At 40.7% G+C, this 144179-nt stretch overlaps 6 protein-coding genes across 10 annotated transcripts in view; 5 read left to right on the forward strand and 1 right to left on the reverse strand.

Moving 5' to 3' along the window:
* nmnat1 (nicotinamide nucleotide adenylyltransferase 1) overlaps positions 1–861 on the forward strand; it is a 4132-nt gene extending 3271 nt beyond the window's left edge. Inside the window, exon 5 of the mRNA XM_072450158.1 lies at positions 1–861. This exon is cut by the window's left edge and continues 1157 nt beyond it. The gene's annotated coding sequence lies outside the window, so the exon portion shown is untranslated.
* A 1255-nt stretch (positions 862–2116) lies between these two features.
* Positions 2117–13839, forward strand: ube4b (ubiquitination factor E4B, UFD2 homolog (S. cerevisiae)). 3 transcript variants are annotated; one of them, XM_072450162.1, is made up of 29 exons: positions 2117–2440; positions 3271–3487; positions 3972–4107; positions 4206–4293; positions 4470–4614; positions 4698–4923; positions 5012–5485; positions 6037–6144; positions 6916–7057; positions 7254–7354; positions 7533–7647; positions 7964–8047; positions 8281–8337; positions 8426–8542; positions 8630–8728; positions 8798–8911; positions 9029–9227; positions 9321–9459; positions 9557–9656; positions 9731–9858; positions 9942–10040; positions 10119–10354; positions 10429–10555; positions 10644–10788; positions 11630–11764; positions 11849–12040; positions 12186–12360; positions 13180–13326; positions 13413–13839. In XM_072450162.1, the coding sequence occupies exons 1-29, from the start codon at positions 2417–2419 to the stop codon at positions 13472–13474; spliced, it is 4131 nt and encodes a 1376-aa protein (XP_072306263.1). In that variant the 5' UTR covers positions 2117–2416; the 3' UTR covers positions 13475–13839. The 3 variants fall into 3 exon arrangements, with proteins under 3 accessions (XP_072306263.1, XP_072306260.1, XP_072306262.1); XM_072450159.1 differs by lacking the exons at positions 5012–5485; positions 6037–6144 and having other exon boundaries at positions 2118–2440; XM_072450161.1 differs by lacking the exons at positions 2117–2440; positions 3271–3487; positions 3972–4107; ... (2 more) ...; positions 4698–4923; positions 6037–6144 and having other exon boundaries at positions 4990–5485.
* A 3013-nt stretch (positions 13840–16852) lies between these two features.
* Positions 16853–80126, forward strand: kif1b (kinesin family member 1B). Of its 3 annotated transcripts, XM_072450163.1 has the most exons (50): positions 16853–17006; positions 38712–38788; positions 38867–39040; positions 39231–39302; positions 39421–39599; positions 41420–41531; positions 41899–41976; positions 42080–42145; positions 42547–42622; positions 43018–43096; positions 43935–44077; positions 45020–45061; positions 46843–47051; positions 48423–48502; positions 49445–49520; positions 50322–50401; positions 50834–50940; positions 51030–51113; positions 51236–51416; positions 51499–51571; positions 58090–58195; positions 58290–58307; positions 58830–58978; positions 59737–59915; positions 60554–60691; positions 61983–62237; positions 64601–64719; positions 65384–65469; positions 66083–66212; positions 66509–66656; positions 66733–66823; positions 67098–67216; positions 67292–67347; positions 67585–67779; positions 69057–69165; positions 69241–69307; positions 70384–70468; positions 71749–71854; positions 72056–72082; positions 73727–73841; positions 73926–74059; positions 74142–74203; positions 74282–74427; positions 74903–75160; positions 75251–75322; positions 75952–76073; positions 76160–76312; positions 76429–76621; positions 77210–77328; positions 77405–80126. In XM_072450163.1, the coding sequence occupies exons 1-50, from the start codon at positions 16901–16903 to the stop codon at positions 77445–77447; spliced, it is 5694 nt and encodes a 1897-aa protein (XP_072306264.1). In that variant the 5' UTR covers positions 16853–16900; the 3' UTR covers positions 77448–80126. The 3 variants fall into 3 exon arrangements, with proteins under 3 accessions (XP_072306264.1, XP_072306265.1, XP_072306266.1); XM_072450164.1 differs by lacking the exons at positions 45020–45061; positions 58290–58307; positions 67585–67779; positions 72056–72082 and having other exon boundaries at positions 46921–47051; positions 61986–62237; XM_072450165.1 differs by lacking the exons at positions 45020–45061; positions 58090–58195; positions 58290–58307; ... (26 more) ...; positions 77210–77328; positions 77405–80126 and adding an exon at positions 53439–57004 and having other exon boundaries at positions 46921–47051.
* Positions 80127–81816: 1690 nt separating this feature from the next.
* Positions 81817–92198, forward strand: pgd (phosphogluconate dehydrogenase). The gene is made up of 12 exons (XM_072450166.1): positions 81817–81899; positions 81974–82153; positions 82305–82370; positions 82451–82569; positions 82652–82721; positions 82882–83016; positions 83101–83290; positions 87639–87769; positions 87902–88035; positions 90728–90827; positions 91217–91339; positions 91767–92198. Exons 1-12 carry the CDS (start codon positions 81855–81857, stop codon positions 91884–91886), a joined length of 1413 nt encoding a protein of 470 aa, XP_072306267.1. The 5' UTR covers positions 81817–81854; the 3' UTR covers positions 91887–92198.
* A 1190-nt stretch (positions 92199–93388) lies between these two features.
* Positions 93389–97459, reverse strand: tardbpa (TAR DNA binding protein a). Its single transcript, XM_072450167.1, has 5 exons — positions 96776–97459; positions 95434–95597; positions 95215–95355; positions 94967–95137; positions 93389–94889 (listed from the first exon to the last, which is right to left on the reverse strand). Exons 1-5 carry the CDS (start codon positions 97014–97016, stop codon positions 94383–94385), a joined length of 1224 nt encoding a protein of 407 aa, XP_072306268.1. The 5' UTR covers positions 97017–97459; the 3' UTR covers positions 93389–94382.
* Positions 97460–98578: 1119 nt separating this feature from the next.
* On the forward strand, positions 98579–105701 carry ciroz (ciliated left-right organizer protein containing ZP-N domains). Its single transcript, XM_072448588.1, has 8 exons — positions 98579–98802; positions 98874–99014; positions 99698–99736; positions 99862–99999; positions 100455–100539; positions 103797–103990; positions 104688–104805; positions 105593–105701. The coding sequence occupies exons 1-8, from the start codon at positions 98605–98607 to the stop codon at positions 105655–105657; spliced, it is 978 nt and encodes a 325-aa protein (XP_072304689.1). The 5' UTR covers positions 98579–98604; the 3' UTR covers positions 105658–105701.
* Positions 105702–144179: the final 38478 nt, after the last annotated feature.

Genomic DNA, 144179 nt, shown 5'->3' on the forward strand with positions numbered 1-144179 from the left:
CGGTTTGAAGTACATATTGGTGCCCTTTAGTAGTAACTGTCTTTGTATTTGGCTTTGGCTTGGCATTTGTTATCTGCTCAAAATAGTGCTATATACAACATTTTGGAGTTTCTATTACACCCCCCCTTCACTGTCACAGACTCCCCCATCACCACCGTAGACTCCTTCCGCTTCCCACCATCACCCAGGACCTCAAGTGGGAGCCCACCATCAGCTCCCTCATCGATGAGGCCCAGCAGAGGATGTACTTCCTGTGGCAGCTGAGGAAACCCAAGCTGCCGGAGCAGATGATGGTGCAGTTCTACACGGCCATCATTGAGTCCACCCTCACCTCCTCCATCACCGTGTGGTACGCTGGAGCCACAGCCAGGGACAGAGACTACAGTGCATTGTGCGCTCTGCTGACAAGGTGATCGGCTGCAGACTTCATCTCTGCAGGACCTGTACGTCTCCAGGAATCTGGGGAGGTCGAATCCGGACGGATCACAGCCGACCCTTTCTCACCCTGGACACGACAGGAGGCCACCCCCCTCAGGCAGGAGGCCACCCCCCTCAGGCAGGAGGCCACCCCCCTCAGGCAGGAGGCCACTCCCCTCAGGCAGGAGGCCACTCCCCTTAGGCAGGAGGCCACTCCCCTCAGGCAGGAGGCTACGGTCCATCCGGACCAGAACCTCCCTCCACAAGAACAGTTTCTTTAACCTGTCACTTTAACTACAATTTAATTAATCATTGCTCTGTTCACTTTCTGCACTACATCTGTAACTTCAACTGTACAATTTGTGTACATAGTAAGCCTATTTTTATCCTATAGTAAATTTGAACTGTTTTTCTTTAATGCATGGCCTTTTTGACTTTATATATGTTGTTTTATTATTGCTGATCGTTGTATGTTTCACCGAATCACCAAAGCAAGTTCCTATGATTGTGAATTTTGCTCATTGGCAATGGCAATAAACCTTTTCTGATAACTATGGCTGAAACTATTAATGAAATAATTTGATTGCAAAAAATATTTGATTATCATTTTATTGCCTCAATGCTTAATTTAGTTTACATATTTAATTAAAAACAGTGCTAGGAGCTCAGGAGCTTAGGATCGTGCGAAGCCCTAACATCTAACCCTTGTTTCCGCGCCAGTCAGCAACTATGACTTTCTACTGCTACTTCTACTACAAGAAATACCATTTCAAATACTTATTCTACCCCTATCAATACTACAACAAATACAAGTACTACAACTGCAAATACTGCTACTACTGCAACAAATACTAACACTATAAAACTACAGCAAATACATCTGCTATACATCTACAAAAAATACTATTACTATTACTTCTACTGCTACTATAATGAAGTTTACAGCTTAAATTACATTCTAAATAAGTCTGTAGAATCTCCCATTCGTCCAGGAGTGCTCCATGTAGACAAACATTTTTCAAAACCACGTCCAGATGACTACATTTTAACCTTTTTCTTCAATATACTCTAAATAGCAAATGTAAATAACCAAATAAAAAATAAACGCCACTTTAGTTATATAACTTAAATGGTATTAAAGGTATCCACAGCAATACAAATTAAAGTAAGAAATCACACACATTTGTATTTGTGAATGTGAAATGCTGGGTCTTTTGAATTCGTATTCTCTTGATGAAAAATTCACAAAATTCATATTATTCATGAATACAGGTATATATGCATGCATTATCATTTGGCATTTGTATTAACAGCCATCACACCACATACAAAAGGCAATTGTGAAATGTGTGCATTACCGCTAGATGGCAGTAATGCCCTACAAGGTGATTTCAACTTGGTGAAATAAAATGTTTTTATGCATAATTTCATAAAGTTTACATTGTCTTACTTCTTTATATATAAATTATATGAAACATAATAATGATAAATAAATAATGAAACAAGACGCAAACATGTAAGTTGTGTTTGTTGGCATGGCAGTTCCGACAATAAAATGAAACCCTCTCCAGGTCTAAATTAATTCAAATTGTGAAAGATTTTAAATACACCCAAGCGACATAAAACATATCTCAGTGAAGTTTGCATTTTTTTGAAAAAGAAAAAAATCCCGTCAAAGCTCTTGCGTCACGTGACACGTCACAGTGTAGATCCAAAATGGCCGCTGTTGTATTTTGACGTACGCTAAACTAGAGCCGCTTTCTTTTTGTTTCATTCCTTATAGAGCGAACAAAATCCTATTTCGGGGAGCGGTGTGTTGCCATCCTCTATATATTAGCGTGGTGGTTACTGACTTGAAGACAATCACTGCTGACACCGATTTAAAAGGGGAGCTTGACTATGCATTTTTAGTTCTGAAGACGCTAGCTAGCTGGCTCTGGCTGGCATACATTAGGAGGCTGTTGAAAGTGAAACGGGGAGCTAAGCTAACTTGGCTGCAATGGAGGAGTTGAGCGCAGATGAGGTAAGACGACAAAGTAGAATAACGTCATTATAACGCGTTACTCATCAATTCTACCCTCTTCTGTCATTAGACTATGATATGCAGATATTCTAAGTGCTATTATTTTTAGAAACTCCGTGTTTCCTAATTACTACCTGAGCTAGCGTTACCAGTGCTTTTTAGTCAACACAAGCTAGCCTTAAGTTATGAAAAATAAGACAATTAGAGACTTGAATGAACTATTGGACAGCGTTATAAGAGACTCCCTTACGATAGATTTAACAATTATTAATAATTTATTGGACATTTCTGGTCATTTTGACAGATTACAGGTTGTCTTTTGTTAAACCTCCCTGTCACTGTTCATTATTTTCACCGGAGTAAGATGCTTACGCCTGCTAAATTTATCCCAATTAGAGATCGGGTTGAAATGGATCATGTACATGTTGTTTTCCTTCACGATCAATATGTTTGCCATCGTCAGATTGGGCCCGGGACTTGATTGACGTGTTGTTTGGAAAAGGCTAGCTGTCATTTGCTAACGTTGTTTTGCTAACATTCGAAAATTAGCCTGCGAGGCGACTCGGCACTAAAACAAACTGGGCCACCATTGTGCAATCCCCGTTTCCCAGTGAGCCCCAGTGTTTGGCCATAGATCTGGTGCTTCATTTCATACGCACCATCATCAGACAGGCTTCTACACATTTTCACAGATAAATGTATAAGTATTTAGTTTTTAACGTGCAATAACATGCAATGCATGTATCACCTTTCTATTAATATGTTTTCTGTATAGTATGAAGTGATTTTTTTGTTTTTGTAATTAAATTGATTATAACATTTCATTCAAGATTCGTAGAAGGAGACTGGCCCGACTGGCAGGGGCGCCCACGTCACAGCCTAGTACCCCCCTCAGCACACCTTTGACCTCCCCACAGAGAGAGACCCCGCCTGGACCCCTTCCTGGACCCTCAGGTGCAAACCAGCCCATGCCACCAGCTGCCTCTCAGTCTTTGGGGCTTAATGTCCACAGTGGTACCCCTGCCACATCCCCCATGGGCACAACTGGTAAGAATGATGCTTTGGGCCGTAGCATCTATTGTTAGTTAGTTATTGTGGTGTAAAAGGGATTTTAACACTCTGAGGCTCATATAAAAAACCTTGGTCAGAGGTCTCTGAAAGAGACCTTTATACTTGTGACTTTTATATTTGAACTGCAAAACCAGCTGAGACAAATTGCATTGTTTAAGCTGTGAGTTTGATTTTTAGTGTCCTAGTTTGAAGTATGAAAATGCAAACTGATAATTCACTGGCTCTAGAAAAAGCAGCTCATGTGGGTGCAACAGCACCCTTTGTTTCCTTTTGTTGGTGGAATACCAGTGAGGTGTTTTAACAGCATCTGTTGTGGACCATTTACACACATAATTACTTTTGAATGCACCATTGTGTAGGAAGGTGTTAGCTGATATATTTTTTTTATATAAACATTATCGGATTTAACACTTATCAAGATATTGTCTTCAAATTGCATGTTTTTGACATTTGTTTGTAGGAGTGGCTTTTGGGAGTCAGAGTAGTGAGGGTGTGAGTTCCCTCTCCAGTTCTCCCTCCAACAGCCTTGAGACCCAGTCCCAGAGTTTGTCACGGTCGCAGAGCATGGACATAGACACAGCCTCCTGTGAAAAGAGGTAAAATATGACTTGTAGTTTCATTAAAGAAAATGTGTCTTCTCAGTTTGACAAGATTCAGTTCTTTGCACCACAGTTCATAATATTTTTCATTGCAGCATGTCCCAGGTGGACGTGGACTCAGGAATAGAGAACATGGAGGTGGATGACAGTGATCGCAGAGAAAAAAGAAACTTGACTGAAAAGGTAAATGACAATTGTACGTTTATGTGGTCATTTTGTCACTGTAGGGACTTCAGATGGAAATAAGCTACTTAGCTAGATTCTGGAACATCTTTGTTTGTTACAAGCTTAATGGCTATGGCTTTGTCCCTTCAAAAAAGAATAAACTAAACTTCTGACTGCTCTATTTATTGCTTCAGGAAGCAGCTTCAAACTCTGATGTGTCCGAGGAGCAGGCTTTGCAGCTCATGGGTAAGATCCTGCGTGTGTCGTGGAAGGAGCAGGACCGAGATGTCATCTTTCTCCCGTCCCTTGCCTCAGAGTTTCAGCGGAACCCTAAAGATGGTAGGTGTTATCAACAAAGGTGACCATTTAAAAACATCATGCACTTGCATATTTGTTAAGAAATATGTTCTGTTTTGGTGTAGTCTATGCTGACTTCAAAGACCTGATCAGTCAGATCCTGATGGAGGTTTTGACGATGTCTACAAAGTCTCCTGTCCATAACCCTTTTGCGAGCTTAACTGCCACCTCTCAGCCAATAGCAGCAGCCAAATCTCCTGACCACCGGCTGACCCTAGTACAGCCCTCCAGCCAAGGCAGCAGTCCCATTGGCCCCAGTACGGCCTCCTTTGGAGCTAGCTCTTTGTCCAGGCAAGTGTTACCATTTTTATAATTCAATACACAAGACTCTAGGACGCGCTAGAGCTGTTTATCATTAATTGATCAATGTTATTTTCAGTCTTTATGGGTGTGGTAGTCCTCATCCGATGGCTTTGGAAGCAGCCACGTGGACCTCTCCACCCCCTTGTACCTCCTCTTTACCATCCACACCATCCACACCATCCACCCCTCAGTTCATTGTTCCCCCCAGCCCGCCTACTACAGCTGGTCCCAGACATACGTTAAACCCTCCTTCTGCCCCTCTGCCCATCTCCCAGCGTTATCGGCCCTATGCTGTTTCTACTCCCTGGGTGCCACCTTCTCCATCTAGCTCTGGCTACAGAGCATTTAGTTTCTCTGGTCCATCTCCCAGCTCAGTGGGACCTGTTGTCCCCCCAAATACCCCTGTCCCTGTGCCCCCACCCAGCCCACAGTTACTGAACTCCCCCAGGGTCTCTACCAATTCATCCACAGCACCTCTGCCTATGGTGCCTCCTTCACCCCGAACGAGGGCTAGACATGCTGCATTTGCTACCAGGATTCCACCATCTAGGTACCGGTATCTTAACAGAATTACTCAAACATTTAGTACGCCACGGTCTGCAATAATTGAAAAAGTTTATTCACAAAGTTGTTGTTTAACCGTGGAATATGTCCAATTCCTATTAGCATTTTAATTATATTAACATTGCATGGTTTGCTGCTGTATTATTCACTGTTTTGATTAGACTTAGTGATTCAACTAGATTAGAGTTGAAGTTGTTAGACGATTAGACTTAGTCAAGCCTGAGACTCAGGCTAGAATTGTCCCATCTTGTGACTGATTAATAACATTTTATTATGATATTCCAATTAATTGGAGGCTTAAAGATTAAAGGAGGCAAATGGAAATTCAGAATAATATTTGCAGCCTATGGTGGAATTGTGTAGCAGTAATACGTTTTTCTAAAACAATCTACTGTATACAAAATATCTATCTATACAAGCTTTCATTTATAGTTCAGTTTTTCTACATTTATCTTCCATCTTTTCTTCCTTTTCTTTCGTTCCTTCACTGTTTTTGTTTTCCTCCCGCACTTCCTTGTCTGGTTGGCTTTGTGTTAGCCCCTTGTCGGCCCTGTTCTTTGCGCTGTCTGACGTGAATCAGGACAGCAGTGATGAGGAGTCTGAGGAGGAGGAGGAGGATTATTCTCTGGTTCAATTTGGGTTCAGGTACACGCTGCTGCACGGTGTGTGCTTTCTGCTTGTAAAGTGTGTGGTTCCACTAACAGCACACACCAAGGTGAAGAGGGTAAACAATCAACGTAGACTCTATATTTAAACACGACTAAGTCCCTGCACCTTTGGAGATTTAGGAAAGCATTTGAACCTTTGATCAACAACAAGGGCTTCACAATGAAATCAAATTGCAATACAACAGCTATGTTAAACATTACTAGAACAACATTTTGATAAACTTAACAATGATTATACTCAGGATTTATATAGCGCCTTTCAAAACACTCAAGGCATTTAAAATGTTCATTCTTATAGACATGGTAAGTTCAAATTATTATAGACTGAAATATTTGTCTAAATGGTAACATAGATGTGCGGAATCACAAATGAAATCAGTGGTTTCAAATGACTTCAAATTATGTTGCCTCTGTATGAATTATTCAACGGCTCTGTATGTAGGAAACCATGAGTTATTTGAAGGGTTTGTTTAGAGGTGGCATCTTTTTCAATGTTGATGTTAACATGCTACTTCTGAACATTATTTAGTGTGTTAAGGCTGTTTTTTCAGGTATCGATCAAAGAAATCTTGTGTGATTATTTTTGGAAATGGCTGGATTATCTTCACTTGCTGCTTGACTTGCATATCTTGTTATTTAATGCTCCGGATGCTGATTTTGACTAACCTTTTGTACAGTACAGGAACACTCCTTTTCCACCCCACTGCCATTTCACATGTCTAAATGAGCTTATCTTTTATTTTTTTAGTCTTGGTGCATGTGGAGTGAGCTCGTCCTGCAACTCTGCGGGTGACCGCTTCACCATCGAAACCTGTAAAGAGACGGAGATGCTGAACTACCTCATCGAGCGCTTTGACAGTGTTGGTATGGAGGAAAGAAAAGCTCCCAAGGTACCATTTTTTTGTTAGAATGCGTGTAGTGTCCTCCTTTTGCAAGTTTGACTCTTTCCCTGTCAATTGAAATGTATAATGTCTTTCAAAACTAGAACATTGTGTCTACATCGCATTCAGTCAAGGAAAGACCTTCTGTGAAATATGCAGCACCATTTCTGAACACCTCTGAAAGTGTCTTCTGTGTTTCCCTTAGATCTGTTGCCAACCAAATGTCAGCCTTCTCCTCAGCAACATTCGCTCTCAATGTATCTCCCATGTTGCCCTGGTTCTTCAAGGTGCCCTGACCCATCCCCGGTAAGAAACTCATTACAAACGTAGGTAATCGGCATCTTTGCTTTGTCTGTCATTTGTCACTGGTACACTCTGCCCTATTCCTTTGCATTGCACCCCAGTCTCCATGGAAACTCGCTCAGCGCACTCACGGCCTACATGTGATGTTGCTGACTGTTTCGCCTTTCTTTTGCTTATGTAGGAGTCCTCTGCAGCCTTCTCTGCTGGTCCCGTACATGCTGTGTCGCAACCTTCCCTATGGCTTTATACAAGAACTGGTCCGCATTACTCACCAGGAGGAAGAAGTGTTCAGACAGGTGAATGTGGACCCTAGCGTTGTATATCGTCACCTAAACATGGCTCATGATAGTCTTTTATTATACAGTAGAGTCAGTGTTATTATTCACAAGCAAACATTATTTCTTACAGGATACTTTAGAATGATGTTGTCTTTATCCTTTCATTCCAGTTACCATAGCATTACTGTGCTGTACATAAAGAATACAACCTCATCATTGTTTAATAGATTTTGGGTTTAGGGCTTGCAGATTATATTGCAGAAATATATTGCTGTTGTTTCATTTATAGTTCGACTTTATTTGCTTGGATGTAACTTTTGTTTTACGCGTTCAGATCTTCATTCCAATCCTCCATGGCCTGGCGTTGGCAGTGAAAGAATGTTCCTTCGACAGCGACAACTTTAAATACCCACTAATGGTAAGAAGATTCTGTGCGTTGTCCTGACATTACATTCTGCAGCAGGAAGGAAAGTCACCCACCTCAGGATGTTGACTCCGAGGATTGACGCGGCCTGTGAATGTCTCCTGTGAGAAGAATGAGAATAGTTTCTGCTTATGGATGAAGATGATTTGATAAAACATCTGCTTCATTAGGTTCGCTCTGCTCAACTCCTTTCTTGGTAGCTGAAATTATTTGTTTTTAATCGTCAGGCTTTAGCTGAGTTATGTGACATCAAATTTGGAAAGACCCATCCTGTTTGCAATTTGGTGAGTGCAGTTGATCTAATTTAACCTTTTAAAAACCCTTTCCATATTCCAACACATATGTTTATAAATGTTTACGTTTTTCCCCCAGGTGACTTCATTGCCTCTATGGTCACCCAAGACTGTGAGCCCGGGTTGTGGGCGAGAGATCCAGAGACTCTCGTATATTGGAGCATTCTTCAGCCTCTCGGTTTTTGCTGAAGACAATGTAAGTTTACCAATTAATGAAGGATACCTTTTTATATTCAATGAACAGATGCATGGACGTCACCTTCTTGTCCTCGTCTTTATTTAGACTAAAGTTGGGGACAAGTATTTCTCTGGCCCTGCAATCACCATGGAGAACACACGAGTCGTCAGCCAATCTTTACAGCACTACTTGGAATCGGCACGAGTACGTCTACATATTAGTTTAGGCATATTTTTTTGTTTCCAACTGTAAAATAACCTTCACTTTTATCAGGGGGATCTCTTCAAAATACTCCATAACATTTTACTTAATGGAGAAACCCGTGACATGGCCCTCAGCTACATGGCAGCTCTTGTCAACTACAATGTGAAAAAAGCCCAGATGCAGGTGAGACATTTAAAAACAATTAGCCCAGATATTATTTTATTCTTTGAAAATATGTATTCCATTGTACATTTTATTGTTTGTTGTATTGTAACTACATCTTTTCTTATTTTGTCTCAGACCAATGACAATCTTGTCTCGACTGATGGCTTCATGCTGAACTTCTTGTGGGTGCTGCAGCAGCTGAGCATGAAGATCAAGCTGGAGACTGTGGATCCATTTTATATTTTTCACCCACAATGTCGCCTTGCTGTTAGTCCAGAGGAGACGCGCCTCAAAGCTACTATGGAGGAGCTTAAGAGTTGGCTTTCAGAACTACGTAAGCTCGCCAAATTTAGACTAATCATTGCTAGTGTGAGATTAAAAACGCAAATGTTGTACCCAGGTTTTGTTTTTCCTCTGCGTTTAACAGATGTGGACCCCTCAAAGTTCCCAGACCCAAAGTTCCCCACTGAGTGTTTCTTTTTGACTTTACACACTCATCATTTGTCCATCCTGCCAAGCTGTAGGCGCTACATTCGGCGGTTGCGGGCGATTCGCGAGCTCAACAGGTAAAAAACACTGACCAAACATTCACACTCACTTTCATTATATCAGTAACATCTGTGTACAGCATGTCTAATTTGTCATCTGTTTTGTGATTTGCAGGACTGTAGAAGAACTAAAGAACAGTGAAAGTCAATGGAAAGACTCTCCTTTAGCCAGTCGACACAGAGAGATGCTCAAAAGATGCAAAACGCAGCTTAAGGTGGATGTTTGTGGCCAACTAAATATTCTGGATTATATGACGGTGTATTTACATGTGTGCTACTCGCTTCTCAGAAATTAGTGCGCGCCAAAGCCTGTGCTGACGTGGGTCTTTTAGATGAGAACCTGCTCCGGAGATGTCTGCAGTTTTACAGTACTGTCATTCAGCTCATCCTCCGTATGGTTGACCCTGCCTACCCCCAGTGAGTTCTGAAGATGCCTTTTTAGACATGTTTTCTTTCATATTCAAACTGCTAGAGCATTAACTGTGTTTACCTCCACATAGCATGACGCTGCCACTGAACCCTGAGGTGCCCAAAAGCTTTGCTGCTCTGCCAGAGTTCTACATCGAAGACGTGGCTGAATTTCTTCTTTTCGTTGTGCAGTGAGTTTTGTTTCTAGCTCTAAAACATTGCCTCCTTCGACCTCAGCGGACTGATCTGTGTCTTTGTTTCTTCTGCAGGTATTCCCCCCAGGTTTTATATGAGCCCTGTGTACAAGACATAGTGACCTTCCTGGTGGTGTTCATCTGCAGTCAGAACTACATCAGAAACCCCTACCTAATCGCCAAGTTGGTGGAGGTGCTGTTTGTCACTAACCCTGCCGTGCAGCCTCGAACTCAGCGATTCTTTGAAATGATGGAAAACCACCCTTTAGCGATCAAACAGCTGGTCCCGGCCCTCATGAAGTTTTATACAGGTAATTTTACCAGATCACATTTTAACTAGGCCCATTCTGTGTGCAGATTGTTAATTGTTTTATTGGTTGTCCAGATGTCGAGCATACTGGTGCGACCAGCGAGTTTTATGACAAGTTCACCATACGGTACCACATCAGCACTATCTTCAAGAGTCTGTGGCAAAACATGGGTCATCATGGCACCTTTATGGAGGAGTTTAAGTGAGTTGTACTACCCAACACCATATCTGCATGTCTGTGGTTGTCTAAGTTGACATAACATGACTGCATATCCTGTCGTCTCCTTCAGCTCTGGTAAGCAGTTTGTGCGCTACATCAACATGCTCATCAATGACACCACCTTCTTGTTGGATGAGAGCCTCGAATCTTTGAAGAGGATCCATGAAGTGCAAGAGGAGATGAAGAACAAAGAGCAATGGGATCAACTACCAAGAGTTTGTCTACTTTATTTTTTAATGTGCACAATTATGATTGTTTGAGAGTTGTGGTCATACCACTTTGAGAAGCGAAGCAATACCAGGTGACACTGTGGGGCAGCAGTGGCTGTAAGGTATAGTAAAGGTATGTAAGGTAGTTGTGTCCTTGGGCAAGACGCTTAACCAATCTTGCCTCCAGTGCCCATGTGTGCTGGTGTATGAATTAGAGGTCGACCGGTATGGGTTTTTCTATGGGCGATGGCAATTTTTTTCATAGTTTGGTCAGCCGATTTACATTGAAATGTCTTATTCCTATTATATAACTTATTCTTATAATATTAATTAAAAGTATACAACACTGAGAAAGACTGCTTTACAATTACATAAGCGAAACATCTTTTTTACTAGTTAATCTCAGGAGAATATAATAGTCAGTTTCCTCTCTATGAAATTAACACGGAACATAACGCGAAACTGGCACGTGCATGCACTGTGCGAAGGCCGCATGGATCTGAAGGAAGGGTCCTTTCATTAGTCCAGCTACGGTACTTGATGTTTTTTTCCATCAAGTAGTGCCTGATGAAAAACAACCCGATATCGGTGGGCCGATTTATCGATAGAGCTCTAGAATGAATGAGTGTGATGTGAATGAGATGGAAATGCACAATAGGTAATGGGTAACCAAGCCTAGCTCAATACCTGGAGATGGGTCCATTTCTCCTGGTGGGTTGCCCCAGCCACATGAAAGGATGGGTCAAATGCAGAGAAGAATGAATTTCACCCATGGGATTAATAAAGTCTTCCTTTAATGTTAATGTGGTAGTTGTTCAGTGTATTTTGACACATGTGTATTTTGCAGGAGCAGCAGCAGAGCCGTCAGTCCCAGTTGACTCAGGACGAGCGTGTTTCGCGATCTTATCTGGCCCTCGCCACTGAAACGGTTGAAATGTTTCACATTCTCACCAAGCAGGTTCAGAAGCCTTTCCTCAGACCTGTGAGTGCTGTGTTTATTATTCCAAAGCAATAAAACAAAATTTGCTTAAAAATAAACTGAGTCTAATCTTGCATCTTTTTACAGGAGCTTGGACCTCGCTTAGCTGCAATGCTGAACTATAACCTCCAGCAGCTTTGTGGTCCCAAATGTCGAGACCTTAAGGTGGAGAACCCTGAAAAATATGGCTTTGAGCCCAAGAAGCTGCTCGACCAGTTGACTGATATCTACCTGCAACTAGACTGTGCCCGCTTTGCTAAAGCTATTGCAGATGACCAGGTTAGCATTTACTCAGAGGATTTATTGTGGAAAAAATAATTCAAAAATAATCTAGTTCTTTTGATGTCTTAACACTTAACACAAGAGAAGCACGAAAGCGTAAACATCTTATAGACATTTTTCTGACTTGATTTGTTTTTTTCAGAGGTCATACAGCAGAGAGCTGTTTGAAGAGGTAATCTCAAAGATGAGAAAAGCTGGTATAAAGTCCTCCATAGCCATTGAAAAATTCAAGCTGCTGTCAGACAAAGTGGAAGAAATAGTCGCCAAGAACTCCCAGTCTGAAATGGACTACAGCGACGCACCAGACGAGTTCAAAGGTGTGTGCCTCGGCCTTGCCCGTCGTTTTATTGGGAACCTGATTCATGTGGTTTTGATGAGGCTAAATAAATATCTGACATGTTTGCCGTTGGCTTTTGTAAGGACAGTCCAGTTGTAGTACCGTGATGTTTACACAACCTCCATGACCCGGTGGAGACGGCTAGTATAGACAGCTTGTGTGAATTCCAAACATTTGCAGAAGATTTTTGTGGCTCACGGAGATCATATAGTCGGCTTAGAGCTATTCCACGCTCCAACCACAGACTTAATATAATCTAGACAGAGAATGTGTTCTGCATACCTCCTTTGATTTTCATTCACCCACAAACCCACCGCCATGGGCTAAAGTGTGTCGGACAGGAGGTCTATGGCTCAGCTTTCAATGTGGCTGGGAGCACCAGTTTTATTTTTGTGGCGTTCAAGTTCAACTGTAACAGCCTTGTGACATTTCAATCTAGTCTACTCTTAGTTTTGATAGGTCTACCATGTGGCTTTCATAATGCATGCATTGTTTATTATTTCATAGTTGGTCAGTAAAATGACTAAACTAAAACTCTTTTCATACTCTTAAGGGGATTTTATGATTTCATTGTCGAAAATATTAGGGCGGAGCAATTGCTTAAATTTAAATTGTGATTACCATTATAGCTTTAATCAATTACAAAAGTAGTAGTATAATTGTCATAAAATAAAACACAAATCGGTTCTGAATGATTTGGCCATCCCATAGTGCACAAATAATCCATATTTTTTATTACTTGTGCAAATATACTTATCATTTGTGCATCTTATTACCCATGTGTCTTTTGTTATAACAGACCCCCTGATGGACACTCTTATGACTGACCCCGTGATTCTGCCTTCCGGGAACGTTATGGACCGATCTATCATCCTGCGCCACCTGCTCAACTCGCCCACTGATCCATTCAACAGACAGCCTTTGACCGAGAGCATGCTGGAGTCAGGTAACCACAAGCACTGTTCTACCGAAGACATTTGAGCAAATCCAGCCCAGTCACGTGATGTTGATTGAAATGTTGTTGCCTTGTAGTTCCTGAGCTGAAGGAGAGGATCCATGCTTGGATGAGAGGGAAGCAGAGCGGCCGGCAATGACCTCAAGCTGAAACGTGACTAGACTTCTGTAAGGGATCGCTCCAAAAACACTTAAAACATTTTTAAATAAAGACTGAGACCTGATTTGTTTCCCCCCATGCATTTACCCTCTTAGTCACAAACCAGTATCATGGTTAAAATATATTAAAGCTGAAACGTTTGTTTTTTTTTCCTCCATGAGTTTTATGTAAAATTATAGTATAAATATTTACAAATATTGAACAAGGCCTAATGACATTGTTATATGCTGCAAGAAGACTTTTCCTACAACAGGTTTACCGGTCAGGCTAGTTTTATGAGTTTTCCTTTTTGCTTCCCTTTGATTGTAATAATGTGTTTTGGAGCCATTAAAACTTATTATTTGCGCAAGGTTTCTGTTTATGAGAGCATGGTTGCAGCTTAATAGAGTTGCTAACCTTACTTGTGACAAAATCAAGACCGTGTTTCCATTTCAAATGACTAGAGATATTGAATATTTTTAACCCAATGTGAACTAACCTATAACTAGAGACTTCAGGTTGTACTCTTTCTAGCAACTGCAGTATTGATGATTTGACGGTCCCAGACTGGGAAACTTCTGCCCGAGCTAAATTTACCTGTGAATGTAGCATGTACACCAGGAACATACTATAACCGATTCTGTTCATATGAGCCCTGGATGTCCCTCCTCAGAAGTGGCCTCTTGAATCACATGGTACCTAACGTGATCTTACTGACCTTAACTGTACAGGAAGTCATTTCATATAGCATACTGGTTTTGGAAACTAAAGTTTTGATTGAAATAAATGATGCACACACATGTACACAGCTTGTCAACTATTTGTTACCCGTAAAGGACAATGCATCATGTAATCACTTAAAAATCAAACTGCGAGGGACGAGCTGGACTGAGTTAAATTCTAAGTCGAAGGTCTTGCTGTTAAATAATATAAGACTCAGGACGATAGACCTTTAACCAGTTTGGCTGTACATAAACTTGAATAGTGCCACTTGGAGTTGCTGATAGTATTTATGTGGCCATGTATTTGTGGATTCTATATATCCTAAATTTGTACCAGAGTATGAGCAACATCAAAATATGACTCAAGCTGATTTAAATAGTAGTGACCCAAACACTTACGTTACGAGACACTTCTACCTGACAGTTTGAACGTAAACTATATTTAAAACATGATTTATAAGTTCATGTAATCAGACAGACAAAACATTAACTAGTGCACCAAGTCTAATCTTTTCAAATATTCAAATCCATTAATCACTATAGATTCACAGTGGGACGAGTAACAAAGTAAAGACTCATGTGTAAAACTATTACTCGAGTAGAGGTAAAGCATTGGCTTTAGAAAGTAAATGTAACGGTACAACCCACACATCTTTCTTATCTATGACAATTGCCAAAACGTTGCCTATTAAAGGAAGCTGAAACCCATATTAATAAAGCCATGTTCTTGAAAGTTGAAACAAGCCATATGGCACAGAAGTTCAGGTAAAGCTCTTTACATCCGCTGGGTGGCGCTGTTCCTGGCCGCGGTGCTGCTGCCATGACCGCGCTGGGAGCGGTGGGAGAAATCCTGCAGTGTGGCGTCACGACAGGGGGAAAACTAACCCCGCCCAAGGTCTTTGATTTTCGGCCTTGCCATTGGCTGCGTGAAAAACGTGTCACTTTACGTCTTGCCTCTGATTGGCCTGCCGGGCTGCCACTTACCACGCTCAGGGAGGGAGTTGACGTAATCCTTCGGTAAAAATCGAGCGATACATCAATTCTTCTCTCCGCTCGGGCGCAGAAAGACGTCCTCTGCATCCAACTGGAACATACCGAGGATTTAAAAACAACATTTCACGGTGGAGGATATCTTTATAATGGGTGCTTTGCATGTGCGTGGACGTATTAGTGGATTTCACGAGACCGGATTGTGATAAAAACAACACATTTGACGCCTGCTCGCTCACGATAACCGCTCCGTCGATATCCCATGGTTTTGGTGTCGGCTCGGTGACATTATTTAAGGGTAAGTCACGTCATTTGATCTACAGTTTGGCCTAACGACGCGCTACAAATGTATTAAAGATGATTAAAGTGCTAGCTGTGGCTCTACTGGGTTTAGCTGTAGCTCGCCACACACTGTCTGGAGTCTGAGGGTGCGTTCACTTTTGCACAAACACCACATTAATATTGGGGATAAACTAGGACTAAACCCGGAACTAAACGTGGACAAGGCCAGGACTAAATCAAGGCTACACCAGAGATAAACTAGGCTCAAACCGGGTGTGAACGCACCCAGATACTTTGCTCCGTTATACTCCTTAATTAGTAATTGGCAGCCATTTTTATTTACTATTAAAATTTAAAGAAAAAATAAGAAATACAGTATAATACATAATATTAGTACATCATATACGGGATTGGTTACTAAATTCCGTTAGACAAGATGGAAATTCCAGTTGTCATCACGCATTTTTGTTTTTGATGCATCATACGCAATAATGTGTTTTTAAATTGAGTTTATGAATGACATTTGTCCAAGAGCGACTATTTTAGAGGTAAATAAACATGCATTTGCTGCAGCAGCAGCAGCAGCAACAGCAGCAGCAGCAGCAGCAAAGGGCATGAGACAAGCCCATTTCCTGTGTAATGAGTGAATTTACATTTTGGGACAGAGAAAGCTCGCCAGCTGTTCCCTCTGTGCAATATCAACATTAGATGAGGCGGATGGGCCCTGCTTTCTGTCCCACTGTGGCCCACTGCAAATGGAGCAGATAGGATTTCATGGGCGTGTGCTTTTAGCAAGAATGGCTGACTGACTGGAGGGGAAAACACAATGTATATTAATGTTGATTGGGTTGAGTGCATTAGAAAGACATCAAGGATCAGGGCAGTAATAATGGACACAGAGGCTGATGTTGATAACTTGCACACCGAATAACGGATCATTGTCTGATTTCTGGAGTGGTGAGATGATTGAAATGTCATGTAAACTGTTCATTGCACTCAGTTTGTGTTCCAAATTCAACAGTCAAAATTCCACTTATGTCACTCAGATGTCTCTTGTGCATGTAAAAACACACCCAAATCACATCTAATTATTGGGTTATCAGATTAATATAGGTATGTATTTTTGTTGTTTTTAAAGTTACATGCTTTTGTGACTTTCCTATGTTGTTTTAGTCCAATGCTATTCCACTGACTTTATAATGCGCAAACTGGTACTCAAACCAATTCTTGTAGCCTACTTAAATATTTGAGAAATGTCAATGTTCAAAACCTGTTTGAACTAGGAAATGTAATATTAGGACAATGCTTAGTTGTTTTAAATTGTTTTCTTGTTCTTCTAAATGTTTCTATTGCATATTGACATTAATATTCTGCTTTTCTTACAGGAAGGACACACATTATTGCAAAGAAAGGGTCATCCCAGAGCTGCCAACATGTCCGGGGCGTCTGTAAAGGTCGCTGTCCGGGTTCGCCCCTTCAACACGAGGGAGACGAGCAAGGACTCAAAATGTATCATCCAAATGCAAGGCAACACCACAAGTAAGTATCTGACCACCGTCTTAAAAGTGTACGCAGAGTGAGGAGTTGTGCTAAATACATTTATGCCTGTGTTGAGTTTCACATGCCACCACATGCTTTTGGGCTCAAAGCGAGGAACAGCACAATGAGCAAACTGAATGGCTAACGGTTGGGGCACAAACACGCTTGAATGAGAATAAAAGGCTTCACAGAGGAAGGGGGCTGCCTGCCTGAGGATTCTGTGTGAGAAATGTGGGTTTGGGTCGTGCTGTGGGACGCGGGGGTGAAACCTCAACGCCAGCGCTCTCAGTTCAATCACGGCTTTATTATGAAGTTGTTATTGAGAAAGTGAAACTGCTACACATTTTATAGTCGTGTGTTATCTCTTTGTAAAAACGGCCAACCTTTTAGAATGGGTTGTAAAGGCATATTAGTAGCAAATCGTTGACTAGATAAGACGGTTATAAGAATTGTATGTAATGTATTAGAAGTGTAGACTTTATTTACCCAATCATTCCAATTTATCCAGGCTTGGGATGATAACAAAGAGTTATGGGTTGGCAATATTGACAAATTAGTATTTCGATATAATTTGGGCATCTTTATGACAATATTTTCAATTCACAATTTGCTCAAATGTGCTAGCAGCAGTAAATGTCTTTGTTTAGGTTAAAGGGGAAATTGTTAGGTTAAATGTACTTTAAAATGAACCACAAAAGGCCATAATCACATCTTTATACCTTTTTTGTTTACTATAGGTAACAGTTTTAATTAAAGGTTATGTACTCAATGTTAATAATATTACATACCCCCAAAACGACAACAACATTTAATCATCTTTTTAAATGTCATGTTTGTTTTCGTGTGTATTGCTGGTTGTTGTAGCAGACGGTCGCGCTAACGCTATGTGTTTGCTTGCCGACATCCATGTTATTATACATTATGAAGGGACTAAAGTCATGACATTCGCCCTGTGTTGTTGTGCGTGACTCTGACTCATTGTGTGCTGCGCTAACGGCCGCCTTAGCTAACGCCACGCTTCGAGTTTGTTCAGCACATCCCTGTCATTAGCTTGATCCTCGTAATGCTCTCTCAATATGACAGAAAGCTGTTTCGCCAACAACCACTGCTCGTTCGCCCACATATTTCCCCCGTCAGTCTGTGTCAGAACCAGTGGAGTAAAGCCCTTCTGAATCTCCCATAACATCGTCTGTCCTCCCTGTTACGCTCACTTGCCCTTTATCCTCTCCACCAGCTTTGTTTCAAATCCCCACCACTCCCAGTATATCTTTTTAGGGGTTTTCATCATGCCGGAGGGTGACTGGCAGTAGCTTGTAGCAGAGATGCGGATAAATATTCTGTAGTTTTAAAAGGAGTGTGCGTGTGTGTGTGTTGGTGAAGCTGCAGTGTTGCCTACTCTACCTTTTGTCACATGGGCACATTGCAGAGCCGGGAGCAGAGAGCGAGGCTGGCACGCGGCCACGCTCTCCTTCATTGCAGATGGTGGTATGCTGAGAATGTTACTGTCTTTAGTAGGACGCGGCCAAACTGTACCTCTGACGATGCGGTCTTCCTGTTTTTGTGTACGGCGGCCTAGTTATTCATTCTCATATGTCCACGGGGGATTTTTTTTAGATTTCCATGACTTTTTATGTTTGTTTATTGCTGCAAATATCCCCAAACAAATCTAAAATACATGAGACTTAATGTGTGGAGGTTATGTAAGGACAGAACTTGTAGCAATGGGGATAAAGGGTAGAGTTACTCGAGTTGTCGATATTATGCTAAGTTCTTTGGTAGTTGTTTTGCATATCTTTGTAATATCAGTAAATCTTAGTGTATTGCATCCTAAATGTACCCGTTGCATTGAGATTAGGATGGACCGTATTAGAATTTACTGACTTTAAGGTGACAAATGTATTGCTGGTGTTGCTGGTATTTCTGACCCGCTACTACTCATACCCTGTTGGAAAAGTGTGGCGTGGTCAGCTGTAGCGTCCAGCAGATGTGCGGATGAAGGCCTGACACTCCCCTTATTGTTATGGGTGGCTCAAGGGCAAAGTACTTCTGTCGCGGTGCACATGTCATCACCACGGGCAGGGATCAGGGGCCCTCTGCTCGCCTCTGCTCCTCCTGTTGGACATGCGCAGGAGCCGGGCGTCAACATTGGGGAAGTTTGTATCGTGAAATGTGTCCAAAGCCAGTGTTAGAACCAGTAAAAGACCTCTTTAGTGAAAACCTTTTTTTTTTTTTTTTTTTTTTTTTAAAGATGCTTATGTAATTGCAAAGAGGTGACGTGGGCCTATTGTTTTTACACTGCACCGCTCCGAATGTTGGATAAGACTGCCTTCATTACAGGCTTCAGATCTCTGCTGGAGTTATGTAACACGTGTGCTATGTTCTACTTCTGCCACTGAGCACCTACTCATGGATGTACGACCAAGCATGTTTCAGAGCGCTGGCCTGCATACAGATCAACCGGTGCTGCTGGTAAACTATGAAGATCTGAAATGGACAGCGTCACATGGATAATCTTTGGTCTTTCTTTTGTAACGTAGATAAGAACAAACACAAAACCATATCCCATTGGTATTCCAGCCCAACTGTCAATTATTACGTGATGATGAACATGCCATAAATCACTGTTTGAAGTTCAAGTCAATCCTGTTTTTTAACATAAAAAACAATTCTTCTTTGATTTTACAGTTTCTTTTTTGAGTTAATCAGATAAGGACTTCTCCTTTTGGCTCTTGTCTTGTTGGAACACTGAACTGATAAAGAGGCTCAATACTGTGATTTAAGGCTCGGACACATCGCTCTCACATGTGACTCTTAGTTATTGTTATTAAAATGCTCTGACTCATGTCCGGGTCATGGCTGTTCTGAAAACCAGCAACACCAAACAATATTTATGTCTGAACAACCCAATACATGTTTTTGATGAAAAGAAGCAAGTGTAGGTGCTTATTGGATCAGCTGCTTTGGTACAATAGCTACAGGGTTTGGCCCCAAGGTAAAAGGTAAACAAATTGACAAATTGATAGAACAAAGCGAAGGTCAGACCTCTGCTAAACAGTCACCTTTCAAACACGATGTTACTGAATGTCTTTTGAGATCTGTGTAAGTGGACATTGACCTTAGAAATCCCTGGAAATGGCAGACGGGTGAATGCACCTAAGAAGAGGATTGCATTATTCCCAAATGTCAATAAAACCCTCTTTGATATGCTTCAGCTGAGTGGGCCAGGGTAGTAATCGCTGGTTTAGATTTTAGATATGGCACACAGTAGTCATCCGGATGTTTGGTCCTCTCCAGACAGATCGCTGACCCGATTAGGAGTAGTAATCCTGACGGCCTACTGCACTAATCCTCTGGCCCTCAAGGTGCGCAGGCCACACTTGCAGCGTTACATTCTTCAACGCGCCGTGCCCACTCTGCCCCATTCACAAACATCAGTACATGACATTATCCAAAGCTTGGACACTTCAACAATCAGAATGAAAAATGGTTTATTGCCATTGTCATTGAGCAGAATTCACAAACATAGGAACTTGTTTTGGTGATTCGGTGCAATAATACATATGTGGCCCTGTTTGTATCACTGTTTAAATTGTTTCTCTTTTGACTTATTCATTGTTCATTGTTTTATGTTGCACCGATATCACCAAGACAAGTTCTTATGTTTGTGAATTCTGTTATTTGGCAATGGCAAACTTCTGATTCTTGATTTTCTTCTTTGCTTTTTTGTGTGTTAAACTGTTGTGTTTTTTTGCTCATTGCTGCTGCACCTTCTACACTTCTCACACCTTTTCTGTACATGTGAGAGTAGCCGATGTTATTACCTGAAAGTGCACTCTGGGGATGAACAGTATTGTAACGATTATATGATGACATAATAACATTGTTGGTTTGGCAGAAAATGTCTCCCTTTTAATGGTAGAAGAAGAACGGCGTATATCATGTGAATCTTTGCCTTGGTCTAAGGGTGACCACATTAACCAGCAACTGTGTTCAGAGCTCTATGTGAATAGTGTCATTGAGTTGGATTTAAACGTTGCTTGTTGTTATGAAATCAACTTTTTTAAGCAAAGACAAATTTAAAGTTAAAGCTACGGTAGCGGCGATGATGGATCTCGCCACCCGCGCGACCGTGTTTTGATCGCGACTTTATTCTTTTAGACTTTATTCTTTAAACCCCCTCCTCCCTGTACCTCCGTCTCCTAGCAACAGAGACCCGCCGCTAATGCTGATGCTAACGCTAATGCTAAGACCACGACACGAAAAGAAATGTTCCATCAAAATAAAGAAGGCAGAGGAAGTGAAGGCATTAATTGCGCCCCTGCTGGCCAATTGTGAAAATACACAATCTTTCAAACAAATCAGACAATGTTGAGTTTTTCACACAATGGGTAGGGGGCGCTATAGAGTAAATTTATTACATGGTATTAATTATTTCCAATCAGACCATAAAAACGCATTTAGTGAGTGAAATATGAGCTCCGTAGATCAATTCCATTAAGCGTGACTTGTCCTTGAAAAAACAGGAAATTAAACGTTTTTTGAGGGCGTGTTACGCGGAGTCCGTAAGGAATATACTTTTTTTTTTAATATTAATTAAATTTCAAAGTCTTAAGATGCAAAAAGTGTTGTTTTGAGCTCGATTGGACAAAAAACCTAGGACAAGTAGAGTACGATTTTGAAAGAAAAAAAAACATGCCACTTTGATTCAACATGGCTGACTTCCTGTTTATCATAGAGCTATGCTGCCAGGTGTGTTTTACTCAAGCCCCCGGAAGCCAAGATGGCCGCCATTGAAACCTATGGAGCTGCTCATTGGCGCATGGTTCCAAAAAAGTTTTTTAGTTCTGCATTACTTCCTGAATACTGGTATATCTCCTCCCACTTTTGTGACGTCATCGCCGTGACTGAGAAGAGTCAACACGGACTTTTGGAATAATTCGGCTTGAAATAGTCTGTTTACGTAACGTATAATGATGGATTGTTATATCCATCTATAAATATACATGTATCATGTTGTAAAGCTCTGATATTTAGGAGAATTATAAAGAAGTGTTAAGATAAAAAGCCTGGTTTAATGACAATGAATTACATTTAGAGGTTTAATAACGTCCTCATCATTTTCTGTAGTTTTTGGTTTGGGTATTTATTTTGTTATTAACTTTTCAGTTATTAATTTACATAATATAATTTGGCCAATATGCTTTTTTTTAATCAGATGAAAGAAATATAAAATATAATCATCGATTCTGTTACATAATTGAGTTCAGCAGTATTTAATTATATTCAGTTTCCTATTGTGTCGTTTTTGTATCATGTCAATCTTTAATAAATACAAAACACATTTGTTAATGTATTTAATAAGAATAATGAACATGAATGAACGTGTTCAATAAATGCAAATTTGATTATAACTACAAATGATAAATTGATTTTAGCCAGTTTTAGTTGAGTTTTAAAGCTACAATGTGTGAGTCCCATGTGTACTGTTCATTATTATTATCATCATTAATAGAATCAGAAAATGTATTGCCATTGTCAAAGAAAATAATTCACAAACAGTGGAACTTGCTTTGGTGATTCAGTGCAACATAAAAATATTAACAATGATAAAACATCCTGTTTAAGTCAAAAAGAACATACTGAATAAGATAAAATATTCCTTTATTGTCCACACGTGAGGAAATTTTGTTGTTGCAACACAGTAGATACAGAGGAAAAGGACAAAACTTATAGGACGTTTAAAAAACACTCTTAATAGATCGATCTTAATAGAAGAACTCTTATAAACAAAAAATCCTATAGACAGAACCTCTCATACCTAATAAGGAATGGAGGGGGAAAATAAAGATAAAATAAAAACAGCGTAAGACAAAATAATACTAATAATAATGGTAAAATAAACACTCTTTTGACATCAGTTATATGCACATCAATGTGACATTATTGCGTTAAATACTGAATATCTCAGTATTTAACAAGACTTTGTTTCCATGGCACGCAGTCTTCTGTACTTCAGTAACTGCACCGTTCAGCTCCATCGTTTGACTGAGAGACAAACAGAACATGTCACAGCTTTAGATTATACAAGTCATATAACATACACTTCATATGTTTTAGATTATACAAGTCATAGAACATACACTTCACATGTTTGTACTGAAGCTGCTTTACAGACACATGTGACAGAGCAGTGGCTCTTTTGAAGAACAATTATCATTTAGTTTTTTTGGTCATAACAAAACAGACATTTTATAAATTCAAAGTACTGATTCTACACTGTTTACTTTTAGTCGAGGCACAAGTTATTATTAAAATACCTTTTGCTTTGGAGTCGTCAGGAGTTTACTTGAGATGACTCTGTCTGCAGTGATTAGGTCTGCAGTGACCTGTAGTGACCTGCAGTGACCTGTAGAGCTCTGGTCAGCACAGACAGACTAAACTCACTGGTCAGCACTGAAGATGAGAAAGATACTCATTAGAACATTGATATATTCTGCACATTTAACAGAGAAAAGCTGGAATATGTTATTGACAGATTTACATTTCGCTCTGTAACACAAAAGTTCCTCTTTTCACCTTAATTTTTAAAGCTAGAACCAAAAGTCATTTACTTATGCATAAGTTTAAACCTTAGAAGTTAGAACATAACTCACATGTTTGCTAAATCTCTACATATTCCATGGAAGTAAATCCATGACATTCCTATAGAAAACAAGCGTGTGCTTTGCTGTTTAAACACAGCACACTTCATTATTAAATGGGTAATAAAACCTTAAATGTCGTCTCAGCCCCTGTAAGTACAGGACTGTCACTTTTACATACGTTTACATTTATATTTGTAAGATATGACCCATTTCAGCCGGTTATAATTGAATTATTGGTAGTTTTTTATAGCACATAATACAAACATCACTTTATTTCCTTCTTCGTTTTCCTTGATCTGTGCTTAACCTCTTGTCTCTTAGAACATTTAGTAAGAGAAATAATTAGTTATTTATTTGCAGAAGCACGAGCCATCATGACGTGTTGTTGCATCTTTGTGTAGCTAAACTTTAGCTTACGTTAGCTCGTGTTAGCTTGTGTTAACTCGTGTTAACTCGTGTTAACTTGTGTTAACTGTGTAATTGTTGTTTTACACTTCATATGGAACGATGTGTGAAACGTGAGGAATGACATACAAACACAACTTACGTGTATCGTGGTCTCGTCTCTTTCTTCTGTTTGTGTTTAGTTTCCGTCACATGTTCTCCTGAGGCTCGTTCATGAGGGTCACGTGCGCGCTCGGTGCGCGTACACCGTTCACCGGAAGGTTAAAAATGTATTTTTTAAGTATTTTAGAAACAGTTGAAGAGTGAAATTCCTTCTATTTTATTTTTAGACTAAAAACAATTTAGCATGTTTGGTAATTTTAGAGGCCGAACTCCTGAAATGGTCCGACCAAAAGGCTGCATTCTGCGAAGTGGCCACTACTCAATTTGGAGCCAGAGGCAGAGGGGGCGTACCCTATCCAGATATTATAATAGATCCATGGTTTTACTCATCAACGGTCAGAGGTCAAAGGTCGCTCTATCACTGTCCCAAGTCTCATGTGCCTAGGCCAAAGATTAAGAGTTTCATGTTTTTCTTTTTTAAACTAGTCGGCGCTGTTGCGATGGGCGTTCTCGCAAGCGCCATTTTATTGGAGTTCAGGCCGAGCCGATCGCGTCTATGTCCCATGTGACCTATGACCCCATGTGTGACAGGCATTTTTGACCCCCTGAACATTGATGAATGACTTGTGACAAAATGACCTTGAATAATAAGAATAAGAAAACAGGAACAAAGACTCGTCACATTCCATACCATGGAATGGCTCGAGGCAATTATTACAGGGTAAATGCTTATCCACTTGTTACTAAGTACTTCCAAACTGTTTCTTAGCACAAAATGTCACCTATATTTATAGTTTTATTAAATGAGGACCAGTTTTTGCATATTATTGTTTTGAAACTTCTCATTCAACAATTACAAATCTATTACCAATGGTTGGCCATTAGGGACATGATTTATATTTAACGATTATTCACGATTATTGAGACTAAACAACAGTGAAATCTTAAATTTTCTTTCATTCCCATTGGCTAACATTTTTAACATTTTCTGAAAGACAAAATAAAGTTAAATGTGACTATAAATTGAACAAAAAATACTTGATTTGGCTTTTAAAATTGTCACTATTATTATTTTTCTGTTACAAAATTTACATTTAAAGACGCCCAGATTAAAATTCCAACAAATTGAACATCATAACGTTCCCTGTTGTAAACTCCAGACTTGTTCATGAGCTGGGAGCGAGGACAGACACCACAACTCTTCTTATTAGGCCGGCTGCTGCTGGAATGTGCTTGATTTATCCAGGTCACGAGGGGAAAGTGATAAATGCCTTCACTTAGGAAAATGCAATTTCAGCTTTGTAGCAACCAGCCACTTGTGGTTTTCACTCTGCCACATGTGTGAGCTTTTTTTGTCGCTTTCAAACTGGAAATGTAATACTTGCTTTTCTCAACTACATCTTGCGAAATATTTTTGATTGGTTTGCAGCAATGTTTGTCATTTCCGTCAATGTAATATTTTTGTAACATGTAATCGGGCTTGACTAAAGTAAGAATATATATATATATATATATATATATATATATATATATATATATATATATATATATATATATATATATATATATATATATATATATATATATATATATATATATATATATATATATATATATATATATATATATATATTGTCTAACATGTTACTATTCCTCAAGGTTGTGATAAGTTTTATAATCGAATGACAAACTAAGTAAATGTGACAATCAACAAGTCTAAAAACTTGCTTACTTGCTTAGCTTTAGCTCTTACAATGATAGTGTCACCTGAATAATTATGGTTATTGATTAACCAAATTCTCTTACTAATTATTGACTTATTAGAATTATTTTATTGAAATTATAAGAATTTGGGAGTGAATTGTGACTCTTCACAGGATTGTTAGTTTTACCCTCAGTCGGTCCCTCATCTGCCTGAAGAGTGGGTCCAGCTCCAGTCTCCTCGTGTCCGTCTGTCCGTCTGTGAGAGTCGGATCTCTCCTTCACTGGAACTCCTCCAGGTTTCTACGCTTTTTTCCCCAAAGAGGTTTTTTTTGTAGTTTTTCCTGGCCGAGAAGGAGAGTCTAAGGACAGAGGACCCTGGGACATCGTCCCTCGCCACCACAGACATTGTCTGACTCCATCGCCACCACAGACATTGTTGATTCATTTCTCCCTGTGGCCCTCAGAGGCAACTGTTGTTGTGATTTTGGGCCTTACAAAAATAAATAGATTTGATTTGATTTGACCCTACTGATGATGTGTTGTTGCAATAGTAATCCTGCAACAACAGGATTGTGACTCCAAGTGTTTTACATGTAGCTACCAAGTTGTATTAGTACCTTTCTGTAAACATCTCTCAATTCAATTTATTTTGTAACGTCCGAAACAACTAGTTGCCTCGAGGGGCGACGGTAAAAGAGATTAAACAATGTTCATATGGACTCCCAGCGTCCCCTGTCCTTAGACAAATGTCCCAGCATCCCCTGTCCTTAGACAAATGTCCCAGCATCCCCTGTCCTTAGACAAATGTCCCAGCATCCCCTGTCCTTAGACAAATGTCCCAGCATCCCCTGTCCTTAGACAAATGTCCCAGCAGCATCCCCTGTCCTTAGACAAATGTCCCAGCAGCATCCCCTGTCCTTAGACAAATGTCCCAAGCTCCCCTGTCCTTAGAGCTTCCTTCTCGGCCAGGAAAAATGACCAAACCTCTTTGGGAAAGAGTAGAAACCTGGAGGAGTTTCACAGTGAAGATCTGACTCCCTCAGACGAACAGGCGGACGTGCTTCAATTTGCAGATCGACCGTGGAGCCAGAATCACTCAGGAGGAGAAACGGTTCTTCGAGGCAGATGAAGAACTGTTCATCTAGAGTTTCTCCAGGCAGTATTCTTGCATGAAATCCTTTTGAGGCTGTGCTCTTGTGAGTGCAGTTTGGGGCAGATATTTAGTCAGATCATAGATGCTTAGTCATGCTGACCTCTTTTTTTGCTCAATCCATTGCCTCCTTTTACTCGACTCGTTGAATGACAGAGCGAGTCTTAAGTCAATACTGGTTTGCGCTGCAGCTATTCAAAGATCGCTGGCACAACCATGACTGCCTTCGCTGATCCATTTTCCAAATATCTCTCCTCATTAAACCACTGTGTCGGTCTGATCAGGTCGGTGGGGACGCAGCACAGTGGAAAGTGTGCTAGTGTCTTTTTGCACAAGTGCCTGGCTGTGAGTGGAGACATAAGATGCAGAGCTGAGGAGGGGGAGGTGAAGCCACATCAGCAGCAGACAGAGCGAGCCGTGCCCTGGCCTCCATCACGTGTGCGTCAGCGTGAGGCGGCGCAGACATAGGCGCACAGAGGCATGATGGGAGGGCTCGAGGCTCGCAAAGGACGAGAGTTGAAAATCAATCTTGATTAAATCCATGTGAATTTAAATATCACAAATTTGACGAATATTTGATGATGCAAAAGGTGAATAAATGGATTTATTGTGTATAATGTAAACCCGATCGCAAACTGATGCAAAAATAGCTGATTGAAATGGAACAAACTTGCTTGGATTGAGCCGTCTTTGTCAATAGCGCCCACCCCCAGCCTTTATCTTGAATTATTCATCGTTTTTACCGCCTTGTCATTGTAGGTTGATATTAATTTACTTTGCCAAAAATCTCTTGGAGCCACAGCGTTTCCTGTTAGAGCTTTCTTGCCGACAAGCTAACAACTGACCAACCCTGATGAAAAGAATCAAGCCTTAAACGACTTTGTTTGGATTTGCTTGTGTAGACCAGACGAAACAATACGACTAACTTCACAATGCAGCCAGCTGAAAAGGTTAAAGCACAATGTCACGTTGTAGTGGTAATGGCAGCTGAATTAGTCACGAAAACCCGTCCCAGTTTCACATGGGGCACAATCGGATAAAAGGTTAAACACCTGTAGTAAATGTTTGGTGTATTTAATTGAATTTACAGTTTTAGAGTCAGTAGCTCTGGGTACGCTGCTCACTCAAGTTTTTAAAAAGCCTTAACATTACTCTATGCAATGCTTCTTTCTTTCTCAGTTTGAGTTTATTTATTCCATAGTTTTAAAATTGGTACGTTTGTCTCATCTGAACATTCAATACCACATCACATCAGTCCTTTTGTCTAAAATGGCAGCCCACACTTAATGCAGCATACCGTGTTTTAGCTTTGCCCCGGCTGACACTGCTCTTCTGTGAGGCAGTGTTGTTTGGTCCCTCTGTCGTCACCGTTTGAGTCCGGACTACAAACCAGGATCTTGGCAGTCCAGGCACGGGGCCGCATCGCTCTGCTTTCCAACGCTCACTTGTATAATTCATGAGAACCAAGCGGAAGGCTGGCACTGTACTATTCTTTTTTTTTTTAAACTTAAATGAATAAGTCGAGGGACATGAATCTCCCTTTGCTTGGCTGCTCTCCTGCTCCAAAATTGCTCGAGTATTGTAGGCACGCACTGTTTGCATGATTTCTATTTGCCTGAATTTATTAGTCATTAGTCTGTCTACAGCATTTTAATTTGACTTCATTCACTTGCTTACATTTCAAGTGAGAAAAACATTATCTTATGAGAAGTTGTAACCAATCAATGATAAGCGTGTCGTCATGATGCTTACGTAAAGAAAGCTTTTAACGGCGGTCTGTTTCAGCTGAGGTGAGATCAAGCGAATTCAGGTCAGTGCGCAGAGAAATGCCTCCTGATGTGACGCGAACAGCACTACGGAGCCAACAACAAAGGCTAGTTAAGAAATAATATGGTAAGTGAAGGGGAGAAAAGTCTCATTCACCCATCAATACTGGAGTGAATTTAAACAGTAATCACAGTTCACATTTCTTTTATTGAACGTCACCTAAAGCATACGTTCATGGAGACTAGGGTTGTCAAAAATATCAATCAGATTCTAAAAAGTAGGATCAAAACTAGATGCACATTCGAGCAAGTGATAGAATGAGATTGAGCTCTATTAGAACCAATGTTTAATAAAGAAAGAACTACTATTTTATATTAAATCTGACTTAAAATGGTCCTTTAAATGATCATTGTGGTATCGAGAATTGAGTATATTCCTTGGTATCAAAAAAGATAAACTGCACACACATTTTGACCATGGAAACACTTGGGGGATATAAATGTATGTGAGAAGGACCACCAGTAAGTACAACTTTTTTTCTCAGGGTCACAGAGCTCACCAAATCAAGCCTTTATTTAAATGGGGAAGTCCCCGCCTCCTCTGATCTCGACTAGAAGCATGACTACGTGTTTCCATGAGACAGGATTTGTGGAAGGCGACCTCTGCCCTTTGACGGAGCACCTGCACTGGGTGAATATCATATCCTTCCTGGAGGCGTTCCATCAGAGCCAACAGCTGTGGCTCTCCATGCAGACTCTTATATCAGAGAGTTAACGCCGAGGTGCGGACAGCTCACATGTTTAACGAATCAAATGTGGACATATATATCTATACATTTCAGCTACATTTAATTGGCTCTAAATGGATGCCATCGCTGCGCGTGTGTGTGTAGTGGCTGACATCACCAGACTTTTGTCGAGATGGGCCTACTGTTTGTTTAACGTCTGAATCGGTTCTGCTAGCCTAGCCTAGAAACGTCTCTGTGCCAACGTGGACGCTCGGATATCGATGTCCACAGCCTGGGAGTGTGGCTAAGGCTAAAGCTAAAATGTTTGGAGGCTGAAGTGTGTCCATTCCTTCCTGTCAATGCAGTCTGTTGGCGTTAGCGCTGGGAGCATCTGCTGCTGTATAAATAGAGTGAGTCGGGGCTGAACAGCTGGCACATGGACCTCTCAGATGGATCTTAAGACACTCACCTCTGGGTCTACTGTACTAGTCTTACTGGCCCTTTTGCCATTACCTTTGAACTGACTGACCTGCACCTCAAGCATGTAATGGAAATATGTTTTTCATTGCCTTGTTTTACCGAAGATTAACCAATTGAACGAGCAACTAGGTAAAACCATCTTAGTGTCATGACTGGACACAATCTTACTTTATTATTCCCGATTACTCACGCCATGACCAACCAGTGCAATCCTTTAATATTCTTTTGTTCACATTGTCTAATACATTACCATTCCTTTAGTCTGTGACCAGCTTTATGAATTTAAACTTTCTGAATGATAAAGTTAATATGGCCAACCCAACTATGCAGATTAAAAACACTTTACATTTAGAGTTACTAGGTTTCAGTTTTTCTTGAATTGACATATTTCTGCTTTGTAAATGGTTTGAATTCATACTTTTTAGTTTCATAGTTATCTTTTGACCTCAATACCTTAATCCAAATGATAAATGAGTAAAAGTTGACATCCAGGACCCTAATAAAGAAGGTAATGATAATTATAACGATCAAGTAATATGTTTATTAGTATTAGTTTAACATATTACATGAAATTTCCCCATGTGGGACAATAAAGGATTATCTTACTTATTAATATTTGCATTAATAACAATAACATTAGTGTTCTAGTAATAATAGTAGCAGCATTTGTTTTGACCACAAAGCGACCACCTAAACCTCACCTGGATTAATTGCGTACATTCCTCTTCTACTTGACTTCTCTTTGTGAGTGCTCTGTGAAGGGGTTATTGTGGCGGACCCTCTGTCTGAATACTTGTCATAATAGATTACCTAATGTGTTTAGCAGGTCCAGCTGTCGGCCGCAGTAGCCCACATTCTGTCCATTGTTCTTGGACCTTCCTGTGGTTTTCCCCCAGCTCCTCACGGCCTGTCCACGCCACAACGACCGGAGCCGCCTTCTGAGCAGAGGACTTTAGTGGCACGTTTCATCACAGTGACTCAGGAAATACTTGAAGCATTTCTCTGTGGTATAATATTAGTGAATGGTAGAGAAAAGTAACTAAACAAAATGCAATACATTAAGCTATGGCTCTCAAACGCTGGTATTCTGGCTTCTGTTGGTGGTGCTCTGAGTTTTCAGCTGTTTGTTTTTTTATTATTTAGTTCTTCTCTAAACTATGGTCTGGACCTAGTAACAACCTTGTGTTTGTTTGTTGTAGAAGTTGCCTGTGAGTTGTAAATGTTTAACAGGAGAGGTATATTCACCATTCATCAGTAGAGGACCCAGAAACATGAAAACTCAAAACACTTTGTGGGATACAGTCCATTGAAGTCTGGTTACGCTCTCGGTTTACGGAGTTATAACCCGGCCATCAACAAAGAAATGTCTGACTGAGCTGGATTTGTCCGTGGTACAGTAGCACAGTTTCCTCATCAGTATTTACCCGGGTTACATCCAGTTTAGGCATATTTTAGCCCCGTTGTAGTTCCTAATTGAGGAGATTTAGTCCAGATTGAAACCTGGCGGTACTCTGTTGATATTTTCGTGAATCGTTTGTGAACGATTAATCTACACCAGACAATTCTAGACAAACCATGCACTAAGATGGAAGAAGTAATATTAAAGTATCAAAGAAGTGAATCATTGAGACTTATCATTGTGCAGATCTGAATCACCCTTGTCTGCTGATATTTCCCTGTATGATACATGTGCAGCCCTAATCTTTTGGAGACAAACTTCTTGACAAATGCATTAAATTTCTAGTTATAACCGAGTCCAATCAAGCCCTACCCTGTTCTTGACCAGGTGTGAAAGTGTGCGAGGCCTTTCAAAATGCCACTCGCTTCTCTCTCTCTGTTTTGGAAATGTTGCTGTTGCTTGTTGTGGGTGCAACAAGTTCAGCTGTCTGTGAAAAGTCCATGCCTCGTTCAGGCTCTACTTTTAGCTCTGGGCCAGCTCTCTGGGCCGTGTCCACAGTGTCACCTGCTGCTGCCCTGACAACACGCCATCACAGCCTTCTCACAAACGCCGTAGAGCAGAATCTCTGTGGTCAAACGTGTCCGGTGGATGTGTTCTGACCAAGACGAGCTGAACCAGTGCGGTGATGCTCAGCCATAGACTCGTGTCAGCAGCCGCTCGGCTCCAGCGCTCAACCCTTGACCCAGCAGTGTGAACAGGAAGCGTGTGGTTTGCGGAGGCACAGTTTTAAACATGTGCTGCTGCTGTTGCTGCTGCTGTTGTTGATCATGACTCTATTAACTCCAGTATGACCATAAAACGGTTTACATGTTATTCATAGATCATAATTTATCCATCCATTTAAAGTTGAGTGTTACACTGCTGTATATTCAAAATGGCTAAATGCAAGTTGTTGGGTCTAATGGAAGGAAAACTATAAAGCTGAGGTCAATAATCACATTTAAATTGACTCAAAACAATGAAAAACCAACAAATCTCAACTGAATAACTAATAACTGTTGATTACATTAGATACCATTTTGCAAACAGATGGTATCTAATCTTTAAATGGCGGTTACATCACATGCCTCAGCCCTTGTGCTCTCACCCCAGGGAGTTTGTTAAAAGTCTACCTTCAGTCGTATTAAAGAAGCTTGCTTTGTACAATCCTGCAGTTTCTGAATACAGCCTTTCACTGTTTCTTCATTAGCATTATTTAACGTCTGTATCCTCTTCCCGAGTCACATTGATCCACTCAGCCCCTGGCCAGTCCACAGAGAGCCTCTGATGGGAGGCACTCCACCATTTTACAGAGGCCAATACATATCCACAGGTCTGGGGTGAGAGCCAGGTACCTGGCCCATCTAATAACCTAATTACTGGGCTTGGTTTGACTTTTCCTGCCTGTTTTATGGTCCCCATGGCTGACGACGGAGGAGCCATAGAAAATATCTGCCGGCCGTATCCAGCTGTAGATGTTTCTGAGATGGCAGGATGTGGTTAGTTAGTCAGGTCTCTGAGAGCTGTGAAACGGAGCGTCATGTGGAGAGAGGGCACCGCCCGTATGGAATGTAAAATCCATGAATGTGTAGTCAAGCGTACATGCTAGCATTATACAGCATTTCATCAGATGGGGTCATCGCCATTTTACTGTAGACGTGGTTTTGTCTTTGAATGGTGAGTTCTTTATTTTATGTCAACAAACTGTTTTGTGTGAGGTTTTCGACTGTGGAGAAAAGCCTCGCCGTGAAACAATTTTCACGGTTTACTGCCACTTTCTTATAGTGACACAGATGCTTTTAGACTACTTGAGTCATGCGTGTAGATCTTGACAAACATTACCACTTCATGTGTGTTTGTATAGTTTTGAAAGTGAGGAAGGCAGCAGGACCTGATGGCATCAGCCCCAGGCTCCTTAAGTCCTGCGCAGATGAACTGTGCGGAGTTATGGAGCATGTCTTCAACATGAGCCTGAAGCTGAGGGTGGTACCACAGGTCTGGAAGACCTCCTGTCTGGTACCTGTGCCTAAGACACCGCGCCCCAAAGACCTCAACAGCTTCAGGCCAGTGGCTCTCACGTCCCACCTGATGAAGACACTGGAGCGGCTAGTCCTGGACCAACTCCGCTCCACCGTGAGCTCAGCCATGGACCCGCTGCAGTTTGCATATCGGCCTGGCATCGGAGTGGAGGACGCCGTCATCTCCCTGCTGCACCGCTCTCTCTCTCACCTGGAAAAGCCTGGCAGCTCTGTGAGGATTCTGTTCTTCGATCTTTCCAGCGCCTTCAACACCATCCAGCCGCTGCTCCTGAGGGACAGGCTGGAGACGGCTGGTGTGGAGTATGACCTGGCAGAGTGGATCCTGGACTACCTCACAGACTGACCCCAGTTTGTGAGAGCCCGGAACTGTGTGTCTGACACTCGGACCTGCAATGTGGGAGCACTGTCCTCGCGCCCTTTCTCTTCACCCTTTACACTGCAGACTTCAGACATGACACGGACAGCTGTGTCCTGCAGAAGTTCTCTGCCGACTCTGCCATCATCGGACTCATCACGGACGGCGATGACGCGGAGTACAGAGGACTGGCGCAGGACTTTGTGGACTGATGTCAGTGGAACCACCTCCTCATCAACACGGGGAAGACCAAGGAGATGGTGGTGGATTTCCGCAGACGCCACCCCACTGCCCCCTCGCCAGTGAACATCCAGGGACGGGACATTGAGAGAGTGGACTCATACAAGTACCTGGGTGTTCATCTGAACCACAAACTGGACTGGACTCATAACACAGACGCACTGTACAGGAAGAGCCAGAGTCGGCTCTACCTCCTGAGGAGACTCAGGTCTTTTGGAGTGACAGGGCCACTCCTGAAGACCTTCTACGACTCTGTGGTGGCATCAGCCCTCCTGTACGGTGTGGCCTGCTGGAGCAGCAGCATCACAGAGAGGGAGAGGAAGAGGCTGGACAGAGTCCTCAAGAAGTCCAGCTCTGTCCTGGGCTGTGCTCTGGACTCGGTGCAGGAGGTGGGGGACAGAAGGGTCCTGGCTAGATTCACATCTATGCTGGACCATGAGTGTCACCCCCTGCAGGACACTCTCTCGGCTCTGGAGAGCAGCTTCAGTGAAGAGACTGATCCACCCACGCTGTGTGAAGGAAAGGTTCCGTAGGTCTTTCCTTCCTGCTGCTGTCAGACTTTATAACAAACTGTTAGAACTGAACACTCGCAATACTGACCTAACCATGTGCAATTCTGTCATATGTGCAATTGCTGTTGGAATTCATGTGCAATCTATGTGCTGTCGTGACACATATTCATGTGCAATTACTGTCGTGATCACATGCAATGGTATTTATGTATTTATTTGTCTATGGGAGTTTTTATTTATTTATAATAGATCTTCTACTGAAAGTTTTTTTCAGACTTCCTATAAGTGATCTGCTCTTCTGTATCTACCTCTGTATCTACCTGCGTTGCATCAATGAAATTTCCACATGTGGGACAATAAAGGAATATCTTATGAATTAGTAAAAAATAACCAACTTTTACTTGTTTTTTTTGCAATAAATCTGATCATGAGCTAAACAACCTTTTTTTTTGTCTAATTAAAACAAATAAAAATAACCTTCAATATCAATTTCCTGAACTCAAACAAGACAAACATTGCATCAACGCTTTTACAGGATTGGCCTTTGACTTGACACACGCTGACCATTGACTATTTGCTTGATTCTGACTCCCACAATTAGCTTCAATGTCCTTCCCCAGTCTCATCCCTGTTTCACGCTACTGTTCAATAAAGCACAACAAATTTGATTAATTGCACAGCTTACATGCGTGCCATCTTTTGTTATGTGCTCTGATGACCAGATGACATTGTTTTATCAGGTAATATAATCAATGCTTCAGGAAAGGGGAAGTTAAATGTGATTAAGGACTACATTAAGTAGCTTTGCTTAAACCCAAAAGCCTTTTACTTTCTGTCATTTGCCTCCCAGATTATAAAGAATGAATTCAGCTCGTCTCAGTCAGATAACTGCCTTTTTCAGTTGTATGTTTCTGGCTATAAGTTCAAATGAAGAAGCTCTCAGCCAGAACTGCGTGTGCCTCATCCCCGCATCCTTCTGTGTCACGCTCGGGTTGTTATGGAAACCGATTCTCATCTCCACCTGTTGCCATGAGAGCGGCGCATCGATGACGTGGTTTATTAGGCACCATTTTACGGCCTGGATGTGACTGGTGGGAAATTTGGCTTTCTATAAATGGCAACACTTAATAGGGTTATTTTAGCGTAATGTAAAGGTTCTGTAAGTTGTTTTCTCAAATGTAGGTGGATTGAGGTGCAGAGGAGAATGAGTCATGCTTTAAGATTTGGAGCATCTTTCTTTTGTATTGATGCTCAGTTAGGACAAAAAAGGTTCACATGTCACTGCTGAAAATAAGTAACAGGTTTGATTCAAGTGTTATGTGATAAATGTGTTCAAGAACATTGGAAGAGTTACGTCCACAGACGTGTCCACTTGAGAGCTTGTTGGTGACGCAGGCAGCGATCCTCCGAGGACAAGACGACTGTGCTGGAGGTAGTGGGCAGTGGAGTGAGACACTTCTGCCACATCAAAAATCGTGACTCACTTTTGGTGTGGCGCGCAGCAGACCCCCACTAAGTGCTGCTGGGTAGTTTATAGACGCTCCACTCTGGCACCAATAAAAGAAAAGGTGGAAAATTGAAAAAGAAACAAAAAAACAAGACAATAAAGCTATGGGAATCAAATGATGAAGGGGAAAAGTTGATTGGTGGCAATTATTTTAAAATGGAAAAAATACAATGATGCAACTGATGGTAATGCACATAAAGATGGTTATACCACAGCTATAGCTAACAATTATTTTGCTAATTGATTGATTCAGGGAAACCTGTCAATTTAATCAATTAGTTGGTACAGATTGCAAACACTGATTATGATATTGTTACTAAATTAAATTGTGTTGCCCTTTAAGGCTGGCTTCTATTGTCAGACGACATATTTCTTCATTAACCACCAATATTACATATTTCCTATGTAATTTTGATGAAATTCCTGCTTTTTCTGAGTCACAAAGTGCAAGGCATGTTTTAGTGTCTGTATTTAGACCGTATAATTGATTCAACCATTAAATTAGTTGTGATCAATCAATTAACTTGTTTCAAACCTAAGCTATTCCATCTCATATTTCCTTGTATACTTTCACAACATTAAAAATAACTGTCCGCCATTAAACCAGTAAATGATGCTTTCATCACATTTTGTATCTTCCTTGACATTGTCCAGTGCAAATCTATGTAATTAGTGTTGCTTTGGTGAGAGAGGTTTTTGTAAATAATAAATGCACTATTGATTGATACTTCTTTGGCTAATGTAAACGGATATAGAAAGTGCAAGCAATTAGGTGTTACAATTTCCATCCTTGCAAAGACATTTTGAAATATTCCACATGATGCACATTAAGATTTTGGTCTGTTCTCTATAACTGTCAGCTTGTCCTTTTGCACCTCCACCACCACCTCAGCATCTCCCCCTCTTGATGACCTTTCACTAATAGCCGCTGTGGATTGTTCCAGGAAAGGGGAGCAGGGGCATTGGTAACCCTAACCCCCTCTTGGTTACTTTCTCTGATTGGCCCCGGCTCTAGTTTCTGTTTTAGAGGCAGCGGGTCAAAGAGGATCTGAACCTAATTGAGCCAACTGTCGGGCGAGCGTCTCTTCCCAATGTGGACGCCACGCCACCACTGCTCTTTGCACCTCAACACTCCATCGTACCCCTTGTTCAGTAGTGTCTTCGTGCATATTTGGTCCATAGCAGTGTTGGCGTGTCTAGTTTCTGAGGACACACTGTGCTTTGCCACCAGCGTGTGACCTGCGGAGGGCGATATGCAATCCCTGTCTCTCCACATCTCCTGCATTATTGATTAGTGCAGCAGCGAAATCCACAGCACCAGCCACTCCGTCGAGGGCATCTTGATTCAAAAGCGTTTCTCGTCGAGCGCCCTCATGTCAAGGGGATGAGGGCTCTTTCATTTCCCCATTAGACAAATTAGCATGAAATAAAAGCTAACGGCTAATGAGAAGAGGGCTGACGGTAACAATAGCAGAAGTGCAGATGCGTTGTTGTGTTGGTGCACTGTTTGCATGGTTGCTAGGCTGAGGCCTGTAGATTACTTTCATTACATTTTTTCTTCTCTCCCTCACTGTTCCTCAATACCTTTTTTGTAAGTTGTGGTGAAGTATTTGGCTCTCTTCGATAAAGTCTTTGCGTTGGTCGTAGCATGAAATCGTGTTGGTATTTTTAAAATCTTACTTTACTGTCCCTCCCTAAGACTGTCGCCTCTGCTCATCCTCAGGGCAGTAAAAGCCTGCAGGTCCTGGGGGTCAGTGTGAGCGTGGCTGGGAGGGACGACATGCCAGGGATAACTGCAGATTCAGCTTCATTAACAAGTGCCTACGGCCTCACACAATGCAAGGACAGAGCTCTAAGCTACATCACTTTATTCCAAGAATAACTTGTTGGCAAAGCCCTGTGAAGGAACGATAATGTGATCTTTCAATACTGTGCAATTAATTATCTATATAAATCTTCATAAGAAAGGTATTTTTAAAAACTAAATAATGAGTTATTTAAAGCTTGAGTTTGTTACTTGGTGTAACGATCTGAAAAAAATAGTTGGACTGAACCTAAACGGTGATGTGGTTTGGGTTTTGTTTCATTACTTATTATCCAGAATCAGAATCAGAATCAGAAAGGATTTATTGCCAAGTCAAAAAGACAAACATTGCGGTCTTACGGAACATTTTAAAATGGCATGTTGTAGATGTTTGACACTTTTTTCTCTTCTAAAAAGACATTCATAAGCATTACCCGTTCATGTGACATTTGTCCAAATATAGCAGTGACACAGTGGTGTGTTTGAGGAACAAGACAAGGCAGTTTAACCAACAAGGATCAGGCTGAGCGTTTGTAAACCAAGCCAGACATTTATGTTTTTTGTGAGACTGTTCTTGAAAAGCATATTGCTGCTGCATTACTGAACACATTGTGGAAGATTGTTTTTAGAGTTTGACAGTTTATGTAAAGTCTTACTTTTAGATCCTTTTTCTCTCATGCAAATTTGATTTTTTTTTTCTAAAGATGGTTGGAAATCATAGAAAGATGAGCTGTGCATTTGTGGTGCTGAATAAGATTACACAAGGCTGTGTTACCACGACACCTTTTTGTTACACGACTAAATCATACTAATTTTGTTTTATTCTTTCAGCTATTCTCAACCCCAAAGCCCCGAAAGAACCAGCAAAGACATTCAGTTTTGACCATTCCTACTGGTCACACACTTCGGTAACTACAGTATAACACGTTTTTCCAATTTGAAAATCCTACCGCGTTTACTCATTTCTGTCATCTGTTTTTCCGCAGCCTGATGACCCGAGCTTTGCGGGACAAGACCAAGTATATAATGACATTGGAAAAGAAATGCTGGCTCATGCATTTGAGGGCTACAACGTCTGTATATTTGCTTATGGCCAGACAGGAGCTGGCAAATCCTACACCATGATGGGCAGAGAGGGCCAGGAAGGAATCATCCCAATGGTTTGTGATGCTAGATTTTGTCCAATCCAGTCTTTAATTTTCAAGTTACCATTCCAAGTTACTCCAATTATTCTTAAATTCTTCCTACTCCTTACTGCATATTAGTAACAAAACGATAACCTTCCATTCAGTTGATAATACGGTACAATTATACATGCAATAAATACGTTCCTTTGCTCTGTTTGTTCAGCTCTGCGAAGATCTATTTGAGAAAATCAGTTTAGACAACATCAACAAAGACGAGCTCTCCTACTCCGTCGAGGTAAATCCGTTTGCCATATTTTCTTTTCATGAACATCCCTTGACTTATGCACACTAACAGGACATCAAACACTTTCAATTTATTTCATGCGCTACAGTAACTGTGTGATGGTTTGTAGGTCAGTTACATGGAGATCTACTGTGAGCGGGTCCGGGACTTGCTCAATCCCAAAAACAAAGGGAACTTGCGAGTGCGTGAACACCCGCTCCTCGGCCCCTACGTGGAGGACTTGTCCAAACTGGCAGTCACCTCCTACACAGACATCGCAGATCTTATGGACGCAGGCAACAAAGCCAGGTATGCACTGATTACTGTGACTACAAAATACACACACAAACGTTTTATATATATATACATACCGTATTTTCCGGAGTATAAGTCGCACCGGAGTATAAGTCACACCGGAGTATAAGTCGCACCGGAGTATAAGTCGCACCGGAGTATAAGTCGCACCGGAGTATAAGTCGCACCGGAGTATAAGTCGCACCGGAGTATAAGTCGCACCGGAGTATAAGTCGCACCGGAGTATAAGTCGCACCGGAGTATAAGTCGCACCGGAGTATAAGTCGCACCGGAGTATAAGTCGCACCGGAGTATAAGTCGCACCGGAGTATAAGTCGCACCGGAGTATAAGTCGCACCGGAGTATAAGTCGCACCGGAGTATAAGTCGCACCGGAGTATAAGTCGCACCGGAGTATAAGTCGCACCGGAGTATAAGTCGCACCGGAGTATAAGTCGCACCGGGCTATAAGTCGCACCGGGCTATAAGTCGCACCGGGCTATAAGTCGCACCGGGCTATAAGTCGCACCGGGCTATAAGTCGCACCGGGCTATAAGTCGCACCGGGCTATAAGTCGCACCGGGCTATAAGTCGCACCGGGCTATGGGTCGCACCGGGCTATAAGTCGCACCGGGTCGCACCGGGCTATAAGTCGCACCGGGTCGCACCGGGCTATAAGTCGCACCGGGCTATAAGTCGCCAAAAAACAAATGTAAGTTACTTATAAGTTAGACTGGAGTATGAAATAAGGTTGCAAGTGTGAAAATAACAAATAATATCACATAAGTCGCTCCGGAGTATAAGTATAAATATAAGTATAAGTCGCACCCCGGGCAAAACTATGAAAAGAGGTGTGACCGGAAAATACCGCATATAGTATTTTATGGTATATATTTTATTTATTTTTTCACTTTGTCCACACTTTTTTTCTTTTAATCTTTTTTGAATCCTGTCCCAAAATGCAACATAATATCTACCAAATGTATGTTAATATAATATACATCATAATGTTTTTTTTTTGTTTTTTTTTTTAAAATTGATATTGGGTTGAGATTAGTCCATATCTTTAATTAATATGGCAAGATTGTCCCCCGTTGTACCTCTGAGCAGGTGATATGTGTTAATCACGAGGGGAGGAGTGAGCCCTGTCCTAATCTTCTGTGCTGACTCAGAGAGCTTATTTCGAGAACATGCCGTGTAAAGCCACTATCTCCCCTGCGGCTGCCTCCTCCACTCCCCTCTGTATTTGTGTTCAGCATTATCCTTACACTTATCCACCCCAGCCCAACAAAGCAGTCCAGAAATTCTTCCCAGTGGCCAAAAAAATCCCATGGCATCTCATATATTCAGGGTTTTATTTACTATTTTAAAGATGCCAGTACAGAATGGAAAAAGATTAAGGTCATTGTACCTAAAACGGGTGAAGTAAACATTGTTTTTCTTTTGATATCAAGTTTTTATCTCTTGTGGGCTTTGGAAGACTACTATACAACGTTACGTGGCAGTGTAACCACAAACTACTTCTGAAAACTATATTCGGTTAACTTTTTAAACATTGTAATCATTATCTATTATTCTTGATAATAATTAATACAGGAAAATATACCAAAAATCTTTTAAATCAAGTACTGGCACCCAATAATGTAAAGGTGCCGAGCCCTAAATGCTGTATAATTTCAGCCGCAACATTATATTTCCTTTATTCTCTTGAACAGAAATATTGGTCACTTCCCCTCAGATGTTACTGTGACATTGATCACAACATTCCAAAATAACCAGTGATATATGCACCAAGTCATCATCTTCTGACCATGTTGTGTATCTGTTGACTTCCAGGACTGTGGCTGCCACCAACATGAATGAAACCAGCAGCAGGTCACACGCCGTGTTCACCATTGTCTTCACACAGAAGAAACACGACTGCGAGACAGACCTCTCCACAGAAAAGGTCAGAGGGCACACTTTGACTTTCCAATCTCAATGAGGCCTTTCTCTCTAGAGCGTTTGATGTCCCGCTGGCTAATGTAATTTAGAACACTAAACCTGTGATTTATCTAGTTTTGACCTTGATGCATCCTCTGGTGACGTTACTGGTGATTTAAATTGTTGCACAAAAGTCAATTCGATGCAGAGTTGAGCGTTTCCTGTGACTTACATAAAAACAAAGAACGCACTCTTCTGAAAACACACGGCCTATTGTAGTGAACAACATCCGATTTATTGGTCTTGGGTTAACAATGAGTTTAAAGAGTTCCTATTTAAAATTAAAATTCACAATTAAACATGACGCTAACGCTACAAATGTTTGGTTCTAGGTCAGCAAAATCAGTCTAGTAGATTTGGCAGGAAGTGAACGCGCGGACTCCACTGGCGCTACAGGAACCAGGCTAAAGGTAAGACTCATTACCGCAACGTGCATTACATGTAGCAATGTCTGTTGTAGGGATTACACCAACTAATATTCTGTCTGATATATTTTTTATGTGTTTATTGCAGGAAGGCGCAAACATCAATAAGTCTCTGACCACGTTGGGAAAAGTCATATCTGCTCTCGCTGAAGTGGTGAGTGTTTTTTCCATTTGGTCTTCTTCTTATCCTGAACCACTCTGCCTCCGTCTTTGGGAGGAGATAACTTTGGGATTGAGGCATGCTGTAATATTTGCCCTTCTGTTTCTCTTGTCCTTTACCGCCTGCTATCTCAGGATAACTGCACAAGCAAGGTAAACCCTCCGACAGTCCAGCCGCTCACCTCTAATCCTTTCCATCAGCCTGATATGACGGCCCGTAGCTCTGCTCTGTCCCAGTTCATTTTCGTGAAAAGCGTTTTGCGCAGTGAAGCATTTGCACGGTAGCAACAGGGTGTGATATCTGGATTTGACTCGTATTTCACGCTTGCTGGATGTTTCTTCAACCTTTTTGTAAGTTGTGTGTCTCTTTAAAAACATCAACACTTTTGTTTCCAGAGTAAGAAAAAGAAGAAGACTGACTTCATACCGTACCGAGACTCTGTATTGACATGGCTTCTAAGGGAGAACCTGGGTAAGAAGACAATGCTTTGTCATCACCGGGTTAATTGCCTGTGAAGAACTGGGAATTTCTATATAATCCATGCCCTGGAATCCATACTGTAGACAGCTAGACACAATTGGCCACCTGCATCCTGTCAGAATAAAAAATGGGAGAGGAGCGAGGGTGTGTTACCGTCTGCCATTTTAAGAAGAACCTGTCGGCGTGCTGCATTTCAACTTAACTAGAAAAAGCACTCCGTTTCTCCTGGTCACGAATGTTTACAGTAAATTTCCCATATTTGGTGCCACATGTGGTAGTCAAAACACTGCCGGCTCATGCATTACATCAGCCTCACTTCAAACAGAACAAACCTGTGCTAGCATTACCTCAGCGTGGCCCCTGTCTGACCCTGCTATTGACTCCAGGTGGAAACTCCAGGACGGCCATGGTTGCTGCTCTGAGTCCTGCTGATATTAACTACGATGAGACCCTCAGTACTCTCCGGTAAGTTTTCAAAAGTTGACAATAAACTTTGGCTGAACCTCCAAACAAGTCTGCAGGAAATATCTTTAAAGTCCAAGCCCAGAACCTCTAAGAACTGATATATAGTCAAATTAGTGTTTTCTTGATACTACAGTGGTTCCTATTTTGAAACCAGTATTGGAAACATTATGTTAAGTTAATAATGCTTGAAATAAGTTCTGTTTATCTTGCTTTGAGTATATTTTGACTGTCTTTAAAGTAAGATTGCCGGTTGAACAAGCATAAAATGGAAATAGTTTTACTTAAAATGAGAAAAGCAAAGCACTTTCTAACTTGAAATGAGAGAATAAAAACGCTACTGAACCTGAAATAAGAATAAAAAGACTTGAAATATACTCAACTTAAGATAAATACTACTTTCAATAACTTTTTAACTCATCGTCTTACTTAAGATTGTACATTTTTCCAGTGAGAATGATGACTAAAAAGACAACTTTAGAATGTATCTTTTTACATACATTAGAAGCATCTTTAACAGTACCACATGGTCTCATTCTAGCTCTGTTCTAAAAGCCTTTTTAAAGAGCTATAACACTTGAAACAATGCATCTGGTTCATCTAATATAATTATGTCCAAATAAAACTTTACTCCTTTACTACCAGGGGAAAATCCCATTTAGATGTTTCAGTTCTATCTAGTTTCTATTGTAGTTTTATTAATTACTTGTCATTTTTATTTTTTTTTTACACAGCCTTTATACATATTAAACAGTGTTTTGACCAGTATTTTGACCAATAATGACTGATTCTACCCTTCAATCTCCTCTAATCATTATTATTTCCCATTTTTTGTTTCCAGCTATGCCGACAGGGCCAAGAATATTAAATGTAACGCTGTCATCAACGAAGATCCCAACAACAAGCTGGTGCGTGACCTCAAAGATGAAGTGGCCCGTCTCAAGGAGCTGCTGCGCGCTCAGGGCCTGGGAGACATCCTGGACAGTGAGTTCTGTACAAAGACAAACAGAAGGTCATCCATGCAGGCACAAGGCAGCACATGGCGTCCATTACTGCACTTTTCTCCATGTCTACATATAATGGGCATTTCTCTTTCTACACCACTGTCCTTTTGCGTCATACTTTCCATTTCAGTGCATGAATGTGTTCTTTGTATATTATAAAACATGACAGCACCTACAAACTATTGAATTCACTAAAGATATATCAGTGTTTCCCGTTTAATAAAGGAGACTATGGTGGCCCCCCCATAGTCTAAAACAAACTAAACATACAACTAGTAAGACAAGTTATATTTTGGCTTGTTGTATTATCTTAAAGTGTAAAAAGAAACCACTGTTCAAATAGGAACTGTTTAAACATTGAATAGAGGCAATAGGTTACATTTATAATCCAACATTTATTTGTATAAAATGCCATTACTATTTATATGGGAATCACTTTATAGATATAACCACAAATATGAGAATAATGATGGTTTTATATTAAAATTAAGATTGCAAACAGATAGTTCACTTTATCCAGTTTGGAGACGTTTAGTAGCAATAGCACAGAAATATGAAGCTTATAACAGGGCAGTTAACGTTTGTTTGATAAAATTAAAATATTATTAATGTAGTTTAATATTTGTTGATTTTATAAAAAGCCCACATTTTGTCCAGGTTAGTAATTAAATTAACTACCTCCATAAATTGTAAAATCACGACAGCTGCAGGTTTTTAGAGCTGTTGTTGGTTGTTAGATTATAAACGGTCGTAGCCGCTCCAAACTGGGAGTGTGAATTGTCTGCAGTATCTCATGTGTGTTTATCAAATGCAGGACTAATCCTTCATCACACATTTAACATCAGTTAACATCTCATCATCACCCTGTGTAACTGTTTCCTCTCATTGTGCTGGTGCTGACACGTCTCATCTTCTCCCTCAGTCGATCCTATGGGGGATGATTACCCTGGAAGTGGAATCAAATGTGTGTATTTGTGGGTTAGACGAGTAATGTTTCGCCGTTTTGGCCTAACACTGCTTTTACTGCGAGCATAAGCCTGCCACAAACTTGCATGCCTCTTAAGTGAATAATGTAAGAAATGCGAGCGGCTTGAGATCTTCCTAAGAAAAGCATGCAGCTGCTTTATGTTGCACAATGTGTGTGCTGAGGCAGTTTAACGCACATTAATTTAATTACCCTTCATTTTACAAAGAAATGCATTTTTGGAATAACTCCAGTCTCCCCAACCCCCAACTCTCCACGCTCATTCATTTGTGCGACTCACACAATTGTTGTCTGTGTGCTTTTTCTGTTTTTGTTTGACAAATAATGTCCTGAAGCTGCGGCTCAAAGCTACAGAAGAAAAGGTGCATGGGTTTGAATGGTAGCTAGCTAACGGTAGTACAGATGACTTACAATTTCTGCTTTTTAAACTGTTAGATTCCTATTAAATCCGTAGTGTTTCCCAACATTTACACCCCTGCCTAGGTTTAGTTTTAGTACCTGTAATGTTTTTGATGGATAGATCAAATCCCCGACGCAAATGTCATGGTGATAATTGCCTATCGAGTTCATCTGCGCGATTTTATAGGAATGTAATCTGACTAGCAATCGGTGAACCTACACTTTAATGGCTATTGCTGTAATTGTGGCTTGGACGAGGGCGAAGTCTCAGTTTCCAGCCGTCCTTGAGTGCTTTATGTTAGCATGAGCTGGTCGACCTTTAGGGCGGCTGCAGTGGCTCCGTTACACCGTGTTTGTGTGCGGGGGTGACTCAAAGTGCTTGACTGTGGGCTGAGTTTTGGCTGCATGAGGCAACTATCTGTCACCCCACTTGACTAGTATTGTAGGACTTCCAAGATCCTTTCATCCCGTATGTGATCGCTGATTGCAGTTTTCACCCTCTTCAGCGTTATGCAAAAGATAACGCGATGACATAGAGTGGACCCGTTTGGGATGGACACGCTGCAAATTAAGTTATCAGGGTTAATTAGAATGTCTCTGTAATTACTGGTGCACGTTTGAGCCAAGTTAAAACACAAGGTTTAATTTTGTGTTCAGCCCACTGCAACATTGTCTAGCCTTGGTTCTAATGGCGTCAATCCAGAGTATTGATCTTAATTTGCGTATTTTTGACCAGGTGAAATAATTGGTCTTGAAATAAGAAGCAATTTCACAATTCTGGCTTCACTTTCACACATGACACATAAAAACATTGTATTTTTTATATTATTAAGATATTTACGCCATTGGCAACTAATTTGCCTTAAATGGAAAGAAATATATTGACACAAGTTGGAAGCATCTTGAAACTTGTAAAAGAATCCATCAAACACATAAATCTCAACTAGTGAAAACGACTGAAATTAAGATTAATGTTTTGAATTCAAGTAACTCAATTCATATTTTTTTTTGCAGTTTATGGGCTTATCGTCATGTTCAAATTCAAGAATCTATCTATTTATTACAAGAAACAACAACATCACATTTGAGGATCAATCAGCGTGGCACTTACACTCTTGGGTGAAAACTGCTCTATAGCTGGCCACTTTACTGCTGTTGTCCTATTGTACAACGTGTGTCTTACATTGGTCTTCCCTTCCTTGTCTTCCTTGTCTTCTCTCCCTTCTTTCCTCCCTTCTCTCCTCCACTCCTTTTCACCATTTGTTTTTCATTTTGTGTGGTATATCCTTCCTTTCCTTATCCCCGGGCCTATCCGTACTCTCTCCTTTTCTCCCGTTCTCTGTTTCTCACGGTGGCCTCAGACCTCAAAGACATTCAGAACAATAAGAATAGATACTTGCTAGCCTCAGAGAATCAACGGCCTGGCCATTTCTCCACAGCGCCCATTGGTTCTCTGACGGCCTCTCCGTCCCTGGGCTCGCTCTGCACCCAGGGCCTGCAGTCAGTCTCCAGCATCCAGGAGCGCATCATGTCCACGCCCGGAGGGGAGGAGGCAATCGAGAGGCTCAAGGTGAAGTGCACACACGCAGGCTACAGAAGTTACTTTCCACTGTCTTCAGGGTCAAATTCACCTAAAATAACATGTTACTCTTGTGGTTAGGTTTGGTTCAGGGGTTCTCAAATTTTAACACCAAGTACGACCTTTCTTTGCTCCACCAGATTCAAACTTGGACTATAACTGCCATAAATTAGGGAAATTAAGTATCCAATCCAATCCACTTTATTTATATAGCACGATTTATACAACCAGAGGGTTCCAAAGTGCTTCACAGAAAGGTAAAAGACAAAAATAGGATAAAAGTAATAAAATAAGATATAAAAACAAAATCAAATAGAAAAGTACCGTATAAAGTAACTATAAATAAGGATTAACCCAAAGGAGGACATAAACATCAATAGATTTAACTCTATAAAACAAACATTCAAACTCTAGAAGGCGTACCACATTTTGAGAACTTGTGGTTTAGTGTACAGAGATGGGAACACTTAATCAAGAAAATAAATACAATAAAAGTATTTTTCTGTTTTGTTTCGAAGATTATTGTTCAATTCCTTTTGTAAAATGCAGCTACCTCGCGCCCACCCCATTCCATGTCTTACTGACCCAAAAAATAGGAATTTGGTTTCATTTAACAGAGGGAGCAGCAACATTTTTAAACCTATTAAGAACCAAAACAGGAGATCAGCTATCTGTCTGTTCTATGCAGTAAGTTAAACCCACACATGTAGAATCTGGTGCACTTTAGCCTCAACATTTACCCCGTCCTCCCTTATTTTTTATTTTTTTTACAACGCTCACGTTAGTTGATGAAGTTCAAAGACTGGGAAGCACATTGCGCCGCAGCATCCCTCAGTCGGAGCCTGCAGTTTCCATGACAACCCCAGAGAGCACTGTCTGTCGTGGAGTGACGTCAAACGCCAACGCACGCAGGGAAATTAGACCAAAATAGAACTAGACATTGTGGCCTTTTAGCTTTGACAATGAGCCATTTATCATACATTATATATGGGGTACATTTTAAGGATGTGGTGTTGTAAAACCCCAATGTTTTCTGTAGCAAATCCTTTCTAACAGATCAAGAATGTTCATCTTGTTGTCTTTAGTTGAAAAGTTTTGTTTCTGCTATATTAGACAGTAAGAGTAATTGCATCATGGTTTGATATAGAAGAAACTGCAAAACAAAACAATCCTTTGTGACGTAGTTTGTGTATTTATGAATGGTATTACTGGATTTTCTTTTAGAATAGATAACTTATAACCATAATTTTGCTTTTGTTATGAAAGTACAGCACAAAATCTGACCTTTTAACAATAGACATTTAAAACTTGTCTGTCGAAAACCTGCAATATGTAACGAGTTGTTTTACCCTTTTTACTCAGGAATCGGAAAAGATCATTGCGGAGCTTAATGAGACCTGGGAGGAGAAACTGCGTAAAACCGAGGCAATCCGCATGGAGAGGTCAGTGCCAGCAGCAGCCGCAGCAGCAGCAGTAGATGTCTCTATCCTTGTGTTTCCAGGGTGGAGTTGTGCCTCTCTCTCTCTCTCTCTCTCTCATCACTCATCTGGATCCTGTCTCTCGTGCACCTCCACCATCGCAGCTTCTACACAGCTCTAGTTTCTGCCATTTCCATCCATCCCGTCTGCTCCTGTTCTGCCTATTTACTTGTTATTCTCTATTGTCACGCCCTTCACTCCCCCCAGACACACGTCAAACATGTTGCTGTCAAACTATAGCCAGTAAAAAATGGTCTTTATTGACACATTAACATTACAGGGTTCAAAATGTCAGTGAACTTCTTTAAGTGTAGTAATTTTATCTTAACCTTATTTAGTCCAGATTACATGACATTTATTTATACTTTGCACGTTCTTACCATTTTTATTTTCATACTTATTTTCAGATAGACATACAAATAAAACATATGAATATCATTGACTTTTACCCACTTTATCAATGTTTTTTTCCGCTGCACACGAGCTGCCTCCAGATTAGATGGAAATAGCTTTAATCTGTTGCCAATTTAATATTTATCCTCAGGCAATGACGCATCAAAGCAAAATGACTAATGTCGGATATCATTTAATTTGGAGTTTTCAAATCTTTTAGCTACTGTTGTGCTTTTTATAAACACTTTATTTTTTGCAGTGGGTAAAATCACCATAGTGCGTTTAGATTCAATTAGAAATACAACTGAATCAAAGATGGAAAATGTCTGATGAAATTTGCATCATATTTTAAATGGCAATGATTTAATAAGAATGACATCCACTGAAAATGAAAGACCTGGCCAACCTGGATTCACTGTATTTCATTAAACATTGCATTTCATTGAGAGTATAACAAGTTCCCTGAGACGGTTGTACGCAATCAAGCTCACGCAAAGTATTTTTCCCTTACAGAGAGGCCTTACTCGCAGAAATGGGCGTTGCCATCCGGGAAGATGGCGGCACATTGGGCGTCTTCTCTCCTAAAAAGGTATGTCTCAAATAATAACCTAAACTCTGTAAACCGCTCCATTTGTGCTGATACTCACTTTTCCGTCACCACTTTCTCAGCCATGTCTGTGTAATCTCTTTCTCACGGGAACTTCCCTTCATTGTCCTTGTATTTTCTCACTTTTTATCATCTCTTTTCCTCTCTTTTTATTTGCTTTGGTCTTTCAGCTTAGTCAGGAATTTGAGGGTCCTTTATATTTGCCGTCCCAAAAGGTTTGTTAAATTGAGTTTGCTGTGGACAAACCTCCACTGAGTAGATCAAATTAGGCTCGTTAGTGTTGTGCAACCCTGAAGCAGAACTACAAATGACAGAATACATGTCTGTAGCTTGCTTATTTTCTCTCCCTTGTAGTGACTAGTTCTTCAGAAGATGTAACTTTCTTGTGATGTTCCACAGTTGGCACTAGCAGCCCTTAAATCAACGCTTTTTGTCTGAAATATAACACGTTCTTAGCTTTCCTCGTCCCTTCCCTTCCCTTCAACTGCATTTGCTTTGTGTTATTCTATTCACCTTTTATCTGTTTTTCATTTTCTTTTCTTTCCATCATTGCGCTTCCACGGGTTAGCGTTTTGTTGAGAAGTCTCTTGAACTCTATATAGATCACGGGTTCTTTTCCCCCATAAAGGTTGGTGTTTTGGGCTTTAATTGTTGAAGACTCATGTGAACTGTATCCAACTGGAGTGACATCGTTTGTAGGATCACTTGTTCATAAATATGTAGCATTGAATAAAATCAAACGTGCTTGTGGTAACAGTTTTGCGTCCCGTGTCCTGTGTCTAGACTCCACACCTGGTTAACCTGAACGAGGACCCGCTCATGTCAGAGTGTCTGCTCTACTACATCAAAGACGGCGTCACGAGGTAACACACACTTCAATACATACTGTGAAATAAAGACGGGGAATGTTGATTGTTTTGGGTTTTCACTATAGCCATGAATCACAAGTCAAGAGTTTGTTGTTGTCAAGTTCTACACATAAAAGAGGAACAAACAACACTTATACACAACATCACAAACAATCACTGAACCAAAGCGTATTCTATAAATGCAGCAATCAATTTAATCTGTGTTGCTGTGAAAATATGCATTTAAATGATTTGGCTGGTATTGAGAAATCTTTACAAAGAAAATCCAAGGTTTTTGGATTTACATTCATTCATTTTTAATCAGTTTTTTTGAAAGAAAAGTCCCTTGAAGTCAAACTAAGAGTAATACCACAACTAGAGGATGAATATAGCAGGTTATATTTGTGGAACTGCCAAACAATTCAGCATGATTTTCTTTTCCCCCAGAGTGGGCCAAGCAGATGCTGAAAGACGACAGGACATCGTTTTGAGTGGAGCTCATATCAAAGAAGAGCATTGCATTTTCCGCAGTGAGAGAAATGCCAATGGACATGGTAAGAAATGCATCTGGATTGCAAAAATATACACTGTCCACATGCATTTCTGGTGTTCTAACAATGTTCCCCCCCCCCCCCTGCTGTAGTGGTGGTCTTGTTGGTGCCTTGTGAGGGATCAGAAACATATGTCAATGGAAAGCGAGTTGAGGGTGCCATCCAGCTCCGCTCAGGTACAACATTTACGTGATGTAAAAATCCATGAGACAAATTTCTGATGTGTTCCTAGTATTGCTGATGCACTGGACTATTGAAGCTGACCTTCCTGCTGCTGTGTTGTTGTGTCTTTATCCAGGCAACCGCATAATCATGGGCAAGAACCATGTTTTCCGGTTCAACCACCCAGAGCAGGCGCGTGCCGAGAGGGAGAAGACGCCCACCGCCGAGACCCCCGTGGAGCCGGTGGACTGGACCTTTGCCCAGAGGGAGCTCTTGGAGAAACAGGGCATCGACATGAAGCAGGAAATGGAGAAACGGTACGTGTCCGTATTACCAGTAAGCTTGTTGTCAGAAGTATGACGAGAGTTTGAGAGATGAGATGGTTTTTGTGTCGTTTAGGCTGACTGAAATGGAAATATTATACAAAAAAGAGAAGGAGGAAGCGGATCAACTCCTGGAACAACAGAGACTGGTGAGTAGAGATGAAATTTAAAGACTTCAAATTTACTGTAGAGCCAGATTCACAAAGAAGGATCATTTGAAATTGAATATTCTGTATATGACACATGAACCAAATCTTTTACTTATGTAGAGTGTGCTTAGTGAAATGTATCAGTAAATTATGGTATACTTAAATGAACACTGCTTTCAGTTAAAAATGTTCAATTGTTTTTTCTCACATCTCTTGTGAAACTGGCTCTAGTTTGTATAGGATAGATGTAAAAAAAAAAAAAAAGTGATATTGCAAAGCTAGATTATTAAATTTGAATTGATTCTGGATTCTGCAATGATGAAAAGCTAAAGCATGGTTTCGACCGCCTTGAATACAGTAATTTTGGGCTTTTGGATCCTCCTGTAGTTCCCCCGAGTCTGTTTAATCCTGTCTAGTACTAATTCTCACTCTGAGCTCTGACTCTGAGATGTGTGTGAAGCGCATGTCTGTTCTTCTTGCATGGAAGATTTTCTGGTTTTTAGACTGAAGCGCTTTCCCTCGTCTCCTTTCATTTTTCTGTAGTGATTTGATTGAGTCAGAAATAGACTGTGAACCTTTCTATTTTCTCCCTTTTTTCTTGACTTTCCCATAGAATTTTAGGAATCCTGCAAAACAACACTCTTTTAGCTAATGCTAAATACAAAGAGACAACATATTTGTCTCATTATCTAGTTATAAAAATGAATGGTTTTCAGGCAACGCTGCTTTGCATGGTTCTTGTTAATAATAGCATGGTTTCTTAACTCCTTGAGTGCTAGTTCTGGACTGAAGTGAAGTCAACATTGAAGCGGCTGTTGGTTTGCTTGAATTAGATTTTCTGCTCTGGTTTTCTTGCTCTGTTTTGTCTTGAGTTTAATTTCTTCAATGCAGTTGCTGACAAGTTCAATGCATTGTGTTAACTAAATTCTTCTGTAGTTTTTACAGACAATGTGGTTTCTCATTGACTTCTTTGCCTACACTTTTGCTTTTGTTTAGCACAGCAACAGAGATTGCATTTGTCAAAGTTTTTAAATAATCTTGGTTTCATGTGCCATGCTATGGACACAGGAATCCCATCTCACAAAATATCTCTACTATCACGGCAATATCCTCAAAAATGGAAGGTCTTCAACCAACCAGTTGTGATCTGTAATGGACTTTTGTCAATAGAAATGAGAAACTGCATTTTTCCAACTAACATTTTCTTGTAGTGGATTAACATCTCTCACATCTGCCTCTTGTCTTTCTACTGGCTTTCTGATCAGCTGCACAACTCTGCTAACACAAAGCTAACACTCAGACCTTCTGGACTAAAGGGGAAAGCTTCTAAATCCAACTACATTGCATGCCACAATTTTGGGGATCAGAAGATGAAGACGAAAACAAGGCTCCAAGAAGTGCTTTTGCTTCATTGATTTTTCTTTATCTAATATTATAGACATGCTTTATCTTTACTTTTACTATCAGTATGCAATATTGGGAACAATCATGTCAAACATTTTTCATCATTCAATTCATAACCTTCACCAGTAAATCATTGTCACAAAGCCTGAACAAGAAAGTCAATGAAAGCCGCTTTTGGTTGGATTTTAATTCAAAACTATTTTTGGTGTTTTGCATGTTGGCATACATCTTATTCATCATTGATGTATGCAGAGAAATAATACATCTTTAATATGTGTTAATGCTCTCAAACGCTTGATCAAAATTGAAGTTATTTGATCACATGAAAGTTCACCCCCATGTTCCCATGTTGCATATTCATACTTTGAATCATTCTTTTAAAAACAAACCATCTTTTCATCTTCCTTTTGATTTCTCATTGTAATTTCTCCTTTTTGGGGTCCATTTGGTTTGTTTTCTTAAGGATGGCGACTCTGATAGTGGCGATGACTCAGATAAGAGGTCATGCGAAGAGAGCTGGAGACTGATCACATCACTGAGGGAAAAGCTGCCTCCCAGCAAACTCCAGTCTATAGTGAAAAAGTGTGGCCTGCCCAGTAGTGGCAAGAAGAGGGAGCCAGTCAAGATGTACCAGATCCCCCAGCACCGCCGCATCACCAAGGACTCCAAGTGGGTCACCATCTCAGACCTGAAGATCCAGGCCGTTAAAGAAATCTGCTACGAAGTGGCCCTCAATGACTTCCGCCACACACGGCAGGAAATCGAAGCACTGGCCATTGTCAAAATGAAGGAGCTGTGCGCTAGTTACAGCAAGAAGGATCCCAACGAGCGAGACTCGTGGAGGGCCGTGGCCCGAGACGTTTGGGACACTGTGGGTGTGGGAGATGAGCGCATTGAGGACATCATCACCAACGGGACACGACCAGGGTCTGGTGTGATGGATGAGCTAAAGGTGCACATCGATAAACTGGAAGACATTTTGCATGAGGTGAAGAAACAGAACAACATGAAGGATGAGGAGATCCGAGCTTTGAGGCACAAGATGGTCAAAATGGAAAAAGTTCTTCCCCTGATGGATGGTCAGGATAAGCCTCAGAGTGTGTGCACTGCTCTGTCCCCTGCTCTGTCCCCTGCTCTGTCCCCTGCTCTGTCCCCTGCTCTGTCCCCTGCTCTGTCCCCTGCTCTGTCCCCTGCTCCATCTCTTGCTCTCCCCCCTGCTCCGCCCTCTGCTCCGCCCTCTGCTCTGCCACCTGCTCCGCCCCCTGCTCCACCCTCAGCTCTACCCTTTATTCTTCCCTCTGCTCAGAGCTTTGTGAGAACTCCCAGTTTCCTAGAGGGGAAGCCACCTGTGCCCGAAAAGCTGTGGAGTGATGTGGAGGAAGGAGATCCACAATTGGGCCCAATCTCAGGAGAGGACCCAGCCCTAAAGCGGGGCCACGTGCGCTGGATGCGGCAGGAACAGCAGCGGCTGAAAAACATGCAGCAACAGGAGATCTCTAAACAGCTGCGCAGGAATAATGGCCCACACCGATTCATCCCTCCAGAAGACCGCAAGCTGCGCTTTCCCTTCAGAAGTAACCCCAAGCACCGAAACTCATGGAGCCCCGGCACCCACATCATCATCACGGATCAGCAGGTGATCGAGCTGAAAGTGCCCAAAGAGGCGGTAGAGGAGGAAGAGGAGGAAGAGGTCCCGGCCGCAGAGTTTCAGTGCAGAGAGAGAGTGGAAGCCGCAGTGGTTCAGGTGGGCCCCGCTCAGCCCAGCCCTGCAGCACAACGGTGGACCAGTGACTCTGATCAGATCCAGGGGCCCAGACACAACTACAGGAACCAGCAGAAGCAGCAGTATGAACGTGGGCGCAGCAACTCCTTCAACCATCGTTGGAGGCCTTCCGGGTCCATGGAGTCCCTACAGCAGCCTGATCCCCGGAGGCACATACAGCCCTTTTACCCCCCGAGAAACCACCTGCCCCCCCACCTGCCCGCACCCTTGTACCCTCCTCAGCAATACCCGCAGCCATGCCAGTACAATGGCGTCTTTTACCCTGGTGGCAGCTTCACTGGTTTCCAGGAGTATCCTCACACTGACCAATCAAACCATCCAATCAGTTTCCAGCCCCCGCCCCGAATGCGCAGACAGTTGTCTGCTCCTAATCTCAAAGCCAACAGAGAGACAGTGGTTTGAGTCATTGTTTGTCCTTAACATCAGACTAAGACATTACAGATCACAAACTGAGAACAACGCTGACTGTTGCACTTGAACAGTGTTTAACACATATTTTTGGATCAACCAATTAAACAGACATTTTATTATTGTCATAATACAAGTCGTGTTATCAGTTCTGCTGCATTGTGTATTGTCATGAGGATGAGGAACTGGGGACAACTCGAGAAGGCTCGTGATGCAACAATAAGGAGACCGTTTAGTGCCTAACCCTCTTCATTTTTACCATGTTTGACAATTCATAAATCATGATTTTAATTTGCCAATCTTGTTTTCTGTGTTTACATATTTGCCATATTAGTATTTTTATCAGCTACTGCAGCTACTTGATCCTCAATGTATCGAATCACAGCAAAACAAAGGAATGCTATAATTGTTTTTTTTTCTCAATTCATTGGATTAGATCAGGAATCTAACATCCAGTTTGTTTCTAAAGTAAGTTATTGGGTGAAGCACTTGTCAATTACATTAATTCAATCTGAAAATTATCAAAAGGATTGAATCAAGTAATTCACTTCACTAACATACACTCCTGTGGATTTTGATTTTAGAATCAAAAGAGGTTCACAAACATGGGAACTTGCTTTGGTGATTCAGTTTGTCTATTTTAATTCAACCTGCAGCTTGTGCCATCCTGGCTCTAGAAACTACAGCTATTGATAAATGCAAGTATTGTAAAGTATACAAAATATGCTTCATTCTATTACTCTTACTTGCACTCCCTCTGATATAAGCTCTAATTACTTAGAGATATATACATCTAAATATGTATATTTTGCTGGAATATCTAAAATGCAGTGGTTGTGTGCCCAATTATCAATCATGGTTCTGAATAATAGTTCTTCAAACGTAAGAATGCGTTGTAGATGTTTGTTTTTGTTCCCACACAAAATGGAGTCATTTTCCTCTTTTTTTTTTTTTTCAAAATTTAATTTACATGTGTTTTTCACTAAATAAGCCCCACCCCTTACCCCCATTACTCCCTTACCCCCCCTTACCCCCCCTTACCCCCCCTTACCCCCTTACCAATGGAGGTCTCACAGTGTTGTCATGGCTCCCAAAGACTCGCTGAACAAATGTCGGATGGAAGACAAAGACTTGAACTGCATAATGTTTTTTCAGATCGACTGTCCATGTCTAATGAGATTTTGATGACAGCCTTATAGATTTTACACTCACACAGTCTGCATAGACATGACTTCATTTAGTCTGTTATTTGTTTTGTTTTGTGTCGACAAAGTCAATCTCCAGTCGCTGCTGCTGCTGCTGTGGCTTTAACTCATGCATACATCTATCACAGACGTCCTTTCAATCGTGCAGCTTGCAGCTTGGATGTCTCATTTTAAACAATCAAACACAATCCTGTTTGAACTTATCAGTCTGTTATGCCTTATTATTCTATAGCAAAACCAAATAATCTAATGTTAATCTGCAATAATCTGCAAGTGTCTTCAACATGTGCTCTTCTTATTGCCTTGTATCTGACTATCTGTGCATGCAATTCACCATTCATTATTATCATTATATGCATCTGTACTGGTGGTGATGGCTACCAGGTAGCTGAAAGGTAAACTATCAAATAGAAAAGTGTTTTAAATATGATATACCATGCAGTACATGTGTATCCGGTTGATATGACTGTTGTGTGTCTGGTGTTTCGTCTGACTGTCTCCAAGTGCCTCTTGTGGCTGTGTAGAAGTCCATATTTGATCAATACTGTTTCAATTGTAATATATATGACTATATCTCTGTGTTACTGGAGGTTTTGAAGGTATGGCTGAAATAAAATTACATGCTCCGAGTGCTGCTCTTCTGTGTTAAACTGCTGGTGTGTCATTTAACAACTGGTTAAGGAAACTGCTCCTGTCCCAGAGAGAAAAAGTTATCAGTCTATTATTGAAAAAATAGACGTACATTTCTTCTCCATAGGTGGAAAACCAAAACATTCAAACTTGACTTGACGGTAATAATGCTTGAGTATCAGACGATTATCGGACATCCTCTTTGTATTAGTGCTACCTTTTCTCTGTGTCCACGCCACACACCCAGCTTTAGTTTAACTTTAGAGAAAATATAGATGTATTGTAACTTTTGTTGTTGTGGTGTTGGCTGGATTTCAGCAGAGAAGAGGTTAGTGAATGAAAAGCCCCCATTGTTCCTCTGAAGACACTGAATGCACCAGATGAGGTCACTGGGACCACAGCCCGTCCTGCTCAGTCCTGCTCAGTCCTGCCCCGAAGAGAATGGCGCCCCTCATTGGATTACACCACACTCAGCTCCACAGCTAATCTGCATCACCAACAGCAAAACTCTGGATTTCTTTATAGATCCACTCACTTGTATAGATTTTATTTGAAATTCCTAGATACTTATGATGGTCTGGATCAGGATTTTGCATTTTTTAATCAAACAAATTATTTTTAAACTATGAATTAAAAACACAACTTTTCCTGCGTTAGCCTTGCCTCATTTTTACTGAAGCGCTTTGCTAATAAAAGGGTTTATTGTAATATTTATTGCTTTTCTCAGATTTTACCAGGGAAAATTATAGAATATTATAAAAACAAATACCATAACACGCAATACCATATGTTGAGTGTACTTACCAATCCTGCTCTGAGGAAATGTTTCTATCAATCAAAAGTTAAAAGGAGGAAGTCAAGTGTAAATGTCTCTTACTTGTTCCTCGTTTTCATAATTTAATTTACAAAAACAACATGAGCTTCGTGTAAGATCTTTATATTTGTAAGCAGGGCCAGTCTGATATATGCAGCCCTAATGCAGGTAGACTAGACATAATGAATAGTTTAAGACATAATCTATATATTTGTTGAGCCCTTTTACCTGGGTAGCAGTAGTCCATACGATGTCGCTGTGTTTGTGTGTCCAGGCTTACGAGAGCAAACTGCAGGAGCTTCAGAAACAGGTGGAGACTCGCTCGCTGGTCGCTGAGACGCCGGACGAAGACGATCTGGAAGACGAGGAGGAAGAGGAAGGTGCGTGTTCTGTTTCTGTGACGTGGAGAGTCGGCCGGTCTTTACTGAAGTACAGCACAGTAAATGCTTTGTGTGTTCTATATTTTCTATATAGAGCCTAAACTATTTGGATGTACGTATTGCTTTCCTTTTTAAACCAATTTTAAAAACGTTCATATTAACAGTTCCATTTAAATTAAGTCTCCAATTAATGTTGATAGTGCCGTATATAACATTACCACAATTAACCAACTAAACATACACTTTTCAATTAAACAATCATTAACATCTTTTATCTATTGGGCAGCATTATAATAAGCCTTTTTTAACATTTGGACTCCAATCATTTATAAATTTCTGTGCTAATTAAAATTCAGAAGTATTGAAACTTCAAAATGAGTGGCTGACCCAAAGGTGAAAGTTATTTTCTAGAGTTTTATTGTTTCAGTGAATTGATTTTGAAGTGGATTGGATAAAGTAGATGGAAAACCATAACCATACCTTACTTTATTCGAAACAGAAATAAGATAAGATATTCCTTTATTGTCCACACACGGGGAAATATTGTCTTTTATATCTATTCATGGGGAAATATCGGCTTATATATATATATATCTTTTTATATTAACATTAATCTTCTAAACCACATCCACAGTGCCATGGACCCAGCATGAGTACGAGCTGGCTCAGTGGGCTTTCAGGAAGTGGAGGTACCACCAGTTCACTTCCGTCCGGGACCAGCTGTGGGGCAACGCCGTCTATCTCAAAGAGGCCAATGCCATCAGCGTGGAGCTCAAGAAGAAGGTTTGTCAAACGCCCATAGACAACAACAGCCTGCGTTCTGTGACATCGCACTCTCTTGACCTGGTTTATGGTTCATATCCCTGCGATTACTGGGCCCATCCACAAAAGAAACTGGCGCCAAGTTCAACGTCTTGTCTGTTTGTAAAAAGACACAAACGTAAACATTTCTCACAAGAAAGTGGTGCCTTTTATTCAAGCTCACAGATGGGATTGTTGTCTGTTAAAAGCACTATAAATCTATCTTTAAAATGGCATGTTTGTAGAACCACTCCATAACAAGCAATGATAAGACTCAACATTTGTGGATTTGGATATTTCCTATGTTATATATTTGACTTATAAATGGCTATGACAAAAAAAGCTCATTTTTCATCATTCTAAAACAATCAAGATGTTACAGTTTCCACATTATAAAACAGACATTAAATTGACTCTAAAGTCGTCTTTGCCATAAAGCACAGCAGGAGTAATAGTGTGTCAAAGTGTGGCGTTGGGAGCAGGTGGAAAATATATGGTGTGGTCACAATTTGTCAAAAGATGTATTTACTATAATTTATATTGTTGGAACACGGTGGGTTCCTGGGAATAGAAATGACCTTATGACCTCCACCTCAAAAGCTTTAAATCTTTATACGATATTTATGTCACTAGACTTATTACCACCGCTACGACTGCTGAACCCAGCTTGTATAAAACAAATGGAAAGCCATGTCTCTGCCTCATATTCACCAAAAGTGGTATTTTTCTTGTGTTTTCAGGTGCAGTTCCAGTTTGTGCTGCTGACTGACACGCTGTATTCTCCACTGCCTCCGGAGCTACAGCCTCCTGAACCAGAGAAGGACCGCGACCCCCGACCTTTCCCCCGAACTGTTGTGGCCGTGGAAGTCCAGGACCTCAAGAACGGAGCCACACACTACTGGTCCCTGGAAAAACTCAAGTAAAGACCATTTTAGATTGTCCTGGTTGGATTTAATTACCATCTACAATACTGAACTTTTTCATTATCCAGAAGTATTTTTGACAATATTACAAATGGCAAACTTCTGCAGCGAAAAAGTCAAATGTGGGTGAACAATTCATGGACAGCGACTTTTAACTTTGTTTCAGTGAAGCCAAATTATGAAAATTACTCATAATCCTGAAAATATTTGGTTTTAATAGTTTTTAAAAGGACCATAATGGTTGTACAGCTTGAGCCAGAGAAAAGTACTATGTTTACATATGGTTACCACAATATCACTGTACTAACTAACCATTGCTTTGATATTTAATTAATCTAGCCATTATTTTTTGGATCATTCGATTAGTTATAGATTGTGAAAGGCCCGTGAAAAGAGCCTTTTTTAACCCAGATTGACCCAGATAAAACTAAAATAATGCCACTTGAGGACATCTTGATCAAGTGTTCTTCGAGACAGGAGATGTTTTTGATCAAAAAGTAAATGCCAATTTTCTGGTGTAATTTTAATGGAATTTTGTCTTTATCGGATCCGTTTTAAAGCACATGGTCTGTCTTGATTATTCAATAACTCAAATGGATAAGTTTTATTAATTGATTATTCCTGAATTCTGCAGACAGCGGCTGGACCAGATGAGGGAGATGTACGATCGCGCTGGAGAAATGGCGTCCACGCACCAGGACGATGGAGACGGAGCGCTTACTGGAAACGACCCCTTCTACGACCGCTTCCACTGGTTCAAACTGGTCGGCAGGTATGTCATGCATGGTGCCTTTTTTTCCTTTTATTTCTTTTACATTTACAGTGTTACAACAATGTATAAATGTAGTTTGAATTTACCTTTCATCATGTTTCATTCCTGTTCATTATTATCATAGTGTAGAATGTGTAGAATGTGAAATAAACTACATCAAGCTTCAGTTTCCATGTTTTTACTCTTGATTTTTCTTTTTGTATGAATGTATCTGTTTATTTATTTCATATCACACACTGTATCATCATTGTGCAGTTGCATTTTATTTTATTTTTAATATTGTTTGTTGTGAACCTGACCAGCCAAATTGTACTTATTTACAGTCTCAGTTAAAAACTCATACCCGTCTAACTGAATATTGATCCAAAACATGTTTTTATTAAATCTAATGTTAAATTGATTTTTTTTACCATAGAATTCTTTGTTGTTCCCGCTAACTCATATTGGACAGTACAAAATGACTGGACAGGTTACTGTTTGTTTCATTTTTATATTATCTTGCTGTGTTTTGTCCATTCACTTTTTGTTTTTACTTTGTGTTTTTACATTTTATTTGACTTGTATTTATTACTTTTTCAATGTTAAAAAAATTCCACATCACCTTTATGTGCCTTTGGTTAACGGTCCCTTCTCTTCTAGCTTACAGATTAGAGAAAATATATTGTAATCCTCTTAAGGGAGCCTTAATTTGTAATAAATTAGCGTTTCCATCCCCGCAGCTTTTGGTAATACCTGCTCCAAATTAATAAATCAATCCCATGTTTCTTTTGGAAACACATAATAGCTGTGAAATGATTTGCAAATTGTTTAGCGTATACCGTGAGGGGCAAAACTGATTCATGTATAATCTTTATTTTTAATGTTTAATTTGAAGCTCTTAATATTTGCTAGTGCACTTTTCTAATCTTGTATTGTAGAATTAGTTTTACATTATTAAAAACAAGCAAGACCAGAGGGTGAAAAGAATCAAACGGATAAAAATAAGAGTAGCCTGACAAAATAAACTACAAAATAAAAAGGTCAAGTGTTTCTGTAAAAGTGGATTTTTGATTAGATTCCACATCTTTCCAAACCTTTTTACTAATTTGAGAGCCCATAGTTACTTAAAAATCAACTATAAATCTATATTTGTCCCTACACACCGTTTCAATAGATTTGGGAAACATTATCTTTCATAACCGACCACTATAACATTTCGTCTATAGCGATACAGTCCTCTTCATCCCTATTTACTCTTACCTTTTCTTGATTCCCGCCATCGTCCCAAAACACAACCGTTCCTCCCGCGTAGCAGCTCGCCCATTTTCAACGGCTGCGTGAACGAGCATCTGGCCGACCGCACGCCGTCGCCCACGTTCTCCACCACCGACTCTGAGATCACGGAGCTGGCGGACGAGCGGCAGAGCGAGATGTCCGACCTCATGGACGACGAAGCATTTGTGGACGACACCAGCTCCGACGCCGGGACGGAGGAGGGCTCGGACATCTTCAGCGACGGGCAGGACCCCTTCTACGACCGCTCCCCCTGGTTCATCCTGGTGGGAAGGTTGGTGACTGCCGTTTTTGCCTTTCGGGCCGAGGCAGAGGTGGAGTTTGAGGTGTTGGCTTTCTGGTCTCGAGGTGGTTTACAGGTTGACGTGTTCAAGCTAATCAGAACATTGTTGGTTTAATCGGTTATTTTTGTGTAAGGAAGCAAGCTCTGTGATTTAGAGCTGCACGAAAATGTATGAGCTAATAGCAAAGTGCAGTTTAGCCGAGATGATTTACGTTTGATTATAGTGTACAAGGAGTCAAAACAATGCCCTGCAGTTAAGTATGTAGTATTTAATGTTGCATCAATGTTATAACTTTACAACTTAAATTGATTTATATTGCATTAATGAACACTTAAGAGGCGTATAAGATAAGTCAAGTTAAAATAATTATCATTTGACTAGCATTTATCACTGGGTTATTTATGGGGTTATTGGGTTTAATAACCAGCTTTTTTAAGGCTCTTATAAAAAGAAATGTACATGATTTATTAACACACATTTGATTAATGGTTTTTTACCATTTGTAATGTATTATAAGCATCTACAAATGTGAGTAATTGTCTAAGGGCTTTAAGACTAATAGTTAGTGCTAACAATTTACTAAGGCAGTGGCTAGAACTCCCATTGGGCTCTTAACTAGATGAAAAACAAGTTTAACTATTTATAGCCAACGGATATCATTTATTCTTTGTTGAGCTTGTGCCAAATGTGTTGTAAGACATTGAGTTCAGGAACAACTATAGTAGAAAAAGTACTGAAGCATTTTCTCTGCTGTGCTACATTAGAAACCAGTCAGTAAATTAATTAATCTGGCCCTCATATGACTTCATAATTATAAGCCTTCCTTACTCTGAAATTATTCCCATAATTATAGCCTGTATTCATGGCAGCTTTGCAAAGTTAAACGAAAACCAGTTCTGAACGAATGCAATTAGTCTTAGCCTCCTGCGCTCACAGGCCTGCGCTCACAGGCCTGCACTCACAGGCCTGCTCTGTGCGGCTGCAGAATCCTTCACCAGAAAGCCACCATCACTCTCAGCCTGACGCTTCACCCCCCACCGCCATCGCCCCGCCATCGCACCGCTGACTGCATTAACTCCATCTGTGTGGCGCCGTTAAAGTTCAGCTCCGTGTCACATTTGTTTTAATGACCTGTCAAACCCGTGAACCATTTTTTAATTTTCTCATTATGTTGTGAATTTGTATTGTTTTGTTAACCTTTTATGTTTTAACACGGCATTTGTGAATGTTTTGCAATCATTAACAGGCAAAAGCTCTTGCTCATTTGCAATAGTGCTTGAAATGACATACTTAACTTTACTTTTACTGCTCTTTAAGATTTACATTGCTTGCTCTTCGGTTTAGGCTCGTTTTATGTAGATGGTTCAACAGAGATAGTCTTTCAGCCAATGCAATCCAGTATTTTCTGTTGAGGCTGATAAATTGCCGCCAATATCAATATTTTAAACTCTGTAAATGTTGTAACAAAGGTATTAGAACTGTATTTGCACAGATATAATGTTATTTCTTATACTTTTTATGATAATCACTTAAACATACAGCCGCCTCTTTAGCGTCTTTTCTCGTCTGCTTTTATTAGAAGTTAAAAAAGAATATCTGCTTTATTTCTGCAGATTCCAATATACAAAATAGTACAGGCTTTTCTTACAACTCAGAACTTTAGTCTCCATGTTCACCGCTTGGCTGCTAAATAAGTGCGCGTGTCAATCGCAGCCTAAGATGATGAGCGGGCTCCGGGCCAAACACCGTCTCAGCACCAGCCGTAGCTCAGCATCTGCGTCACTGGAACTTCAGGCTCGTCTGATTTATTCCTCTCTCCTCCTCCTTCACGGCCTTGAAGCAGTTAGACCGGACCAGCAAAACATAATCCCACAAATAATGTTACAGAGCTTGTAAACTGTAAACCAAGAGATCAGCAGACGAGACGAGCAATAAAACACGTACTAGATTATCTTTTGTATGCTGACGATCAAAAACATATGTATTTTGATGAGCTGTGAATTGGCAGTTTGCATTGAATTTAACGAAACAAAACAAACTGCTGCTACTGTTTTCAATGTATTTTTTGTTGTCTTTTTGTTCCCTATTGTTTGATGTAAGCTTCCCCACTCCCAATTCATTTTTCACGTCATTATTGTATGCAAACCATTTTCTCACTGATTTATTTCTGCTTTTGGGGGAAGAAAATGCATTTTGTGTTGCAGAACCATTAAAACAAATCCACATATCATCTTAATTAGAGAGCAGTACATGACATAAGCAGTTGTTTACGAGTCAATTATCAAGCTGAATATGTTGTAAATTCAGCTGGAGTACATTCAGGAGGATCATTTTCATCTTTCCCTCTCGTCAGGGCCTTTGTTTACCTGAGTAACCTGCTGTACCCGGTGCCGCTGGTGCACCGCGTTGCTGTAGTAACGGAGAAGGGCGAAGTGCGTGGCTTCCTGCGTGTGGGGGTCCAGGCTATAGCTGGTGAGTAATTAATGAAGCTCCCAAATGAGCCAATGTTGTGCAGACACAAGCCCTTCCACACCCGACAGTACGTCATTTTTACTGCTTAAAATAAATCAGCTGCAGTAGTGGTCAACATGAATATACGTAAAAATGTAATCTTAAAGAGGATCCAGTATGTAAAATCTATTATATTACACTGCATGTTTAAGTAATCCTGTTGTCCTGTTTTCACCTAGCCCTTTGCTCCACCCACTCTAGGGTTTAAAGTCAGCAATGTGTCCACAATAAAAACTTGAATTAAAATCCGCCGCTTTCCACATTGAAATTACACTATGAACAGGAAGTCAATGGACAAGTTTCTATTACTAAGCCATTTTAGATCAATTAAGCAATTTAACATCGATGTAAGCATGTTATAGTTGAATAATTAATACCTGAAAAAGCATAATATGTCTTAAATGCTGCAGGATGTCGTAGGAGTTTAGACTATTACATTACGCATCATCTGCAATAAATGGCTCAATGTCTTTCCTCTCCCAGTCCAGACTGTTTATACTTCAGGAAGCGAAGCTCAAGTCCTGGATGTGTTAGCTACAGTTGTGTTGTTTTGATGTACTGTCAGTTTGAGTCTGTTCTGAAAGCTGCTTTAGATCCTCAAACACAGACTTTTGTCTCTTTGTAGCTGACGAGGAGGCCCCCGACTACGGGTCCGGTGTGAGACAGTCTGGAACCGCCAAGATCTCTTTTGATGATGAGTCTTTCAAACAGGTGAGTTCCATTCTCTTAACTGTCAATTCAGTGTACATAGTAAGCCTATCTTTATCTTATAGTAAATTTAAATAGTTTTTCTTTCATGCATTTCAAATATGTTGTTGTTTTATTATTGCTCGGTGTTTTATGTTGCACCGAAGCAAGTTCCTATGTTCCATGTGAATTTTGCTCATTGGCAATGGCAATAAACTTCTTTCTCATTCTGTTTCTTAAAAATAGTAGCAGAGTCAAAAAGCATTTCTAGGTTTACTCTCAGTTACTACTTCTGCTACTACTACTACTAATTCTTCCGTTATACCAGCTGTTACTGCTGTTACTGCTGCTACTCTTCCCCCCCCTGCAGTGTAACTAGTATTCTTCTATCACTGCGACTACAATAACCTCTAGAGCAGTTGTTCTGAGTACTACCAAATCTCAACCAAAACAATTTTAAGGCTAATCTAGCGCTGACCTTGCCTGGAAAGTCCAGAACAGTATCTTTTATTTTCACACAGATCCATATCAGTCCGTTTCACTGCGTTAATCTCTGCGAGTTCAGTTCATCACTGAGCGTCGCACTAATCTCTGTACGCTAACGCCTCTTTGCTCTCCGTGTCTCCCGTCAAACCAGAATGATTTCCCATCCGTGGTTATGACCCGGTCCGGGGTGTCCCTGGAGGAGCTGCGCTTCGTGGAGGGACAAGGCCAGAGTTCAGAGGTCATCACACCCTCAGAGGAGCTCAACCGAATCAATGACATGGGTACGGCGAGCAGACCACCTCCATAAATCCTTAGCCTTCAGCCCAAACGGGACACACACACTGGGCAGATGGTGTGGCTCAATGCATGAGAGAACTTAACACAGTTGTTATGCAAACGAAGTCCCACGTAACGCGTCATTTGCTGGAGTCGAGGCTACAAATCTCACCGAAAACCTGTCGTGTTGAATTATGCTAATTTAAGCTCCTACACACATTGTCCTAGGTTTGGAGTTGCACAGCTGTAGGTCATTTTCCATACATCAAAGTCCTGCGTCTTCATTATTGTCTTTGTTTAGATCTTAAGTTGGGGAACATGACCGACCCAAAGCTGAGTGAAGGTTTGGCAGGCCAGCTGGAGGTGGGCAGTATCTTCACGTTCAGAGTCACTGTGCTGCAGGCCAGTGGCGTCCCACCGGAGTACGCCGACATCTTCTGCCAGTTCAAGTAAGGCTCCAACAACGTGAGAAACCTTTGACGTTTCCCCAAAGACAAAAGCCAAACACACTTTCTTCTTGTGCAGTTTCTTGCACCGCCACGATGAAGCGTTTTCAACAGAGCCATTGAAGAACACGGGCAAAGGAGCTCCTCTGGGCTTTTACCATGTTCAAAATGTAAGACTCTTTATTTATATATATATATATATATATATATATATATATATATATATATATATATATATATATATATATATATATATATATATATATATATATATATATATATATATATATATATATATATATATATATATGTTTAAGCAAAACCGTGGTGAAAAATAAGTGAAATTATTCTACCTTTTTTATTGTAAAAAATACAAAAAATGGCAGCTATAAACAGGAAACTGAAAGGCTTGACACTGCTGTTTGTATTTCTTTACTCGGGCAGATCTCAGTTGAGGTAACAGAGTCCTTCATAGAGTACATCAAAACCAAACCCATTGTGTTTGAAGTATTTGGACATTATCAGCAGCACCCACTGCACGTCCATGGCCAGGACATAATCAGGTGAGACAAGACTGAATACATTTACATTACAAAACAGTATTCTGTTTGCTTGACTGTATGTTGTTGTTTGCTCAGTCCTCCTACTCCTTCAAGAAAATATTACCCAATTCCTATGCCACTGTCCAAACCAGGTAAGAATTGTTTGTATTGCATTAATCATCGTCTTTAATTACACATCTTCAATTGTTTTGCTATTGTTTCTATTCCATTGTCTTGCATGACTCACACTTCCTTTTCATTTTGTCTCATTTGTGGCTTCCTCTGGATTTATTTCCATCTAATTTCTCCCCCACCCTTAATCCTCTTAACCCATTTCAAAATGCCCTCCATTACTTTTGCGAAAAAAACCCCACACAAAACAACCCTAGACCACACCCGAAAGATCGAGCTAGTGCGCTACCTCATGAGCGGTTACATGAACGGCAAAGTGCTGGACACTCTGTCTGAGCACGCCAACGCGCTGGCCTCCTCCGCCGTGGCCAGTTTGGATGACGAGCAGCTCTCTCACTTCCCCTTCATCCCAGTGCCCGATGACCCGGTGCTTATCGTGCCCAGGCACCATGGTTGGTTCAAAAGTGCAGTAGTAGAAGTAGCAGACAAGAGATTAGATGCATTTTCTGTCATAGACTTGTGTTGCATTGTGTTTGTGAAGGATGCTCTTGTATTTTAGTGCTTTATATTGTTAAATGGAGTGGATAGTGGAGATTTTATTGTGAAATATATAAGACTTTTAATCTCCCATCTCTTTATGCAACCCCCAATACGACCGCAAAGTATTTTGGGTAAACTGGGACACATCTAAAGACTTTCATTGGTCTATGTTTCATAAAAAAGCTCATGAATTTTGCATAATTTCCCACAAATAGCCTAAAACATTTAACGTTTTTATTTAATAACCCAAATCAATTTTCACTTTTGTAAACTCCTTTATAAAGCCAGTTGTTCTTTACTGTTTTAACTATCTGTTTCTGCTGTATATCACTAGGCTAGGCATCAATAATAAACATATATTTGAGGTTTAATACACTTTTCATAACTTTAAATGTCACATTTTTCAATTTATTTAGTTTCATTGTGCCTCGAGGTTCTCAGCCACTGCTCTGAATTCACGCTAAATAACTGAATCAAATTGGATGGCATAACATGAAAGTGCAGTGTAAAAAATACTCGTTTGATGAAATTCCAAATTTGAAAAAGGAGCATTAGTCAAAATCATTAAGGATCACAGACATGGCACCACAGCCTCACTACGCAGAGGCTTAAGGCTTTGCTACCATCAGGCCTTGTCTATTTATTGTCGTTTTCTTAGTTTTATTGAACATGAACATCGCAGACTAAATGTACCTGTGCTGCAGAGATTATTCTGTTAGAAATGACATAATCCAGGCAGCAATAACTGGTGTAAGATGTGGGTTAGTCTCACATTTGAAGTTTGTAAGTAGAAATAGACCGATATTTGCACAGATTAAAGTTTCTGCTATCGGCCTTAAATTTCCAACTTAGTAAATATTTGTTTGCAAAAATATGCATAAAATATGACACTGCTTTCTTATCCAGTTTGTAGCCCACTGGTTTAACTGTGAGTCTGTAGTAATCTTAATAAATTAAGACTATTCATCTCGTCTTTCTTCTTATATTTTATATCTGACAATGGATCATATCTTATCTATTTTCTGATATGGAAGAAATCAAAACTATCGACAAATATTATCAACTGCCAGTTTCTCTTTGTGTTGTCACCCTTCCAAATTGATTCATGTGCATATATATTTATGTATTTTTTGGGATGGCGGGGGGGTGGCCATTTATTCTAATTTTGTTGTACTTTATTATTGATTAGTTCCAGCCACAAAGTTGAACACCTTCACCAAGTCCTACCTGGGTCAGAGCTTCAGCAAGTACGACCTGCTGGTGTGGTTTGAGATCAGCGAACTCGAGCCCACTGGAGAGTAAGTTATAAAACTCTAGCTCTTTGTACAATTCACATATTACATGGGTAAACTGACTTCCCCCCGTCTTCACAGGTACATTCCAGCCGTTGTGGATCACAGTGGCGGGCTGCCCTGTCATGGCACCTACTTACTTCACCAGGTATTAAAAGTTCATTTTTAAATCATGTTGTGGCAATTTCACTCAGATGTTGTGAATCTAATTGTAGTTATTTACATAGATGTTGACATTTTTTATTGATTTCTGATTGAAATACATATATATTTTTTTTAATTCATCTCCTTTTAATCCTTAACAACTCTTTCTCTATAAATCGTTTTTGTAAATTGTTGGGTAAGATTATCTGATTTGCTTTGTATATATAGTCTTTAACATATAGTTTTCTACCAATTTGTTTAATTTCAATATCTTTAACTCTAAAAATATTACTTTTGTCAAATCTCTGTATCCACTTCCATTGATTCTTATTCTTAAAGGCGGTATGGACGATTTTTCGGCGATTTGAGAACGCAGGTGGAAGTGCTCATGTGCACTCCCCCGTGTGGACCGATACAACACACACGTGCGTTTGTTTATTAGTGCAACGGAGCGCATCGCATCTCTCGTCTCCCGTAGATTTCTGTCCACTTCTGAGTCAGCTCAAACTGTCTTTCTCCGTCTTCATTTTGCCCCGTACACTGAGGGAACTATATTATGATAGATCCATGCGCTTAGGCACGCGGAAACGTGGGCACGAACCGCACGCGGCTGCAGGTGAACAGTAGGTGCGTTTTATGATTGATACGTGGCAGAACAAATGATTTATCCAGGCCACGAGGAAATATGATAAAAAAATTGCTGAAAGAAATCGTCCATACCATCTTTAATTTCAATACAATAAGGCACATATGGAACAACCAGTGTATTATACACACTACACTATATATTTTTTTTTTTTTAAATTTTGACGTTTTTGGTGATTTCAGAGTCAGTTGTTCATCTATTGTATCACCTAAAAACTTAAACTCTTGTGCCAAAACGTAACCGTAGCTTCTCTTATGTACACTTGTACTTGTAAACTTGCCTCATCTAAAGTAATACGTTTTCTGACTATTTTAGATAATATTCTTCATTGTCAGATGTTTTTTTTGACCTTTTCACTAAGAACAAGCCGTTCATTTTGTTGGCGCTGTCTTGTGGGCCAGTTCATAACCTAATGTGCGTCACTCTGGCTGCAGGGCATCCAGCGCAGGATCACAGTGACTCTCATCCATGAGAAAGGCAGCGAACTGCACTGGAAGGACGTCCGTGAGCTGGTCGTGGGTGAGCTCTGGGGCCCAACACTGCAGAAACAAAACACTCTCTATTGCTGTATTGCTCCAACACGAGCTATAGGACATTACAGCGTTTGTTTAAGTTCAGCATTGACCGTGACAGTGAAGTATGATGCCTCTAAATGACCTGGAGGAGCATTTTCTGTGGAAAAAGTGGACAGTTCAGCAGTGGTTTGGAGGGGAGCGCGTGGTTCACCTCCCATCGCGCGCACAAACCTCGAGTCCGATGCAGCAGATAATTGCGTTCCACCTTATTCGACATGCCTGGTCCTGACAGCAGCTGACATTGTGCAGCCCATGTGTTGGCAGATGTGTTGGGACTGATGCGCCTGGGCACTGTGACACTACGCTCATTATTGACTAACACAGGAGGCCGTGTTCTCTGGAATCACGCCGTCAGTGGCTGGGTTAGATTTACATGGACATTTTATGGCATTTAAATTATGTAATACAGTTGGCTATCGAAGGATGCTAGAAAAAAAAAAACAGTCTGCGGCCGTAAATCCATGTGTGACTCCGGATGTTGCCGAAAGATGAGATGAGAATTGATCTCAGAGTTGGAGAAATTCATTAGTCAAGGCTGTACTTACTGGAGCTGAAAGTGCTCTTACGATGTAAATCTGCTGTTTTTGTTAAGAGCCGTGGAAAAAGTTATAAAAACAGCTGGGTCATTGCTGGTAAATATGTTTATCACTCTATAGAGTTAGAATATGTTATGTTTTAATGAACTTTTAGTATTTAGTATCTTAAAATCTACATTGGTTTAACGTTAGGACTTAACTGAATATTCTGTGATATGTGACAAAAGCAATCAATATCATAAGAGTTGAGTACGTACCAAAACTACTGAATTATTTAGATATTGCCACATTTAAACACGTGTCAGAGTGATGAATAGAATCCACGCTTGTTCAATAGAATATTTCTAGAGAACCAGTCTGGGTCACTGTTCAAAAATGAACAGTGTTGCTATTGCTATTAAAACAAACTATCTCTTCAATGGTCCAAAGCATAGACATTTACTAAATAAGTTCCTGTTAATAGGCGATACTTTGAGCTCTTTGGAAGTAGAATATTTTACTTTGTGTTGATTGCGTTCAAGTTCAGTAGTTTGTTTTCCTTGTGGATCAATAAAGTTTGTTTAGGGACATGTTCTTACTTGGCACATGCCACCTAGAACTGAACCCAAGACTAAAGTTTAATTCCGATAAAATACATTTTTCTTAAAGGAATCCCGCCAATTTGATCCTCTTAATCTTCTTCCCGCAGGTCGCATTCGAAACAAAGCAGAAGTGGACGAGAGCGCCGCAGACGCCGTCCTGTCGCTCAACATCATCTCTGCCAAAAACATCAAGTCCTCTCACAACTCCAACAGGTACATCACGAACACATCCACAAACATACTCATTTCAAAACTAGGACACTGTTGTTTGCCTGTTTATTTCTGGCCATTGTAAATCATTGCTCGACTGTTTCCATATTGTTTTTTGAGTCTGCCTTTTGTAACTGACTTTTTGTGCTTCTTCTTCCTCTCTTTTTTGTGCCCTCTTTTCTCCCGCTCGGGCCGGACTCTCAGCCTTTCTTTTGATAAGGAAATTGCTAGGTATCAGCCACTCCGTAGAGCTCCTTAAGCGATAGACAAGACCCCTATGTTCCCTTTTCCACAGACACACCCTTAACACTTAGTTATACCCAATAGTGTTGTCTCACATTTAAACTGTGGATCAGACTTGTCTCAATATTTATGTCTGAAATGTGGTGCACTATGTAACTTTTCCTGACATTATTTTATATAGTTAAGAAAATACCTTGTTAAAGTGCATTCTTACCGTGAGCCAGGTCGCCTTTCCATAGATCTGACCAGTAACTTGGCCTGTGGGCGTCACCTTCCTGTCTTCATGGAAATGTTTAATACCACACAGTGCACTTGCCACAATAATTACTATATCGCTTTATCGTTCAATAAATAACAGCTTGAACAATGCTTTTCGGGGCTGAATAGTGTTCCTGGGCAGATTTTCTTCGCAAAACTGGTAATAGTTTTTTTTTTATATGATTTAAGCTGTAGAGTGTCGAATAAGTAATTATAGATACTAAAAAGTGTCTCATTCTCCTATTGAATTATCACAGCTCATGTTTTATTTTTATCTTTTATGGACAACATTTAGAAAAGGTGTGTCAGTGGCATAAAGTAGTATCAACACTATCATTTAATTGGGATATTTTCCAGCAGCAGCATTAATGCGCTCTCATGACTGCGATACACTAGAGCATGTGGAGGCAGAGAATTTACCTAGTGCACCTTTTATAGAACGCAAAGATATGTTAAGCAGAAATAAATACAGTGTCATCGATTATAATCGTGTAACTTAAAAACATGACGGCGATGATGCATTTAAGCACGATCTAGATTCGAGACACGGCTGATCCTAAATACAGTGTGTAATGGACAACTTTCCATGCAATCACTGCCCTCTTTTTGCCTGTGTTCCCTGTAACATTGTGGTTTAAGACTAGAACAACCTCAACTCCACTGTCCTGTTGCTCTTCTTCACCACCAGACTTCAAAATGAATGGTTTCTCCTTGTTGTTTTTCCATCACTGAGTAAACAGCCAGCATGAGTCAGGGAGGGCCTTCAGAGCAGTCGGGCTGTGGCTAAGAGCGCCCCCCACTGTCCATGAGGGAAACTGTACAAATGAGTCACAAACGCAGGCAGATATACAACCAAACACTGACAGAGGACACGATGTATGTGCTGTGACAAACCGGTGAATCATTGTGGGTTATCGTATTATGTATTTCTTGGTTGACTGTGCAGAGTCGTCGTGCAGCATTCACACACAGTCATTTCTACAACGTTTGAAGGGTTATGGATGAGTTCTCTTGAGAGTCAGGACAATATTTTCAAATTCTTACTTTGAATTCTTATCATCCATACACTATTATTCACTATTGAATGTTGCCTTAATCATTAGTTGTTGATTAATTACTTTTTCCTTTACAAATTGCCTAAAAAATTTATATATCTGTAGTTCTTTTGTGTCTTTGATGTGAAAACTCTTAACACGACTTCACTGCTGTCCACTTTCACCTTTGTTTCCTCACCTTTATTTGTCTGGGATTAACACTTCTGTCACTGCGTCTGTTCTTTCCAGTCTGATAGCACTTTTCCTTCATATTATGTTGTATAAAGTCATTGTATATGTAAAGTTTGGTGAAGTAATATGTTTATATTTTGTCTTCAAGGACCTTTTATCGCTTTGAGGCCGTGTGGGACAGCTCCCTTCACAACTCTCTCCTTCTGAACCGAGTGACACCGTATGGAGAGAAAATATACATGACGCTTTCAGCTTATCTGGAGGCAAGGAGACTTCTTTTGTGTTTATTCAGCTTTAAAAATACACTAATTGTCTCTATATTTACTCACCTTTGCCTCTGTCTACAGCTCGACCACTGCATCCAACCAGCGATCATCACCAAAGACATTTGCATGGTTTTCTACTCCAGAGACGCAAAGATTTCCCCCCCACGATCCCTTCGAAATCTGTTTGGAAGTGGATATTCTAAAACTCCTGACTGGTAAATCTGTTCAGCAGTTTTGTAGTCGTGTCATTTAAAACTGTACGTTGTTGTAAATGATGTTTTTGTGTGCATATTACAGCAACAGAGTGACCGGCATCTACGAGCTGAGCTTGTGTAAGATGTCCGACACAGGAAGCCCAGGTGAGCTCTCCGAATGTGTGTACTGAACAATATGAAACCCTTGTGTTATTTGCTAACCATTTGTGTGTTTGTGAGCAGGAATGCAGCGCAGGAGGAGGAAGGTCCTGGACACTTCGGTGGCATATGTGCGAGGGGAGGAAAACCTGGCCGGATGGAGGCCCAGAGGAGACAGTCTGATCCTGGAGCATCAGTGGGAGCTGGAGAAGATGGAGCAGCTGCACGAAGTTAGACCAATATTATACCTGCGATATATTCAAGACTTGATATCCATCTTCAATACTCTGATGTAGTGTAAAACGATGAGGATGTTCAATTACCCTCCCAAGCATTGATGAATCCATTTATTTTATTTTATTAGATCCCTTGCAATGCTTTGTATTTTTTTAGCAGAGGTGGGCAGATTATCGCTCAATGATATGGTAAAAGTTGTTTTTAAAATATGCTCAATTTGAATATTGAGTGTATTGTTTATAGTAAAAATGCTTCAAAAAGAATAGAAAAGGAAATATGTTTTAAACTTCCTATTGAGGGTATAAATAGATTATTTCTGCACTTGCACTTCTGTACTTTTCCTATCATTTAGAATTTGTCTTATACAACTAACAACAAACACATTTAAAGCCCACCTCTATTCTTTAGTTTATATATTAAACTATAGCTTGCTGCTTAGAGTATAATCTTTGATCTGTTCGTTTTCAGGTGGAGAAGACTCGTCACCTGCTCCTCCTCAGGGAGAAGTTGGGCGACGCTGCTCCAATGGGACTGGCCCCGACCACAAAGTCCCTAAGCGACCTGTCCCCCAGTATGAGCTCCGGGTCCCTCTCCACCTCCACCTCCATCTCCTCCCAGATCTCCAGCACCACCTTCGAGAGCGCCATCACCCCCAGCGAGAGCAGCGGCTACGACTCCACTGATATCGAGAGCCTGGTGGACCGCGAGAAGGAGCTGGCGACCAAGGTACGGCACAGTGTGAAACTGAGAAAGTGACAATGGAGTCAAAGAGCAAGGCATGACTCAACAATAACAAATGTTTTTGTTGTGTTGTAGTGCCTGCGCCTCATGACTCACACCTTTAACAGTGAATACAACCAAGTGATGAACAGCATCAGCGACTGCAAGGTAAATGGCCATTGTCATACATAATAACTGAAAGGACACATTTTATGCTAAATTGACTTTGAGTGTTATAACAACAATGTTCCTTCATGAAAAACATGCCTGGAGTTGAATTTAGCTTCATCCACACTTGTCCGATAAATCCTGTTTGGTAAGTCTCTCCCATCAAAGCCAAAAAAAAACACAAAAAAAGTCTCTTGCACGGTTTTAAGTCCATAAATCATCACCAGTCCTTGGATTATTTGTAACGTCAAATCACGTTCATTATAACTCTGCATTAGCATGTTGGGGGCAAACTAGCTTTTGTTTATGTCCCCATGGTACTTCCCTCTGCACAAACCCTGATGAGGGATCGCCTCACAGATATAAAGCAACGTAAGCTTTCAATAGATACATTATTTTAAGTTCTATAACAAGAGTGGACAAAGTAGCGGTTCAAGAGCATTTTTAAAGACCAATAATATACAAATAATGAATAATATGTGTCCTTTCACTTTCATAAATAAATCATGAATATTTACAATATGGTGCTATGTTGTTAAGTTCACAATAAATAAAATAAGAACAAATAAACAGTATATCTGGTGTCAGTGTTTTCTCATACAGACTCACATTTCCTTTGTTCCTTGCAGCTCTCAGACCTCTCCCCACTCGGGCGGGACCCTTCAGTGACCAGCCTGAGCAGTGCCACGCTCACCCCCTCCTCCACCTGCCCCTCTCTGGCCGACTCCCGCTGCAGCTCCATGGACCAGAGGTAAGTCACACATTTACCACCACAATCAAAGCAACAACAGGCCAATTTACGGCAATGTTAATGACGTGTGTGTATTCATTTGGAAGGACTCCAGAAAACTGCTCCAGAGCCTCCAGCCCGTCCTGCTCGGATTATGAGAACTTCCCGATGGTTCCCACTTTGGAGATGTCCATTTTGGCTCGGGCCGGAAAGCACGAGTTCCTCAACTTGGTGCCTGACATTGAAGAAATGAGGCCAGGGTGAGTTTAACTGGATTTTAGCTGAAAAACACATTCTTATTTTTGTCCAAACAGTATATAGTGGCGTGATTGTCTGCCGTGTTTGTTAATTAAAAAGGTGTTTCTCTCTCGCTCAGATCTGTAGTGTCAAAGAAGGGTTTCCTGAGCTTCATGGAGCCGCGGTCGAACTCGTGGGTGAAGCATTTTGTGGTGGTGCGCCGGCCGTACGTGTTCATCTACAACAGCGACAAGGACCCGGTGGAGAGAGGCGTCCTGAACCTGTCCACAGCCCAAGTGGAGTACAGCGAAGACCAGCAGGCCATGCTCAAGGTGCACGCACACGTCCCGCTCATTGTGACAGAGTGAAAACGTGTTATTCAGTTAAAATAGGTAAAAAAGAATGCAGTCGTTTGATTTATACATAGTGTTTGATGTATATTGTAGAAAGGTTGAGTGAAGTCGACGCAACACAGTATACATGCGTTCGCACATCCGGGAACTTGTGCAGTGGCAACCGAGTCCGCCATTTTGAAAGGGGCACAACAGCATGTCTACTACATACAAAATCCAGGAAATATGAGGCCAAAATGCCAAAAACCTGTGTTCTGTCAGGACATCGCTCTGTTGACTGACCAAGAAATGTTCGCTTTGTCGTGTACCTTAGTTTCCCGTTATCGTCTAAAGAATCAAAGTATTCATAGCTCATTATGCCGTAGAAAAGGATTCAGTCGTGTTGTTTTTTTATATATTGCGTGCCCCTTTTAAAATGGCCGCTATGGGGAAGTCCCGGCTGTATGACGTCACCGCGGACACATGTATACCACACAATAAATACAAAACTGCTGTTGATCAAAAAAAAATTGAAATGTACAAATCATTTTGAGTGGGATGTATTAAAAACATTTGGATTTCTTTCAGACTCCCAACACTTTTGCCGTGTGCACAAAACACAGAGGGATTCTGCTGCAGGCCAACAATGAGAAGGACATGAACGACTGGTTGTATGCGTTTAACCCATTGCTGGCAGGAACAATACGGTAAATATCTTTGTTTGGATTGAAGCTATATCTATGAAACGTCCACTACTATGTTAAACCGTTGTCGTTTCTACAGGTCGAAGCTGGCCCGGCGGCGCAGTGGCCTCCCCAAGAACTAAGGCACGCAGGGAACACGTCACTCCTCTTGAAGCCTTCGAACTTACAAGTGTTACCACGTTACTAATCATTGTGAATCTTGACGGTTTTCTCTTGTCAGTAGACTTGTGGCTTAAGTCTCCTTTCATGCAACCGTTTCATGCCCCTCCCTCCAGCTCCTCCTCCCGCTTTGTGTTCTCTTTCTGAAGATGTTTGGGTTGAGTTTGTTCAGCTTCGTTGTCATTCCCGAACCCCTGACTAGTAGCATGTTGTAATAGTCGACTTGTGTGTGCACGATCCTTCAGAAGCTGTTCTTTCTGGCCATCAGCTTTCAGTTTGCCCAATCATATGTACAAACTGTCTCTATCAGTGTTATCTGTAGTTGATTTAACTTCATTTTCTACATTTAAGAGCCCAAACATGACTGCAGAAGTCCTCAGGAGAAGACTTGGTTTGCTTACACTTCAAAAAATATTGAGCTTTAGTTTACTATCTGCTGCCGAAAGTAAGACTACATCCAATATTTCTGCTAATGTCTTTATTATCAAATCTGTATCTTCTTAAGGACAACCTTAAAGCCTGTTAGGACCTAAATTAAATAGTATAGTTTCAATTTAGAGGTTCAGGGCATTCTTTGTCATTGTCCATCGTAACCTCTCCTCTATCTATGTGCATACAGCCAACCCCAGTAGTGCCGTCATCAGTCAGTGAGCTAACTTGATGCATTAGTGTCTGTAAAACGCGCGCCAACTGCAGAAACATGCAAAAAAAGCAATTTGTATCAAGACATTTGTTTTTCTGTTGCAGCTTTTCTGATTTTTAAGTCAAAGTACTGATAAAAACAGGGTTCGGAGGAGGCGAGGAGGAGGACGGACAGACTTGAGATGTGTACATACAGTAATTTCTGAAGTAGTGTGAAGTAGTCGCTTTAATAATGTAAGACATTTCTCCCAGCTTAAGTAACTACGGTTCCTTTTTATAACTTGAATGACCTGTGATTCTACCAACGAAAATATACAACGAAGGATGAAGGAAAACATATTTGGTCGCACTGATGCTGACGCTGCTAGTTTTCAGCCTGCGGGACAGATACTCGAAACTTCTGTAAAGTGAAGACTTATGTGAATTTTAACCATGCATCGTTATTATTTGATTGTCACTATGTTTTTGTATCATGCTTTTTAAGGAGGAATCTATATGGGACGTGAGAGAGGGCATTTATTTCTGTGATCATTTCTAACCAGCGGTGATGCTGTTTAACCTTATTTTGCACATTAACACTTATCTATAGCAAGAATAGGTCAATGTCAAACGTTTCAGGAGCACTTCTGAGAGCATTATATATCAAAGCTACACTGGATAGATGTTTATTGAAGGAAAAAGGAGATATGTTTTAAGGGACAAGATGTTCTCAAAGTTTTTATTTAAATGAAGTGGAAATGTTTGCTCTTGCATTTGGGAAAGCGTAACCTCTCAAGCGCTCCAATTCTCAGTTTGCTTGAGTAATGAGCTGTACAAGGTGACATTTTGAAACTCTGGCCAGCCAACCAGCAGTATGTCGTCTGTGCACATGATAGTGAGGTTGGAGAGGCAGCGGGCGGCGCTTTTTTACTTGTTACAACGTACATTAAGGTTTAAAACTGCACAGAAAAGACAAAGGAAATCGACCACTGCTTGAAACAAATCGATCGTACGAGGTCGTAAATGCAAATGACACGTAAAGGGAAAGTTGGCCAAGCTAACATGTGTAAATACATATCTTTTAATACACGTTTACTCTGATTTACGACCACTGCGCCACATTTGAGGGAGAAAATTCTACTTTTAGCATACACTGTGCGTCCGCGGGTCTGCAAGCCTGTTGGACACATCATTCACCTTTATGCACTGATATAGTAAAAATTGCACCTCAGCTTTATGAGGAAAACGAAAGAGCAAATATTTTCACTCTTATCTATCAGAGGTCTATTGTTTTGAACTGCGTATTTATTGTTTTGCAATGTACATATTGGTTTGCAGCTCTTTGCACAATAAGGAAAGGTTCAACTAACTGATCATACATGAAGTAGTTACGTTGTTCTGCTCGGATCGAACCAAAATAAAGCGTGAATGTATTGAAAATGTAAAATGGTTAAAAAGTGAACTAAGATGTGACCCGCTGTGTATCTTCTAGAGACAGAGGGTTTGCATTAGTGCTTCCTTTTGGACAGAATGTGGTTAAAAACGATGGTTTAAATGAAGATATATAAAGGTAACATATTCATTCATGCTCACAGCCACTAAACGATTGATTTTATTTTTTTCTAATATCAGGGATAACGCATAGTAGCTAGTAACAGTGCTTTCTTCACCTAACACTTTTCCGTTGATGCCTTTTGATCAAAACTAGCCATGGATTAATCTTTCGTTTACCCCTATATTTAAAAATAACTTTTCTTCACCGAAAATGAACAAAAAACATTAACACTGTACATTATTTCAGACTGGTTTCATTTTCATACTTCTTTTGTAAATATCTGTGTCGTATGGAGCTTGAATTCAAATGTAAATATGTTTTCTGTATTTGTAATAATTATAATCCATTGGCTGTATAGCATAGATGTGTCATGCAGATATCCTAATTCTGTGTATGGTAATCTTGCACCATTGAACTGTTTAGTGAATGAGGCAACAATAAAAGTGCAAATTGTGCATTAGCAGAACTACTGACTGAGTTTTCTCTAAGATGAACGTTATGCATTTGACTGTTAAATTGTAAACACGGGCTGTATTTACCTCAGGTTTACATTAGTTTTCCAGTAGTTCTTACATGGATTTGTTGAATAGATCACCATATATTGCATTTGTAAAAGAATGTCAGAGTGTCATCTCTGCATTCATGGCCAAATGTTAAATAACTATGTAACTTCTGAAGGAGTCGGCCACCTGTGACTGCACCAGGTCAAGTTACACGTCAGATCTGTGGAGACGCGATCACACTACCAGCAAGAATACAACATTTTTTTAAGCTAGAAAAATACCTATTATTGCATTTGCTAGATCTCCATGAAGAGGGCTCATACTTACACCTAACATGCCAATTAACTGGCTATTATTAAATTAGCTGAACTTGGACAATTGAAATGTAATAATTAGATAATGAAGGCATTAATGCACTTTACAAATGAAAATAATTGAATATATTTGCTTCCCCATGCAGTAATGGCACTGAACTGGTTTAAATGCAGGCCTACTTATGACTCATGAGGAAGAGAGACCTCGAATCAATGAAGAGTTTCTGGGAAGGAAACGTTTAACTGTAAAAAATAAAAGCACTGCTGGGTTCATACAGTAAGTATTTGTGGCGCGATAACGTTCCCGTATAGACTATAAAGTAATTCTAGCCTAAATTAATAAATAACGTAATTAATATTTTGCAGCGAAACGTGTACGCTCAATAGGAAGGGTAACGTTTAAAAATAAATAAAAAATACATTACTCAAGTGAAGTGACGTATGATGTGTGAAAATTACACTGACTGAGAAGTACAATTCTATCAAAATCTCAGTCACGTAAATGTAACTGACTAAATGTTGTTGTTGTTGTTGTTAATGTAAATGAACACTACCAAATCTCTCATAATAATAATAAAGCTCCAATACAATGAATTAAACGAATGACGCACATTCTCGGGGGCGTGTGTTGTGCAATAAGATTGACAGCTAAAGTAACCAATAGCAACCTGCACTCCTCTGCTCAGTATTTTAGACCAATCAGCGCACAAAATCAGCGTCGCTTCAGTTCGTGAGCTCGACTCTGATTGGCTGCTGACTGCGCGTCATCGGTGTCGCGCTCGCGTCTGTTCAAGGAAGTAAAGCCCACCGAAGCCGAGGAGCAGTGACCAGTTCAACTCGCCGCTGTCATCCGCAAACTTCAGTGACACTTCTCCTCCCGAGCAGCATGGCACAGTACGTCCCCTTTACGCACGATTCAGACACGAGAGTAGCTGCTAAAGTGTAGGGATTAATGTTTAGTTATTCGCCTTTTTGAGCGTGTTCTCTCGTCGCGATATGACTTGAATGTGGTGTTTAAAGTTGTTAGCTTGCTAGCCTAGCCACAGAGTTTCTTTGAAGAACTGACAGTTGTAGAAAATGTGATGCAATGGTGAGACTAACTTGTGATTTGGGGGAATATGTATCGACTGTGGCTTTGTATCGTCTGTGAAGGTTGTGTTTATTTAGTTATATTATTATTATTTAGTATAATGTAAGGTCACTTTTCTCATTTGTACATTAGAGAACTATTGTAAAGAAATGGTTCTGTGCCATGTACGTCATTGACAATAGATAATATAATTTATTTGGATGGTTGCATAGGATTATCAGTGGACTTTAATAACATCATGACGGTTTGTTCACAGAGCAGACATTGCCCTGATTGGTTTGGCTGTCATGGGCCAAAACCTCATCATGAACATGAACGACCATGGTTTTGTGGTAAGATCTTTGTCCTTGATTTAGACTTTTCAAGCTTTTAAGCAATGTCAGTAATGGCCAACCTCGTCCCACAGGTTTGTGCCTATAACAGAACCGTGTCCAAGGTGCACGACTTCCTCCAGAACGAAGCCAAAGGCTCTAAAGTGATTGGGGCAGAGTCGCTCGAGGACATGGTGTCAAAGCTGAAGAAGCCCAGAAGGATCATCCTGCTGGTCAAGGCTGGACAGGCTGTGGATGACTTCATCGACAAACTCGTGAGTCTGGGTCAACAGTCGGGTCTAAAGCAATATTGTGAAATTTTGGCAACAATAATTTTGAATTTCTTGTGTGAGAAAAGCCTTTTAGATATGTGACAAGCTCTGCTTTTAAAGAAACTCTGAATATAATTTTCTTTTTTAATATAAGGTCCCTCTCCTCGAACCTGGAGATATCATCATCGATGGCGGAAACTCTGAATACAGAGACACAACTGTAAGTCATTGGGATGCTGATATTTTGCATAATACATAATAATAAAAATGCAAGATCTTATTTAGTTTTTTCCCCACTAGCGGCGGTGTAAAAGTTTAAAGGAGAAGAAGCTGCTGTTTGTTGGTAGTGGAGTCAGCGGTGGAGAGGACGGTGCGCGATATGGTCCGTCACTGATGCCCGGTGGACACAAAGAGGCCTGGTAAACCAAACGACTACTTCATTAAGTGTGCAAAAGCCATGCATCAATCTGAATAACGCACTGTCATCACTCATCTTTCCAGGCCACATATAAAAGACATTTTCCAAAGTATCGCAGCCAAGGTCGGCACAGGGGAACCATGTTGTGACTGGGTGAGTGGAGACTTCTCATGTTTTCTTTGCGACCTTGACATAGTGACATGATTCTGGGAAGCTGCTACGGCTATGTACATCTGTCTAATCCTACTATACAAGAGCTTTACATATGGAACCATAAATAGCCCCTTTATTTATTCTTTGTTCATTTTTTCAGGTCGGGGACGAAGGCGCAGGGCATTTTGTGAAAATGGTCCACAATGGTATTGAATATGGGGACATGCAGCTAATCTGTGAGGCCTACCATCTGATGAAAGACGTTTTGGACATGAACCACGATGAAATGGCACAGGTGAGGCTCGTACCTGTTGTGTCACCGTCTACAGAAAGTGTTGAGAAAAAACATTAAGGAAATATCTACTTCTCCTTTTGTTAGGCGTTTGACAGCTGGAACAAAACCGAACTGGACTCCTTCCTCATCGAGATCACCGCCAACATCCTCAAATACAAAGACTCAGATGGGACACACCTCCTGCCTAAGATCCGAGACAGTGCGGGACAAAAGGGCACAGGGAAGTGGACGGCTATTTCAGCTTTGGAGTACGGCACGCCTGTTACTCTGATTGGTAAGAGGAAAGTCCGCTTAGTTTCAGATTGCATCATGTGTTCCAGTGGGATGTGGCAGAAATAGTATCTGTTGTAAAAATGCAGGATAATGGTAGTATTCAACCTAATTACGTCACACCCATTTTAAAATGTCTTACTGCCAACTGCCCCTCACTTCCGGGTGTGTTGGTTTTTCCAGTTAAGCAAGAAAAGTGCAAGGCACCGTTTTGGATGGCTTGAAAACGACTTTATAGTGTGTGTGTATATATAACTTATTTGCTGTCGAGATTGGCAGCTCTAAGCTAAATCACACAACCGGAGAAAGGGCCACAGAAAATGACGATGCTCATGGGAACTTTCTGAATACGGTGACTAGATCCAGCGAGATTACAGCATTTCTTAAAATATATTTCTTATAAAACGCCATATAATCTAAACCTCAATACTGCCTCCTGCCCCACGTTGGACTGTGACATAATTATATTCTAAAGCTATAAACCAGGATCTGTTTTTCTATAATGGGTTTCAGAGTTATGGGAGATTAGGGCTGTTGCCATCGTGATTAACAATTTAAAACAAATATATCTTTTGAATAGGAAAAAACTCCTCAATATTGCATAGTTATATATGTATTTATTTATATCTTCAGGGGGGAAACTCAATGATAATAAAAACACATAAAACAAACGGTAACAGAATATAAAATGCCAATAAAACAAAATAAATGTTGCGTATAACTGAAGCCCATGTATTATATTCTCAAGGTGTGTAACTGCTGAAATCTTCATTTGTCACTGTGACATGACAAAGAGGGTTGTGATTTCAACACGACCTCAGTAAAGAGCAGGAGGCGTGAGTAGTTGTTGTGACTCTCCGTAAGAAGATTGAGGGCTTTAGTTCTGCTCATCTGAAGTGACATAAGGGGGATTATGTGGCTCTGAAGCGCTGCTCTCTGACGGTTTCATCAAGTCTTTTCAATGATACAGGTCATTACATCGTTAGTTGGGGTAATGAGAAGGCAACAACAAAACAGCTTTTTATGAAGGTTCCGTTTTGTTTTCCTTCAGCATTTTGTCATTTTAAACCATCTTATGTTTATATATGTTAACAAATAGAATGAAATGAAATGTATTTTAATTTCTCATTCCAAGTGACTTAAACATTTTGCAGTCTTTTGTCTGTTGAAATCCTTATTACTTGAAGCATGCGCCTCAACTTTGTGACAATTATCAGGAATTAAATCAAATGGAACTAATAGAAGCCCAATTAAAATAGTATCCGATCAGACAATCATGAGTAAGTCAGGATCTAGAGTTTAGTAGGACATCCCTGTCTGAGCTGGAGCTCCTCTTTTGGCTGTCGCATCAGTGCAGGACAAAAGGCTCTTTGTGAGAGCTGAGCCTGTCCCTGCAGTGAACACACATGTGATGAACGCCAGTGAGACAAGGACATACCACGCCATGTTGATCAATGGACACGTTTTCCTTTGGCTGCACAAATTTAGCAAGTCATGCCTGCTCATCACTTTAACACACGTTCAACATTAAATTGTAAAGTCATGCTTTAACAGCTGAAAACTGCAGAGTCATTGTGCAGCTTTTGTTTGCCCTCCCCATTTGTAACTGAAGGACTTGTTGTATTTCATTAATTATTTGAAGAATCAGTCCAACTCTTGTATAGGAAACCACTCATATTCTGTCTGTGATAAATCCAACGGCTCTACTGCCCTAGAAACACAATTACAATGGGAGTGGTTGGAATGTACCTGCTAACCTCTCAGTTTAGACCTACATGTTCTGAAATGTGTTCAATCTTTTCACATAATAGGTCAGAATATTCATGACCATTAATATGTATAGCATAAACTATAAAATGTGAAATTTCCCCATATGGGACAATAAAGGAATATCTTATCTTATCTTATTTGCTTGGTTAATCCTTTTTATCACAAAGGCAGTAGAGCTATGAAACAAAAAGCATAGTTATGATAATAATATAAAACATAGCCGCAAGCGGCAATGATCGGCCCTCGCCACGCCGCCGCCACAACGCCGCCACGCCGCAAGAGGAGGGGGCGCTAACGCGCCCCAATTGTCCTTTTATTACGCCTACTGCTGAATCTGTGACGCTGTCACATCTTCTCCCCTTTGTTTTACCATCAAAAAGCTATTTTATTTTGAATTCTTGGCAAAATGTGCGGCTTTGCCGCACAGACACCGTGACTCTTAGAATGAAAATGTGGATACCTTTTGATGGTCCACCCCTGAAGATGAGTCTCACCAAATTTCAGGTTAATAGGGCTGACGCCCTGGGAGGAGTTTGTGAAAGTCTAAAGTGTAAACATGTTCTGGCGATTTCCCCATTGGAATAACATGAAAGGTTTCGGTCATCGTTACGGCAACGCCATAACAATTATGACATGGGTCTCATTGACTTTTTTGATGGGGATGCTAAAATTGAGTTGTGTGTCAAATTTCATATAATTTCGCAAAACTAAACATTTAACCTCCATATAAAATCTGTAGGGGGCGCTGTGGCGCCAAATTAATTTATTTCACTTCAAGTAGGTTTAGGGCAAAGAGTTTAACAACTGATTCTAATTTGACGCAATTCGGACTTTATCTGCGCAAACGGCAGAAATTTTAAATATGGGAGATTTCTGAAATTCTAGCTACAGTTTGCGGCTTCGCCGCACAGAGACCGTGAGAGGTATCAATGTAATTTGAATAATTTTTGATGTCCCACTCCTCAGTAGCATTTTCACCAAATTTCAGCTTTTTAGGGCCAACGCCCTGGGAGGAGTTCGTAAAGGTACGACGTTTGGAAAAACTCCGAAGTCATGTTTAGCCATTTTTGAAGCAATATGGCCGACATTTGGTTGGGCGGACGGCGTTGCCGTAATAATATTTTTTGCTTCTCTTGTCACCATCTACCTCTGCGCCAAATTTCATGATTCTACGATCAGATTTTTTTTGGGTCATTTCCCATCTCTCAATGCATTTTTGGTACATTTTTTTATTTTAGAAAAGGGAAATAGCCAGAATGTAGAGAGGCACGATTTTTAGAGGTGTGAACATTTTTGTGACTTTTCGTCAATGTTCACTGGGTGAAAAATAGGGGGGTTGGTCCCGAGAAGAAGAAGAAGAAGAAGAAGAAGAAGATCATCATAAACTATACATTTTCAGAAAGCGCTCGTGCTTTCCTACCTCATGGTGTGGGTCCCTGGTCACTGACGGGTACTTTCGTTAATTTTGAGTGGGCTCCGCCCACTTTGTGTTTTTGGCCCTCTAAACAGTAATAATGTTCAATTTTTGCATTACATGCTTATATGCATGGAACATGCAAGAGATGGGGAACGTATTCGTGAGCTACTTAGCGCAAATGAGCGCTTTATATGTATGTATATCATCTCAATGTAAAGTGCTCGTTTAGTGCGCACTTTTGCACGGGCTTCGCCCGTTTACAACGGTAATGTTCCATTTTCCTACTACTAATTAGTATGCACGGGGCGTGCATGAGTGGAGGAGTGCGTTAGTGAGTGTTTGGAAGTGGGCGAGCGCTTCGCGCTCGATTTCGTGCGCACTTTCGCAGCCGTGCTTCGCACGGCCTTACGAGATTAATAGGCCTCTCGCCAGCTTGTGGCGCTCGGGCCTAATAACACATTTCTACATAAATACATAAAAATGTTATGAATTTGTTTTACTTAAAGAAATCTCAAACGATAGAAATGGTTTGATTAGTTGACTAAAAGAATATAATATATAAATATTCAGTAGTTGCCTCCCCAATTTTAACTCAATCTACATTTTTATTGCAACGATGATCAAAACATTTGTAATTCAATATTTGTTGAATTCTTCTATTCAAATTTCTTCTATGTCGTTTTCTCTCGGATATAAGTGCACATATTTTACATTTGAAGAGTTGGAGAGTACATCCTGTTACTAAGGCTGATTTGTAAAGTGTCAACATTTGCTGAAATCTAACCAGGTTAACAGAGTGTGTGTGTGTGTGTTCCTGTGTGCGTCTGTGTGTTCCTGTGTGCGTCTGTGTGTTCCTGTGTGCGTCTGTGTGTTCCTGTGTGCGTCTGTGTGTTCCTGTGTGCGTCTGCGTGTTCCTGTGTGCGTCTGCGTGTTCCTGTGTGCGTCTGCGTGTTCCTGTGTGCGTCTGTGTGTTCCTGTGTGCGTCTGTGTGTTCCTGTGTGCGTCTGTGTGTTCCTGTGTGCGTCTGTGTGTTCCTGTGTGCGTCTGCGTGTTCCTGTGTGCGTCTGCGTGTTCCTGTGTGCGTCTGTGTGTTCCTGTGTGCGTCTGCGTGTTCCTGTGTGCGTCTGCGTGTTCCTGTGTGCGTCTGTGTGCGTCTGCATCGCAGGGGAGGCTGTCTTTGCCAGATGTCTGTCCTCTCTCAAGGATGAGCGCGTAGAGGCCAGTCGCAGCCTCTCTGGGCCGCAGGGGGTCAAGTTCAGTGGAAACAAGGCTGCTTTCCTCGAGGACATTAGAAAGGTAGAAACTAGTTCAACAACAGATTATTATTTTGCTGCAATTTCTTGGGTGTTTTTGTTTATTCCTATTGTTATACACCAAATACAACCATAACTTGACCCATAATCTGAGTGACTTTATTTAATTTTCTAGGCTCTCTACGTTTCCAAAATCATCTCCTACGCGCAGGGCTTCATGCTGCTCAGACAGGCGGCCAAAGAGTTCGGCTGGTCCCTGAACTACGGCGCCATCGCTCTCATGTGGAGAGGAGGCTGCATCATCCGCAGGTACAATTTCACATGCGTTTGCATCACTTCAGCTTCAGTCATGTCGACACTGATGGAGAAACGATGGTTTGTGTTGTGTCAAGCTTTCTTTTATTGAAAGCGCGCTCAGAGGGAAGTTACTTTGTGTTGTAATTCTGGAGTGAAAAGGCAGAATATTTAGTCACTTCCGCCAGGAAATTTCTGCTTTCCTTTTAAGGATTGGACCTTACGCCAAATGGTTAAATGACCTGTTTTCCTAAAGCCTGGATCATGGAGTTAAATGGAGTGAAACTTTCATTAAAGATTGTGTTTGTTAGACAATTTACCACAAGAACGGTAAAAACGTTTAAAACATGATATGATAAACCTTTTACAAAACGTTCAATTAAAACCTTTTTTTAAAGAACAATTAAATACCTTTTTGTAAAAGAGTTTTAGAAATCCTACAAAATGTCTGTAAATATCAGGATGTCCTCCATGAGGCAGTACTTTGCTTCATATAAAAAAATCCTATATTCACTGGCTTTTTTCCTAACAGCCAAAACAACATTTATTGAAAAAAAAATTATCATGGGTTTAACAGATCATCTAAATAATTAAAGCCGTGCTAGCGGCGATGATGGCTCTCGCCACCCGTGCGACCGCCTTCCCGCCGTCCTAAAGAATAAAGCCTAAAAGAATAAAGCCTAAAAGAATAAAGCCTAACAGAATAAAGCCTAACAGAATAAAGCCTAACAGAACAAAGCCTAACAGAACAAAGCCTAACAGAACAAAGCCTAACAGAACAAAGCCTAACAGAACAAAGCCTAACAGAACAAAGCCTAACAGAACAAAGCCTAACAGAACAAAGCCTAACAGAACAAAGCCTAACAGAACAAAGCCTAACAGAACAAAGCCTAACAGAACAAAGCCTAACAGAACAAAGCCTAACAGAACAAAGCCTAACAGAACAAAGCCTAACAGAACAAAGCCTAAAAGAACAAAGCCTAAAAGAACAAAGCCTAAAAGAACAAAGCCTAAAAGAACAAAGCCTAAAAGAACAAAGCCTAAAAGAACAAAGCCTAAAAGAACAAAGCCTAAAAGAACAAAGCCTAAAAGAACAAAGCCTAAAAGAACAAAGCCTAAAAGAACAAAGCCTAAAAGAACAAAGCCTAAAAGAACAAAGCCTAAAAGAACAAAGCCTAACAGAACAAAGCCTAACAGAACAAAGCCTAACAGAACAAAGCCTAACAGAACAAAGCCTAACAGAACAAAGCCTAACAGAACAAAGCCTAACAGAACAAAGCCTAACAGAACAAAGCCTAAAAGAACAAAGCCTAAAAGAACAAAGCCTAACAGAACAAAGCCTAACAGAACAAAGCCTAAAAGAACAAAGCCTAAAAGAACAAAGCCTAAAAGAACAAAGCCTAAAAGAACAAAGCCTAAAAGAACAAAGCCTAAAAGAACAAAGCCTAACAGAACAAAGCCTAACAGAACAAAGCCTAACAGAACAAAGCCTAACAGAACAAAGCCTAACAGAACAAAGCCTAACAGAACAAAGCCTAACAGAACAAAGCCTAACAGAACAAAGCCTAACAGAACAAAGCCTAACAGAACAAAGCCTAACAGAACAAAGCCTAACAGAACAAAGCCTAACAGAACAAAGCCTAACAGAACAAAGCCTAACAGAACAAAGCCTAACAGAACAAAGCCTAACAGAACAAAGCCTAACAGAACAAAGCCTAACAGAACAAAGCCTAACAGAACAAAGCCTAACAGAACAAAGCCTAAAAGAACAAAGCCTAAAAGAACAAAGCCTAAAAGAACAAAGCCTAAAAGAACAAAGCCTAAAAGAACAAAGCCTAAAAGAACAAAGCCTAAAAGAACAAAGCCTAAAAGAACAAAGCCTAAAAGAACAAAGCCTAAAAGAACAAAGCCTAAAAGAACAAAGCCTAAAAGAACAAAGCCTAAAAGAACAAAGCCTAAAAGAACAAAGCCTAAAAGAACAAAGCCTAACAGAACAAAGCCTAACAGAACAAAGCCTAACAGAACAAAGCCTAACAGAACAAAGCCTAACAGAACAAAGCCTAACAGAACAAAGCCTAACAGAACAAAGCCTAACAGAACAAAGCCTAAAAGAACAAAGCCTAACAGAACAAAGCCTAACAGAACAAAGCCTAACAGAACAAAGCCTAAAAGAACAAAGCCTAAAAGAACAAAGCCTAAAAGAACAAAGCCTAAAAGAACAAAGCCTAAAAGAACAAAGCCTAAAAGAACAAAGCCTAAAAGAACAAAGCCTAAAAGAACAAAGCCTATACTTTATTCCCCTCCTTCCTGTACCTCCGTCACCTAGCAACAGAGACCTAACGCTAATGCTAAGAGTGGCATGAGAGGAAATGTCCCATCAAAGTTGTGGCAGAATGACCATGAATAATAAGAAACCAGGCGAGAACAAAGACTCGAGCATTCTGTGGCATTAATTCCACTCCATGGCTCGAGCCAATTAGTTGCCGTCCTGGCTCAAACATAAACGGACAAACATTGAATCGGATGCCAACCGCCATAAAACAACAACAACAACATCACAAAATCACAATTAAGACTTGTACCGTCGCATTGCCATCCTATCCTCCGCCTTGACATCCAGCAGCCCATCACAAGAGCAACGCTGTATTGTCGATTTGAATTGTGTAACGTTGCTGTTGTGTGCTAAATGTCTTACGTTTGTCCACAGTGTGTTTTTGGGTCAAATCAAAGAGGCGTTCGACAGAGACTCAGACCTGCAGAATCTGCTGCTGGACACGTTCTTCAGTAACGCCGTTCAGGAATGTCAGGTAAAAGGACAAAACCTAGAACATTAGCCACTACCAGACAACGGGAAGTGAGAAGGGACTGTGCTCAACAATGAAATGATAATCTGGATTTTGACTTTGAGTTGATAATGTCATTTAACAATAATGAAAAATGTTTGATAGTTTTGATGCCAGTGGGAAAAAAAAAGAAAACGCATCATAAGTACATTGATACAGTCGTATACAGGGAACACTTGTCTTTTATATATAGGCCCAAAACAACTTGCAGCACAAACTAAAACTCATTTCACCACGTAGTCTTGCACAAACTCGTATAAAGGCAAAGCTGTTCAAAAAAAAAAGAACCATTTTGGGAAAGGGTATCGTCAGATTTGTAATGAAACCTCGAGCCTAAACAGTTCTGTCTGTAGGAGTCTTGGCGTCGGACGGTCAGCACCGGAGTCCAGCACGGAATCCCGCTGCCCTGCTTCACCACCGCTCTGGCCTTTTACGACGGTTACAGGCACAACATGCTGCCAGCCAATCTCCTCCAGGTACGACATGCACGACACTTACTCTAATACTGCCTTTATAGAGACGCACTTCATTAACTCAAGAGTATGATCGCAGCGCATGTTTTAATGCTAATTCAAGACTATTAACATTTGATAGAAGACTGAAATATTAACACAGAAATTGTGCGTTTCAAAGCATTGTTTCTGTTAAAATACCCAAATGTAGACGGGATATTTTGTTTATTGTGGCGGACAGTATATTGCCTAACATCACGCTCTTAAGATTTATTTATTGGGACATTTAGCCCTTGTCCACGGCACATGAGGAAGTATATCTGATTAAAACATCATGCAACACTTTTTTAAATTCACTTCCAACACACTGACATTTAGACTTTAACAAATCAAAAATGTTTGTTCACAATCTGGAAGCAATATCATGTTTTAATGTGTGTTTGTCTCGTAGGCTCAGAGAGATTACTTTGGCGCTCACACGTATGAACTGCTGTCAAACCCGGGACATTTCATCCACACAAACTGGACTGGCCACGGTGGAAACATCTCCTCCTCGTCCTACAACGCCTAAGGATATCATCCAGTACACCCAAAAAAAGAAAAATATTTTACATTCCACTCAATATTTAAGTCTAAAATGAGCCTCTTAATACAACTTTTTACCTGCTTTAATGAAGTGTTACTGTAGTCTTTATTTATCAGTAATCATAGTACTTGTCCTGTGTTTGTTGTTCAGTCCTGTCAAGTGTTGCTTTGCAAATTGCTAAATATAGGGCTTGTGTTGCTCTGACTGGTCGCCGCGGGCCCAGGGTTCCTGGCGTTAGCGCTGGATTAAAGCGGCTCCCTGTACTGTATTAGGCTAAATAAAGATTTCAATCCCTTTTATTATTAGCTTGTGTGGTCGTTACTCTTGCGGCGGGTTGAACAGGATTGAGGTGTGTAGCTCTTAAAAAATATACAGGTGGTGTAGAGGAAGACGTCCGGCTCATGTTGACATGGGTTAAAAATAGTAAATATAACCTTTTACTTTAACGTTTACTTCAGCTACAGACCTTCTGAATTAAGGCATTTTACAATTTATAACTATCAATTGACAAATTAAGCGGACATAAACAAACATTTGATAAACCTTTTTATATTCATACAACTTTCATTAATCAATAAAACTTAAAGCAGTTGTGACTTTGCTTTCAAGTTAACATTTTCTAAACTGTGGTTCGAGTTCCCTCTGGATGCGCCCAAGGATCCAGAGGTTATGTGAATATAGGGGGGAATTAAAATATTGTTTTGGATAGCTTAGACTAGTCCAAACATTTTGAACATGCACAGAATATATACTATTAGATCATGAGTGCAGTGTTGGGGCGAGACGTTTCAGGGAGTAGATCCTATAAAGATTTTGGAACCAATGCTTAGTCATTTTGATACATTTAATTTGTGAAGATGTTAACCATTAGATGGCACCAACATCCTACTTCAGAAAACAGTCAACTGAATAAGCAAGTCTAAACATTAACGCACTAATTAATTAATTTGTTAAAGTGGGAGACGTATGCCTGTGACTAAAAGGATCCAATTGTGTAAAACCATTAGCAGAGTTGAAGGTTCTGCTCAAATGAGTCTGTAGCATTAGTGTGGCAGCTGTGGAGAGATGCTACATGAGTGTGCTACATCTGCTTCGAGTGGACAAAGGCCCCATCACCTGCAGGGAGTGAAGGGGTTAACCGTTTACACAAGTCCTCTGTATGTAACTGTCCTGAGACACTTCAAAACCCACTAAAAGCTTTGAGAACGCTAAGCTGTAAGTTTACATCATCCTTAACGTGACAAAAGGCTGTGTGCTAATGTGATGCTAGTTTCCCTTGCTCTGCTTTGAAGAGGTAGACTAGAACAATGTAATGAACAGGTTAACTTATCCTCTTTTTGAACTGTTTAAAAAAGGGTATTAGGACAAACTAACAATTAAATGGTTATCTTGTAAGTGATTTGAATACAAAATGGTTGCAGGTAAATGAGAAAGCAGAGAGAGGTAAATTGTTTTACCAGATTATAATAAAATAGTCAAGAAACTGATACCTGTCAAAATCCACTTTAATTTTCCCTTTGATTCACAAACATAGAAAAGCATTCATAACATGCTTCAAACACAAACTTTCAATGGGAACTGTTCAGACACTCGTCACGCTCCCAGTGCGGTCTCCACACAGACTTCATGTTCACAAAGGATGGTCACGAGAATACATTACACAGTCAGGCACAGCACTCAAATCAGACAGCAAGAGTATGCTAGCAAACTACAAATACACAAAGCACTTAATATTTCACTGTTAAGAATTTGAATCAATGTGAAAAAAAGCTGTCGTCCTGGTGATGGGCCACACATTCGTACTGGCTTCTTCCTCTCAGACAGGCAGACATTTGTCGCTAAAAAAAAAAACCATAAACAGTCTTCCCACACGTGCTCTTTCATTTGTCCCTCCCGCTCGCACTCACTCTGTCCAACACCAACTCACTCAACGATCTCCAAAAGTGACAGGAGTCTACTCCTTAAAAAAAGGGGAGAGGAGAAAGAGACAACACCCACCGTCTAACACAGTGTACGTGGACTGGAGGCGCTCTTTGATGACAAAGCGTTTGGAACGAAGGGGAAAGATACTGTGGTCGGACTGTGCTTCCTCCCAGGGGACTGGGAAGAGACGGTGAACTGCAGGTGTTTCCAGGAGATGTAAAACATAAAAACAAAATAATCTGATCAACTGCATACAGATATATGATTACAGCAAATTAGGCCCATGTTATACTGGCTGGAAGGGGCATAGATACTCGTGCATGTTTATAAATATATACTTTGCATGCACAGTCATTGCTCCAACTCTTCAAAAACAAAAAAGTAGTGTGGCAGTTCCCACAACCTCTCACTCATCCAATGCATGACTTACTTAAATCATCTCATCTGTGTAACAAAATAAAAGGCAGTGTTATTTGTAAATAATAGGAACTCAGGAAAGGTGCCCCAGCCTTGGCATACTTACCCCATTAGTTTACAAAAATAAAGAGCCGGTGCCTTCTATATTCCCCAATTGGGTGACTTTGAATCCAAAGCGTTAAAGCCAGAGTTGAAGCTACCTCCGGCGGGTGTGGTGGTGCCCCCGGTCCACCCCAGTGAGGCAGAGTTGGCGTTGGTGAAGCTGGTGCTGGGGGAGGTGTAGGTCTGGTCTCGTGTGGTGGGGGCAGTGCCAGCGCCAGCAGTGGTGGCCAGACCTTGTTGACTGGCCAACATGCCCATCATACCCCAGCTGCTCTGCAGCGCGGCCTGAGCAGCAGCCATCATAGCAGGGGGGAGACCCAGAGCCCCGAAGTTTACCCCTCCGCTACCGCCACCACCCATCCCGCCGCCCATCCCGCCTGCCATCCCACCGCGGTTACTGCCAAAGCTCTTATTGAATCCACCTGCCCCCCCAAAGCGCCCGCGATCCATCATTTGCCTACTGTTGTTGTGTTTGGGCTCAGCGTTCGAGATGTGCACACTGACTCCTTTGATGATCAGGTCCTCGCCACACAAGGCCTGCGCGACCTGGAGCAAACAGAAGAACATCATCATAAATGTCAGCTCTACGACGTTACTGATGGAGCCACAGACTGAGGCCAAACCTGGTCATCTGCAAAGGTGACAAAGGCGAAGGCTCTGAAAGGCTTCGGGATGAACACGTCAGTGACTTCTCCGTACTGCATGAAGTACTGCCTCAGCTCGTCCGGGCTCATGTCCTCGGTGCAGCGGCCCACAAAGATTTTTCTACAGCGTGTGGGCTCATCGGGAGAAGTCTAAAGCACACGGGGTTTATTTGAGTTTAGAATTTACCGGTAAGCAGAAAAAACAGGTTATGATGTAACATGCAAACCTTTGAGTTGGGGAGTTTGCAGTCGCACCATCGTCCATCAATCATGTGTCGTTGAGAAATAACTTTAGTTTGTATTTCGTAGTCAGTGAAGCGGACAAAGCCGAAACCTTTAGAGTTTCCAGTGGCTGTGTCTCTCTTGATCTAAAGGGAGTTTAAAAAAAATAAAATAAAATTAAGGAGCGGTTGTTACCTTATAAAACATAAAAACACAACACTTACCTGCACCATGATGACTTCTCCAAAGGTGCCGAAATACTCTTTTAAATCTTGCTCTGATGTCTTCCATGGCAACCCGAGGACAATAAGATCTGACGTCTTCTGAAAGCCTCTTTTCACTTTCACAGCTGACGCAGCATCTATTTCTTCCATCTTCCTTTTGTTATCTGCAAAGAAAAGACTGTTCAGTTATCAAAAGCGCTCCAATAGAGTTAACACAGATTAATGCCGAGGTAGATTAAATATATTTTTTACACTTTTATTGCATGGTATTGTTCCAAAATATGTCACATTGTAAATCCTGCTGACAATGAATGCCTGTTTTTATGGATTCTTTGCCTCTTCACAGTCTCCTGTTAGCTGCTCTGACAATTCTTGAGGTTCTTTTTATGGGTTTAAACAAAAGCATCACTGTGTAACTTTTAAATGACTGTATGGACCGGCCTATGCAAACAAAGAAAGGCTGGGAGCGTTTGTAATGAGGAAGCTGGTGCTGAGAGTAAAACTTCACTACAGCTTGAAGGGGACCACGTGCCTTTGGGGCAGGGGACCACGTGCCTTTGGGGCAGGGGACCACGTGCCTTTGGGGCAGGGGACCACGTGCCTTTGGGGCAGGGGACCACGTGCCTTTGGGGCAGGGGACCACGTGCCTTTGGGGCAGGGGACCACGTGCCTTTGGGGCAGGGGACCACGTGCCTTTGGGGCAGGGGACCACGTGCCTTTGGGGCAGGGGACCACGTGCCTTTGGGGCAGGGGACCACGTGCCTTTGGGGCAGGGGACCACGTGCCTTTGGGGCAGGGGACCACGTGCCTCTGGGGCAGGGGACCACGTGCCTCTGGGGCAGGGGACCACGTGCCTCTGGGGCAGGGGACCACGTGCCTCTGGGGCAGGGGACCACGTGCCTTTGGGGCAGGGGACCGGGGACCACGTGCCTTTGGGGCAGGGGACCGGGGACCACGTGCCTTTGGGGCAGGGGACCGGGGACCACGTGCCTTTGGGGCAGGGGACCGGGGACCACGTGCCTTTGGGGCAGGGGACCGGGGACCACGTGCCTTTGGGGCAGGGGACCGGGGACCACGTGCCTTTGGGGCAGGGGACCGGGGACCACGTGCCTTTGGGGCAGGGGACCGGGGACCACGTGCCTTTGGGGCAGGGGACCGGGGACCACGTGCCTTTGGGGCAGGGGACCACGTGCCTTTGGGGCAGGGGGCCGGGGACCACGTGGACCATGACTACGTACCTTTGGGCCGGGGACCACATGGACCATGACTACGTACCTTTGGGGCAGGGGTACACATGGACCATGACCACGTGCCTTTGGGGCAGGGGACCATGACTACGTACCTTTGGGGTAGTTGACCACGTAGACCAGGCTGCCCCAGTCGCTCTCTGGCGCGTGCAGGACCCCCTCCACGAGGCGGACACCCCTCATGCACTGGGACTCGGGGTTTCGGTACCGTAGACCGCAAGCGCCCGGGAACTGCGCGGCCACGGAGGACAGCAGCACCGTGCCGTCGTCTTCAGACGGGATCTCCATGGGCTCCTCGGTCTCATCTTCGGCAACTCGGATGTACAAGTCTGACATGTTTCTGCGGCTGCGTTCAAGCGTTACCAGTTCGAGTTTAAAAACACGAGTTTCACGCGGCTAAAGCTAATCCCAAAATGTATTAACTAGACCGGGGGAAATGTGGACACAGAGGTAAATTCCCGACTAAAAAGTTCCCCACATGCAAAAGTTAAAGCTACCAAAAATGATTTAAAATAAAACAAACTAACTTGCTTGAAAAACAGTGCGTACCAGAGTTTAGCTGCTAACAACAGGCTAACAACTCCAGACTGAGCAATGAATGACTGGTAAATTTAAAATTGCGCGTGGTTTCATCACTTACTAAAGCCAACGGGTCAGTTCCAGAACCTACATGCAAAAGAAAACACGAAACGTGTATATTCGATGCAGATAATTAACAACACTGGCCACTTCAGCGCGTCCTAATCTTTCAATCCTGAAGCTAACGCGGAGCTAACAAGATGGCCGTTCACCCTCGGAGCTGATGTCATCTGTGTGAGCGCGCGGCTGTGGGGAAGAACCGGAAGAAGAAAACACTTCCGCCCATTCAGGGGTCGACTTTAATTTAACAAAGGAAACATAGCGCTTTTTATTTTTTATTTTTATTTTTTTGATGGTCAAAATTCTTTATAACAAAACATTTATGACAGATAATAAACAATTAAGGGAATGCCATTATATATATATATATATATAAAAAAAAAAAAAACATTTAATGACATACAGTTTTCATAAGTAGAAATGGCTTTTTGGTTTAAACATTTGGAGAAGGTGAGCAAATATGGTTAAATTTGTTTAATAACGACAGGGAAAAAAAGGAATACTGATGATGAAAATGTACTTTTATGAATATAGAATTTGCCAAATATAATAGGAAACATAGCGCTCTTTTTGTGGGTCCACAATTAATTCGATCATATCTACATATTATTATATTTAAAAAAAACTAAAGTTTGTACTTCTTACAAATTAATCATTTTGAAAATACATTTAAATGCCCACTTAAAGTTAGAGAGCAACATCGTTCTCTATTCTCAAATGACTGCTGACATCTCACACATGTGTGAAACATACATCCTTCCTTCTTCTCTTCCAGAGTTTCTGGCACTTGCCATTCACACTTTAAAGCTCAGGTGTTTTGTTCCTGAACAGGTGACACCAGCTCCTCATATACAGAGAGCTCTGAGGAAAATTCTGCTTTGAAGACTTCATCATGGAGAAGAAGGCTACACTAAGAACAACTTTGAAAACGATGTTAGTATATATAGTATATATTACACACACACACACACACACGCGCAAACAATAATAAAAGTTTTTATGTATTTGCAGGATGATATTATGTTTTTTCTCAAAATCAGCTCTGGCCCTTCAGAAAAGCTCTGCCCCATCAGAAAACGACAAAACAGGTTTAAAACATATTTAAAAACACATTCTTTCACACAACATACTTGGTTACAAAAGAAACTTGCTCAGGATAAGGAGATAAAACTGAGAACATAATTTCTGTGAGTTCGGTTGTTTCTTGTTTCAAAGTGCACATTTCTCTTGGCATTAATTACAGACTCCTTTTGTAGAATGGCAGGTTTTGTGTTTTTCTGAGTACATGGAGCTCAGTATCCACTCTTCAGTTGTTGAAGGATTGAAAGCGTGGCTGTCCGGAGCCTTACAGATCCCTTTTGGTACAGCGTCTATAGAACAGCTCAACCCACAGATCTCTGCCTCTGGGTTCACACTGTATGAAGACACAGAGAACACCTTCACTTTGAGAGTGAGCTACAGCGGATATTTGGTGCAGCAACAGGTCAGTGGTGTCACTCCTTATCATTTTCAGTTTGTTCTGTTTATTTTATGAACAGCTTTATTATGCTTTAGGATGAGCATTACATTCTGACTCTAAATCTGATGACGAGGATCAGCCGTTTTGGAGGACGGTCCCAGATGGTGGTCATGAGGTGTCCTGTGGTGTCAGTACCAAACACAGAGTACATCCAGTGTGATCCAGAGTATGTGCAGGTAATAGGACTTCTGCATGAACACTACAGCAGGGGTTTCCACAGTGAGACAGTGAGATTATAGCATTGATAACCAGTGGTGAATAGTAACAATGTACAATAGTAAAAGTATCCGTACTTTACTTCACCACATTTTCTACTACAATTTCTACTCCATTAGATTTTTGAATTGGAGCGAAAAGTGGAAAGTACTTTTCACATGGTATGAGGGATTACTCAACACGTTCATGGTGACATTCTGCCTAAAGCTTTTGAGTGCAAGTGCCAACTTTGTGCAAACAAAAATATATACATCCAATTAATTAGAAACGCTCATAAATTGATTCAATTTCCTACTGTTGAGAGCAAAGTTCAGCTTAATTCTTTGTGTGGAAAAGCTTTTACCCTTTAAATTTAGTTTTAGAATAGTTTTATATGTTTTCTATGTGCTACTTACACGTTTACTTGAGGGATTTTACCCCTATATCTGCATTCAACCACTCATACTGGTGATCATACTGTATTTTATATATAATTAGATAGAAATCCAAACATAATACTGTTATTAGGTCCAATAACACAATAAACTATTCTTATAAACAACATTAAACTTGATTTTACACAGTGTGGGTCCTGATTCAGTTGCAGGATTACTTTGGGTGTCCCTGCGTTTATTTTTAATGTTGTTCTTAACTGTATCGACAGGTGACGAGACAGGTGCCCTATGATAACTGGAACAATGAGGTAAAGATTATTTGTTGGAGTAACAACTTTCTGCTATAGAAATCTAACGTTTAAGCACAAGGCTCGTAAAGTCTGAACCGTTATGTCAATTATGTTTGTTTGTTTGTTTGTTTGTTTGTTTGTAGCTTCCTTGGTCGCTGTCTCTTGGTGACCAGATCCTTGTGGCTCTTGAAGATGCCAGTCTGATCCAGATGAACGTGGACATGGACAGAGCAAACATCAGTGTCCAGGGGAGGAAGAGGGAGGTCCTGAGTCCAGTCATGGTGAGTCTGCCCTCTAGTGGTCAAAGGGATAAGTGCGATGAAGCGACACTGTTAGAAAGTCTTTTGTCGCCCTTCATCAGAAAGTTCAACATTCCCAAATACTAATGATTTTAAGAACAAAGACCTAAAAATTAACAGTAAAAGCACATATTTGTCTAGTAAAACCTAAAAATCTGTGTTTTGGCATCATAAAAATTCTGTATCAATCCTAATCTCACTTTAAATTATTATTATTATTTTTAAATACAATTGTAAATATTTATCCCTCTTGATCTTTCATATTCTGTGATATTCTCTGGTTAATCCCAGTTTCTCCATTGAAATCACTTCTCTTCTGGCCCAATTTGCCTCCATTCCAGAATTTAGACTGTAATTATTTCCAAACGTTTAAAATGGTATATATTATTTTAGGTTTTGGGGCTGGGTTTGTTTGAATAATGTGTTTTTGTTCACAGGTGTTGAACCATGAGAGTGAATTCCTGGCCCTGAAGCTGATCAGTGGTCAACACGCCTACAGTCTGGAGGCCACATGTCCAACAGGTATGGATCATAAGACTTACTGTTACTATTTATAATAAATAATATAATTTAAGAAATATAGCATGGAAACTCAATTACGGTCTGTGAACATGAAGATGCTTTTGCACATACAACAATATTGGAATAGAATGAAGGTTGTTGTTTCAGTCCAAACATAAAGTCAAGTAAATGTGTGATATTGTTGTGTTGTGAGTAATTTAAATAGATATGCGTACTATAATGTGTATATGATCTATGATATGACTATAATGTTTATATGATCTATGATATGACTATAATGTTTATATGATCTATGATATGACTATAATGTGTATATGATCTCATGGTTATGCGTACTATAATGTGTATATGATCTCATGGTTATGCGTACTATAATGTGTATATGATCTATGATATGACTATAATGTGTATATGATCTATGATATGACTATAATGTGTATATGATCTATGATATGACTATAATGTTTATATGATCTATGATATGACTATAATGTGTATATGATCTATGATATGACTATAATGTTTATATGATCTATGATATGACTATAATGTGTATATGATCTATGATATGACTATAATGTGTATATGATCTATGATATGACTATAATGTGTATATGATCTATGATATGACTATAATGTTTATATGATCTATGATATGACTATAATGTGTATATGATCTATGATATGACTATAATGTTTATATGATCTATGATATGACTATAATGTTTATATGATCTATGATATGACTATAATGTGTATATGATCTCATGGTTATGCGTACTATAATGTGTATATGATCTCATGGTTATGCGTACTATAATGTGTATATGATCTCATGGTTATGCGTACTATAATGTGTATATGATCTATGATATGACTATAATGTGTATATGATCTATGATATGACTATAATGTGTATATGATCTATGATATGACTATAATGTGTATATGATCTATGATATGACTATAATGTGTATATGATCTATGATATGACTATAATGTGTATATGATCTATGATATGACTATAATGTTTATATGATCTATGATATGACTATAATGTTTATATGATCTATGATATGACTATAATGTGTATATGATCTATGATATGACTATAATGTGTATATGATCTATGATATGACTATAATGTGTATATGATCTATGATATGACTATAATGTTTATATGATCTATGATATGACTATAATGTGTATATGATCTATGATATGACTATAATGTGTATATGATCTATGATATGACTATAATGTGTATATGATCTATGATATGACTATAATGTGTATATGATCTATGATATGACTATAATGTGTATATGATCTATGATATGACTATAATGTGTATATGATCTATGATATGACTATAATGTGTATATGATCTATGATATGACTATAATGTTTATATGATCTATGATATGACTATAATGTTTATATGATCTATGATATGACTATAATGTGTATATGATCTCATGGTTATGCGTACTATAATGTGTATATGATCTCATGGTTATGCGTACTATAATGTGTATATGATCTATGATATGACTATAATGTGTATATGATCTATGATATGTCTATAATGTGTATATAATAATAATAATAATAATAACTTTTATTTATATAGCGCTTTTCAGTGACCCAAAGACGCTGAACATAATAAAAAAGGTGGGGGGGGTATTTACAGACAGGGGGGACAACACGTACAGAACACATTAATATACAGATAAAATGAACAAGACAGAAGAAGTAGAGAGAAAAAGATGGGGATGTAACAGGGGGTAGAAGTGTAGGCAATGGGGTAGAGGAGGCTAGGGGTAGGGGAGGTCATAGGCTTGGGTGAAGAGGTGTGTTTTTAGGCGGGATTTGAATGTTGTGAGTGAGGGAGAGTGGCGGACAGGTTGGGGGAGGGAGTTCCAGAGTCGGGGTGCTGTTCGGGAGAATGCTCTGTCGCCAAAAGTTTTGAGTCGGGATGTTGGTGCAGTCAGGGTGAGAGAGGAGGAGGATCGGAGAGCTCGGGAGGGGCGGTGGGGGATTAGGAGGTCAGACAGGTAGGGGGGGGCAAGGTGGTGAAGAGCTTTGAAGGTGAGGAGGAGTATTTTAAAGTTTATGCGCTGCTTGATGGGGAGCCAATGGAGAGAGCGGAGAACGGGAGTGATGTGATCACGGGACCGGGTGTGGGTGAGGAGGCGGGTGTGGGTGAGGAGGCGGGTGTGGGTGAGGAGGCGGGCAGCGGAGTTTTGGACCATTTGGAGTCTGTGGAGGGAATGGGAGGAGATGCCAGTGAGGAGGGAGTTGCAGTAGTCGAGGCGGGAGGAGATGAAGGCATGGATGAGGGATTCAGCAGCGGGGAGGGTGAGGCAGTGTTGGATTTTGGCGATGCGGCGGAGGTGGAAGTATGAGGTCTTGACAATGTGGCTGACATGGGGAGTGAAGGAGAGGGTGGGGTCCATGATGACACCGAGATTGCGTACCAGGGTAGAGGGGGTGATGGTCGAGGTGTCGATGCTGAGTGAGAAGGGACCAGTTTTATTGAGAGTGGATTTGGTGCCAATGAGGAGGAGCTCTGTTTTGTCACTGTTCAGTTTGAGGAAGTTGAGAGTGAGCCATGATTTTATTGTAGAGATGCAGGTTTCGATGTGGCTGAGGGGAGGGTTTTGGGTGGATTTGGTGGTGAGGTATATCTGGGTGTCGTCAGCGTAGCAGTGAAAGTCCAGGTTGAGTTGGCGGAGGATGTGACCAAGGGGGAAGATGTAGCAGATGAAGAGGAGGGGGCCGAGGACTGAGCTCTGGGGGGCCCCTGCGTTACTGGGGAGAGGGTGGATGAGTGACCGGAGAGGGAAATGAACTCTTGCCTGTTGGTGAGGTAGGATGTGAGCCAGTCAAGTGCAGAACCCTCAACACCCAGTTGGCGCAGCCTTTGTAGGAGGATGGAATGGTTTATAGTGTCAAAGGCTGCGCTGAGGTCTAGTAGTAACAGGATGTTGAGGGCCCCGGAGTCTGCAGAGGTGAGGAGATCGTTGAGTACTTTGACCAGGGCTGTTTCAGTGCTGTGAAGTGGGCGGAAGCCAGATTGGAGGGGTTCATAGAGGTTGTTTGACTGGAGGTGGGTGTGAAGTTGGGCGGCGACGATGCGTTCCAGCGTGATCAATGATATGACTATAATGTGTATATGATTTCATGGTTATGCGTACTATAATGTGTATATGATCAATGATATGACTATAATGTTTATATGATTTCATTGTCAGTGACAGATCCCACAGCAGAGCAGACGGTGCTTCACATCTATAAATGTCACATGGGTTTGACCAGACGTGGACATGTTCCTGAAACTCTCACTGTCCGTCACGTGACCCTGAGACAGACAGAGAACTTCACCTTTCATGAAAACGGTCCATTTGTGACGATTGTTATTCCTACTGCCCAAATCCTACACCTACAGGTTAGTGCAGCCACCTGACTGATTCAGCTCTGTCTGTAGGTTGGTCCACTGTAGGCCTGTCTACTGTAGGTCGGTCCACTGTAGGCCTGTCCACTGTAGGCCTGTCCACTGTAGGTCTGTCCACTGTAGGCATGTCCACTGTAGGCCTGTCCACTGTTTATCTGTTTGTTTTATTTGTCACACAATGGAGACATTTCAGCATTGCAATGCTCAGTTCATGAACAGTAGGAGGACATATATATATATTTTTTAAAAATAGATTTAAATCTAGCTTTCTGAATGAAAAAGAAATGTAGGCTTACTTTTTTACTCAAATATTGAACCAGATCATCCATTTTCCCATTCCATTTTCATCCAACCACACTAAAATGTGCATATTAACAATAGTGACACAACCCTACATCAAATAAACCTGCAGGCCTGTAGTATGTGGTGATGTCAGGTGAAACCCTGCAGGCCTGTAGTATGTGGTGATGTCAGGTGAAACCCTGCAGGCCTGTAGTATGTGGTGATGTCAGGTGAAACCCTGCAGGCCTGTAGTATGTGGTGATGTCAGGTGAAACCCTGCAGGCCTGTAGTATGTGGTGATGTCAGGTGAAACCCTGCCGTGGAGCAGCCCGTCCCATTATGTGCATGTGTTGTTCCCTCATAAGACTTTATTGTGGTGTAAAAGGTGTAAATGAGCATTGTTTTACAGAGCTGCCCGGACAACAAACAAATATGGCAGCCGGTGTACAGGGCCGACGTGGTGCTGCGCTTCAGAGAGACAAATCACACGGTGCAGTGGAGCGTGGAGAACGTGCTGCCGTGCTCAGGTGAGGAGGCAGCTCGTCAACTCTGTAAAACTAAAACTGCTGCTTAATTATGAGACGCTGTCGTGAACACACAGACGTCCGCATGGCTTTATTGTCACGCCGAGCACTCCTGTTTGCGGCTCAATTAATCTACTTTACGTAGGTGCACAGTTTGATGATGATTCAATTAAAAATGTAAGCATTTTTCTAGAAGGGTCTTTTCAGGTAAATCACAAGACTAGAAAACATTACATTTTTATTTTATTTTATCTTTATTTTCCCCCCATTCCTTATTAAGAAATGAGAGGTTTTGTCTATAGGAGTTTTTCTTTATAAGAGTTTTGTTTATAAGAGTTCTTCTATTAAGAGTGTTTTTTAAACTTCCTATAAGTTATCTGTCCTTTTCCTCTGTATCTTCCTGCGTTGCAACAATGAAATTTCCCCATGTGTGGACAATAAAGTAATATCTTATCTTATCTTAAAGAAATGAATATCTATTATAGCAGAAGCAGTAATAGCAGTAGTAGTAGTAGTAGTAGTAGTAGTAGTAGTAGCAGTAGTAGTAGTAGTAGTAGTAGTAGTAGTAGTAGTAGTAGTAGTAGTAGTAGTAGCAGGGCTAATAGTGAGAGTTATCAGAGTTGATTTTAGCAGGTTTGCCGTTGCTCCGTGGTAAGAACTTGTACTGATACAAAGCTTATTGTTCCCGTCTGAGTTTCCACACTGGGGACCCGCTGACTCTGGTGCGTTTCATATCGCTGCACATTGTTTGATTTCTTTCACTAATGCATACATTCTCCATAAACTGCAGATCTACCTAAACTCAACTTTACGAGGAATTTATCCAATGAACCATCCCGGGAGTGGCAGCGATGAACCCGATGACTCCAACTGAAGTACACAGGGTGAATACTGAAGGGGAAAAAACATCCTGTGTTTGTACACATGGAATTTGATTAGAAACAATAGACTAATGCAATACATGATTTTCAGCTTTGTGTTTAGCGGTGACACTGTGAGGACTTTTGACCAATAAAAATCAATTCTTATTTTTTGACTTTCTGTATGGGCTTCACACACGCTTAGAATATGCATGCCACTTTTTGTGATTGTACGCTATCATGTTAATTATGATCATACTTGTTTAAATAGTGACTATAACCCATGAATAGTCACACAAGCCTGACAGTTTCCATCTTGTGTGTTGCAGTTATTTTACAGCAGCTGTTTTGTGGCGTCCGTGTTTTATGTTGTTCATCCTCTTTTTTGTACTTGCTCATGCTGCACATTTTGCTGGTTTTCCTCTGGGGTCCTGGTCAGTCCCTGTTAATTGTTTGGGCGCAGATAGGACCAGACCTGTGTCAGCCTGCAGCCTCTGGGCATCTATGATATTATGCCAAACAAACAGAAAGAGAGGGCTGAATAAAGGCCTGGGTCTGTCTGCTGTCATGGGCATTTTTTTGAGGACTTCAGTCAATTATGGCAGAATGGTGAAATCTGGCGTCTGCTTGTTTAAAAGTGTAATACTTTCTTGTTCTTGTTAACGGACAGTGTCTCATTTCCACCAGCAGAGGGCACTGTTGTATATGTTTTGGACTCGCACCAGATCCATGTCACTCACGCACAATATTCTGCAGCAAAAACCTTAAAGTTTTGCTCTTCTACTGGTAAGAACCTCTGTCGTAAACATTGTCAAGCAGTAATGTCCTAGAATCTATGGCATTGACAAAATATGACATGTTTGTGAAGAAGTTGCATGCGTAAATAATGTGTGATACTGGATAAACACACCGTATGATTTTAAATATCATACAAAGCAAAGACCTGTCTGTCCTTTGTGCTGCTGCACCTCTAATACTTCATTAATTCATATTTGTAAAGCAATTCAGAATAACTTGCCAATACAATAATCTTCTGTACAATACCGTGGAAAACCACAACGCGTTATGGGTCTATGTGGAATGACTCTACAGTACTAAACATTTAATCATAATATTCTAAAAAATAATATTATCTTTGTTTAAAAAATGAACTGTTTATACTGTCAACAAAGATGCCCCTGTAAAGTGCCTTACACCTGCCAAAGATATGACTGCACATGTACTGTAGGTGTTATTGTAACTTCCCTGACCCTTGTAAATGATAATGTTGATAAAGTCATCATGTGCATCATATGTCTGAAGCCTGCACAGCCTCCACTTCCTCACGCCTGTGGTCGCCCATCTGCAGCCTGAACTGGTGTGCAGCAGGATACGGAAGTGTGAGGAGGGTGAGGAAATCAAAAAAACAAAGATAAATCAAATTGTCTTTCATGTGGGCTCCATTCTGTCCATCCTCTGACTGCCTCTTCCTGCTAACTGTCCTCGCAAACTTAGCATCCTTTCAAGTCCTCAGTGTTGAGATTTGTGTTTTAATTTCAGGCAGAGCATATGGTTTGCACATCTGGGAGAGGCTGAGCGTGGTGGCCCCTCACACACACACACACACACACACACACACACACACACACACACACACACACACACACACACACACACACACACACACACACACACACACACACAGAGCTGTTGTGAAATGATCCATGTATGGTCGTCATTGTCATTGCCCATAATTAATCATGATTGTAAACAGCTCTAGATTGGCTGTTTAGGGGATTTTAGACAAAGAAACATAAGTGTAAGAGACAAAAAAGTCACATTATTATGAACAGAAATTGTGTGGTACAATATGCACAAGGAGGGGCAGGTCATGTATATGTTTATTTGTTCATGTTTGTTTTATATCTACTTCCTTCCTTCCTTTTCCTCTGTATCTACCGCGTTGCAACACTGAAAATGTCCCCATGTGTGGACAATAAAGGAATATCTTATCTTAAACTATTTCTTTTGAGATTGGTAGTTATGTGTATTACCAATGTTTGCATCACGTCCTGTGTTGTTTTGTCTTGTGACATTATTGACAGTATTTATTCACGCTAATCATAGTTAAATCACAATAATTAGACTTCCAAAAGATGATAAACCATTACTTTCTTCTGATTTTGTTTGAAAGTATATGTTTATTGGTTATTTCTCTGCATTTGACCCATGATCCTTCCATGCCACAGGGGCAAACGTGTCAGGAGCAGTGGGACCCGTCTCCAAACCGTGAGATATGATTGCTCAGAACTACTTTATCTGGAGGATTTTGCCTGATTTTCATAATGATTTTGTTTCTTATCATAGCCAACCTTCATTTTGCCTTAATTCACAACAAGTGCTGTTCACGTTCTGAATTCGCAGATGTCATAATCTGAATAATAAATCCACAAATGTTGAACTTTATCATTATTTCTTTGGGATTTCCACAAACTTGTCATATTCATCTCAAGGCCTAAAGTATTTTCATCCGACAACCATCGTGCCTTTGGAGTGGGATAATGGCACAACTTTCTGAGACTATTGTGACAAAATCATTTCACTTTTGTTGCTTAGCGCTGACAAAGAAGACACTGAAGTTAGCGCCAGTTTTTGTTTCATGTCGACTTTGTTCCCAGTGATGACAGAGATATGAACCATAAATCAGGTAGAAAAATCTGCAAGTCAAACAGTGACTTCTACCCTAGAATTATGTCAGAAATGCAAACAATGTACAGAACCCTGAGCACTTACAAAAGTACAGAATGTCTAGGTGCTAAAACTGTGTCAGAAATGCAAATAATGTATTACAAAAGTACAGAATGTCTAGGTGCTTGTGCTATTGGGACACATGTTTAAGATGCTTTTATTTTAGAGAGATTAAGCAGAGGTGACGACTGGATATGTACAAGACCTGTCCTCTTTTCTTTAGACAAAGTACATTCTTATGTTTCAGAAGGAAAAGTCAACCAAGTTCATTTTCAGCCTTTACATTATTTGACTCATGAACATTATGTACCAAAAAACAAATGCTTTTTTGAGCTGTGTTGAGTAAACTTGAATAAAACTTGAATAAAAAACTGAATACATTTGTTCTACTTTTTGTTATTTAATTGTATTTGACGACACCGTGCAGCTTGATATTGATGCATTCATAACAGAAGGTGTAATCAATGCATCATTTTTACATTTCACGAGAAGAGGTGACCCATGTGTGCAGTAAAGGGCAGGGCCTGTATTAGCGCCTCGCCAGTGAAATGTAAGACAATTGACATTCTGCGAGTCGTTCCATTTGGTTTGTTGTCATCTTTGTACCAACATCGTGCAAAAATACTTTGGTTTAAACGTTTAAATATAAAAAAAAAGACGATATATTGAATTCAGTGTGACAAATGTGATTAATCTCTCCTTCTCCGTAGGCCCTGATGCCCCTGCAGCCTCGAGGAGCAGAAGAAGCCGAAGAGTGGCTTCCAGTTGATTTTCAGGCCTCTTTATTGTGCTTGGCGGGTAATTACAGAATCACAGGTCAACCATGCGTGTAACCGCGGCCAGCGCACAGTAGCAGATGTGCTCCTGACGCTATCCAGCGGCAAGGTAAATAAAAACAGATGCAGCCGGTTGCTACGAACCTGGGCCAAACTCGTGCCGCGGTGCCATAATTGTTCCCATGTGGGCCTGCTGAGCTGCTGCAGGGGGCGAAGGAGGCGAGGAGGGAGGAGGCTTCTCAACGGGGCACCACTTTATGAATGGGACGCCGGGCTGGGAAAGGGCTGCTCTTGTGTGTGTTTGGAAGGGGAATTAGGACGTGAAACAAAGTCTAATCACAGAATCATTTGTTTCACCCTCTGCCTTATGGGACTTTTGGACTTTATTGGGGTCATTTTTGAAACCAAATTGAACTTCTACGTAACCCCACTGATTCTAAACATCTTATTTAACATTAATGTGGTTGTGGTTGCCTTTTTTGTAAAGATAGGTTTGAAACATGCTAAGACTTTGTAGTGTCCCGTTCAAGAAAGTTTAATAATGGGGCAAGGAGAAAATTATGAGGTGTGGATAAATATAGCAGATTTTTACCAACCGAATGATAAAAACAGTTATTAAAACAGCTTAAATTTGCTGTTACTATGGATTTAAGACCTACGCTGACATTCATGCTTAACCTTTTTGTGCAATGACAGCTATTTCTGAATAAATATGTTGATATCACAAAATGTGCAAATCACCAGATTAAGCATAAAGACTAATGAATAAAATAAATAGAATAAGATATAAAATCATCAAACATTTGTTGATTTTCATAGTTAGCTTCATTTGAAATTTATGAATGGCCCAAAGCCTGTAATAGTGTCCCCCCCCTGTGTGGGGGTCACTCTGGACAGAATAGAGCAGGGCCAGAGCAGAGCGGCTGTGGTCCAGAGGAGGAGGAAGAGGAGGAGGAGGAGGAGGAAGAGGAAGAGGAAGAGGAGGAGGAGGAAGAGGAGGAGGCTGGGCACGTCCTGTCAATGGTCTGCATCATATTAGAGAACAGAGCTGATGTCATACGGCGCAGGTTAACATCACACTGGACATGAGGTAATTACACTCTGACAACAACGAGGTGATTGAAGAAGCCTTTGTGAAATTTGGATATATAAAAAAAAATGATTTAGTGGCACAAAAAAAACACTAAATAATAGGGCTACAAGATTAACTGCAATCGAAAGTTGTAAGCAAATCACAAAGGCCACTATGATTTAATGCCAAAACAACAACACTTCCTCTCTTGTTCTGCCATAAAACTGCGCTGTAGTTTAAATCTGTGCCGACATGTTCTGAAACACGTTATTCCTCTATTAGTTTTCCAGTTCATAGGCCTAAATCTGTCTTTCTCGTGAACTTTGAACAAAATCCTACAACTAAAACCTACATTACGAATCTAAACACAATCGCAATACTTGAAATCCTGATTAGATATTGTTTCCCAAATTGTGCAAATAGATATAAGATAAGATAAGATAATGCTTTATTGTCCACACATGGGGAAATTTCATTGTTGCAACGCAGGTAGATACAGAAGAAAGGACAGATGACTTGTAGGAAGTTTAAAAAACACTCTTAATAGAATAATACAAAAAAACACTCTTAATAGAAGAACTCTTATAAACAAAAACTCCTATAGACAAAACCTCTAATTTCATAATAAGGAATGGAGGGGAAAAATAAATAAAGATAAAAAATAAGATAAAAATAAAATATAAAATAAAATAAAAACAGCTTAGCGTAAGACAAGATACTACTGAATGTATGTATATGTATGTATATGAATCAATCAGGATCAAGCATTAGCCTATATTACTTCCTGTATCGTCATCATAGAATTCAAATAGAAAGTTTTTTCCCATTCTCTGTTTTAGAGTTACCAATTAATTTTTATGGGCAACTTTTAACTTTGCATTTAACTTTATTTTGTGGAATTTTAAACCATCAATATTAAGCCACTTGTGCACACTTCTCATTAAAAAAGAAAAACGCCTTAATTCATGGCATTCAGTTTCCTGTTCCTGGGCGCCATTTTGAACTCTCCTGACCATTCAAAAGACACAATATTTCAAATTCTCAATTGCGACGGAAACGCTTTCACGGACGTTTCGCAAATCTCCAAACTTTTCCTCCAGCCCCGCTTCAACTTGTTGCCGTCTCTCCCCCCGTTATTCTCCCGCGCCTCCTCTTCCTCCTCCTCCTCCTCCTCCTCCTCCTCCTCCTCCTCCTCCTCCTCACACGCTTCCCGACGACGCCCCGACTCCTGCAGCCCCTCGCCTCGCTCTCCCTTTCTCTCTCATTAACCACAACTGTCAGATCCTCCAGATGAGGACCAATTAAAGCCTGTAATAAACACCCGCCACCTCGTCCTGTTTGTTGATGTTGTTGTTTGCCCCATAAGATGTCGACGATCCTGCCACCTCCGCCGCTAACTAGTACTTGAGTAACCGAGAAGGGCCTGTACCTCGGCGCGGGGATCATAGAATAAGACACAGCCAATGTTAACAATTAGATCCTAATCATGCACGACTGGCCCAGACTGCTCTTTTCATGCGCCCAGCAAAGGCAAATAAAGAGCAAAGAACTGTCAAGATAAAGCGGCGCGGGGGATTGCGGGGTGTCTTGCAGGGGCAGTAGAGGGAACGGAAGGAGGGTAGTTAAGACCGGTGTGTTTGCTCATGTATTGGAGTGATAAGGTTGGAGCTCGTCAGGCCTCCACCGACAGAAGGAGCAGCGCCGGGAGAGCGCGGCGAGTGTCTGAGGGAAAAGGGCAACGTGGACGGGTTTAGATTAAGGTTAAGGCTGTTAAATTACGACAAGAGATGCTAAGAATGTGATGTGTAAGTGAGGACTACAGAGCAGAAGCTTCTGCGTCGTGGAGTGAGACTGGGCTGAGGACGGGGCCAATGTGGAGATGAAGCAGCCGCGGAACCTTGAAGGAAAAAGAAGGATGTTGTTCAGCTGTGGAAATGTGTCGGCTGCGCTGAGCCACATTGACGGTTTTGTTTGTGAATTTGCATGTAGAGGGGATTTATGGAAACATTTTTAATATCTCGCTTGCTGTTTTGAAGAGATGCAAAATAAGGATGTCGAAAATGATGTCGACAATCAAAGCGATTAAAGTGAAGGAAGGTCTAGTGTAATCTCCCAAACAAGGGTGTAAATCTCTCGTACTTTTGTGATAAACCTGATGGTCACTCACATCATTTTCAGGCACATGTGAGTACATTCCTGATGCTTTGTTAAACTATTGCTTGAATACCTTTATCAAGATAATGCAATACTTTACACCGATGTAAGGTCTGGAACCGTTTGCTGTCTTTCTGATTTCTGATGGGTGTGATTGACAGACCAGTTAACCAGAGGAATATGTGGTCCATTAGTGTCAAAACAAACATGGCAAATAATGTGAATGTAAAAATAAATATATTTGAAAGACAAATATATTGAATAATAAATACATGTTTTTAAAAAAGTAAAAATCGTAAATATAACTAAATGCATGAATCAATTTTCAATGGCCAATATGTATGAATTCATCTATATATGCATGTAACCTGTACTTGTTTAGATTTGTATTCAATTTTTTCTTGTATTTATTGATTGCTGGACAATTACATGCTCTGACAATTGGCTGAATGTCTCTCCCCACTCCCCATTTTACTCTTTGGGCCCCAAAATATTGTTTTTGATAGTGTTTGTGCCAACGGTATCCTTTTAACTGTCAAAACTACAACAAATATCCTGTTTTCAAAATTAGTATGTAATTCAAGAATTAGTATGTAATTTATAAAATACTGAACATCAAGTAAAGTTAAAAAGTTACAAAATGCATAAAAAGTACATTGTTTTATCAGATCTCATGAACTCCGTTTGACCCCTGTCCGCTCTTACACTTCACATGATTGTTTTAGTTCAGGCTCGGATGGTTTTCCACTTAAAATGTGAGTGCCGGACGAAGCATTCTTAGGAATTTTTTAAAGACAATGCCCTTTCTTTGGGAGGCTATAAAAACACGTATACAGCTGTACAAGGAGTTTCCTGACCTTAACAGCAAAAATATGCTGTCAGATATTCCTATTACAGATCAGGATGCCATCCTTTGGAAAATCAACGCTCAAACTTGAAAAAGATCTCTATTTCCCCTTTGGAAAAATGGTCCCTTGTTTTGAGTCTATAGATTTCCCTTAAAAACACTCGGACTAAACTAAACAATTTTGACAGAGTGGGATTTATTGTTGCAGGCTCTTTTGTCTTTGGTTGCCATTGTTTGCTGCTTTGCCATGGAAACGGAGAGCGTATTTATCTTGACGGAGCTTTTTACAATAACGTCCCTTTCCTGACAAAATAACAGAGGAAATATCGGGTCAAGCCTCTTCCCCTTCAAGAATAATCGGGTCATTGAGACAACTTTAACACGTGCACCACACGCCCGCTCGCATGTATAATGTATGTGACAAATGTGGCTAGCGTGATTAACACTTCCCTCGCCTTGATGGGGTCTTTGTTTAAGGTGTGCTGTCTTTAGTGTCAGGTAAAGAGGAAACACGCTGTGAGCTGAGACACTAGATGGAGACAGAGGAAGCTCACGGTGCACACAAGCTGAGTTAGAAAGTTAGAAAGTGCTGGAACTAAAGTCTGTTGTCCTCGGTGCAGGGACTTGGCAGAGGCTGTTTTCGCTGGAAGCAGGTACATTTGGGACTGTTTAAATGAGGGAAATGGCGTCATTGGGCTGCTTTTATAGGGAAAGTTATCGTAAACTAAACATTTTGAGCTCCAAACATCCAGAGAAGCAATTTTGGAATGTTATACCAAAATCCATTAAAAAAAAACACAAAAAAACAACAAACGGATCCATGTGTGTCTTCCATATATAAATGAAATATTAGATCATATTGGTAAAGACAATATACAAACAATATACAATAATATGGCAGCAAAAAGAATGACTAAAAGTTCACATTTTAACTGCCCTTGACTTTTGCTTTTTTGTCTGTTTAAATGATCTGAAAGCAGTGCAAACAGCTGACTGCTTCATCTCTATGGATTTTATGCTTTATTATTTAAAGTAATTGACAAATCACTACATTTCTCATACATTATTATAATTTATTCACATTCAACCTATTTCATTTTTAAACTGCTTCTTCATCTTACATGTGGCACGTACTGGTGACCTCCTTGTAAGATTTGGGTTTGCAGCCCAAGTTGTGAGAAACACTAATGTTTCTCGCTCGACTGAGCAGTAATGCCTTTAGGCCCCTACAGTTATATCCATTAGGTAGTCATAATATTTTGGCTAATTAGTTTATGATTAATAAAAGTGTGCTCGCAATGACAAACAGAACAGTTTGTGCTCTATTTTAAAGGCTGCTACACAAAACCTGCCCTAATGCAATGTTGTGTGCCTTTGAGATGTTATTAATAAGGACACAGACAGACATGCAAATAGACTTTCTTTTAATGCATAATCCTAAAACATTGAAACATTGAAACATTGAGCCATAACCATGAGACTCTTATCTTTTCCTTCTCCCTGATTTATGCTCTTAAATTCCCTTCCTCCACAATTTGCACATTATACGCACAAATGGCACTTAACACATTTATGTCCAAGTCAAGTGTGCACTTTACAACATCTTTTCAGAAAAAAGGAGGACAGATAATTAATTTAATGCTAATCAGGCTAAATCTAATAAAACCCATTTTTGCAGACAAAATGAGTCGTGTGCAGTCAACTTTGTGCAAATCTGTGTGACTTCAGCTGTCTCCTTTCAGTGAGCAATTACTCCTTTTAAGAAGCAGGTCTAGTGGAAGTTGTTTTAGATTGCTCTGGCTCTCTCCGTAGCCGCAGATAATAGAATAAAGTGACAATTCGGACCAGGTGGAATAAGCGTAAAAGCAGAGAGGTGCGTTCAAAGTGCACGTCACAATTAAAGGACTTAATGGGCGAACGTCCCGGGACAGATCACATGCAATTTACATCAAGGCCCCGCCATAATAAAGACTTAGTCAAACTTACACAGAAATTCAATTAGAGTGTTGAATGCATAACCAAAGCCGTGAAGAATGAACTCATTGGGGGTCCCGTTTCATTACCGGCCCTGAGGCAAAAGAGCCCATTAATTTAATACATTCCATGTTTTTTCACACACACATTTCCAAGTTAGTGCTGCATTTCCGCTTTTACTTATGCAGCTAACACAATGAGAGCGCCTGCCAAAGACTGCATTATACTGTACCAAAGAAGCAATCCTCCTCCTCTCTCTGGCTGTTACCTTGAGCACCACTTTCAATCAGTCAAGCTTGAAAAACGACCCGGGACGCAGAGAAAATGCAAACAACAAAAGAAGAAATTATGATATTGTTTTATTGATTCATAGAGTGGCGACTATATATGGATGTGTAGGTGGGAGCGCTAAGAGAGAAACAGCAGCGCGCCTGAAATATGAACGTACTATTATTATTAAGTCTTTTATCTGCACGCGGTACAGGTTTACAGTCTACAACGGTCTGTGGGATCCCAGGTTTTATAAAAGATCTGAGATTAATAGCAATCAAAATCAAAGCATATAAAAAGAAAAGAGCATGATTACGGCAACATATCCTAATCAAATTGTTCCCCTTCTTCCCACAAATACAACGTCATCACCCCATATCAGACGGATTGACAGCGCTGTACACATCACACAGACTCCGGCGGGGGCCTCTAGTGGGTTGTTGGACCTCGGGTTGGGAACTGGCCCTTCGGGGACGAACGCCGCCGTTGACTCGGACGGCGTGCACAGCGAACGATGTGTCTTAATTAAGATATTGGTGTTTTTGCTGTGAGCTGGATCTGCACCCTTCAGTCAACCACAAAGTCAAAACAAAACAGGCCCCGCTCAGATGTGGCGCCCTTAAGAGGAGAGCTAATTAAAAGACTGTTTCATTAACTGTTCCAGCTTGGTAAATATAAGTGTACTAGGGGTCAATAGACTACAGCACATAATGATTTACAATATAATTACTGTGTGAAGGGAGTCGTGAAAATACCTTCAAAATAAAGTTTTTGTTGTTGGAATGAGACGGTGAGACGTGTGCGTTTGGGTCTGTGCGGTTCAGAGAAGACGGAAGACAATTTACAAAGACTCTGAGCGGAGCCGCACTTTCTTTACAGTGAAGTTATCGCCTGTAATTCACCAACTTTTCATTTACTTTTTAATCACGGTATGTTGTGGGTCTTCGAGAGGCGTTTGTAAGTGACCCTTTTTCTGATTAGACTTGGTGTTGGTATTTTCTATGTCTTTTTTGGAGCGTTTAAAAGTTGCAGTATGTGATATTTCAGCTGGTCTCCATGGAGATGTTGCTTTTCCTGGAATGTTTCACAGAATAATGTTAAACGTATCTAATTCCAAGGAGAGAAGCAGGTAACCAGGCCAAGTTACGGGTCAAATCTGTGGAGAGGCGCCCGTCACAGTAAGATAACATGTAATTTTTTCAATAGCTCAATTTTGAACCTCAAACTTTTTTCTTTTTCCAGACTTTTACAGTTCAAAACGACACACAGAACAAGACAAATACACACATCATACAAGCGTTTAACATAGTCCTAATCGTGTAGCCCGGCGTAAATATCCCATTCTTAAGTGTAGGAAATGTGTTTATTTTCAAATGTACGTAATTCTCTCAATTTTTTAAAGTGAATCATTTTGTCAGTTTAGTCTTTGATTGTTGGTTGAGTTTCTTTGAAATGGCCCTTTTCCTGCTGCCAGAAGCTCCAGAGGTATCCATCCACAGTGTCCATGGCAGCAGTTCTGAGATAAACCTCTTTTTCAAGATTGACCTGGGACAAAGTGAAAAAAGTAGTAATAATTGAAAAAAAAATACTTCAGAACTATATTCAAAAGCACAGACAAGCACAGAACTCAAACAATGACATAGTTTATCTCAAAATACTCTCTTTAAATTGGCTGCATTTCTAAAATAACCGCTCCACTTTCACAGGTCATGAGGGGTGTTCTCCAAAGACCATTTCGTTCCATAATGTATGTGTCATTTCCATTGTTTCCAGTCTTTTCCGGCTGGTTTCTCACGTTCCTTATTGCACTCACACTTGTGTAGGCTGCTAATGTAATCACCCAGAGAACAATACATACAATACTTCAACCATTTGTAATTAGTGTCAGCGACGCCTATAAAAAGCTTTTGCATGTGAAAAGTTGCACAGATTTTTTTAAGGCTACTGTCTGAGCGAGTCCTTGTAAGGCTGGAATAACCATGTATTATTCATCCACAAAACTGAATCTTTTCCTTGGTTCCACGCGCATTTTTCCATTTGTCTCGAGATGCTAAATTTTTTAACATTTTCTGCACATTGCGTCGCAGCTACATATAATTACTGACTTTGCCGTGAAATTTCTTCTGACACCGATGCACTGGCAAATTAGGAATACTTCAAATCTTGGCTTAAAAAGTCATCGGGGAGGGCACGAAAACAGCAGAAGTGTAAATATTAGATGCAGTGTCCCGGAAATGTGACAAAATCATTTGAATTAACACAAAAAGAGACGCCAGCGCTAATTGCAAAGTCTTGGTTTATTTATGCGCGGTTGGAGAGCAGACACGACACAGTATTTGCCGGCTGAAAAAGTGCAGGAAAAACACTCAAGTGCGTATTTGATTTATTTATTCTGGCCCAGACGGATACTCGCGGCTTTGTGCGGATTTTGCCATTTGGAGGTTGAAATAATGGATGGGACGCCTCATGTATGTTTAATGGCTGCATGTTGTGTGAGGGGTAAACATGCTGTTGGAGATGTCTTTTCTCTGCTCAGCCCTGTTTTCACTTTATGAGACTCTGTGTGTCACCAAGGGCAACAAGTCAGACTAGCGCTGCTTGGTACGGCAGCAAGAGTTAGATTATTGTTAGACTAGGGATAAGTGTCTCAAAAGTCTCACAATAATATCACGGGCTAATATCGTAAGCTCCTTTGTTTACGTTCTTTTGATGCAGCAACAGCTTAAAAAACACAAGGAACTACATAGACCATGATCCTTTGCTCCATTTCAGAGCAGACTAGATGGACTTTAAGCGCTTTTATATCTTAATTTATCTTTTCCCTCATTCGCCACTCGACCGGAAGTGCCAAAATAAGTGGGCGGGGCAGAATAAGGTGAATACTTTGCTATAAAGACAATAGTACTATTTTACTATTATTATATTTTACTATTTCCACCACTATAGGTAGGATTACTATACTATACTATACTATAGGACTATAATGTAGGGATTACATTGACTTGTCACCACTATAGGCCTAATAAAAGTACAAATATTTCAAAACTATATCCTCAGTCATGTTTACATCTTGCATGCAGTACTTTCACATGTAACTGTAATGTAATGTAACTGTATTGAATGAAAAGGATGAAAAACCATGTTACAAAACATTTCCCCCCCGCACGCCAGTGAGGGCAACTCATCCATGAACAGATTCTCCCCAAAGCAGTTTCTGATCCCAAAAGGACCCTTAGTGTCACACAATCCCAGTGGTGAATGTAATGTGACTGTAATTCATTTGTGCTGTGCAGCGGCGTAAAGACGGGGACTTTGTTGACAGCCCAAACTCATGGGGAAATGTTGTGTTCGTAATTCAGCGCGGACCTGCACAGAGGCAGCCCACAGATCCTCTGATAATTTGGAATCATTTTTAATAAGTCGTAATTACACCCAGGGTCTGATTGTGCTCCGCAGCCCTTGAAAATGAAATATGTTACACAGGCCTGATGGTAAAGGATATTGCTTGCCGTTCATACATAATTGAGCGATCTTGAATGTCAAACCAGTGGGAGAAAAAGCCAACAGAAGTGGAAACAGAACAGCACACCTCGCCACAAAAACGATACCGCACTTAGCAGGCTTTCCCCTCGATGGGCCGGAATACAGCGGGACATGTGTCTGCGGTGAACCGACCTGGCCAGAGGAGGTGTCGAGACGCAACACTGTCTGTCATTCTTTGCTGTTGAATACACTGAAGGCTGGAATCCTGCAGAGCTTCTCGACTGTATTTTAAAGGAATTGTGTTAGAATGAGAACAGATTTCCCCCCATTATCTTACTCATTGTAGTTGAATTGTAGTTTGGTTGATTCATATTTCTTTTGAATTCATCCTTTTATTGTTCAGTATGTGAGGCTGAGAACATTGTTGTTTGTTGTTTGTTGTTTGTTTTAACCTTCGCTCACGGCTCTGAAAATGCTAGACTTGGGGTCAAATGTTGCATAGCCATTAAAAAAAAAAGAACACACACAACAACGTATATGGTAATTTTATATAGGTATAATATTTATCTACTATGTAACATTATGTAATATTAGCAATTATGTAATATATTGTATAATAAAGGACTATCTTATCTTATCTTATACTGATGCCTATTAATGTATACTGTGCCTGTTAATGTATACTGGTCCTGTTAATGTATACTGGTCCTGTTAATGCATACTGGTCCTGTTAATGTATACTGGTGCCTGTTAATGTATACTGGTCCTGTTAATGTATACTGGTGCCTGTTAATGTATACTGGTCCTGTTAATGTATACTGGTCCTGTTAATGCATACTGGTCCTGTTAATGTATACTGGTGCCTGTTAATGTATACTGGTCCTGTTAATGTATACTGGTGCCTGTTAATGTATACTGGTCCTGTTAATGTATACTGGTCCTGTTAATGCATACTGGTCCTGTTAATGTATACTGGTGCCTGTTAATGTATACTGGTGCCTGTTAATGTATACTGGTCCTGTTAATGTATACTGGTCCTGTTAATGCATACTGGTCCTGTTAATGTATACTGGTCCTGTTAATGTATACTGGTCCTGTTAATGTATACTGGTCCTGTTAATGCATACTGGTCCTGTTAATGTATACTGGTCCTGTTAATGTATACTGGTGCCTGTTAATGTATACTGGTCCTGTTAATGTATACTGGTGCCTGTTAATGTATACTGGTCCTGTTAATGCATACTGGTCCTGTTAATGTATACTGGTCCTGTTAATGTATACTGGTGCCTGTTAATGTATACTGGTGCCTGTTAATGTATACTGGTCCTGTTAATGCATACTGGTCCTGTTAATGTATACTGGTCCTGTTAATGTATACTGGTCCTGTTAATGTATACTGGTCCTGTTAATGTATACTGGTGCCTGTTAATGTATACTGGTGCCTGTTAATGTATACTGGTCCTGTTAATGTATACTGGTCCTGTTAATGCATACTGGTCCTGTTAATGTATACTGGTCCTGTTAATGTATACTGGTGCCTGTTAATGTATACTGGTCCTGTTAATGTATACTGGTCCTGTTAATGTATACTGGTCCTGTTAATGTATACTGGTCCTGTTAATGTATACTGGTCCTGTTAATGCATACTGGTCCTGTTAATGTATACTGGTCCTGTTAATGTATACTGTGCCTGTTAATGTATACTGGTCCTGTTAATGTATACTGGTCCTGTTAATGTATACTGGTGCCTGTTAATGTATACTGGTCCTGTTAATGCATACTGGTCCTGTTAATGTATACTGGTCCTGTTAATGTATACTGGTCCTGTTAATGTATACTGGTGCCTGTTAATGTATACTGGTCCTGTTAATGCATACTGGTCCTGTTAATGTATACTGGTCCTGTTAATGCATACTGGTCCTGTTAATGTATACTGGTCCTGTTAATGTATACTGGTCCTGTTAATGTATACTGGTCCTGTTAATGTATACTGGTCCTGTTAATGCATACTGGTCCTGTTAATGTATACTGGTCCTGTTAATGTATACTGGTGCCTGTTAATGTATACTGGTCCTGTTAATGCATACTGGTCCTGTTAATGTATACTGGTCCTGTTAATGTATACTGGTCCTGTTAATGTATACTGGTCCTGTTAATGCATACTGGTCCTGTTAATGTATACTGGTCCTGTTAATGCATACTGGTCCTGTTAATGTATACTGGTCCTGTTAATGTATACTGGTGCCTGTTAATGTATACTGGTCCTGTTAATGTATACTGGTGCCTGTTAATGTATACTGGTCCTGTTAATGTATACTGGTCCTGTTAATGCATACTGGTCCTGTTAATGTATACTGGTCCTGTTAATGTATACTGGTCCTGTTAATGTATACTGGTCCTGTTAATGCATACTGGTCCTGTTAATGTATACTGGTCCTGTTAATGTATACTGGTGCCTGTTAATGTATACTGGTCCTGTTAATGTATACTGGTGCCTGTTAATGTATACTGGTCCTGTTAATGCATACTGGTCCTGTTAATGTATACTGGTCCTGTTAATGTATACTGGTGCCTGTTAATGTATACTGGTGCCTGTTAATGTATACTGGTCCTGTTAATGTATACTGGTCCTGTTAATGCATACTGGTCCTGTTAATGTATACTGGTCCTGTTAATGTATACTGGTGCCTGTTAATGTATACTGGTCCTGTTAATGTATACTGGTGCCTGTTAATGTATACTGGTGCCTGTTAATGTATACTGGTCCTGTTAATGTATACTGGTCCTGTTAATGCATACTGGTCCTGTTAATGTATACTGGTCCTGTTAATGTATACTGGTGCCTGTTAATGTATACTGGTCCTGTTAATGTATACTGGTCCTGTTAATGTATACTGGTCCTGTTAATGTATACTGGTCCTGTTAATGCATACTGGTCCTGTTAATGTATACTGGTCCTGTTAATGTATACTGGTGCCTGTTAATGTATACTGGTCCTGTTAATGCATACTGGTCCTGTTAATGTATACTGGTCCTGTTAATGCATACTGGTCCTGTTAATGTATACTGGTCCTGTTAATGTATACTGGTCCTGTTAATGTATACTGGTCCTGTTAATGTATACTGGTCCTGTTAATGCATACTGGTCCTGTTAATGTATACTGGTCCTGTTAATGTATACTGGTGCCTGTTAATGTATACTGGTCCTGTTAATGCATACTGGTCCTGTTAATGTATACTGGTCCTGTTAATGTATACTGGTCCTGTTAATGCATACTGGTCCTGTTAATGTATACTGGTCCTGTTAATGCATACTGGTCCTGTTAATGTATACTGGTCCTGTTAATGTATACTGGTGCCTGTTAATGTATACTGGTCCTGTTAATGTATACTGGTCCTGTTAATGTATACTGGTGCCTGTTAATGTATACTGGTCCTGTTAATGTATACTGGTCCTGTTAATGCATACTGGTCCTGTTAATGTATACTGGTCCTGTTAATGTATACTGGTGCCTGTTAATGTATACTGGTCCTGTTAATGTATACTGGTCCTGTTAATGTATACTGGTCCTGTTAATGTATACTGGTCCTGTTAATGTATACTGGTGCCTGTTAATGTATACTGGTCCTGTTTTGGTGAAAAGCCAGTTTGAGGGGGCGGGGCCTTTCAGTTTTGCAGATGAAGTTGAAAATTGAAAGTCAGTAGCTTTTTTCATATTATTAAGAAGCTTTGGATTGATATACTATAGGTTTTTGTCATGACTAGAGAGTGAAATAACTATCTATTTATGTTATAGCTGTATTACTAATACCAGAAAACAGCAATGTCCAATATTGTCATTATTTTAATTATATTTCGTGTTGTAATCTATGGTGTATTGTGTGATTTAATGTATTTTATTGCACTTGGTTGGACAGCACTTTGGGATTTTAAAGTTATAAATGTGATATAAGATAAGATATTCCTTTATTGTCCCACTTGGGGAAATTTCATTGGTGCAACGCAGGTAGATACAGAGGTAGATACAGAAGAAAAGAACAGATCACTTATAGGAAGTTTGAAAAAACACTTTCAGTAGAAGATCTCCTATAAATAAAAACTCCCATAGACAAAACCCAACAAGGGATGGAGGGGAAAAAATAATAAAGAATATAGAAATAGACAGAAATGTACTTGAAGTTGGATTCTTGCGATATAGACATTTAAACATACTGTCTTTGTTTATTTGGAGAGTTTTTCCATGCAGTCTCTCTTTATTTTGTTTTTTTCAATATTTAAAAAAAAGAACATAAGTTGCACAGAACATTTACAGAAACAAAATCATGACACACTGATAAACAAGTAGACAACAAGATGTTAAATTTGTCCAGTTCCTAATGGAGTCCAAATGTGATTTTTGTCATTTTCCGCATCATAATGTCCATCCAGTCCTTCATTGTGGGGGCAGATTGTGTGATTCATTTTTTGTGATGGCCTTTTTCCCTGCCGCCAAAAGTATGCTCCAAAAAGATCCATTTATTGCGTTCATGGCAGGAGTTTCGAGGCCCAAATACATAGTTCTGAACTCAAATTAAATTGGAGTTTCAAAAACAGTCTACAGCTCTTTGTTGATTTCAGTGTAATGTTTCTTAGCAACAGGACAGTCCCAAAAAACAAACGGCCTCCTGGCAACCACAGTGTCACCAACTGTCAGCAATTTCCCAGCAGAATTCCCTCAAACAGTTGATTTTGTGGGTCTCCACTCAGACATACATGTATTTTCCTATTCTTTGTCCATCAAAATAAAACTAATTCAACTAATTCATTAATTATTTTGACCTGGTTTATGGTTTGTATCTGTAATTACTGGGCCACATGAAACAAAAAACTGGCACAAAGCTAAATATTTTCTCTATCAATATACATCATTTGTTATTTGGCAGTGGCTTTAGAAGGTTTTTTACCATCATTCAAACCTAAAGACGAGGTTGTTGTCGGTTGAAATGACTTTTCATGACACTCACTCAAGACGCTTCACACTTCAAGACAAAGCCTCATATAAAACAAGAAGACGCTGTTATTTGTTGCCAATTTCAGTTCAGTTTTCGGGGCCTTTTCAAGTCGGTGAGTGTGGATGAGCCTCTGATGCGTTTGGACAGAGAATTCCATTAAATCATATCAAAAGCACATGTCGGATACAAGTTTGGCTATTTCTTTCCAAAACAGTGAATCTCCCACAGAGTAATACAAACCCCCGTCTTCCCTCTGAAACATCCAATTCTCCCGTGAACGTGAATTTAGTAAATAGGATTACACTTGCGTAACACCAACCAGTTACTTTAAACTCCAGTCAGCACTCCTGGCGTAGACGTGCGTGAGAAGCCTCCGAAATGGTAAATATATTTGTAAATGATCCACTCTCTTGTCTCTCAGATAAACGACTGTGCCTCCCATCTGCACAAACCACTCTCCATATTTCTGACATTTCCCTGTTTAACGCCTGTATATTTTATGTCTGTCTTTATGCTCTCGGCCTTTTTGCATTTTCCTTTAAAGCTCAAATGCTGTTATTGATGCCTCGCCGCCGGTACATTATGCATTATTTGCTTTGTAAGTACCGCTTTTGCATATTGACGGTAACAAGAAAATGCATGTATGGAAATTCTAATATAAATTGACTTATACGTATAGGCTTGGCAGTGGTGCTCGGTAAGCTGTTTTGCAAATAAAATATTGTCCTTTTTGCGCCGCTAATCTTGAGGAGCAGTTTTAAAGAGTGCAGCGGCGACAGGAGAACAAAACAAGTCGTACCTTTGGCTTTTAAACATGTGACAGATCGCGCTTCTTTCAAACACTTTTATGCCGCGTTTCTTTAAGGCAGCGGTGGTGATATAAAGGGCTTTTGATAAGACTGGAAGGAGCGGAGCAGTGTACTTGACCGTAATGCTGCTTTACGATGTCCTTTTTCATTTAGCGTGAATGCACTTTATGATTTCATTTCTCGGCGGAACGAGGAGGAAAGCGGAAGACTCGCACTTACCGCAGAAAGCTCTTAACACATTCAAATTGTCACAAAGTCGAGATTTGGTGCGCTCGACTGAACATGAATTTGTGGCGGATAAATAGTTCCTCAAACTGGTTTCCTAGCTGTTAATAAGCTGCTATTTCTGCTCAAAGTCTTCACTCCTCATTAACAATTTGCACGTTTTGCGCAGACACAGTTATTAGCCTATTATCAGAGCTGATTTGACACGAATCACCGCAATTCACTGTTCTGGAAGCAATTTGATCTGTTTCATCCCGCGACGTGTGACTGCGATGGGATCTGCACTGGCAAAAAGCTGTTTCCTTTGTTTTAGTGTGAGCGTGAGAAGTAATTAATTGGTTTGGGGACGACAGCGGAAAGAAGAAGACTTGGAGTGAGTTCGCTTTGACTCCTAGAAGTGAATGATAAAGACACAGTTTACTTGTACTTCTCTCTATGCATAGATCAGAAAACCAGGGGCCCGGGGGCCAAATGCGGCACTCAGACCAATTTTTGTCGGCCCTCCAGCTTCCTGCTATGTCGGCCCAAACAACAAAAAGTAGAAATTCAGGCATATTGATGTTATACCAGCCTAATATTAATGTTCTATCTCTAATTAAAGGTGTGGAGGCTCACCGCAATTACGTCAAATGCAACATTTTGAATGATTCACTTTGTCATTCAACAAATTCGACATTGTCAAGTTGTTTGTGGCCCTCTGCCCCGCATACGTTTCAAAGTGCAGCCCTTGGTGAAAAAAGTTTGGACCCCCCTGGCATGGATGTTATTGCGTCTTCGAAGAGCACTACGGGCCAGATGCTTGATCAGAGTTTTGAGCGATCATGCCACGCCCCTTTAGCCGATTAATCGATGTCTTTAGTCGACAGAGAATTTCTTTAGTTGACTACAGCCCTACAGATAATGTGGAGCAACAATGACACTGCTGCTGCCAGTCACACATACAATAAAACAGACAACGCATTCGTTCAAATAATGCGTTTTTAAGAGGATTTGGTTGCGTTGTGTTTGTACAATACTTCACACAGATTGTAGTTTGAATCACATTTACGCGGGGCAAACAGAAAATCAACTCTTCCATCAGCTAATCGTGTACAACGCTTCCTCGATGGACACCTGTGTATCTTTAGCCTCGCTTCCTTTAGATTGAGCTGAACCAGAACAGCTGTAAAACAAATGGCTGTCCTTGTCTAAACCTCAGGAAGGAGGATGCTGCACCTTACATCTGATAACCTCATCTAAGCTCCTCAACCAGAGCAGAAAAGCTTTGTAAAACGTATTAGAGAAACAGTTTAGATCGGGCTTCCTCCTCGGTCCCGGCTCGGCCATCTCCACTGCCAGATTTCAATGGCGATATTCGCGTTTAAGTAGCGCACAGGGGCATCCTTTTTCTGTTCTCAATATGGTTTTGTGGTTTTATCCAGCGTATCCGGGCCACATAAAGGCTTTATAAGGATGCTTACAGACATGGAGACTCAGAATCAGGCCTTTTGAATCTCCTAAATGATTCTGAGGGCGGGGCTATGGGCCTATGATCGGCTGATTTATGCCTTCCCCCCTCTTAGTTTAGATTGATGTTTTGCTTTTCCGTGCCTTCCTGCTTTTATGGCATCATCTTGTGTCCAGAGATCTGTGCTCCTTCAATAAAGAGCCTTTTAACTTTGCCTCTCAATTCAATAAAAACGGGAAGGATGAGGAAGCGATTAAGAGCGTATGCAAATGGGTTTATGATGTATTTGCAGTGTTCTTTCATGTGTGCACAGTGGTAAGAAATGAGAAAAATTACTCACATGTTTGAGCCGGCTGTGAACGGCAGACCGCTGGAGCACCTGACGGGAACAAGAGACAAAGTGTGGGCAAACGACAAAAGCTATCCTTAATATGTATCTTTAGTTCTGTTTTTACTTTTGCATGCCCGTTCTGATTAGCTAAAAATCAAAATAATTCCTGTCCATGGGGTTTAGACTGATGCAAAATGAGCACTGCTGAAATTGCAATCAACATTTCTAAATATTCCATCTTTTTGACTGATGAAAAGTACACAAAAGCCCAAGACCCATTAACATATGGACCTAAATATTTGTGTAACACGTCTACACGAGGAATAGATTACTTGCGACGTAACAATATTAAATTTATATATATATTTTCATGTTTTTAAATCATTTTTATACAGTATTAGTCTTACATTTATTCAAAAGTAAAGCACTGGGCTCCATATAAACCATTACGCTGTAATTGTTAATTAATTAAGTTGGATTTTGTGTCTTGTCTTCTTTTAATTACGGACCGAGTTTTGTGTCTGAAATAAAGTAAATAATAATATCTGAAAAATTAAAGCATTTTTTAATCATTAACGCCTCAGTCCCAATCATATTCAAGGGCAGTAGGAAATAGTAATGGCAATCAGTCAGTTTTGTCTTTGGCTTGCTGCAACAATTATTTCAGATTGTCCTCAGTATATTTCAAAGCTTATGTGCATTTTTATGTTCGCACAACGCTCTGCAATTTGATCTTGAACGAGTGGTTTTAACGCGCTCCTCCGACGCTCTTTGAAAAGGCCGTGGTCAGACTCTGGTGTTGTGTCTAAACAATAGCCACAGCCCGGACAGTGGACACGCAGACACACACTGACCGTTACTCATCCTCTCTGTCTCTCTGGCTCTCTCCCCCGCTCCTTCATCCACGTCGTCTTTCACGAGCGTCTCATTCGGGACAAACAGGATGACTGCCGCTGCCCTCCCTGGCACGCAGAGTCTCTCCCGGGTTCAGAGAGGCGAGCGGCGCCGGGGCCTGTAAAGTGACTGATGTTTGTAAAAAGCGACACTTCTGCCTCGTAAGCGCTTCCTCCTGAGACGTTGCCCTCTTTCACGTGCGTCTTCATAAACTCGCGCCGCCTAATGCGCCCTGACACTCTGTTTTGATATCATTACACCATTATACTCATCCCCCCTTTTTTGAGCGAAAAATGCAAGTACTTAGAAAGTCGAAATTCATAAATAAATTCATGTCAAACTGCACTTAATATTGATTTTGTTAGTGTACAGATTCAATAATAAGGTAGCGAGTGCATGAATATTTAAATATAATCTTCATTTCTGCATCTCCTAATGGACTTTTCTCCTCTACACTCAATTTAAACACAATTTGGTGATTATAATGTATTGAAAATGACTGGAATTTGGCTATAAATCATTGCCGGCCTTTTATAAGATAGTCCCTGTATTAGTCCCTAGGGGGAGCTACCCACACAATTAGATTTCTCTCTTTTTTTCCCCCCAAGCTCGGCAATTATATCATCGCACCATCAGAAAGTGGCTGGTTTCAATGTCTATGCAGAAACGGAGGAAATGGACTGGGCCGCAGCGAGGTCATGGGTCAAGTTCCGACCGCACGCGCCGCTAATGCTTCCAATACAACGTCCACCGATTTCGCCGTTTGCTCCTGCATAAAGCGCCTTATTGTTACCAGCTAATGGATAAAAGTAAGAGAAGGAGAGTGATGCGTCGCCGTCGGAGGCAGCGGCAGCGTAAATGAATGAACCAAAGCGTCTAATAGGCATGTGCATAGAGCCACGGCCCGATCCATACCATGTCTATCAATAATTCATCCCCTGCCTGTGGCCTTTTGGGAGACATTAAGGTAATATGAAGAGCAGTCAGGCCAAATGGTTTGCGAATCCTTTTTAAGCAGGATACGCCGGATCATTTACCTGATTTCTGCACAAGTAGCAAGTTTAGCCTTAGCCGATTGTTTCTCGTGAAGTGCACTTGAGTTTCATTGGCTTTGATGGAGTTAGGACATCATGTGTGCCCAAGGATTCAAGGGGTATCACAACAAACTGATCAATGTTGCATGGATGGATACTTCCTGTGAGCGTTATTAAGAAGCAAAGCATACAAGGTAACATAATGCACTCAAGGAATAAGCACAAACACTTTGACTCACTTTTACGCTTTGACTCATTCTCCAGGCCAAAAGAGCTCGTTTTGCCTGAAGATATGGAAGTTGATATGCTTCAGAAAAGGCTTGGATGAAGCTTGTCATGTTTTATGAGACAGTTGAACAATCAGAGGTGGTTTAGACGTTTCAGACTTAGAGGTGGGCAAAGTATCACACTTTAGATAATATTGTGAAAGTTGTTTTGAAGATATACAACATTTGAATATAGAGTATAAAGTTTATAGAAAACAATGCCACAAAAGTTGCAAGTTGCACTTTTGGGGTAACATTTACAGACATTTTACATAATTAAACCTGTGCAAAAACGTTTGTTTCATCACATAATATCATCTGAATATTGTTAATGGGTTGATTTAAAAAAAGTTTGTATTAATTTGTGTCAATATTGCCCACCCCTATTGAGAATTGAATAGTTAGATTTATAATAATATTGTGTTGACAAACCAATGATAAAGTCACTTACTGTTATTTCAAAACCCCTTTTGAGATCTAACCAATATTAGCATTTTCAAATTATTGTTAATAAATCCCACATTATTAGTATGGATGGTTCAAACTGTTCACCGCCTTCTTTTCTTTCTCTCTCTCCTGAGGACCTGTGGACCCAGATGCCCCTCCCCTGGTGAAGTGGTCCCTGCCCTGTGTGGACGGTCCCTCATCTGCCTGAAGAGTGGCTCCAGTTCGCCTCAGTCGGTCCCTCTTCTGCCTGAAGAGTGGGTCCAGCTCGCCTCCGACGGTCCCTCTTCTGCCTGAAGAGTGGGTCCAGCTCGCCTCCGACGGTCCCTCTTCTGCCTGAAGAGTGGGTCCAGCTCGACTCAGACGGTCCCTCTTCTGCCTGAAGAGTGGGTCCAGTTCGCCTCAGTCGGTCCCTCTTCTGCCTGAAGAGTGGGTCCAGCTCCAGTCTCCTCGTGTCCGTCTGTCCGTCTGTGAGAGTCGGATCTCTCCTTCACTGGAACTCCTCCAGGTTTCTACGCTTTTTTCCCAAAGAGGTTTTTTTGTAGTTTTTCCTGGCCGAGAAGGAGAGTCTAAGGACAGAGGACCCTGGGACATCGTCCCTCGCCACCACAGACATTGTCTGACTTCATCGCCACCACAGACATTGTTGATTCATTTCTCCCTGTGGCCCTCAGAGGCAACTGTTGTTGTGATTTTGGGCCTTACAAAAATAAATTGATTTGATTTGATTTGATATATCAGTTCCAATATTGGTATTGGGGATATTGGAGGGTTATTCTAGATATCAGTATCAGTCAGACATTGAAAATTATGTTAAAATGTTTCTTGTTTTTTTTTAACAAGTGCAAAAGGAAAAAGAAGTGAAATCATGACAAAACGTGAAACTATGAAAACAACAATGTGAACACAATTTGACAACCAATAATTTTACATTTTGCTACTATTTTTACAAAAGCCTTAAGTTAAATTGTGTAGCTAAAATTTGCCGTTCATGCTATGGATTGTAAATCTTGATATTGGCAGCAAGACAAATATCGATATTGGTTCAAAATAATCCGCATCACACCATCCCTAATAACAAGGTGTTTGCATTGCCTCAAATACTACAAGAAATACTGTTAAATCATATTATCTACTAGATTTCTATTACATAAAACGGTTTATAAGTTAATCTACTGTAACTTTCTCTCCCCCACACATCGCCACCTGCTAATGTTTTCTTGGAGCTTCCTGTGTTAGCGTTAGGTCCATGTGGCTCCGGCTCAGCTTCTTTCTTTCTCCTCAGCATTAATATTATTACATTGGCTTTTTACAAACATTTGGATTTGTTCTGTAGTTTGAACAAAACATCTGGAGGCAATTTGTTTTGGAAAAGCAGGCTCCCATTCACACACAAACACACAAACGGCCAATTGATTTCATATGATATAAAGTTAGCAAAGCATTAGCAGATTTTAATGGTTACACAAAGTGGAGCCAAGGGACAGGAATTTGATGAAAATGTGGTAACAGCAACGCCGCGCTGAATGCGAGACTGTAAAGGGACACGTTTGAGCCTTATTCACTAATCACTTTAAAATGAAAACCAAATATGAATGGGGACGTTGCCGTAATAAACTTAAAGGTGCACTATGTAGCCTTTCTGGATGCTATTAAGCGTATCTGTCTCCGCGGAGACAAGCAGGTGACGCTCATGCCATCAAGATCTGGGGAGAACTGTAAGATGGATACGTTTAAAGCCATACTGCGGAACATTTCTGGCAAAGCAGTTAAATCCCAATCAATGTTACATGTAGTTAACCTTTAAAGGCGATTTTATTTCATGTAATAAAGTAAAATCTGTTTTGGCCAAGCACAGATGTATATTAAAATCATCTATTCGGGTCAAAATGAGACAACATTTATCCGCTTTATCCGCATCGAATTGCTTAGTTTTATTCTCAGTGAAGCAGGAATTGTGTTGTTTAGCTTTATCGTGAAGCCAAGACTCGCTCTGGGCTCAGAAAGTTGTGAAAAGCACTTATGAACTCCTCATGGTGAGTGTTTAGGACGCTGGGGATGCTTTAGGTAAGTGAGCGATACATGTGGACAATTTTAAAGAGTTTAAAATGAAGTATCAACTTTTTTACATTTTAAGACCGTAAAAATCAGGTACAGCGCCTTTAAGTTTAGTATGTCTACATTCATATTTAGTTTTCAATACAAAGTGGTTACAAACACTGCTAGAACACGTGCAATACTGACTGACTTAACCATGTGCAATACCATCAGATTCATGTGCAATACTGACTTAACCATGTGCAATTACTGTCATACCCACAAGCAATTAAGGCCATATTCATGTGCATAAAACTGATGTAAATAAGAGTGTTTGCTTACCATTAGTATTAGTATTATTTAGTCTTATGCTAGCTATTTTTACTTTACTTTATTTTAGTATCATTTTAGTATTATTTCATTTTTATAGTTTTATAGTTTTATTTTTATTTTTATTTACCTCCATTCCCTATTAAGATATGAGAGGAGTTGGTTTATAAGAGTTCTTCTATTAAGAGTGTCTTTTTTTTTTCAAACTTCCTATAAGTGATCTGTCCTTTTCCTCTGTATCTACTGCGTCGTAACACAGAAATTTCCCCATGTGTGGACAATAAAGGAATATCTTATCTTATCTTATCTTATCGTACACTAGTGAATATGGCTATAACCGTCGTGAGTAACACCTCATGTAACATCTAAGACCAAACTATAGACTATATCCTCATAGTTTTAAATCTTTGTTCATATTGCACATTTTTTTCAAAGACGGCTCCACCCTAAGACCAGTATTTATGTCCATAGACAACACACTGTGTCCAAACCATATGAAATAACCTCTCGGACTGAAAAAACAGAAACAATCAGAAGCTCCAGTCGCTCCTCGATCCCTCTATTATGTCCACAATGAGTTCACGGTGTAATCTTTGCATGCAGCTCGATGGTGATTATTCCACATACTCATATTATGTAAAGGTGGCGGTGCTGGCTAATAGCTGGGCTGTCCCTGTAAGTTATGGGTGTCGCCTTTCGTGCAGCGGGGTCACACATAAAGGCCTCTAGTTTAATTCACACTCGCCCTGGTCAGGCTAAATGGCTGATAGTGGAATTGGAGCATTGCGTTTTATTCCTATGAACACACATTTATACATTTGCTATTACCGTTGATCAAATAATCAAACTGCTTTTAGCTACATTTGCCCAAGGTTAAACGTCTACGACATGAGGCGCAGTGGTATTACATGGCAGAGGTGTAAAGTGAATGGGCTGTAGTGAAAGTCGTACAGTGGGGTTCAGTTTGTTTTTTTCTTACCCGTCACTGTGGAAAAGGATCCGCCCCCAGCGCTCACACATTAGCATATTTCTGTCAAATAATTCTGAATGCTCTTTCTCATTATGTGTAATGCTTTTGATATATCCAGACGTGAGACTGGAGCAAAGAAATGCACACGTCCAGGCCTTCATTTTTCTATACACACACATGTTATTTTGTTTTAGAGCTCAGGATTGAACGTAAAAAATGGTCAAAATTATGAAACTTTGGCAAAAACCGTATCAAAAAGTAAACGAGAGACCTGTGAAATAACGTGATAAGATGCAGCTGAGTCACTCCAGCATATACGTTAATCACATTTCACCCTGGAGAGACGCAGAGACGACGAGAAAGGACTGTTTAGCAAGCTTTATTACATGGGTTATTTGGCGCTCAGACCCCGGCGGAAGACGTTGCAATCATGGGCACTCCATGATCTATTTGTATTAGATGTCTCCCCCCGGAGCCTGGAGACTGGTGGTGGTAGCATGTGAAGAGAAGGTAGAGGAAGAGGCGAATGCAGAGGAGGAGCAGAGGAGGTGGTGGGTCGCAGTACGGTTTGAAACGGTTGAGCCGTCAGCCTGAGGGAATAAATGCGACCGCCTGGGCGCTGATTGGGAGCGGGGAGGAGTCACTGAGAGCGTTGATTGGGGATGAGAAGCAGGTGCGGGGCCATGATGCAGACGTCCCCTGTCCTTTCTCCCTCCTTCTTGGCCGGGAAAAACTGCATAACCTCTTTGGGATAAGCGCAGAAACCTGGGAGAGTCCATGGTGAAGTGAGGGATCTGACTCTCTCAGACGGACAGGCGGACGCCGCTTGAGTGCGATGATGGCGCTGGGGAGAGGGGTCCTTCCATGGAGGCCGACGCCCGGACTGGGTGCGTTGGTTGAGCTGGGGAGCAGGTGGCCTTGACGTAGATGGGTGGAGTTAGGTCTTCCAGGCTGAATTTACGCAGGCTTCATTAGTAAGCTTGATATTTAGCATCTTAAAATCTCATTGGTTTAACATTAGCTGATAATAACTGATTATTCTGATGTCCTGATATGTCTTGCTTAACAAAAGGTTTTATTTAGCTTGTTCCTTTCAACTGTTTCCCTTTCAGAGAGAGCCACGTCTTCCTCAGTACATCTATATAGTGTTAGTTAGTTTTTTTTCAAACAGATCTTGCCTTGTAACTGGACGTGGATCTTTCGGCCAAATCGTCTGAATTCGTCCTTTCTGACATGAAGTTTGGATGCTTTATCTGAAAACTGTGGAAGTTGGTGTTTAAATCTGTTCCTGGCGCTCACGACACAAACCCTTCTGCACATGCCTCATTCATTCATGTTTTTCACGGATCCAAATTTGTTTTTTCAGACGGGGAAGTAAAACGTGGTGGACCAACCAACACCACCACTCTGCACATCCCAAAGTGTCACGCATGTTCTCACAACTGAGAACACGTTTTGCAGTCAGACAAGTAAAGCACGCAACTGTCTGATTATGTCACAGTTTTTAACATTTGCACGATACATTTTGGATGATGCAGCTTTTAAAAATGCAAAAACTGATAGAAAAGAGAGAAAATGAAAAAAACAAAACACAACACACAAAAAAAAGAAAGAATTACAAGGGCGGGGCCAGATCAGAGTCAATTTTTTCAAAATGGCATCCCATGAAAAGAAAGTTTAAGGCACATACATTTTAAAATAATGTTCCTGTTTAGTCCAGATTCTTTTAAATTTGTCCGTTTCCAGGTGTAGATTCGTAGGTGTGTCAGTTATGGTGTGGGTCCAGTCCTTGGTCGTCGGTGCAGTTTGTGTCGCCACCACAAGTATGTTCCAGAGGTATCCATCTATATTGTCCATGGCAGGGGTTTTGAGGCCCAGGTACATAGTTTTGAAATTGAGTGGAATGGCGGCAACCACAGTTTCTCCAGCACTCTGCCCCTCCCTGTGAGAAGAGAAAATATAATTACCTCCAATTGTGAGATTTTGTGTTCCTCCATTGTGAAGTACACAGTTTCCCACTCTTCGTCCGTCAAAAAAAATTACCATTTTCCCCCGTTTATGAATGTATTTTCTAGACTGGTTGTTCAAGTCATTAATGCATTTATATACTTGTAAATATAGTTCGACTAAATGTATTTTAAAACATTTATTTTGGTGCCATGTGACCTCAGATTGCGGCATATCTAAGAACGCTGTTATATATTGGTTAAAAGAGAACGTCACATGATGCATACTGTACTCTGTGGCATTCGGAGCACTTAGCGCCGCAGTCCTACCAGTGTAACGCTTGTATTTCTTTATTATTTATGTTTTCATTTGCATTTGCCAGTCCAAATTAAAGACCGCGCGTTAAACTTTACGAGCCTTTGTGTAAATTATGAGATTTGAAAGAAAGATCGCGCTTATTGTTCTGAGCAGAAAAGCATTATTTTATAGGAGTGTTTTTTTTTCCTCCACAAAAACATGCCATAAAGCCACAGAATATGAGTTGTGTACAGTAAACGTGCCAGTGCATTGTATCCACCTGGCACCGCTGTGAGTCATATCACTAATTCAACTTCAGAACATGAAAGCTTGGCCCGGGAAAGCCTCTCATGTTAATTGTGCGGAGGCCTTAAAACAAAGCACGCCGTTTACAAAATGTAGGCGAATCCTGAAATGTGCTTTTCTGAGCCGAGTGTCATTTCTCCTCCCTGAGTACGATATTAAAAATGTATCATTCTTTGTAATAGCCTCGTTTCCGTCGGTTTTCATATTTTACCCCGGTTTTGAGGGAAAACACCAAACATTAATCAGCTACGACAGAACATACTCTTAACGTAATCATGCGGGGGGGATTATGAATTGCAAATGCCTCTCGCTCGCCCCCACCGCCTTTTGCAGCCCAAATGCGCCTCCATTAATGTTACAAAATAAAATAATCATGACCGTTTTAAATAGAAATCAGCTACATGGAATGCGACAGAATGTTTTAGAATCTGGCTTTGTGTGAAAAGGCTGAAATGTGAAGGGTTGTGCATTAGCAAGAGGCGCTGCTGCTGCTGCCGCTGTCCCGGGACGAGTGAAGACAAATGTAAAGTGTCGTCTGCTCTGCTTTGTTTTCACCCTGATGGAGACGGACAGTTTTCTGAGTCAAGAACAAAAAATCCTCCTTCGCTGAGTTAGCCGACTAATGGTGAATGAGAAGTGATGGTGAGATTTACAGGATATATAGATATTTAGATAATATTGTGAATGTTCTTCCCTTAAGGCCCATCTATTTTCCCTTCCCAGCCTAGTGTAATTCAATTGTAATTTTACAAACACATTTTTTAGTGTGAGCATTACACTTTCCAACAATATTCAGCATGTCTCTGTAGCTAAAGTAAACGCTTCCTCCAGTGGAACAAAACACCAAATCGTCCTTGATCAGGGACAGTGGGCATTTTAAAGATCTATTTTTTGACACCACGTATTATTACAATAAATAATATTTATCTATTAAATGTATTCATTTATTTAACACTGGGTTTAAGAGGGTCCCACACCATCTCTTTAGATGGACCATTCCTGAGGAGACTTCACTGTGGACGGCTGAACCTGGATCACAGAGGACAGGTCGCCTCCATGGACCGGATTAAATTCTTTGGTGGGATTGGTCTTTGCGATGAAGAGATCTAGCATCTTTTTCTCTTCAGGTTGAAGCTCCAGATCTTTCTCCTTGAGAGCAGGAAAGTCAGACTCAGGGTCAAAGGATTGTTCTCTCTTCTGGACTTTGGGTTTTGGTTTGCCCACATGGATTAATGTGAATCCAGAACATCCTCTTGGAGCTGCTCTTCCTGCTTTTTGCCTCCTGCTGGTACCCAGAGTCAGGACTAAACATGGACCGGCCTCCTGCTGGTGCCAGAGTCAGGACTAAACATGGACCGGCCTCCTGCTGGTACCCAGAGTCAGGACTAAACATGGACCGGCCTCCTGCTGGTGCCAGAGTCAGGACTAAACATGGACCGGCCTCCTGCTGGTGCCAGAGTCAGGACTAAACATGGACCGGCCTCCTGCTGGTGCCAGAGTCAGGACTAAACATGGACCGGCCTCCTGCTGGTGCCAGAGTCAGGACTAAACATGGACCGGCCTCTTGCTGGTGCCAGAGTCAGGACTAAACATGGACCGGCCTCCTGCTTGTGCCAGAGTCAGGACTAAACATGGAGCGGCCTCCTGTTGGTGCCAGAGTCAGGACTAAACATGGACCGGCCTCCTGCTGGTGCCCAGAGTCAGGACTAAACATGGACCGGCCTCCTGCTGGTGCCAGAGTCAGGACTAAACATGGACCGGCCTCCTGCTGGTGCCAGAGTCAGGATTAAACATGGATCGGCCTCCTGCTGGTGCCAGAGTCAGGACTAAACATGGACCGGCCTCCTGCTGGTGCCAGAGTCAGGACTAAACATGGACCGGCCTCCTGCTGGTGCCATAGTCAGGATTAAACATGGATCGGCCTCCTGCTGGTGCCAGAGTCAGGACTAAACATGGACCGGCCTCCTGCTGGTGCCAGAGTCAGGACTAAACATGGACCGGCCTCCTGCTGGTGCCAGAGTCAGGACTAAACATGGACCGGCCTCCTGCTGGTGCCATAGTCAGGATTAAACATGGATCGGCCTCCTGCTGGTGCCAGAGTCAGGACTAAACATGGACCGGCCTCCTGCTGGTGCCAGAGTCAGGACTAAACATGGACCGGCCTCCTGCTGGTGCCAGAGTCAGGACTAAACATGGACCGGCCTCCTGCTGGTGCCAGAGTCAGGATTAAACATGGGGAGTCTGAAGTTTAAATCTGGAACATTCTTCCTGAAGATGTGAGACAGGCCTTTACTAGCAATGTTCAAATCTAAGCTAAAATCTGTTTTGTTTAGCTGTGCATGTGACTGAAAGGATTTTCTTTGCACTCTTCTCTTTTATGTCTTAAACTGTTGACAGTGATTTATTTAATTTCTTTTTGATTTGAATGCATTTTTTGCCTGTTGTGTGAAGCACTTTGAATTGTCTTGTGTATAAATTGTGCTCTACAAATAAACTTGCCTTGCAGGATATGGAGCCCTCGTCTTTAGCCTTTTTAGCCTTCTTAGATTTAGGCTTCGTAACCTCGGCCTCAATGAGAAGCTTGTTCATCCTGTGCAGGACAGAAATGCACTGTCCCTTGTAGACTGAGCTGGGATTTCCATTGTTTCGTCGTGTTGAGGTTTTTCGTTTGAGCTTCTGTTGATACTGAAGAGTTCTTAAACGTGCTGAGCTCACAAAGTTGGTCATGATGATATTTTGGGATTTGGAATAGAGAATAGTCACTAAAACAATTTTAATTTAAATATATATATATATCTATATATATATATATATATATATTTATAATCTGTTATTTGTGTAATTTTTACATTTCTTTACCTACGGATAGCATTAGCCATATCAGTCACATACAAGTGAATTCAGTTGGAACGCTCTGAGGTTTAAGTGGGAAATCGCTGACTTCACAGTTTTCTGTAACGAGCAGCACAATTGACAAAATGTGGTTCTTTGCTTTTTCTGCTTAATTTTTATCTGTGGAGCAATTGTTTTGCTCAAATGAACTTTATACGGAAACATGGAACATTAGTTTCTCTGTTGTTGCTGTTGGTTTCTTCTGGAGCTGGAGTCTTACTTTAATTCCACAACACACGGAGGAGGATAATCTGTGATAAATGTCTCAGCAGCCTGCAGTGTTCCTGTTGTTTATCTGGTTTTCTACTGTTTACTTGATTTTATTTTCAAGAATGATTTTCTCCAAACAAGGTCAATTGAGATATTTGATATGAATAGACATACGTTTTATTTCTACACATGGGCATTCAAAGACAACATAAAGAAATGTTACACAACTCTTAAACTGTTTTTGTTTTAATGTCTCGTTATAATTAAAATTGTATATTTCCAATTGATCTATACATTTTAAAGAGAGTAATTTGAAGATAGATTGTCCCAAAGGTTTTTTTTTTTTTTTTTTTGCAAAACCCTGTTGGCATAATTTTTGAATCACAAACTAAGTTAAACTAATTAAACCAGTGTTTTTCTGATGTTTTCACTATTTTATCAAGATTTTAATTGTCAGTATAGGTAATGTTATAGGGACAGCACTTAATAATAAACAATGTTTCTCACTAAAATCTCTAGCGACCCTTTTTATGATATAAGTGGAAAGTAGATGTCCTGATAGTACAGATCTCTTTAAAAGAACACCTATGCCAGGCAGGAGTAGATAATGTATGATCTGTTTATTTTTAAGATATATTGTTGCCTACGGTTTCACTTGCTCAATGCCAATTCATTCCTCCAACTCTTCCCCTCCAACATGACGAGCTCTATATACTCCTCATATATATTTTTAAACTACCTTTGTTTTCTTTGTGTTTAAGATAATATACGTACAGCATCAGGTATTTATTAGATCTCTCCTTTTTTATGTCTTTTGCTCTGACTTTCTGACGCCGCCCAAAAAGCCAATAGTCTGAATTCTTAAGTGCATTTCTCACATGTGTCTGTTCGAGAAATAAACCAAAACAACTGGTGCTTAGAGGGGTCGTTTCTGAAGTGGAAATTAGAGCACTGATAACATCCTGCAATTAACATGATACATTATGAAGGCCCAGGCGCCACAATAGATCCGCGTTTATGGCCTAAAATATCTTCTCAGCTGCCTTTAGGAGTCGTCTTTACAGAGAGCGGACGGGGCATTCGACAGACACGCGCTCAAAATGGAGAGGCACCTTTCAAAACAAGTCAATATCCAGCATGCAACAAAGAGGTCCTCATTAGATTCATTTGCCTCCCGGATCAATGTTTTCCTCGGGATGTGAGTTATAAAGTCGGAGTGCAGCATAAATAATCAAAAACAAATAAAGATTGTGTTTGGAGAAATACGGCCGATAGTGCTCATAAAATCTGCAGGCATCGCACTGGATGCATTTTTAAAGATGGGAAACAAGGAAATTGGCCCAGGAAGGAAAAATTTGGTGGCTAAAAAGGACTAAATGAAGCCTAAATGTTGGACTGAACTCAACTCAGAGGCAATGCAGAAACCGAGCTGTGAAATCACTTCTTAAAATCCTTTTTCCTTATTTAATCTTGTGAATTTGCATCAAAACTTCTCATTGTTTTACTGTTCACAATAACAATAAGAACGCGTTTTATTTACTGTCTCCCGGTCCCACGACCCTTTGCAGTTTAACAATTTTTTTCCAATCTCAAGAACTAGACCAAGACTTAATCCGACTCAAATTAGGCCAAAACCACAATTGATGAGTAAAGTCTAACAAAAATGTAGATGTTTTACAGCTATGACGATAAAAACAGGTGCTCAGAGGTAAAACTATAATAAACCTTAATCACGCTCTGAATGAAACAACAAAGATGCAAACTAAAACCGCTGAATCTCACCAAAAAAGCATGATGAACATTTAAACATGTGTCAGAAATGTATTGTGTCAGGTACAAAACAGTTTCTAAGTAGGTCTGACCTTGTCTGGCGGCCGCAGGAATCCTTGAGAGGGTACCTTGGCCATACTCAGTGAAAAGTAGATAATTTGTTAATGTCCCGCACTTGTTGGAAATGGCAGATAAATGGATTTCACTCATTATTTTCGGGTCTAAGTGAAGTGAAGGAGGAAATGCTGCGGAGAGGACAAACCCAGTTATGACTGATAAGTGTCTAAGAGCTAATGAAGGCTGGCCAGGCCAAGGTCAATGGCTGCTGGGGAGATGCTCCAAGCTGCTCCGTCGTCCTCCCGTTTAAACCTGGAGGAAATATACATTGAGCTTTTAACACCTTGAAACAGAGAGACTGGGATATGAAATATGGCCGTGTAATGTCTTTTTAATGACAGCCCCCCAGCCCACTGTTCTGGCCTGAGATTGGAAATGGGAGGTGAACCTTGGTATGACTGCGCTAAGTGCTTGTAATGCACCGTAACTTCTGTCCGTCCCACTGAGTGAGACAGTCCAGGCCACGAGATGAATGCCCCGCTCCGGACAGGCCCAGTGCAGGAGGACACTGCACTCACCGTGATCCCTCCACGGGGCAGTGGTGGTGTCAGAGACGGTGCGAAGGTGGGTCAGGTTTGTACTCACTGACGAGCGCAAAGTCGTGTCCATGATGTTTATCTTTTGTTGTTTTTGTGTGTAACATTTTTGTCTCATATAACTCTTTATTTGGGAATGCAAACAGATGGTGAAGGAAGGACTTAGTTGGTATGTTCCCCACCACTTCCCTCTAAAGGCAATACTGATCATCATGTTGACATGTTGAGTTTTGCATTATAAAAAGGCTTTGCAGAGCGGAAATGAAAGCAAATGTTTTCAAAAGCTAAAGATATTTTATTTTAATCAAAATATTATTCCATCCTTCTTTGATACAATTATTATTATTATTAATAATTAATAATAATATATTATATTTTTGTTACCACCTTCAAAAATTAAAATACCAAAAAAAGGTACAAAAAATATACATATTATGTATATTTTTTTCCTTTTTTTGGGGATAATTTTCTAGAACGAAGATATCTATTTTTGCTATTGAACTTTTCCTCACATAATGAAATTTATAATAAATGTGTTCATACTTCATTCATTTGGTTAAACAATTACATTTGTCAGTTTTAACAAATAATCCATAGAAATTGTGGGTGGGGTTACATTTGGACACTTTCTACCTCACCATAGATGCCACAGCATTAAACACCTTGAGAGCTAAGCAGCGTTTACCTTGGACTTCCTGTCAATACACCGCGCACCTGATGGAGTCCACAGTCTTTTACTGCCTGTGTTGTCGCTGTGATTTGGGCCCGTGCTGCTGACCCTTGGCTGGACTCTCCATTTTGACTCCCTTAATCCAATCAGCCCAGTGAATAATTACTAAATAATAACACACGGCGCAACATCATCTTGGCTCCATCTTGTAGAGTGGCTTCTTCGCCTGCTTAATGTCCTCTAAAGACCCACATTACACCCCAATTAGATGGCACTCTTGTTTCCTTACATCCAGGGCTTGACTCTATACTGGCTTGTCACCCTGCCTTTGGCCTAATCAATTTCATTACTCCCGTTACAGCCCCAGTGCCCTTAAACTTCAGCTCCTGCTCTGTGCCGATCAATAGCCTGCTGCGTCCCTGCCAAGGTTCCATTTAAAGTTCATTTATTTTGAGCCATCATATAAAACAAGGCAGAGCATCAATGCAGCCCCACTCTGTTTTATTTGACTGAGGATTTCCAGCGTGACACGCAAATCCACTCCGCTGCACTCGCCGACTGCGTCCCAGCTCAGAGGGACAGTTTGTTGACTTCCTGCAGGGGGACGTGGACATGTAAGCGATGAACGCAAAAGACAACAGTGTTTTACCGTGAGAATTTGAATGTATAGTTTAGTTGGAGTTAGTTTAAATTGAAGGTAGAAGTGAATAAACTGAATAAACTCAGCCGCTTGTGTAAGTTTGTTTGTTTTAAATAAGAAACGTGGGTCACTTTGTTTCTTTCATGTGACACTTTGCACAAACTGTAACTTTGTAATAAACAAACAAAACCAAGCCGCATTTTTGGTCCCGGCCGGAAGGAAGAGGGTGGGTTTTCCAGACTGACTTCATTTGTATAGAATATTTAGAGAAACTGTCTGGCAAGCGACGGTTAAGTTAAATACAAATTCAAGTGCGCACACACACTCACACACACACGCACGCACGCACACACACACACACACACACACACTCACACACGCACACACTCACGCACGCACGCACACACGCACACACTCACGCACGCACGCACACACACACACACACACACACACACACACACACACACACAGACACACACACACACACACACACACTCACACACACACACACACACACACACACACTCACACACGCACACACTCACGCACGCACGCACGCACACACACACACACACACACACACAGACACACACACACACACACAGACACACACACACACACACACACAGACACACACACACACACACACACACACACAGACACACACACACACACACACACACTCACACACACACACACACACAGACACACACACACACACTCACACACACACACACACACACACACACACAGACACACACACACACACAGACACACACACACACACACACACACAGACACACACACACACACACACACACACACACAGACACACACACACACACACACAGACTCACACACACACACACACACACACTCACACACACACACACACACAGACACACAGACACACACACACACACACACACACACAGACACACACACAGACACACACACAGACACACACACAGACACACACACACACACACAGACACACACACACACACACACAGACTCACACACACACACACACACACACTCACACACACACACACACACAGACACACAGACACACACACACACACACACACACACAGACACACACACAGACACACACACAGACACACACACAGACACACACACAGACACACACACAGACACACACACAGACACACACACAGACACACACACAGACACACACACAGACACACACACACACACACACACACACACTCACACTGTATGAATATTTGTGGTCTTGTACGAGCACGCAAAGGAAGCTCAGAAAAATACTGAGATACTGAAATAAATGATTTAGTTTTGTTGTCTTCAGTCAAACAGACGTTCCTTCAGTCTATTTATTTATTTATTGATTAACCTTTATTTAAGCATGTAAGAAACCCATTGAGATCAAAACCACCTAGTGACTTCAACTCCTGTTTCAAGGCTTCGCTAATTGTCTATTTTGCGTTTTCACATGTCGAATGTTAAATATCACAGACTTTATCTCACTTCTAAAACTAGAGTTGTATCAAACTTGCTCCTTTCCTCTCGGTTCTGCTCACGGTGATAAAACTCAAACGTCTTCACAGCTTTCAGGTAAAATGACACTCCGACGATCTCACCCAAATCCTGCACCTTCCTGTTTCACAGCCCCCTGCCGATCCTGCCACTGTAACATCCTATAGTACCACCACTTAATGCACTTCAATCATGTATAGATGTAGATATAAATATAGATAGATATATAGATATATAGAGGTATATAGATATAGATAAGATAAGATAGTCCTTTATTGTCCACACATGGGGAAATTTCATTGTTGCAACGCAGGTAGATACAGAGGTAGATACAGAGGAAAAGAACAGACAACTTATAGGAAGTTTGAAAAACACTCTCAATAGAAAAACTCTTATAAACAAAAACCCCTATAGACAAAACCTGCCATTTCCCAACGAGGGATGGAGGGGAAAAATAATAAAGATTAAATAAATAAATAAATACCATTGCATGTGATCACGACAGTAATTGTACATGAATTGCACATGA

The sequence above is a fragment of the Eucyclogobius newberryi genome, unplaced genomic scaffold, assembly GCF_026437365.1.
Source record: "Eucyclogobius newberryi isolate DKJ021-1_F unplaced genomic scaffold, fEucNew1.0.hap1 SCAF_17, whole genome shotgun sequence".
Lineage (NCBI taxonomy): Eukaryota > Metazoa > Chordata > Actinopteri > Gobiiformes > Gobiidae > Eucyclogobius > Eucyclogobius newberryi.

What these genes read in the sequence shown, in the direction of transcription:
- tardbpa (XM_072450167.1), bottom strand. Translation starts at nt 97,016, where the DNA reads ATGTCAGACTTGTACATCCGAGTTGCCGAAGATGAGACCGAGGAGCCC. An exon ending in GAGAAGTCATCATGGTGCAG is followed by an intron (nt 95,356 to 95,433) that starts GTAAGTGTTGTG and finishes AACTCCCTTTAG; the next exon opens with ATCAAGAGAGACACAGCCAC. An exon ending in TCACCTTTGCAGATGACCAG is followed by an intron (nt 94,890 to 94,966) that starts GTTTGGCCTCAG and finishes TGTTTGCTCCAG; the next exon opens with GTCGCGCAGGCCTTGTGTGG.
- ciroz (XM_072448588.1), top strand. Translation starts at nt 98,605, where the DNA reads ATGGAGCTCAGTATCCACTCTTCAGTTGTTGAAGGATTGAAAGCGTGG. An exon ending in ATGATAACTGGAACAATGAG is followed by an intron (nt 99,737 to 99,861) that starts GTAAAGATTATT and finishes GTTTGTTTGTAG; the next exon opens with CTTCCTTGGTCGCTGTCTCT. An exon ending in GAACGTGCTGCCGTGCTCAG is followed by an intron (nt 104,806 to 105,592) that starts GTGAGGAGGCAG and finishes CATAAACTGCAG; the next exon opens with ATCTACCTAAACTCAACTTT.
- pgd (XM_072450166.1), top strand. Translation starts at nt 81,855, where the DNA reads ATGGGCCAAAACCTCATCATGAACATGAACGACCATGGTTTTGTG. An exon ending in ATGACTTCATCGACAAACTC is followed by an intron (nt 82,154 to 82,304) that starts GTGAGTCTGGGT and finishes TTTTAATATAAG; the next exon opens with GTCCCTCTCCTCGAACCTGG. An exon ending in CTGAATACAGAGACACAACT is followed by an intron (nt 82,371 to 82,450) that starts GTAAGTCATTGG and finishes TTTCCCCACTAG; the next exon opens with CGGCGGTGTAAAAGTTTAAA.
- kif1b (XM_072450163.1), top strand. Translation starts at nt 16,901, where the DNA reads ATGTCCGGGGCGTCTGTAAAGGTCGCTGTCCGGGTTCGCCCCTTCAAC. An exon ending in CCCTGGAAGTGGAATCAAAT is followed by an intron (nt 45,062 to 46,842) that starts GTGTGTATTTGT and finishes CGGTGGCCTCAG; the next exon opens with ACCTCAAAGACATTCAGAAC. An exon ending in GCACCTACTTACTTCACCAG is followed by an intron (nt 69,308 to 70,383) that starts GTATTAAAAGTT and finishes CTCTGGCTGCAG; the next exon opens with GGCATCCAGCGCAGGATCAC.
- ube4b (XM_072450162.1), top strand. Translation starts at nt 2,417, where the DNA reads ATGGAGGAGTTGAGCGCAGATGAG. An exon ending in ACCTTTATGGAGGAGTTTAA is followed by an intron (nt 10,556 to 10,643) that starts GTGAGTTGTACT and finishes CGTCTCCTTCAG; the next exon opens with CTCTGGTAAGCAGTTTGTGC. An exon ending in AAGCTATTGCAGATGACCAG is followed by an intron (nt 12,041 to 12,185) that starts GTTAGCATTTAC and finishes TGTTTTTTTCAG; the next exon opens with AGGTCATACAGCAGAGAGCT.